At 42.8% G+C, this 144,179-nt stretch overlaps 2 protein-coding genes across 4 annotated transcripts; both read right to left on the reverse strand.

Annotated features, from left to right (window-relative positions):
• Nucleotides 1-27,113: 27,113 nt before the first annotated feature.
• On the reverse strand, nt 27,114-93,804 carry LOC147441409 (peroxisomal membrane protein 11-5-like). 3 transcript variants are annotated; one of them, XM_086483057.1, is made up of 9 exons: nt 93,648-93,794; nt 93,388-93,535; nt 29,655-29,861; nt 29,136-29,210; nt 28,964-29,038; nt 28,756-28,836; nt 28,066-28,119; nt 27,806-27,973; nt 27,114-27,646 (listed from the first exon to the last, which is right to left on the reverse strand). In XM_086483057.1, exons 3-9 carry the CDS (start codon nt 29,844-29,846, stop codon nt 27,614-27,616), a joined length of 678 nt encoding a protein of 225 aa, XP_086339183.1. In that variant the 5' UTR covers nt 29,847-29,861; nt 93,388-93,535; nt 93,648-93,794; the 3' UTR covers nt 27,114-27,613. The 3 variants fall into 3 exon arrangements, with proteins under 3 accessions (XP_086339183.1, XP_086339184.1, XP_086339182.1); XM_086483058.1 differs by having other exon boundaries at nt 93,388-93,554; nt 93,648-93,790; XM_086483056.1 differs by lacking the exon at nt 93,388-93,535 and having other exon boundaries at nt 93,648-93,804.
• On the reverse strand, nt 73,407-75,968 carry LOC147441410 (uncharacterized). Its single transcript, XM_086483715.1, has 2 exons — nt 74,546-75,968; nt 73,407-74,393 (listed from the first exon to the last, which is right to left on the reverse strand). Exons 1-2 carry the CDS (start codon nt 75,395-75,397, stop codon nt 73,758-73,760), a joined length of 1,488 nt encoding a protein of 495 aa, XP_086339841.1. The 5' UTR covers nt 75,398-75,968; the 3' UTR covers nt 73,407-73,757.
• Nucleotides 93,805-144,179: the final 50,375 nt, after the last annotated feature.

Consider the following 144,179-nt stretch of genomic DNA (forward strand, 5'->3'; position numbering starts at 1 on the left):
TACAAGGAGAGAAGCAAAGGAGAGGGGTTCCATAGGTAGCGAAAGACCTTGGGAAAGAGAGACAATCTGCAATGATTACAAAGATTAGGTATACCATCCAAAAACCATACCCAAAGTCATCATAGAACTTATGGATACTACATTCCTTTTTTGAGTTTTACATTTCTATGAAAATAAGGTCGAGTCCTATTTAAAGTATAGGGAGAATAAAGTTCTATTTCTCTAGCTAGGCGCATTTTCTCCGAGATCAGCGCTCTCTTCACAGGATCAGAACAAACCTTCATTCTAGCAGTAAGTTTCCGAATGCCCTGGAGGACAGTAATATTATTTTAAAAGGTGAACTAACAAGGCACAATAGTATTATCTTGTGTATGTAAGTGCTAAACAAGGGTCATATAGATTGGTAACATTAGCAACTTTAAAACAGTCCGGTCAAAAGGACCACTGCGATGGTGCACTAATGCCCCTGCCTTTTACAATATCCTAAAATATAGTAACCGGCACTAAGTGCTAGAACCGGAGTCCGAGAAGAAAAGACAAGTCCTTCCATCTTTTGCGCTTATTGTGTGTGTGTTGCTGTTTTAAATACATATATACGCGAACGAACACAAGTGTTCACGGACAACCAGATCCTAGACAAGTATAAGGGTTATGCACAAAAATTTATTTGCATGTTTGAAAATAAATTATGTACATGGTATCAGTAAACCGAGAATACATCATAGGAAATTACAATCCCAAAGAATGGTAATAGAGCTGCTCCCCATTCGAACGAGCATCAATTTCAAAACATAAAGAATAGCCTGTTTTACTCAAAGAAGGTAGCCCTCACCTACATCCATAGTAAACAAGAAAACGCTTGGTTAGCAATTGTTTACCGTATACAGGTGAAGCATGGGCATCCCAGTTGTTATCCATGTCACAATGATAAAACAAACAATCCTTAAGTATATTTTTTTCTTTTTTTCTTTTTTTCTTTTTTTCTTTTTTTAAAAATTGATTCTATATTTCTGCTTTTTCTTCAAAGCACACTTTCAAAAACCTTTTGTTTAGTTTTTATATGGATCCAAAGGTACCACATAGATAATTATGCAGTAAAATACTCACTTTTTGAGGTGATAGAAGAGAGGTATTTTTTTATAAATACAAGTTTAGTATTTTGATCTTTCATTTATACTCCCTTAAGGCTTTGTTAATTTGAAAACCCAATATCAATCACTATGGTTATAATCCGCCAAAGTAGACGATCTAGATATCATATCAAATAAGCAACCAAATCCCAGAATCATCAAACCTTGAAGTAATATACAGTTTTCGGATCATCATCCCTTTGTTTTGTTCAAAAAAAGTGCCCCTAATCATGAAAGTAAAGCCTTATTTTACAGTTTTTTTTAACATTTATGAACCAAGTTACGTGGTCGGAGATATCATATTGCAAACTATCAATGAATATCCCGATCCTAGCTCTTTTTGGTTTAAAGAGACATATAGCACCTATCCATGAAATTAATACCCCCCCTTTTTTTAGTTAAATACATGGTGAGAAACCCACCAGTAGATGTCATGGAAATAGAACCATATAATACAAGCCTGATTCTCACTCCAAAAAAAAAAAACCACTTCATTAATTCTAGTAGACAAAATATGTACAGCTAGCATACATGCTACGCCATTTAGATAAGTGTTTACTGTAGATTTTCAGAAGCCAAAAAGAACACGGCACATTATGATTTGAAGTGGAGATACTTCCTTTACCCAAGAATTTCAACAGGCATTGAAGAATCATAATACGGTGTGTTTTTCAGAACCACATCATCAAGGTTTGTTGCCAAAACCAGAAAGTACGCCCATAATTATGAGAATCAAGGCGGGTTTTTTTACAATTTTTACCTGTCACAAACCATTCATATGCCAGGAGTTATACCATTTGTACACATATGTACCACAGGGAACCATATGTAGAATTTATTTAGCAGCCAGTTAGACCTGAACGACCAGTATGGAAAGATCTTTCCTGCCCAGAACAACCCATAGTATCGAAAACAAATACATAATATCAAAGGATACAAACTATTTAGTTTACCAATCAAACTAAACATGGTCATAGAAATATGACCAGAGGTAGAGATACCATTCTACCACTAGTCAACCAGTAGCAGCCATATACGACCGGCACTAGAGATATACTCTCTATACCGGATTTACATCAGGCGAAGAAGTACTACATTAGTATCCGGATCATCATTCCCCAGGCCTGTACTCAAACCAAACACCCAGCCATGCACATGAAACGCAGCATCTTTTTACATTTTATTATACTCACGAACCAGTAACAAGCCATGGGATATTCCCCCTACAGTCACAAATTACTATAGGGTACCATTTTTTACCAACTATTTCTCATAGTTTTTGCTGGTTAGCAACCAAATTATAAAGAGATCAAATCCGCATCAGAACAAAACCTGTCACATGTCACGAGATATTCCCACTACAAAAAAGTATCATAGGGTACCATATTTAACTATCATGTCACTCTGTTTTGTAGGTTTTAGCAACAAAATAGATATGAAGAGATTCATTCCACGTCATAACAAAACGTAGTACCAAAGAAAATATATACTTTCATCGTATATAGATATTTAACTATTCCACCTGTGAACTCGGAGCAGTAGGCAGAACAACCCCCACAACGACTTCCTTCCCATTCGTCATGACAGTAGAAGACCGTTTCAACAGAGTGCAGAACCCTCCTCACCACTCAATGTAAAAAAAATTTACAAATTCCATTACCTCATACAGTAACAATATGCCAATTGAGTAATACTACTCACAGGTTTATATAGGCTCGGTGTCCTCCCTGCGCGTACTGTTATGATCAGATTCGTCTAGAACAAAGATCCCCCAGGATATGCAAACCGTCACACCATTGAGAGAGGATGATATAGGTGCATACCACCCAGCCAAAGCAAATGAATGCGCCCAATCGCCGCCGAGGTCTGGCGTGTAGAGCCAAGCAGCCGTGTAAGGAAAGGTTTGTCAGAAACACGTGTTGTGAAGGCAGATGATAACACCTATCATCAGTTAGATCCAAACTTGCCTGAGGAAGTAATAGTCCTATTTCAACTTAAGAAGGATACATTATGCCAGGCCCTCAATCCCACGGGTCAGTGGTTCCGAGAGGTAGACAAGGGGTGCTATAGCCAAGCAAGCAAACATATTGTAAAGGCAGTAATAGGTATTAAGAGCCGATTAGTCAATTACAACCCTAGGCTATGAAGGAGTAATGTACTCTTTTCTAGGTACCCTTTATATATAGGCAAAAAACTTCCATATCGCCCATGTTTTAGGTGTTTTTTCTAGGTTGAAAAAAAGTTTTAAAGTATTTTCACAATTTGTACAAAGCTCGGCCTGGAGTGGTATTAGTACATCCGTACAAGATGAAGGGGGTTTTTTTTATATGCTAGATTATACTATTTCATAAGCAACTATATGCATGGTATTCAGAGAACTAAAACCATTATTCCTTATATTTATCATGGATAGGTCCTATTCTCCATATACCAACTATTTGGTGTTTAGACCTGAGTTGGATCATAGCCACAGTACCATCCCTTTTAGTATAAGAGTAAGGAAGCCTTGGATTGGCAATAGTATACGAAGTTTAGTGTGTGTTATACACTAATCCCTTATGACTTTAAACACCGATCTGATATTAGCTATTGCAGTCCAACACCTGCAGCAGGCTCCTGAGTTAGTTTGTAGATCATTTGTCAAAAAATATGCCAGCCTTCTCTTTCCGAACCAGGGGACAACTGTAGCCCAAACACAGTGGTGGACATATCGTAAACTCACCAGAGTAACATTATGGGGTCGAGAGCATTTGAATAAGAACATTAGTCTGGAAATGGTAAAAGAGGCCATGGGTTTAGGTCCGAAGTACTATTACATTAAGCAGTCTATGAAGCGCGGGTTCTTAGAGCGATTATTCCTACTGGCACAATTTATTCCTCATCACAAGCTCTTCCTAAGTCCTCATTTGGTCCCTACTTACGAGGATACTTTGATTATTCTCCCCGAACCAGAGGTTTAAGCATGGCATTAGCTAATCGTATCCTGTCCCATACAGAACGACCACCCATATGTTTCTATTGCGATAGTTGTTTGTGTGATCATGTAATGGACGGCTTAACCGTGATGTAAGAGGAACCAAGGTGGTTTTTATCCGCTCTTATTTATGATAGACCCTCTTTTTTTTGTAAGCAATACTTTTGAACAAGTATGTGTGTGTGTGTGTGTGTGTGTGTACCCAACGCGTGCACGCACATACACATGCACTCACTCATCTCCTTGCCTTTCAAGGTAGAGCTTGCATAACGTTATAATCTTCGACATAATAGATCTTTTTCTTTTTTCTTTTTTTTTAACTCACAATGGTGAGTTGATTATATTAACGGTACCAAAGCAATTACATTCCTGCCATGCTCGTGACGAGCCATGACCACTTCAACAGATCCTAGATACATAGGTTGATGGGGGAGCCACCCCTTGACCATATATGAGCCCATACATTCACCTTTGCACGTCCATTAATGCAGCCCCCAAGGTCCTATTCCACTCCTCTGAGTTACTTTGTTTTACAATGGCGATGATCGTTACCCTGCTTTCTTGGACTATCGCCGCAAACTTAGCTACCTCCAAGGAGTTCTCGAAGATCCAACCATTCCTTGTCCTCCAAATGTGTTTAAAGTAGCAACACCTCACGATTTGTGTAGCAATGAGCAGTGCATTGCTCCTAAATGTCTTCCCTCCAAGAAAAAGATCGTTCTTAAAAAAACCTATTTTCCAGGTCTTTTGGACCTGTGTGCAGATCTTGCATGCAAGACCACAGATTGTTGGACGCTCTCTGAACAGATGAGAAAGGTCTTCATAAGCCGTTTTACATTGCGAGCATCTATCTGGACCAATTCCCCTAGCAAGGACCTTCACTCTAGTTGGCATGGCTCCCCATAGCACCTTCCATAAGAAGACCTTCATCCTATCTAGCCATTGAGGGCACCAAATGTTCTTGACAATCGTTTTCCACCTTGACTCTGGCCAAATTTTACCCCACTGTTTATTGTGCGGGAAGAGCCAATTTTGTGATTCCATAAGAGCGAAATATACATCCTTTGTTTGGGGTTTTAGGAACTATATATTCACAGGCCAGTGCCAAGCTTTCCATTGGAGCTTGGATTCATAGTTCAGCAGATACCACATAGTGAGCTGTTCAAGGGCTCTACTTACCAACAATCTTTCTATCCCACCGAGGCTAAACTCAAAAGCTAGGTGCTCAGTTCCTTTCCAACAACCTTTGTTGTAGTCCCATAATTGTCCTTTATGCCTAATACCTTTGTTATTAACCTTCCTTGCAACTTCCCTCCAAAAAGGAGTCAAAAGGGTGCCTCCAGCCTTGGATAGTCAAGGGGACTAGGAGATATAGATTTGTGGAAGTACCGAGCCACCTCTCCCCATTCCAAAGACCCCATTGCTCTACTGCATTTTTGAGTGAGCTCACCTGTTGTAGCCCCAAGTTTTAGTATGGCCCATTGCGGGGCCAACATGACATAACAGATCTTAAACACGACTTTTCCTCTAAAACAACCTTCTTTGTTACATCTTGCAGTTAGGTGCCTCAAATCCATGCTAATAGAGGTGGATAATCTCATCATAATGTATATTTCAACATTTTTTATTTCTAGTTGGATGAAAATACTTACCAATTTGTACAATATATACTTAGCAAGTGTGTTTATTATACAACTTGAAAATGTTGAATTCATACATGTTTTTGTTTGAGCAGGTCTTTAACGCATTCATTCATGCACCCCACAGAGAGAGAAAGCCTAACATGAGAGCCTGTATCTTGAGCCCTCCGACCTCAGCCATACAACTCCGCTACCAACCACCAACTCCGCTACCAACCACCTTCACTACCACACCCCACTCCTAGAAGTGAACACTTACAACCATCGTCGCCCACTTTTTAGATATGTATAGTGCCAACCAACGGTCCCATCTCTCCCTCGCATGTAGCCAGCATTTTTGGTGCTTTAGAACTACACACATAGTTTTAATTTTGGACTCTACCCCACCAACCCTAGGAGTCAAAGAGTTTCTCCCTATTTTCTCTTAATCATTTGCAGCACACGTCTTCATCCCACACAACGCTCATGTTACTACCAGGGATTGGTGGTAGGAGTTGCAGCAACCACCCACTATTATTTTATTTATTTTCTCTTACTCTCATTTAGTAGCATGCAATGCCTCTCTCTTCTTTGCGACTCCACGCACTGCAGACCTCCAAACCACATAGACACGCAGGCTGCCATCATTGTTTGCATACAATAGCTAGAGTAGCAAATGCTAGGTAAGAGCCAACAGTGCATGTAAGGATGGCTACCAACGGTCGGAGACATACTTTTTCAGTAGGTACATGCACCTACGGTCATGCATCCACGCGATGATGAACATTCTTTTTGCCAATAATTTGCATGCATAAACTATTGGCATAGTGGCATGCAACTACTAGCATAATAGAGTACTCTACACAACCTCCAACACCTCTACCTCGTCTGCAATTGTAGGTGACTTGTAGTCAATGCAACTTAACTTTCTCTCTCTCTCTCTCTCTCTCTCTCTCTCTCTCTCTCTCTCTCTCTCTCTCTCTCTCTCTCTCTCTCTCTCTCTCTCTCTCTCTCTCTCTCTCTCTCTCTCTCTCTCTCTCTCTCTCTCTCTCTCTCTCGCTCTCTCTCTCTCAGTCAATTAACAGTTTGAGTCCCGTTTATTAAGACATTTAGAGGCAGACATTGACAAAGCTCTTCAGCAACAAAAGCAATAGTTTTTTGGACAACGGCCACTATCAAGAATCCACGGGCATTGACAATGATGATGATGATTTTAGTCTCACGATTTTAGGCTTTTAGTTTTAGTATTTTTTAGTTTTTCACTTTACTTCGTTTTATGTTTGTACCCACACATTGGATTAGATCCACAAGGATTGTACCACTTTGGTCTCATTATTCATAGGTCATTTTGGCTTTTGCAAATGTGTAATATGAAATTTCATTTCGTTTCTCTCTCTCTCTCTCTCTCTCTCTCTCTCTCTCTCTCTCTCTCTCTCTCTCTCTCTCTCTCTCTCTCTCTCTCTCTCTCTCTCTCTCTCTCTCTCTCTCTCTCTATGATCACTATACAGGGAGTGATATATAGGTTTTTTGTTGGGGTCTTGCCTAGTCTCTCACCTCTTACTCTAACTCATCTCTTGCAAAGAAACGGTAATTTTGAGTTCAAATCATGTATCTGGCTCAACTTCACAAACAATCGTATTTTCCTCTTGCATGTAACATGACTAGTGAACAATTTTTTCTTTAGTGAGTGAGCTCAACTTGTAACTTGTGATGTTTTGAGACACGCACGTGGCATTGGCTTCAATTTAGCCACATTATATATATGTGTCTCCCTTCATTCATAATTACAAAGCTCATTCTTGACTCTAAGAAGTTATGATCGTAAACAAACATATGTAGAATGATTCGCTTTGCTAAGCAAACTGGCAAATGACTCTTAACCAGCAATCTCTAAAGCAGAATGTGCCAAAAGTTTTTGCTCATAGGTGCTTTCATGACAAGAGCTTCACGAAGACTTGAAAAAAAAAAAAGACAGCCCTGATAATGAAATCGGTTTTCCAAAAGACAAGGAAAGATTTAATTGAGGTAGGCTCTTTGCCAAGAGATGGACGATCGTGTACTAGGAGATGAAGAGAAACCACATGTAAAAAAAAACTAGACAATTATTGCACAGGAGACATTTCAAGGGTCAATGAAATAGGTGTTTCCTATCTAAGATGCTAGTAGTCCCATCTTTCCCATTGTCATTAGTTTTCGCATAGCATACCAAAAAAAAAAAAGATTGTTGATGGGCATCCTAATCTCCCTAGATCACCCATCAATAACTTGATCATCTATTACCATCACATTTTGACTCCCATATCGAGTGATCTGCATGGTGGTTCTTCCCTCACCCCATTTGTGTAATGATACAAAAAAACTAGAACAAGTAGACCTTATTTATTTGCTTGTGTAGGATATATTTGATATTGTTTCTAATATTAATTGGTATATTGCTACGATTACTTAAAGATATTTACTTCTATGTCAATATTCAATACCAATGCATTTAGGAGACCTACTTTTAGCATGTTCTAATAGATGATCATCACATATCTGTGTATTTCATTATGAGTTCAATTAGTCTTATGGATTAGCTTCATGCTTTGATTCTCACTCTTACAACTCTTTAGTATAATATGTATCTACAAAGTCTGATTTAGCGATATATTTTTTTCCTTGACAATTCTCAAAAGCAAGCCCTTAGATTAGTTATTTAATTAGACTTATTGATTGAGCTTAGAACCTCTCTAACATAAAACCGGTTTCCACTCGTTATCCCAACTTTGCAAACTACTTTGCAAACTACTTTGCAAAGTTATGTAGCATTTTCATTTATTGGCTTGTCTATACTAAAATCTGTCTGTTTTCAAACCAATTTTTGCATCAATTTTACCATAAATAGCTTTTAAAATGTTAACGTATTTACTGTACAATTAAATTATTGTTGATTTTAACAAGAAATTGTTTTTGTGCTTTGTCTTTGAGAAATAATTTTGCAGGTAAAGCTAAGTACAATGCTATCATATCAGAGAATCTTAAGGTATGCAATTTCTTAATGCATTTTGATAATATCCCTCTAGAGAAATCATTTCAATTACCCACGATAAGTAAGCTCTCTCTATGTATCTTAGAACTAAATACAATATTATTTAATTCACCATCCAAGTGCTTATTCCACCTCTTCTCTTCTCTTAGCAACTCCAAATTCTCCCACCCTTCACAACATCTCCTTGTGCGGGAATCCTTCAATTTGATATTGGTTTGATAAATTGATGCTTTTTAAATTTAATTTCTTTTAAGTGAGTCTTCTTGCATATATTCTCACAAATCTATACCCAAGCGTCTTTGCAACAAGCAATAACTTTGTCAGACACTTCTTGACTTTAAGTCACATTGCTATTCAAGTTTTTACGTATTTTAATTGACCGGTATTGATTTACCTTAAGGAGATGACATCTCGTTTTGTTTCATGATCAATTATTGATACAAAATTTACATTTTTTTACTTTGTTAACTATACTTTAGTACAAGTTTGAAATTTGCAACTCTCTCCCACTAGTATCTTTGTTTACGCACCCATTAGTACATACTTCAACATTCCAACCTAGCATAATCTGGTACTAGGTGAATGTTTTGTAATTTTTATGCCTTGTGCACATTGATTCGCCGATTTAGGCAGTGTGTCTATACTCATCTTGGTGCAAACTCGTCGATTTAGGTAGCACACCAACAAACTATCAATTCACTATTTTAAAAAAAACTAAATTTAGATTTGTCGATTTAGGCAGCATTAATGCAGATTCGCCGATTTAGGCAGCACGTCTTATTGGTGTAGATTGGCCGATTTAAGCAACACCTATCACAGAATCATGTTGCAGTTGTTGCTGTGGCCACCACTGTCCTGAGTATGATTTGTTATCCAGGTACAAAATAAAAGAGATTTGGATTTGGATTTATATCTTGGATTTGGAATTGAAACGGATTTGGCATATGATGATTTCCTGTGGCAACAATGTTCATGGAATTGGAATTGGACTCAATTTAAGATTGATCCCTGAATGATGAGTGTGACCAATGATATCCTCGTTTCTGAGGATATGACAGATATTGCTTCTTCTCATGGTATGAGACACTAGAATATGTAGTATGTGGATGGCGACAGGTATAAGAAAATGTTGTTAAACTTTATGAATTTTTCTTTTAATATGTGCTATTTTGACCAAAAAAGTACTAACCATTAATTTTGACAAGTATGCTTTGCAGATTCTTATCTTTGCAACTGAGGACAGTTGCTTTCTAACAGAGAGGTATGCAATGGATATTGATGTTTTTTTATTTAATACATCTTACAGGTGGCAAAAGCATAAGTGGAATATGGAATGTTCAAAAGCATTATGGTTTATTGACTTTGTATCATTTAAGTACTCTTTATGAGCCATGGTGAATTATTGTCCGGCCGGCCAATTTGTAATCACTTTGAGCATTCAACAAATCTATAAATAAATACGTGAAATATGAAAATGCTCACTCTTGCACAGGGGAAGATAGTTGTGTCTTTCTTCTCTCCTCTCTTCCCTTCTTTCTCGCTGTGCCGACGTAGCACTCTGGTCTAGGAGGTGCGTTTGCACGTGCTCTATCGCTCTATCTTGCTCTTTGTCTCTTTCTGTTCGCGTACAGCTTGGATTATGCGTTGTGCGATTCGTCACGTATGCAGATTCATTTGTTTATGGTTAGAGTGTGCTATTTGGGGTATTTGGCAGGGCCAACTTGCCTCCGTTTGTAGTACACATGGCACATTGGATATGTTGCTTTATAGTATACATGCTTTTGAGTCATGTTCGTGAGTCGATTTTTGCTATTCTAGATATAAGAATAGAAGATATATTGTTATAGACTTGCCTATCTGTAGGTCTATTCAGATTTTTTCATGTCAAAATTTTTGTTGGGTTTTCACCCTGCTGCACCGGCCCAGCAAGTCAGCACGCTCGCCACTTGGAAGCTCTCAAGGATGCCACATCCTTGAGAGTCTGATATTTAGTGAGAGCTAAATTCTGCATTATAACAGAGGGTAGATGTGAAGGGGATCGGAGAGCACCACAGACGGAGAGTGAGAGAGAGAAGGAGACACACGACACACAGATATGTGTGGGGAGACTCAAAGAGTGAGCAGCCCCCTATACACTTATGCTATGTATAAGGTATACAAGTCAGTGGGCGCCCAGACTCTGGGCGACCGGGCAAGGCACACGCGCCTATACCCCAACAACCTCCCACTTAAAGGCGATTGTGCCTTTAAGCAAGAGAACCTAGTCTAAAGACTACAAAAGGCGAGAGAAAACCGCTCTCAACCGATGCCCGTTGGCTGGCTGTGATCGTGTGCATCCGGCTGTCCTGCTCCCGTGTAAGTCTATACACCACCAGACATACCGCACACGTACTGCAAGTATGTACGCAATACCTGCATATCTCCCTCGTGCACTATGCCATCATCAGTCAACAAACTACTGACAACCCCAACTACAAATTCTCCCACTGCAGCTGCGATATCCGATCTCAAGATCAGCATCTCATACATGAGACCACCGAATACTGATGCAATGCTAGCGGGCCCTGCTAGCTCTATGGAGCATGCATCAACATATATATCCCTGGAAATAGGCATCTTTGACTGACAAGGTGTGTCAGCCACATGCATCTCCTAACTGTCAGCAAAAGACGCATCAACCTGTCGTGCAACCTCAGAGCAAACCAGCTGCTCTAGGTGTCTGCTGGAAGACATATCCTGCACAACTATGTCCCCATGCTCACTGTCGAGCATAAAAAGGAATGACTGCATAATCGCTGACATCTCAGCCTCCTCTACAATCATCCACTGCAAACATGACCACTCAATCTATTGTGACTCATTAGAGCTCTCATGCTCTAACTCCTTATGCATAGACTCTTGCACAACGTCCTCCTGTCGCGTGACTCACTAGAGAAAGACCGCTCTACATGTCTATCCTGCATAGAAGTATCTCGCACAACTGACTCTCTGCTTTGCTCAGTCACTAGCAAAGCATGCATGTCTGACTCTGTCACCTCTCTGTGTGACTGCTCAAGTCGTGCCCCAACTGTGTGCACAACTAGCTCACTACTCTGCACTCCATGCAAAGCACCCTGCAACCCATGAGCAAAAGAGACTGTCCGGGTCTCTCGCTCTCTGCATGGTTGTAACAAGATTGAGACTCGACCATCTCGCACCAGTACTACATGCAATGGGTACCATGTGCCAACTCTAGCACCTCTTGCAATCACTAGCGAACCCAAATGCAACGCAAAAGATCGCTCAAGCAGCGATACCCAACATCCACTATCCCTGAGCTGACCAACGGAGATCAAACTCATCGTCAAATCTGGCACATGACGCACATCTCTGAGCACATACGATGCACCGCTCGATAATGACAGTCTCACATCTCCTGAACCAGCAATCTCATGCAGTGACCCATCTGCCAATCGCACACTACCATGCAGTCTGCTAGAATAGCTACTGAACCAGTCACGATACGGAGTGACGTGAAAAGTAGCGTCCCTGTCTAGCATGTTAAGTATGGAGCCTGATTTACCCTTGTAATTTTCTATGGTAAAAGCGCACATTTGTAAGGCCCCCATTATGAGGAGAAGCCATTGTGCGTGAAGGAAAATCACTCACCGGAAACCAAAATTATCACGGACAAGAATCAGGGCCAACATTTTTTCGCCGGAATATTATGGCCGAACGGCGACCGAAAAGTGGTCGGAAAACAACCGGTCGGTTGGTCGGTGGCCGGTAGTCAATGGCCGGTGGCCGGTGGTCGGAAGTCAATGGCCGGTGGCCGGTGGTCGGAAGTCAATGGCCTGTGGCCGGTAGCCGGTGGTCGGAAGTCAATGGCCGGTGGCCGGTGGCCGAATTCAAAAGCGGACTTGTCTTCTCAAGGGCGGACACACATGGGCGGATTAGAGGGTCCGATTTGGACTTATTCGCACAAGGGCGGCTACACATGGTTGTCTCTCATAAGAGAGGGCAGCCCTTTTGGCCTATAAAAGGAGGCCATTTCTACACACATTTGATAGTGTGTGAAGTTGATGCAACAAGGTGAGTGTGAGGTGGTGAGAGTGAAGCAAGGCGGGAGCTCCATTAAGGGTATAATCCCTTTGTAAACTACTTCTTGTTTTGAAGTACTAAAGCCATTGAGTGGTTGCTTTCCCGTGGACGTAGCCCACATTGGGTGAACCACGTATATCGTGTGTACTCTCTCTCTCTCTCTCTCTACTCTATAATCTCGTGTTTATAAATCTGTCTCTCTCCACTAAGTAATCTACTCAATTATCTATTTAGCTACGTCTTATTTCCTAACAACTGGTATCAGAGCAAGGTTTGCTCGTAGCTAAATTATCTCAAGGAAAGGATTCCTTGAATTGAGTGGGAGTTATGGCGGAGGAGGGGAAGCTCAAGATTGAGAAGTTCAACGGCAAAAACTACCAACATTGGAAGATGCAGATTGAAGACTATCTCTACCAGAAGGACCTCTATTTGCCACTAGGCGGTCTTGCGAAGAAGCCCGCAACAATGGCAGATGAAGCATGGATTGTCCTTGATCGAAAGGCACTGGGAACAATCCGGTTAAGCTTGGCGTCAACGATGGCCTTCAATGTTTCGGAGATGACGACCACGAAGGACTTGATGAAGTCACTTGATGACTTCTACGAGAAACCATCGGCATCCAATAAGGTATTTCTTATGAAGCGCTTGTTCAATCTAAAGATGGCAGAGAATGGTTCAGTTGCAGAACACCTAAATGACTTTAACACAAACATAAGTCAACTTCGATCAGTGAAAATCAATTTTGATGACGAAGTGCGAGCTCTCCTTATACTATCATCTCCACCGGATAGTTGGGACAGCCTTGTGATGGCTGTAAGTAATTCTATCTCTGGCACAAATACTCTTAAGTTTGATGACGTTGTGGGTGTTCTTCTAAGCGAGGAAATGCGAAGGAGAAGCACAGGAGAATCATCAAGTGCTGCACTATCAGTGGAAACAAGAGGAAGGCCTAAGGAGAGGTTCAAAAACCAAAAGGGTCGTGATCGCTCAAGGCGGAGCAAGTCACGCACAAAGTCAGTTCTTGAATGTTGGAACTGCGGCAAGAAGGGCCACGTTAAGAAGGATTGTTGGTCCAAGAAGAAGAAGGAGACAGAGTCTCAAGACAACAAGCCAACATCGGAGGCCAATGTGGCAGGTAAAGTAGAGCAAGATGCTCTAATTCTCTCATTAGACAATGTGTCTAATTCTTGGATAGTAGATTCCGGGGCTTCATTCCATGCGACACCACACAAGCAACATTTCCAAGACTACACCAAAGGTAATTTTGGGTATGTATACTTGGGAGATGATGAAGCTTGTGAGATTGTCGGTAAAGGTACAGTTTCTGTCAAAACTGCTAACGGAAATGAATGGAAGCTTAAAGATGTTAGGCATGTTCCTTCTCTTCGCAAAAATTTGATCTCTACAGGGCAATTGGACGATGAAGGTCACAACATTGCATTCGGAAACAAACGGTGGAAGATCTCAAAGGGATCTTTGGTGGTTGCCAAGGGTGAAAAAGTCGGTACACTTTACTTGTGTACTGTTAGCACGCAACCTTCAGCTTGTGCAGCAACTACAGAAGTTGACAGTGCGGTGTGGCACTACCGACTTGGGCATATGAGTGCCAAAGGAATGCAAATCCTTCAAACAAAGAAGCTTCTACCAGGTTTGAAAGAAGTGGACTTAGAGTTCTGTGAAGATTGTGTTTATGGTAAACAAAAGAGGGTAAAATTTCCAAAATCAAGAAATGAAAGAAAAAATAAAAAACTTGAGTTGGTTCATTCTGATGTTTGGGGTCCTGCAAGTACACCATCACTTGGTGGCTCATTGTACTATGTAACATTCATAGACGATGCGACTAGAAAAACATGGGTTTATGTCATGAAGAATAAATCCGATGTATTTTCCATATTTCAAAGGTGGAAAGCCTTTGTGGAGAATGAAACAGGTACCAAGGTTAAATGCCTCAGATCCGACAATGGAGGTGAATATTGCAGCCAAGCTTTTGAAAGCTTTTGTGATAGCAATGGAATTCGGAGGCAAAGGACAACCCCAAGGACACCTCAACAAAATGGGATTTCGGAAAGGATGAACAGGACAATCATGGAACGAGCACGAAGCATGCGGCTACATGCAGGCCTACCGCTTGAACTTTGGGCGGAAGCTGTAAGTACGTCTGTGTACTTAATCAATCGGTCACCCTCAACGGCATTGGATGGGGGAGTTCCAGAAGAGGCATGGACAGGTAAACCGGTGAATTATGCATTTCTCAAAGTGTTTGGGTGTGAGGCTTTCATGCACATAGATAGAAGCCTAAGATCAAAGTTAGATGCAAAGTCCAAAAAGTGTTTCTTCATTGGCTATGGAGAAGGAGACTTTGGGTATCGCCTATGGAATCCTGAAGATGGTAAAATCTTAAGGAGTAGGGATGTAATTTTTAACGAACAAAATATGTACAAAGATTACTTGGAAAGAAAACAAACAAAAGAAACAGGTGATGAGTACATGGAGCTTGAGGACGGTGAAGACTCAAGGACTGCAAATGGTGACAATGTGCAACAACGTCAACAAAATGAGGAGCCTCAACCTATCCCCGAAGATCTACAAGAGCAAGTAGACCTCCAGAAAGGTTTGTTCCTTCCTTCAACCATCTCTTGATCTCAGATTCTGGAGAGCCGGAATCATATGAAGAAGCTATGCAACATGAATCCAAAGAAGAATGGACGAAGAGCATGCAAGTGGAGATGGACTCACTACATCGCAACCATACATAGGAGTTGGTTGAGTTGCCTAAAGGTAAGCGGGCACTTCAAAACAAATGGGTGTACAAGCTAAAGGAAGAAGAAGGTGGGAAGAAAAGGTACAAGTCTAGGCTTGTGGTAAAAGGTTTTTCTCAAAAGAAAGGTATTGACTTCAATGAAATATTTTCTCCTGTTGTAAAAATGAACTCAATTAGGCTTGTCTTAAGCCTTGTGGCTGCTCATGATCTAAATCTCGAGCAAATGGATGTAAATACGGCATTCCCTCACGGTGACTTAGAGGAGGAAATCTACATGCTTCAACCAAAGGGGTATGAAGTAAAAGGTAAGGAGAAAATGGTTTGCAGATTAAAGAAGAGCTTGTATGGTTTAAAGCAAGCATCAAGACAATGGTACTTGAAGTTTGATCGATGGATGTTGGATCATGGATTCACAAGATACAACTCGGATCACTGCGTCTACACGAAGAATTTGGGAGGTGGGAAATTCATCATCCTAATGTTGTATGTTGATGACATGTTGATTGCAAGTGCTAACATGAAGGACATCAAAGACCTAAAAGAGGAGCTGTCCAAATCTTTTTCAATGAAAGATTTAGGTGCTGCAAAGAGGATACTTGGTATGAAAATATCAAGGGACAGGACGAAGAAGACAATAAAGCTATCTCAAGAAGATTACATCAAGAAGGTACTAGAAAGGTTTGCAATGCAAAATGCAAAACCTGTTTCTACACCTTTGGCTGGACATTTTAAACTAACGAAGGATATGTGTCCAAAGACACAAGAGGAGATAGCCTATATATCTAAAGTTCCATATGCTGCAGCGGTAGGTTCTCTAATGTATGCTATGGTCTGGACAAGGCCAGACATTGCACATGCAGTCGGAGTTGTGAGTAGGTTCATGGACAACCCAAGTAAAGAGCATTGGCAAGCTGTGAAGTGGATACTTAGGTATCTAAAATTGACAACAACAAATGCTTTGTATTTTGGAGGAACTGATATTTTTCTAGAAGGGTATGCTGATGCAGATATGGCTGGTGACAAAGATACTCGAAGGAGCACTACTGGCTATGTGTTCACGGTTGGAGGCACAGCAGTAAGCTGGGCTTCAAAGCTGCAGAAAGTGGTTTCACTTTCTACCACTGAAGCAGAGTATGTAGCAATGACGGAGGCAAGCAAAGAAATTATGTGGCTTCACAGATTCTTAGAAGAGCTTGGATTCAAACAAGACAATTGTGTCTTGTACAGTGATAGCCAAAGCGCTATCCATCTTGCGAAGAACTCAGCCTTTCATTCAAGGCCAAAGCACATTGAGGTGAGATATCACTTCATACGCACTCTTTTGGAAGAGGGACAGCTAAAGCTAGGAAAGGTGCATACAAGTGAAAATCCTGCAGACATGTTTACAAAGGTGGTCAACAAGGAGAAGTTGAGCTTTTGCTCATCTTCAATCGGCATTCAAGGATAAGAAGCCAGAATGGAAAGCAGTCACAGGTTTGGTTTGGAGATCAGTCTCCAAGTGGGAGATTGTTAAGTATGGAGCCTGATTTACCCTTGTAATTTTCTGTGGTAAAAGCGCACATTTGTAAGGCCCCCATTATGAGGAGAAGCCATCGTGCGTGAAGGAAAATCACTCACCGGAAACCAAAATTATCACGGACAAGAATCAGGGCCAACATTTTTTCGTCGGAATATTATGGCCGGACGGCGGCCGGAAAGTGGTCGAAAAACAACCGGTCGGTTGGTCGGTGGCCGGTAGTCAATGGCCGATGGCCGGTGGTCAGAAGTCAATGGCCGGTGGCCGGTAGTCAATGGCCGATGGCCGGTGGTCGGAAGTCAATGGCCGGTGGCCGGTGGTCGGAAGTCAATGGCCGGTGGCCGGTGGCCGAATTCAATGGCCGGTGGCCGAATTCAAAAGCGGACTTGTCTTCTCAAGGGCGGACACACATGGGCGGATTGGAGGGTCCGATTTGGACTTATTCGCACAAGGGCGGCTACACATGGCTGTCTCTCATAAGAGAGGGCAGCCCTTTTGGCCTATAAAAGGAGGCCATTTCTACACACATTTGATAGTGTGTGAAGTTGATGCAACAAGGTGAGTGTGAGGTGGTGAGAGTGAAGCAAGGCGGGAGCTCCATTAAGGGTATAATCCCTTTGTAAACTACTTCTTGTTTTGAAGTACTAAAGCCATTGAGTGGCTGCTTTCCCGTGGACGTAGCCCACATTGGGTGAACCACGTATATCGTGTGTACTCTCTCTCTCTCTCTCTCTCTCTCTCTCTCTCTCTCTCTCTCTCTCTCTCTCTCTCTCTCTCTCTACTCTATAATCTCGTGTATATAAATCTGTCTCTCTCCATTAAGTAATCTACTCAATTATCTATTTAGCTACGTCTTATTTCCTAACATAGCACCCACTGCAAAAGAAGTGCACTATCCTTAGACGTCAAAAAATCAGGAGTAATACAGGAAGCAAATGTGACCTCATTATCACTAGGGTACTCAGACACTGTATCTGATCCTGCAACAACTGTCAAGGGAACGGAGCCTATAGCATGTACTGCATCCTTGAGACTAGCATGTCTCCTATGCTGTCTCATAAGACGAAAGCATCACCGTCTAATGTGCCCTGTGTGACCACAATGCCAACATCTCAAGTCTCTATGCCGTCGAGACTTGCGTATGGGACCAATCTCTCTCATGGACATAGAAGTGGGACTAGACTCCCATGTAGACATGGATGTCGCGTACATAGCATGTAAACTCTGCCATAAAGCATGAGTTGTAGTCTCCCTCAAGACCTGCCAGTAAACAGACTCAACCAGATGCAAATGAATTGTAGACATGGCTAACTCATCAAGATCCTGTCAATCATCATCACGCATAGAATTGGGCTTCGCCGATAAACCACGCAAGGGTTTATCCTGCCCCAAATCCGTCAATGCAACAAGCATATGCTTCTTCCAAGCAACAAAATCTGCACCATCAAACTGTGTCAGACCATAACACTGGAAGTCAAATGAAAAATCATCCATAATGCTCGCAAAAGAGCAACCAACAATGAGTAGCAAATGTCAACCAAATCAGCCCTAAACTGGCTCGTATCGCATCAACAAAAGTCTGCAAATATGGCTCAAAACCTGATGCAAAATTGCACCAATAACCGTGCAAAATCTTGCACAAAATCACAAGTCAATATGACTTGAATCCGGCTACCTAGCTCGTAGCCACACAGCATACATCACAATATTCACTCCTGTGAGTGTGCCATGATAACTGTATGCCTGTCAAACCGTGAGCTAATCACCAAGCCCACACTGTGCGATATCGATGCATAAACACGCACAAATATCCCACCTGCAGAGAACACCGCACGCAAATGCTGAGTGCAACCCGCAATCTCTACCTAGATCGCATAAATGATGCGCATAAAACTCCTAGGAAAATTTCGCCAGAGTTTCGACGCACAATGTCTATCAACACAAAATAACCATTGTCCTGCAAGCTCAATACAATGAGCAATCAATGCGCATTAAACTACACTCAACATCCATGCATAAGATCTGCAAACCTATGTCCAACAAGTGCTCACAAAGAGTACCACAGGTGACCATACATCTCATCCACAACCAACCTCTGCACTTGCTCACAAGATCTACTGCTCACCACATAAGCATACATAGAGCATTACCCGCTCAAAGACCATGTATGCAAGCCACAACACTGCAAAAGAACCACTCAACTGCAACTGGCAACACTTGTGGGAGTACTAGACTCAACCTGTACCTGGGAGTCAAACCCGATCTTGTAACACCTCATATGTGCCTGCTACCTACAGTATGCACGAGTAAGCTGTCTGCAGCAAAGAAAACAACAGAGCCCAAAACTGTCCTGAAAAACAATTCTTGTGTTTTTAATTTCAGACCCGCTTGCACTCCGAATCAGAAAATGATTCCTTCTACAAAGTCCTAGAGCTTGAAGCCAGGTCCGTTTTGAACCAAAAAGTTTTGGAATTGGAGCTTTTTAGCTCAAGTTATGAGCAAAACGGTAGACTACTGTCAAACTGCCAAAAATTGAACGACTTTCTTCTGTGCTTCTGTGAGCTCATAGAAAGGCTCAAACTCACTTTCCACCTTGATGCGTGAGCTGAATGCATCAATCTCACAATGCTTCCATGGAAGCTCCAAGCTCCAAACTGTCGCCGATGTAGCCGTTGCAAAGCTTGCCGAGAAGAGGGAAAATGTTGTACACAATGGGCTGATCTGTAGAGGAACTGTGGACTGATCTGTGAACACTAGGAAGCTCCTGAGAGCTCTCCTGCAAGCCTCTGTATGGTTGTCCACAAGCCTCCTCTATTTCTTTGCTCAGATCTGTGACCTCTCCGCCATAGTCGACGAATTCATCGCGAAGCCGTCCATCTACGCTCTCACACATGTCGCTCTGATACCAATTGAAGGGGATCGGAGAGCACCATAGATGGAGAGTGAGAGAGAGAATGAGAAACACGACACACAGATATGCGTGGGGAGACTCAAAGAGTGAGCAGCCCCCTATACACTTATGCTATGTATAAGGTATACAAGTCAGTGGGCGCCCAGACTCTGGGCGGCCGGGCAAGGCACAGGCGCCTATACCCCAACAAGATGAACAACAGGAAAGGGCTGGCCCCGAACTTGAATCCCCCCCCTCCCGACACCATTAGAAGAAGACGAAGAGAGAGAAGAAGAAGAAGTAGAAGAAGAGGAAGCAAACAGGAAGAAGAAATGTTGGGAAGAGAGAGAGAGAGAGAGAGAGAGAGAGAGAGAGATCCACCTTACAGTAGATTCGAGAAGGAATTGTGGGGAAAGGAAATTAGGAGGTAATCAGGCCTCTCACTTGTCTTTTTAATATTGGAGGGTGGCTCTCAAGATTCAAAGCCGAACTCTGATTCTAGCAGAGGGTGGCAAGAGAGGAGGGCAGTCCGCCACTGAAGTCGTTATCCACATACCAAGAATAGCTGTGAGGGTGGTTTTGAGCTTTTCCCGCCACTCAAGACTTTGCCCGTGAAGCAAGGCATGTGCTGGGTGTGCTCGAGAGGCGGGACATGCCAGCTTGGCCTAGTGATGGGTGCACTAGACACCATGAGAACTAAGATGTTGGGAGAGGGAGAAGCTAGGAATTTGTCATGGCTACAAGATTTTTTAGCCATGTGTATGCACCTCTAAGCTTTTTAATAAGTATATAGATAGATGGGGATATAGATATAGGTATAGACAATATGCCAAGCTATCACTTTAACACTAGGTTGGTAACCTAAGAGGACATAAAAGTGTCCTTTCATGGTTTTGAAAAAAAACTCCAAAACCATAGTAGATCCACTCATTTTGTAAATTCCTTTCATGAGGTTATAGTTCAAGGCCTACTACACATGGAAAATATAAGAAACTTGTAAAATTTATCATCGTTTGGTCACACCAAGCCTCCAAAGTTGATGAACTGGTACATTTTCATCAAAACAATCATTTCTTATGTGTTGTTGCACAAAATTAAGATTAGGGATTTTTGTAGGACTTGAGATAAATTCCCTAGTTAACTTCAATGGGTTGGTGATCTAAACATATGATTGCTTCTCACTCACTATTTTTTGTTTTGCCAAAAGAAATAGGTACAACAAAGTTGAATTTTTACCATTCTACGAACCTATCATCAAAGTTTCTATAGCCACGCTCAATACAAATAATATAGGCATGTTTTCTTAGTTCCCTATTGGCCTTTAGGTTCATAAGGAGCCATGGAACATGTCAAAAGCATGAAACATCTTTTACCAAGGGGAATCTTGGGGACAAAGATGAAGTGCTAAATACAGCAAACATGAAAAAACTGGGTTCAACATTATGAGCTATAGAATCCCATAAAAACTATTCAATATTTACCCAAATTTGATCCTTATGACTAGATATGGTTACTACCTAAAAAATCCATATAGTTGTCATAAGAAAATAGCAATATTGAGAAAGCTATACTTGATATACTATAGAATGTTTTGTTTTCTTGTATAATTGAAAAAATCAACCATCATTGTGTACTATGAAAAATAGGGTATTAGGTGCCCCAAAACTCAAGGAATATTAGCTTTATGTTACAATATTCCACATAGAAAATCAAAACTGCATTTGGATATCATGAAAGCCACCAAAAAAATCATAAAAGAGCTAAAATTGGCTAAAAAACAGGATTTGACAATTTTTGTAATTTGGTCATAACTCACAACATTAACATATATGTCTCCCTAGAAGCATTAGGACATGTTGAGGACTACTAAAGATAGTTCTCTAGTATTATAGACCTCACAAAACATGAGTTCTAGAGTGGTATAGTTACAAAAACTTGAAAAAAGCCAAAAACAGGACCCGTTTTTTCACACAGTTTAGGTTGCAAAATGTTGTGCAAGGACAAGGTTAAAGATGAAATTGATATTCCAAAAAAATGTCGAGTTTTTTTCAGCTTATGAGCCAACTTTCTAGAAAGATAGCACCTCAAAATCCATTTTGAAACTCTTGGCATAATTCAAGCAAAATGGTCGCTTAACAGGACATAAAAGTGTCCCATTACCAACCTAGTGTTAAATCCTCCTCTAAACTTGACAACCTTCTAAGACTATCAGTATAATAAATATATGTTAGTACCTGGGTGTATCATTGCATTAAAGCTTAATTTTGAACCTTAAATTTAAGCATATAATCCATGCTTGTTGGCTATATATGTAGCGTAGGCTCCTCTTCATCTCCCTAAGGTTTCTTTTTCTTTTGGTCTTCCAGTCTTAACCTTTTTTTTTTTTGAGAAGGTTAGAATTTGACTAAACAGAAAAAGAAAGAATTACATGGAGCCCACAAGGAGGGGGTGGGTTAGCCCCAATACATAGATTAAAGAGTCAGAACCTCTTTCATTCTAAGTCTTTTGGCTTGAAAAAACAAGGGCACTACTCTGTACCATTGTTTCCACTTGAGGCTTCTTTGATTAGAGGAAACAGTTTCATACTCAAAAGGGGCGTATATAGCCTTTTACCACAGTTGATTTGCTTCCTCCAGCAGATAACAACTTTATAACCCTTTTGTGGTGCTTAGTCTTAAGTCTGGGTCACTATAGCTATGACTCTAGGCCATGGATAAAGCACACAAGCCTTCATATGTAGAATGGTGATGGGGGGCAGTGGGGAGACGAAGAACCTCTCACTAGGCAGGTCAGATAAAAGCCCAAAAGCAGTTGTTGCCCAACACAACGGGGGCAATTGGAGCAGCATTTCAGGGCTGAACAAGGAGGAACTGAGAGGATGCAAGGCTCAGATAGAGAAATAATTGGACAAGATTCTAAGCACGTTGTCCCTAAATAAAATATTGCTAGAAGAATCTGAGGCTCCCTTCAGGTCTCAGGATGTTGCCAAGGGAGATAGAGCCTATAGAGCTTTTTTTAAAAAACACTCCCCCAAAGTGTGGAAGTGGAGGATGCTCTCACCATTGCAGTCCCTCTTGACCTAATCAAGAATCAAGGTGCCAAAGCTATGGAAACATCTGAAAGGCATCCATGTTGAAGGGGAATGGTTCTTGGTAGGATACTTTAATATGGTGGAGAAGAGAAAGAACAGAAAACAAGAAGGGTTCTCAGAAGCTGAGCATAATAGATGGCTTGAAGCTAAAGGGGACTTGACCAATCACCAACTTGAGGAGGTGAGGAAGGCCAGAATCTTATCCAGAGAAACCTACCTCTAGTCAGATGAGGCCAATCATGCACACTTCTTTAGGTCCCTCAAAGTCAAGAGAAATTGGGGCCTTGTCCACTCGCTCACAGATGGGGAAGGAAATGATGTTAAGGACCTATATGAAAATGCCCAATTGATGCTCGACTACTTGAAATAGGTTTTTGGCCAGCTCAAGATCCGCTTCCCTAATATGGATGAAGCTAGATCTATTCTTCTTGAAAGCATAAAAAAACAATTTCCCACTTTGAAACTAACCTTCTTGAGAAGGCGTTCACCGAGGAGGCCCCAAGCAAGTTTGTTGCTCCCAGCTAAAACATTGGTGCCCCATAACTATGATGTCAATAGCTTATAAAATTGTTGCCAAACTATAGCCCACAGTCTCTCTCCCCTCCTGGAAAAAGTCCTTACTCCCCACCAGCATGGATTTATCAAGGTAAGGTCAATCTATGATAATATTCTAGCAACAATGATTGGCATAGAATATGTTGCTTTCACTAATCAAGAATGCATCATGTTGCCGTTAGATCTAGATAAAGTCTATGATAGGATCACATGGTCGTTCATTGAAGATGTCATGAAATCGATGGGCTTTGGGCCGTAGATGTGTCGGTTGGTAAGCACACTTGGTGCTCGTAGCCAATCTGAGCTCATGTTCAATGAGATAATTGTGGGTGCATACAAAGTTGAAAGATCAATCAAACAGGGCTACCCACTAGCCCCTGTAATGTTCGCTATTGGATCCCACCCTCTGGTAACATTACTCAAAGGTAGTACTATGAGAAAACAACCAACTTCTAGCGAAGATGTTTACGAATAACTCCCTACTTTTCCAAAATATGCCCTTAGGTAATTAGAAAGGCTTTGGAGATTGTACAAATGTATGCCATAGCATCCAGATCAAAGTGTAGTATTGAAACATCCAAATTGACCTCTCTCTCCAAGAACGACTTGTTTGATCCATCATTGTGGACCGGGAAGGTAGTGTCAAAAGGGAAGATCTTCCGTCACCTTTGACCCCTCTAGGGGTGGACTCACAAGAAAATATTTCTAGCCATGATGGACAATGCCAAAGTATGCTCGCAAGGTGTCTAATGGAAAGGGCTCAAGGTGCATGACAAGTTGCTTGCCCCTCGGTGGGCTAGCCTGAAACTTGGGGGTATGACAGGTGAGCTCGCTCAAAAATGCAAGAAAGCGACAGAGTCATTGGAATGGGGAGAGCTAACAAGGTTTTTTCACAATTTGGTAACTCACTGATCCCCTTGGCTCTCTAAGGTGGGAAGCATCCGTTCGGACCCATTTTGGAGGGAAGATGCCAGAAAGATCAATAACAAAGGTATCTGACGACGATGATTGGGCCAATTTTGGGATTGCAGCAGTAGTAGCTAGAGAGAAACATACCAATTGGCTCTGCAAATTCAATGGGGCTGAAAGATTGATGATCAGCCGATCCCTAGAACGGATTGACAATTTGTGTCTACCTAATTGCGAGTCCAAGTTTGGGTGGAAAGCATGGCAATGGCCCAAGGACACACATTTCTTGAGACCACAAACCAAGGAAGTGTACCAGACCCTTACGGTTTTGACGGATTGGTTCTCCCCACTAAACAAGCATGGGGCAAGCATTGGCCCAAGTCAAGGTGGGAGGCAGTCATGAAGAACATTTGGTGCCCTCAGTGGGTGCACGGGATGAAGGTTTTTTTATGGAAGGTACTATGGAGAGCCTTAACAATTGGGATGAAGGCTTGTACTAGTGGTATTGGTCCGGATAGATGCTCACAATGCAGAACGGCTAGTGAGGAGCTCTCGCATCTTTTCAAGAACTGCCCGACAATTTGCGACCTAGCGGGAAAGATTTTCAAATGGGTACAAAAGACCTAGAAGATAGGATTCTTTAAGAACGATCTCTTCCTAGGGGGGAAGATATTTAAGAGCCAAGCGCTCCTTATCGTAACACAAATTTAGATTTTGTTACTTCAAACTGGTTTGGAAGGCCAAAAATTGCCGAGTCTTCAAAAATGCCAAGAAAACAGCTAGGTCACGGAGATAATACAACGACCCTAAGAGCGCTCCCGGACGCTCATTGTATCATACGAGTGGGAATGCTCGTGCTGCTACAAAAAGAGATTTCTTATAGCACAAAGTGAGGTTATTCATTGTAAATGGCTTATAATAGAGTATCAAAATGAAAAGAAATTTCCCTTAGGTTTTTTATGGATGAAACTCCAATTTGTCGCTTCATCAAGAAGATATATGGACAACCGTATCTAGATCAGCAAGCTATGTCTCTTCCAATTGATTGTTTATGAGATGTAATATCATCATAGTTGGCCATTGTAAGAGCATACATTGGCCTATGCCTCTCCTTGTTTCAATCCTCTTGCACATGCTTGTAGAGAACATCAATAAAGACGATTGAGAGAAATAAATTTGCCTTTCTTAAACTTATTGTTGTATTTACACATGCTCTCAAATAAGGGTAGCATAGACATGTCGGCTACATTATGAATTTATGCAAGTGATTTCTCCTCACATTTCAAAATGACTTTCCTTGTGCAGTGTTCAAGCTAAGCACACCAAATTTTTTAGGAAACGTGCTCTCTAATTATAACACATTTCTACAAGGTATGAGAAAGAAATTAACTATCATTCCGAACCCGACACTTTTGGAGGGCCGATTCAAAATTAAGTTCGAATATATTTTCTAAGCTATTAATTTTCCCCAATCTCGGAAAAATGAAAAGCCTTTCAAAATCATCTAGTGGGTCACTACAATTTTATAAATTTCAAAATTTCATGAAAACAATGCTTCCTACATACTCCTGTACATACACACATACATGCAAAATACTATTTTGATTACATTTTTTATATATAAAAATGTTCATAAAAGACAACTCTTTGTCAAATGGTTATAGGCGGGTGGCTTCACAAACGTCGGCAGACATGCTGTCCATGGATATTTGTTGTCCAATTACAAAAGGGACCTTTTAAAGGGTTGGCCATTGGGCCTTTGCAAACAATGTCCGCGGACAAAATTGACGTGATCATTGCTTATTTTTCATGATTAGGGTTAAACCTTGCAATGAAATGTAGAAAACCTAAAGTAAGATCGGCAGAGCACTAATCTTATGCCAAATCACTTCTTTCTCAACTTATCCATGCATCCTAAACCTTTGTTTTCTATTTGTTTTTTGCCATACAATTATGAGTGGAGATAAATCAACTCAGAAAAAATTTTACAATGAGCCTAAAGCACAGAGCCAAAAGATACTAAAGGTTCCAAGCCTTAGCCGTGGCATAGCCACTTATGCAGATACAATTCAACATGTGATATGACCTTAACAACCACTTTCCTACTAGCTAGTGTCTACAAGTGATTATTTTTACTCATCGAAATTCTTTTTCTTTTCGACAATAGTAAATCCAATCCCAACTCATTTCTTCAAATTTGGATGTCACAAGGTTTCTTTTGAAAACGTCCCTTTGACAAAGTAGAAGCAAACAATTGGTGTACATACCATAACGGCTTGGTTCCTAAAGGTCTTTCCTCCCAAGGGCAAATTATACTTGAAAATAGGTATCCTTCAAGTCTTAAGAAAGAAGTCTATGTTTATTGTCTATGGAAAATGAAGCATTTGAATATAGGTCCCATATAAAAGGCCCTTGAAGACTCCATTGGGTTCCTAACATTGGTGATTGTCTTTGGGGGATATGGTCCCAATGTATAGTGACTTGACTCAAACTTGATTAATTTTTGCCAAGCTTTGCTAGATAATTAAATCTGCTCCAAAAAGTTTGCTCCCCAAGTACAAACACGTGAAATTTGGCAATCCTTTCTCAAGTATATTTTGTAATTGTGAGTAGGCAGGCACACAAGGAGCCTTTGTCTAAAATATGTGTGTCAAATAAGTGGCTAGGGAGGTTCGAATATGTGAAGACCGCATTGGCAATCAATAGTTTAGGGTTTCAATGGTACAATAATGTTGTACTCTTGCTTGCCATGCTGAACAAGTTATAGGATTCGTTCTCTTGCAACGGCGGCGGAGAACAATAAGGGGAAAATGATTAAAGACTGGTGTTATGATGTAGCATCATTACAATCTTCGTCTCCCTTCAACTAGCAAGGAAATCACCACATAAGGCCCCAATTCAGATGATTTTGCACCTTCATAATGTGCACGAGAATGTGGATCATAATGTAAAAGAAGTCCTCAAATGGCAACCTCTTAGACCATTTTATTTTGCTAAAAAAAAATCAAGATGTTCAATATGGAGCTTTCCATGGGCTACAGTTAAGATCTAAAATCTGTGTCAAAAACTTTTCGCCTTTGGGGTAGGAAGCAGCTGCAAAAGACAGAAAGTAGGCATGTTATTATTGCATTGCACAAGGTAGCCGTCTGGACATATATTTATAAAAGACATCTCTGGCGCTAATTTTAGAAACTCAACCTGGCAAATACCATGTCTTAAAAAGAGTGTGTTATAGCAGAGAAACCCTCTTACTTGATAGCATGAAATCAAGGATGTCACAAACCCAAAACCTCCTGTTACTCTCGGTGTAACTCTTTTGGGTGCCAACTGGAGAAGCCCCACTGCCACAACCACATCCAGTGACGACTTAATCCAGAGTAGTAGCCGTTGTTGTAGCTGTCTTTGCAGCACTTGGCCCTCCTAGGATTATCATACATATTGGATTGGTGAAACCTTTGCCTTATGCCAACCAATGAAGAAAATGATTTAATATGCTCGAAGCACAAACTCACCGAACGATCATTTACTGATTGCTGTCTTCGAGCCAGTCGCAAAAGCTCGACAAACTGTATGAGCATGCATCAACAAAATTCAAGCTGAAGCTTATGAATGCATTACATACAAAAGTTGGAGGTAAGGCTGCTACTTGAACACCCTATTTCATTAACAAGCATGTGCTGCATCCTACAAGTGGCATCCTCTTTTTGGCCTTAGTAAAGCATTGACCTCTTGGGAGAAATTGTGGACCGTTGATCCTGTGGATTAGTGCCACATGGCAAGTTAATGATGACAAACTTTTCGTATTTCTATATTTTTTAAGAGAGGCATTAACAAAGCATTGCCTTTTATGTAGGCCAGTGTGAGAGAGTTGGCATTTGGTTTCCTATTTATATAAAGAGGGGCATTGAGCAGTGGGTCACACACGGTCTTCCTCAATCCCTTTACGTCACCCATTGCGACTTTTCACCCTGTTTTATTGTGGGTTTTTTTTTTAAATGCCACAACAGGCTAGGCTAGTTGTTTACTCCCCCACTAGAGGCATACTCTTAGCAATACACTCTTTGACAAATTTGTCCAATCAAGGCCCATGACGACGCCGCCTCCCAACCTTCGCAACCATCCCGCTTTTGACATTACCTCTTCTTTCACATAGCTCACAATCAGTTTCAAGCTTTTTGATATTTCTCAAGATAGTCAAGTACCTCAAGTAGTGAGCTGGTTGAACAACCCCCCAGGAAGCAATATAGAGAGATCTTTGAAATCAGTTCTGTACGCTCCTTATTCTGAGAAGCAACAACACAGCTGATTAAGAAAGGATTACCCATTTGTAAGTATAACCTATTCTGTTCAATGCCAAGGACATCTATTTTCAATGCATGAAAGCACCCAATAAGAGGAACAGGAGCAAACCTTGTAAATTCCTGTCCGGCCTGCCCAAACAATCTGGTCCAGAGCCAGGAATGTTGCCATGAGTGAGCTTTTGGTCTGCCATGATTGTGAAGAGAAAACTGTTACCTTGCTCTGATTGTTCCTAAACAGACAGACTGGTTGCACTGAATTAAGAGTAGAATGGACTGCTTGCCTTTGCAAGAACGACAATTGGTAGAGGCGTAGATTTAGCCGCAGGAGTTAGCAGGGCTTCCAGCTCATTGACAGACTGTTCAGGAGATAAGACTGTTAGGTACGCATAGCAAAAAATCACAACCTATCATTATGTGAGCGTGAGCACAAGTGTGCGCCATGTGAGCCTGCATTTGCTTGAATTGAGTGCATGTCCACATATATGCCTATGGCTAGCGCTGTAAGTGTACATGAGCTAAAAGAAAACGTGTGTGTGTGTGTGTGTGTGTGTGTGTGTGTGTGTGTGTGTGCGTGCGCGCACGCGCACAACCACACACGTGCGCGTGCACACTTCTGTATATGCTTACACACATACTAACTGGCTGTGGATATGCATGTATGTGACAGATTTCTGATCGCACTGCGAACTGTGAGTATCTGTATACCGTGAGAAACAGTAAGATGTATGCAAAATTTTAGTGAAGCTGAAACAAACACTCATTTTTGCAAGCCTTCAGAGCTTGAGCTTTCAGTGTCACACCTTCATTAGGCGAAATACTTTACGTGCTAGACTAGTGGATTTGTCGACTTCGCGAGCAACACCAGCCTCACCAGCACTTATAAACTTGGATCCATATTGAATGGCTCGGCAAATTTTATCCCGTGCTTCTGCTTGACTTAGAAAGGCCTTGACAAGAGCAAGCTCAACTCTTGTAGCATTCAATGACTCCATGTCTTGTGAAGATCACTGTTCAAAGAACAAATTCAGGTTGGCACATTACTCGTCATTAAAAAGGGTGCCATCATCCATGCAAAACCAATCTAGTGCAAGATGGAAACAAACTCCTGTGTGGATGGTCATAAATTCTCTGAATCAATTATGCTGGCTCTCCACCACCAATACCAGTAGTCCTCACCATCATCTAAATGTCGGTAGTATGGGTCCAACATAGTCCTCATAAGAGCCTCAACCAGACACAAGTACACCTCCCATAACATACAAGATAACGGTATTTCCTTTAGTTTTTTTAGCTTCATACTTTCATGCTTGCCCAAGGAAATGAATCCCTACATGATTAGCAGACTTTTTTGAAACATAACTCCTCTGTGTGATATGAGGGCAATCGCTCCTCTCCTTGCACACACACGAATGTGAGCTTTTGCTTGTAAGCATGCACACATGTGTGAGCTCTCTTTTTTCCTCATAATGTGCAATTATATTGATTACCAAAAAGAAATGTACGTGATCAAATGACCAATCAAACAAATATGTACAAAGGCTTAAAGACCTATATTAGTCATGAACAAGACAAGCCCACAGCAAAGGAGTCGTGCTCGAGAATCGGGCAATGAATATTGCCGCCAAGGTGCAATCCTTTGACACAGAAATTGTAATATCTTTAGATGAATAAGAAATAGTTTTGTGCAAACAAAACTAATTTATGAATTTATTGGTACCAATTAATAATTTTAAGGACGGGTAAAATTTTTCAATGCAATGCGCCATCTATTACCAGTTCCGAATAGTATGATAAGTAGAATAGTAGCTGGATTCAATGCAAATCGTGTCTGAACAAACACATGAATAAGATGGTGTCCCCAATTTTTATCTGAAAGTCGCGAATTGAAGCCGAAGCACACAATGTTTTTGAAGAAGTGTGTGTCGAAGCAAAGGAATTTTTTATGAAGAATGATCATACTTGTTTGTCAAACAATGAAGCTTAATTTGAAGTCATTGGCTCAAAGATGGAATCTACTCAATGGAGTGGAGATTTTTTCATTACTTTATGGTTATACAAGTTTTTGTTGTATGCCCTTGCTTGGATGTATCTTTACTTGTGTTGGAATTAGGGTTGCAAGAAAACACACACACCTTGGAGAAGACGAAGGAAGCTCAAGGCACACAACAGAGAGTGTATTACTTAGTGTGCAATGGAAAGATAGATAGCCGTAGAATGATGGCCATATATACAATGCACGGGGGGAAAAACCTCCTAGTGAGGGAAAAAATGCCCCGACGGTCCTAAGTGTGTTCACACACATCGCTACCACATGTATATGGTAACAAATCCCCCCTCGAGTGATGCGGTGAACGAGAGCTGCCATATAGAGTAAAGGGAAGTGCCATGCCCTCAGGACATGATAAGTCCACAAAGGGCAGGAAGCCCAAAGCTTTGCGGAAAGCTTCAAACTTCTCAAAAGACAATGCCTTTGTGAAAAGATATGCAAGGTTGTCCTGTGTTGGCACATAAACCAAGGCTCAAGCTAATCTCTCCTACTGAGAGCCTCTCCCTGACATAGTGGCAATGCACCTCAATGTGCTGATTTGAATGCTACTTTCAGGCTACCTTCTCATACCAAGCACGAGGAGATTGCTTCAATCCATACAAAGCTTTCTTACATCTACACACGTTATCCTCTTGTCCTTTCTTGACAAAACCGCGAGGTTGCGTTACATAAACTTCCTGAAATATGCCACCATTCAAGAAAACAGTAACAATGTCTGACTGACATACATCCCAACCAAAATGAGCAGCCAATTCATATAGAAAACGCACAATAGTCATACAACAAGTGGGAGCAAAAGTCTCGACTCGTTGCAAAGGGTTATGCCATTTTCCTGCGCATAACCCTTTGCAACGAGTCGATCCTTATAGCGATCAATCTCACCATCTAGCTTGCGTTTCAACTTGTAAGCCCACTTCGTACCAATGGCCTTTGTGCCACGAGGCAAATCACATAGTCCATGTGTCATTTTCTATAAGTGCATCATATTCTGATTACATGGCAGCCATCCAATTTTCAAAATTCTGTGCTTCATCAAAAGACAGAGGTTCCTCAACATCATGTAAGCTAGACAGAGCCAAAGCATAACAATGTGATGCATAAGATGCATGGCGAGAACCTGAACGAGTGCGACTAGACAAAGGTGCATCAACCATTTTGGCATACCTTTAGCCTGCTCATTCTCAGCCCTTTCTTCATCAAGTACAAGAACACCCTTCGACACAAGAACATGTTGCATCATATAAGCGCACATAGGGTAACTGTCCCCATCCAACCTATCCTCAGCAGCAAACATCTTGAACACATATGTGTTGTTGTCAGCCATGGCAAATGCTGCACCTGATGTGAAAACTGCCCGAAAAGAGGAGAAACAGAGTGGGAACAACACGTTCTATATAGCAAAAACCATAGTAGACTATACGGGACCTGTTATGCAAAAAACAGCACTGACAGAAATTGTCACATGACACATCAAACCCTATGTGTCCATGGACAAGCTACAGCATTATCAAGGTTCAGTCAATCCAGTCAGTCTAGATTTAGAAGTGATCTTGTACTTTTGTGAGTCTATTCGTAGACCGTGCATGCCCAGTCACTTAGTATAGATGCATATCCTCTGATTGCACACAGCATAATCATAAGCATTCTCATCAGAATCCATCAGAATCAGTCAGGGGAATTTTCCAGTGCATTAAGCCTATTTTTGGTATTTTTCACATATTAATTTAAGTGACTTTCCAACAAAAGTAGGTAGGGCAATTTTGCTAAGTTTGTATATAAGCAAACTAGAGTTAGCACTAAATGGTAGAAGAGGCAAAAGGAGCCAAGCTCAACAGGCCACTTCTCAGCAAGACCAAGCCTTCGTGGTTCCCTCCAAGCAGCAGATCCCCCCATTGCCTAGCGTTTTCAACAAGAACCATCGCCAACCATCCTCAGCCACTAGCGCTTGCATCAGCATCATCATCCATCGCCAGAAAGCAGACAAGCTAGCGTTTTTGGTCCAACTTCAGCCTCTAGCGTTTTTGGTCCCAGATTCAGCCCTTGCAGATTCACCAAGGCAGCGTTTTCATCATCGAAGAGTAGCAGATTCAGCCCATAAAGAAGTAGCAGATTCAGCCCGGTAAGAACCTCTGTTTTCAACCCTAAACCTCCAGATTTTCGGTGACAAAGACCTTCAAAAACAGCCCCCAAAATCAGCGTTTTCGGACTAGCCGCAGAATTCAGCCCATAGCGTTTTTGGACAACAGATTCTCACTTGCAGATTTCAGCCCTTAGATTGGTGTCGTTATCCCCGTCGTCATCGTCGACATAGCCTAGACTTGCATCAGTCTTATGCATACCATTTGTACCAGTTTGTGCAATCATAAGTAGACCACTCTCGCCGACAAGAGTGGGGCCTTCGGAGGAGGGTTTTACAACGTCTCTGGTGTCGTATCTCTCTTCTCTCTCTATCTCTCAGTCTCATACACTTGCACGCACAGTGTCCATTCACTTTGTTTGTGATTATAGCACTCTCTCATTAAGAACGGAAGGCTCACCCTTCCATAAGAACAAAAGGAACCTTGAGCACAGTTCGGAGCACTCATCTTGAGCAAAGCGCAAACAATCATTCCGCTACACCTAACATTGGTATGAGAGCTTTGGCAGTGTTCTGTATCACTCAAGGAAAGAATCACAAGAACCACTTTTTTTTTTTTCGCTTGTTGAGGTCGCATGAACCCAAGTTCGCTTGGGCGTGTCGATTCCTAATCGTGTTTTTGAAGAGTGACAGGAATCCCAAGAAAGAAGGGCTTGTCCAGCCTCCCCTTGTGTCTCTTTTCACTCATTGAGAGCGGACCGTGCACTTAGCGGCCGGCCAATCGACGTGAGGTGGGAAAAAGCAACCTTGGTGTGAGCGCAAGGCCGCCAAGGGGTGCGCCCGCGGAAAAGAGTAGAACTCGGGTGAAGAGAAGATCCTTCTCAAACACAGATTGCAAGCACAAGAAGAACCTCAAGAACCCTCAAGAACCCAAGATCCCCAAGAACCCAAGTTCCTCCTGAACTTAAGAACCCAAGAACACAAGAACCCACGACTTCAGAATGGTCATCACTCGAAGCGGAATGGATACTTCGCTCGGCGGTGATGAGCATGAGAGAGGCGAAGAAGAATTTTCCCCACCACGAGGTTTTTCTGACCCTTCCCCATCTACATCAAGGATTGCACTAACTCCAATGGAGAAGTTGGAGCTGCTGTTTCTGGAACAGAATTTAGAACGCGAACCAAGAAATGCAGAAAGAATAGCAGAAAGAAAGGCAAGACAAGAACAGAGAGACCGACACATGCAGGAGTTCTTGCGACTCTTTTTTCACGTACCGGCACAAATGCAAGAGATTCAGGAGACGGAGACTCTCTCAGTCTCTTCTTCTCCAAAGCATGACACAGGATAAGCATGATGATGATTTGAATGCCAATGATTTGCATGATGATTTGGATGTTAATGATAAGCATGATGATTTGCATGATCAAGATTTGATTTCTCACAAGCATGATGATTTGCATGAAGATGATGTGATTGTTCACAAGGATGATGTATTAGTTGATGCTTTTTCTAGCGAAGCTAACCTCGTTGTAGATTCGATCAATCACGAAGAACCGATCTTGGCTTTCGAGTCGAGGTCCAAAGAACCCCCACAGGATGATTCGATCATTCAGGAAGAACCGATCTTGGCTCTCGAGCCTAGGTCCAAAGAACCCTCACAGAAAGTATTATGTGTTCGCATGATTGATACGCACGCATTGTTCGAGTGTTTCATTCGTGATTGTTTCCTGTATTTTAGTCAGCGTCTTTATGTGATCCCTTTTCCTAGGCATGACATATTGTATGTTGAGCACGTTTCACTCATGGATGAGCACGAATGTATGCGGATTATTCATGAAAAGTTGAAAGGTATGTATGTAAGAAAGTCACATTCTATGTCTCTTCCTTGGCACACATTCGTAGACAGAGCACATGAAAGCATGAGCACCAAGCATGGCCATTTCCGTTGTGAATTGCCACAGTTGATTGCTTTAGATCAGAAGGGAACGATTCGATCTCATTGTTTGCGTGTGTCTGGTGAACGGTTTGACACTCCATCTATTTGTTCATCTACATTGCATACACAATCTTTGAGGAAGACGAAGATTTTTTCCATTCACTTTACATGGAATGGGTATGTTCATGATTTTGTGTTGGAAATGGTTTCAGGAATTTTCAGCCATGGAGATTCTTGAAGAAGGAAGAAGCATGACTCTAGATGAAGTTGAAGCATCGAAGGAGCCACAAAAGACTTTGAGTCGCTTTCGGCGCGGCCCAAAGAAGCAAGCTTTTCAGACCTTTATGAAGTTCAAGTACCGCACGATCCTCACATCAGAGTGGGCCGGCAAAGAGTCCCTTCCAGGATTCCGGATGCTATTGGCGATCTCCCTTGACGCCATACAGTTCGCTACCAGTACCTCACTTTGAAAACGAGGGGATGTCACGTGACACATCCAACCCTATGTGTCCGTGGACAAGCTACAGCATGATCAGGGTTCAGTCAGTCCAGTCAGTCTAGATTTAGGAGTGATCTGGCACTTTTGTGAGTCTATTCGTAGACCGTGCATACCCAGTCACTTAGTATAGATGCATATCCTCTGGTTGCACACAGCGTGATCATAAGCATTCCCATCAGAATCAATCAGAGGAATTCTCCTGTGCATTTAGCCTATTTTACCTATTTTTGGTATTTTTCACTTATTAATTTAAGTGACTTTCCAACAAAAGTAGGTAGGGCAATTTTGCTAAGTTCGTATATAAGCAAACTAGAGTTAGCACTAAATGGCAGAAGAGGCAAAAGGAGCCAAGCTCAGCAGGCCACTTCTCAACAAGACCAAGCCTTGGTGGTTCCCTCCAAGCAGCAGATCCCCCCATTACCTAGCATTTTCAACAAGAACCATCGCCAGCCATCCTCAGCCACTAGCGCTTGCATCAGCATCATCATCCATCGCCGGAAAGCAGACAAGCTAGCGTTTTTGGTCCAACTTCAGCCTCTAGCGTTTTTGGTCCCAGATTCAGCAAGGCAGCCTTTTCATCATCGAACGGTAGCAAATTCAGCCCATACAGAAGTAGCAGATTCAGCCCGGTAAGAACCTCTGTTTTCAGCCCTAAACCTGAAGATTTTCAGCGACAAAGACCTTCAGAAACAGCCCCCAGAATCAGCGTTTTTGGACTAGCCGCAGAATTCAGCCCATAGCGTTTTTGAACAGCAGATACTCACTTGCAGATTTCAGCCCTTAGACCGGTGTCGTCATCCCCGTCGTCATCGTCGACATAGCCTAGACTTGCATCAGTCTCATGCATACCGTTTGTACCAGTTTGTGCAATCATAAGTAGACCACTCTTGCTGACGAGAGTGGGGCCTTCGGAAGAGGGTTTTACAACATCTCTGGTGTCGTATCTCTCTTCTCTCTCTATCTCTTAGTCTCATACACTTGCACGCACAGTGTCCATTCACTTTGTTTGTGATCATAGCACTCTCTCATTAAGAACGGAAGGCTCTCCCTTCCATAAGAACAAAAGGAACCTTGAGCACAGTTCAGAGCACTCATCTTGAGCAAAGCGCAAACAATCATTCCGCTGCACCTAACAGAAATTCTGCACAAAATGACAAAATAGCCTGTACAGTACTGCCTATAGTGGAAACGGAGACCAAAATGAGCCCGAATCAGAAATCTGAGCAGACTAAGCTCTTAAAGCTTACCCGAAATTTTTGTCGACCTACGAACGCTCGCTAAAGCTCAGTAAAATCGGAGAAAGTGAGCAGGCATGTGTTGGAACTGCTGGCAACTAAGTCCGAGACGATGCAACCTGCTCTGATACCAATTGTTGAAATTAGGGTTGCAGGGAAACACACAGCTTGGAGAAGATGAAGGAAGCTCAAAGCACACAACAGAGAGTGTATTACTTAGTGTGCAATGGAAAGATAGATAGCCCTAGAATGATTGGCGTATGTACAATGCAAGGGGGAAAAACCTCCTAGTGAGGGAAAAAATGCCCCGATGGTTCTAAGTGTGTTCACACACATCACTACTGTGGAAGACAAAGATAGTCTCAGCAAGCGAGAACTGTCTCCTAGAACGTCGAACAGTAGAGCAGTCACACGACAGTAATTACCAAGGCAGTTACTACAATAACTTCTAGAAGGCTATAAATAGGACCCATTACATTGTAATCGGGCTTCTTGCCTCTTACTCCTTACTTCCTAGTTCTATTAGCTTAAGCTTTGAAGTATTCTCAACTACAATCTCTTCATCTATAACTTCATCTTGTAATCGTTACTGTAGCTGTAATCATTTGAGCTTCAATCAGTTATATTTTGTATTGATTGTCTCTATACTATGAATCTGAAACACTTTGCAGTTGTCCAGTCTGTCTCATTCCAGTCTACTATCTCAGTTCAAATAACTATTTCAACGCAGTCTCTAGTCTCTATTCCAGTTTAACTGACTGAACTAACGACTTACCAGTAGCTCTAAATTCCAACACTGAAATCGGCTATCTTCAAAGATCAACTCCAATTCCATTTTGGCAATCATGGTGGATAGAGTTGATTGCTCGTTGACCAGTAAACTCTTCTCTCCCAATTGAAATTTTCTACTGTAGAAATGGCACCCAAAACCAGTCGTGGTCGTAAACAGTCACACAGTGTTGATCCTATTCCTGAGGAGTCAGACAGAGATTCTGATCCTAAGAAGAACCCGGTGATTGAGACTGAGACTGAGGAGGAGTACAGTCATGATCATGAGGCTAAGGACTCTCAACACTCCAGCTAGTCCAGGAGGAAAAGGACTGAGCGTGAAGAACGCAAGTCCAGAAATTCTCGCACCACACATATGAAGGGGGCTAAGGCAGCAAGGGTAATCGCCACAGTTCCAATAGGAAAGCCAGAGAAGAGACAGCAATTGAGACTGATGAGGAAATTGATTGGGATGCTGATACAGACCATTACAAGAAGTCTTTAAGATGGAGTCAAGTTCCTAAGGTCAGGAAAGACAGAAATGATGATGATCGACATGATTACACTTCTTCACTGAAAATTTCTTTCCCAATGTTCAAAGGTGAGAAGAAAGATGATCAAGATGTTCATATCCAGGATTTTGAACAGTATGCTGAGTTGAAAAATATTGATGAAGATGACTGGGGGGATACTTTCCTCAGACACTAAAAGATGCAGCAAGGAAATGGTACTACCATTACCAGCCTGCCAACTCAGATCATATAATAAATTGTTGAAGGCTTTCAGACTGGAATATTCAGACAACAGAGGTGATGAGGACATTCTTTGTGAACTGGATAAAAATGAAGCAAGGGAAATTATCAGTCAAGAGTTATGTTGAGAAAATCAAGGAGCTAACAAGACAGCTACAGGAGCCACCATCAGAAAAGAGGCTGCGAGTATGGTTTTTAAATGGTTTCCGCAGTAAAAAGCTTAGGGAACAGGAGGTGCCTGCACCAACAAAGAAATTTAATGATTTGGTGCAGCGAGCCCTGAAGCTTGAACAGCACGCGAAGAAGGAGAGGAGTCACAAGAAGAGGAGGTCTGGTGGTAGCAGTGATTCCACTGAGAATTCTGATTCCAGTAAAACCTCCAGTAACTCTGAAAGCAGCTCAAATGAAAAGAGCAAAGACAAGGCCAAGAAAGGGTCTTGGTCCAGAAAGATTGATGAGATGGCCAGGCAGATTGCTGAAAATTAGCCAGACCAGACAACCGGTTAGAAGAATGGAAACCTGGTGTTCAAGGTGCAAATCTAAAGATCATGTTTCCAGTGAATGTCCACAGTGTACTTAATGCAAAGCGTATGGTCATTTATGGAACAATTGTGGAATTCGCATTCATCACTTCAAGAAAGGGAAAGATTTGTCCGTAGTGGCATTTACCATTGTTGGACCAGCCAGACTGGAGACAACCAGTGTACCCCAAGAGGAGAAAGCAAGCACCAATGGTACTGGTACTGGGCGCCGCAGATACCAGGGAGGTACTGGCCGGGGCCGGGTCGTAGTAATTTTTAGAACAGAAGTCTGAACTCTTATACTTGTGTTAAGTATGGGCATTTTGCGACTCAGTGTCCAGAACACCTACTACTGCGGCTACTGAGGCGAAGGCCCCAGAGCCAGTTCCTGTTAGACCAGTTACACGCAGTAAAGGGGTGGTCATTGAGGAGATTCCAGATGAGCCAGTCAAACCAGTTAGTCCTGAGAGTAGCAAATGGGCTCAGCAGAGAGAAGTGTGGAAGGCAAAGGGGAAAGAAAATGTAGTTGATGAATGGCAGGAGCAGAGAGAACTAGTGGCTAAGATCACAGAGGTTTTAGCCAAAAAGCTGTCTGAGCAGCCTGAGAGTTCTGACGCGCGAGTCATTCAGAAGATACCAGCCCAGTCTTCTGAGAGAGCACAACCAGATCAATCAAGATCTGGAATTCCTGAGACCATGTTGGCTACAATACAAGGACTGATCGAAGATCTAGCAAATGACAAATCAGATACAACTGCAACCGGAAGCACTGGACAAGGCAAGAGTGGTATCAAAACAGAAGAATGGAATTATGCAGATAGTCTTGATTCTACAAGTTCTGAGAATGACTCTGATAAAGAGAGAGAAGACATTCATGTCAAGATTTGTGACAGAATTCAGAAACTCGCAGTCGAGTTAGATGAAATTAGAAAAACTTTGCTTGAAGCAGCGAAATTCATCAGGCAGCGAAGGAAGGCTGAGGCGGAAGCCAGAGCAGTTGGCTTGGCTGCTGTCAGAGATGATGAAGTGCCAATGATCCAGGTAGACTATAAGGTTAGAAAACAGTGGGAACCACTATCTGGTGTGATATTGGATGGGGAAGAAGATGTAAATATCCTGAGGGCGCACCTTCAGCAAAGAATGGGTATTACAAACCTGAAACCAGCACCTTTCAAAGTTCAAATGGCGGATCATTGGGTTATGCAGGCAACAGGGATGATAGAGAGTATGCAGATAAAAGTGGACAAGGAAAAGTTCAAGACCAGTTTTCTAGTATTAGATGTGCAAGGCGCATATGGGATGCTACTAGGCAAGCCATGGTTGCGAAAAGCACAAGCTGTTCACGACTATGCCAATCAGACTCTGACGATACAAGGTGCAAGTAGCAGAATTCATATTTAGACGAACAACACTAGTAGCTAGAAAAAGGAGTTGCGACCAGAAGAGCTTTGCCAGAAGTATAAGGTGAAGAAAATTGAGAGAATGCTAGCGGCAATCAATATCTTTTCACTAGTTGAAATAGATTTAAATGCAGTATTATAATTTATTGGATAAAGATCAGGCGGAAAGACAAAAAAGGCAATTTCCAGAACAGTTTACTGAATTAAATTCTGGGGAACGACCAGTTCAGTTATCAGGAAGGTCAGATGAATCAGTAGATTCCAGTACACCAGAGGCTTCTGAACGAACACAATCTGGAGAAGTTACTGAAGATCAGAACAGCAGTTCAAAGCTCAAGGGTCCGTCTTGGGACTATACTGAAGGATCGACCAAAAGAAAGGGTGGTGGGCCTAACTGGTTGTTGCCAGATGATCAAGAAATAGAAGAATGGAATCTGGGTTCTGAGGAAAATCCCAGAATGATTAAAGTCAACAAGCATCTGAATCCAGTGATGAAAGAGAAGGCCCGACACATGTTCCAACGGTACAAAGATGTGTTTGCATGGAAACATACTGACCTCAAGGGAGTGGATCCAAAGGTATGTCAACACCGAATACCATTAAAACCTAATGCAAGACCAGTGCGGTTACAACGCTACAGGATAAATCCAAATTATGCTAAGAAGGTCAAGAAAGAAATTGACAACCTTCTGAAGGCTGGGTTCATTACTGAAGTAGCTAGTAGTGACTGGTTATTTCCGATTGTGAAAGTACCCAAGAAAAATGGAAAGCTGAATCTGTGTGGATTATCGGAAGCTGAATGCTCAGACCATCAAGGATCCCTTTCCATTACCATTTACAGACATGCTGCTTGATGAAATTGCAGGATATGAGATGTATAGTTTCATGGATGGAACCACAGTGAATATAATCAATTACAGATTACTCCTGAGGACCGAAGTAAAACCACTTTTATCACTGAGTGGGGGGCGTTCATGTATCTAGTTATGCCGTTTGGTCTGTGCAATGCTCCGGTAACTTTTCAACGATGCATGATGAAAATATTTAGTGAATTTCTCCACCGATTCCTGGCGATATTTATGGATGATTTCACTGTATATTCTGCGGAGGATAAGCATTTACTTTTTCTGGAAATGGTTTTCCAGCGTTGTCATGAGAAGAGGATGTGTCTAAATCCATTCAAATCTGTTTTCTTGGTTTGGAAAGGACAATTGTTGGGACATGTAGTGTCCAAAAATGGTATAGAAATGGCCAATGACAAGATTCATATTACCATATACATGTGGTAGTGATGTGTGTGAACACAGTAGGACCGCCGAGGCATTTTTTCCCTCTTTAGGAGGGTTTTTCCCCCGTGCATTGTATATACGCCCATCACTCTAGGGCTATCCATCTTTCCATTGCACACTAAGTAATACACTCTCTATTGTGTGCCTTGAGCTTCCTTCGTCTTCTCCAAGCTGTGTGTTTCTCGCAACCCCAATTCCAACAATTGGTATCAGAGCAGGTTGCGTCCTCCCGGGCTTAGTCGCCAGCTCCTCTAGTACACGCCTGCTCACTTTCTCTGATTTCAGTGAGCTTTGGCAAGCATTCGCAGGTCGACAAATACTTCGGGAGAGCTCGTAGACCTTGGTCTGCTCAGATTTTCGATTTGGCTCATTTCGGCCTCCGTTTCTACTACAGGCAGTACTGCACAGGCTATTTCGTCATTTTGTGCAGAATTTTTGTCAGTGCCGTTTTCTGCATAACAGGTGCCTTACAGTCTTCTACAGTTTGTGCTATATAGCACGTGTTGTTCCCGCTCCGTTTCTCCTACTTTCGGGCAGTTTTCACATCAGGTGCGGCATTTACCATGGCTGACAACAACAACACAGATGTGTCCAAGATGTTTGCTGCTGAGGACAGGTTGGATGGGGACAATTATCCTATGTGGGCTTATATGATGCAACACGTTCTTGTGTCAAAGGGCGTCTGGAATATTGTACAGGGCATTGATGTACGTCCTGGTTCTGAGGATGTAGGCGATGTTGAGGATGTTGCAGGTCTTGCTGCAAGGATTGCAGCTGTTAGAGTTGTTTTGCCTACGGCAGAACAAGCTCGTTGGGATGTTAAGGATGCGTAGGCTCATGCATTGATTGTGTTGTCTGTAAAGCGCACCATTGTTCCTCATATCCGTTCAACAAAATCTGCAAAACGGGCTTGGGATATTCTAGCAGGTCTTTATGCAAGCCGAAATGAGGCTAAAATTGCTTTGCTGCGTAAAGAGCTGGAGTCGAAGATTATGCATGAGGAAGATGATATGGACACTCTCCTTGCTAGTGTCAAGGATATCAATGAGCAACTTATTTCTGCAGGAGAAGTCATTTCAGACAGTTCCCTTGTGCAAACTGTCCTTGACGTCTTACCAGATTCCTACCAGACTTTTGCTAGTACTTGGAGACTGATGACCCAAGGAAATCCTGAAGTTGTCAAGTTTGATGCATTATGCACATTGCTGTTGCAAGAGTCACTTTCTAGAAAAAACAGGACTAGGCAGTGTGCAGTTGAACAGGCTTTTATTGCTTCTCAAAGAAAGGGTGGTAACAGTAATGCATCCACTTCTTATGGTTCTGCTGCGAGTGACAAAAATTCTGTTCCTAATGCTTCTGTTGGCAACACTTCGTCTGGCAATTCTGGTGATAAGGGCAAAAAGAAGATGCGTTGCCATTATTGTAAAGCTAATGATCACTTGATCAAGTCGTGTCCTAAGTTGAAGGCCAAAGAGGCTAAGAAGAAAGAGGGTGGTTCCACTGCAAATGCTTGTTCCACTACAAATGCAACCATTGTTGAGTCTTCTATGAAAGGAGACTGTGATGCTATGGTTGATGCAAAATAGGCTTTTAGCACAGAGTGCACTTACAATCCTGTTGTCCATGATGCATGCTTGTCAGTTGTTGCTGCAGATTCACATGTGTGGTATTTTGACAGTGGTGCTACAAAGCACATTACTTCACATCGTGAATTGTTTACCTCTCTCGAATTTGTCCCTCATCGGAATTCTGTCACTTGTGCCAACAATGCCTCTTATCCAGTTCAGGGAGTTAGAAAGATTGTGCTTACTGCTGCAAATGGCAGTTCCTTCACACTTGTTGATACACTTTCTGTACCTGGGATCAAGAAGAATCTCTTGTCTGTATCCGCACTTGCTAGACTTGGACTTGTAGTCAAATTTGTGGATGATAGATGTACAGTTCATGATCTCAATTTTGGTGATGAAGTTGTTGCATCTGGCCTTTTGTGTTGTGGGCTATATAAGCTCACTTTGTATGACAAGTGTGGACAAAATTTTGCAAATGTTGTTGCAGATTCAAGGCCTATTTCAGATGCAAAACTTTGGCATGCACATTTTGGTCATCTGAATTTTGTTAGTTTGCTGCGTTTGCAGAAATCTGATATGGTTGCTTCTTTGCCGCCTCTTGAAGCACCTATCAAACATGTTTGTGAAGGCTGTATTTTGGGTAAGATGCAGTGTTTTAAGTTTCCAAATGATGGTTCAGTTCGGGCCACATGCAAGTTGCAACTTGTGCATAGTGATGTTTGTGGGCCCATGCAAACTCCGTCCTAGGGCAATTACCTGTACTTCGTGACTTTCATTGATGATTACTCCAAGCATGCATGGATATTTCCGCTTAAAGCGAAGTCCGAAGTTTTTATGTGTTTCAAACAATTTCTGGCTATGGCTGAAAATGTCTCGAAATGTACTATGGGCACCCACCGTTCCGATCGAGGGGGGGAGTATATGTCTCATGAATTTAATGCATTTCTAGCTAGTCGTGGGATAAAACACCAATGTACAGTGCCTTATACACCTCAGCAAAATGGTGTTGCTGAGAGGAAAAACAGGTCACTGACGGAAATGGCACGATGTATGGTCAAAAGTCAAGCTTTGCCGCATTCTTTTTGCCTTGAGGCCATCATGTGTGCCACTTATGTACTTAACAGGTGCTCTACGAAAGCTTTGCAGTCTATTACTCCGATATGAAGCATGGCATGATAGAAACCCTTCTATTGAGCACGTGCGTGTTTTTGGCTGTTTGGCATATGCTTTGGTGCCACAAGTGCACCGAAGAAAATTGGATGATAAGGTTGTCAAATGTATTTTTGTTGGTTATAGTACTGAAAGCAAAGGTTACAGGTTGTATCATCCGCAAAGAAAACGTATTTTGGTTTCACGGGATGTAGTGTTTGTGGAAGATTCTGTTCAACCCTTGTTGTCATGTACTAGAGACAGTAATGTAAGCTCACAGGACATTTATGACACTTTATTGTCTCTTTTCAGTGGTGGAAATATGAATGTAAGTTCCAATGAGGCAAATGTACAACCTATGGGGTTTCTGAAAATGTTACAGATCAGCCTATTATTGATGCAGATATACATGATGTACTTGATGAGGAAAGGGCTGAAAATGAGCAGGCTAGAGGTATGCCAAAATGACTGGTGCACACTTTGCGTGATAGTAAATTGGATGCACCTTTGTCTAGTCGTACTCGTTCAGGCTCTCGCCATGCATCTTATGCATCAGATTGTTATGCTTTGGCTGTGTCTAGTTTACATGATGTTGAGGAGCCTCTGTCTTTTGATGAAGCACAGAATTCAGAAAATTGGATGGCTTCCATGCAATCAGAATATGATGCACTTATAGAAAATGACACATGGACTTTATGTGATTTGCCTCTTGGCAAAAAGGCCATTGGTACGAAGTGGGTTTACAAGTTGAAACGCAAGCCGGATGGTGAGATTGATCGCCATAAGGCTTGACTTGTTGCAAAGGGTTATGCACAGCAAAAAGGCATTGATTATGAAGAGACTTTTGCTCCCACTTGTCGTAGGACTATTGTGCGTTTTCTATGTGCATTGGCAGCTCATTTTGGTTGGGATGTACATCAATCAGACATTGTTACTGCTTTCTTGAATGGTGACATATTTGAGGAAGTTTATGTAACGCAGCCTCGCGGTTTTGTCATAAAAGGACAAGAGGACAAAGTGTGCAAATGTAACAAGGCTTTGTATGGGTTGAAGCAATCTCCTCGTGCTTGGTATGAGAAAGTTGACTTGGTCAAACAAGGCTTTCGTAATAGTCCAACAGAAAGCACATTGTATGTAAAGCGTGAGGGTGATGTACCAAATGAGAGACATATTGCTGAATTTAAGGTTGATTTGAATGCTACTTTCAAGATGAAAGATTTGGGGTTGTTGCATCATTACTTGGGTATACAGTTAATGCAGTGTGATGGTGGTATTGCATTGTGTCAGAAAAGTTACATAGAGACATTGCTATGTAAGTTTGGACTTGAGGATTGCAAACCTATTGCCACTCCCATGGAAACAGGTTTGAAGTTGAGTCTACATGATGCTGGCGATCCTGCTGATGTCACTCTTTATCAAACTGCTGTTGGTTGCCTCATTTATGTATGCAACACGAGGCCAGATATTCAGTTTGCAGTCTCACAGGTCAGCAGATTTATGCATAGCCCAGGGTCTAAGCATTGGCAGGCTGTCAAGAGGATTTTCCGCTACCTTAGTGGCACTTTACATCTTGGCTTGTTTTATCCCAAGGGGGGATCATTGCTGCCAGACTTACATGCTTTTTCGGACTCAGATTGGGCTGGTTGTTTTGACACGCGAGTGTCCACAAGTGGTTTTTGTTTCATGCTTGGCAGTTCATGTATATCATGGTTGAGAAAGAAGCAACCTACTGTGGCCACTTCGAGTTGTGAGGCTGAGTACAAGGCAGTCTTCACAGCTACGGTTGAGTGTGTATAGCTCAGACGCCTTATGGCTGATTTGGGTGTTGGACAGGACACTGCCAACACTATCTACACTGACAGTCAGAGCGCATTGGCAGTTGCGAGGAACCCATTTTTTCATGCTCACACAAAGCACATTGAGGTGCATTACCACTACGTCAGGGAGAGGCTCTCAACAGGAGAGATCAGCTTGGCTTATGTGCCAACACAGGACAACCTTGCAGATCTTTTCACAAAAGCATTGTCTCGTGAGAAGCTTGAAGCTTTCCGCAAAGCTTTGGGATGTGCCAACACAGGACAACCTTGCAGATCTTTTCACAAAGGCATTGTCTCGTGAGAAGCTTGAAGCTTTCCGCAAAGCTTTGGGCTTACTCCCCTTTGTGGACTGATCATGTCCTTAGGGCATGGCACTTCCCTTTACTCATGTGCCAGCTCTCGTTCACCGCATCACTCCAGGGGGGATTTGTTACCATGTACATGTGGTAGTGATGTGTGTGAACACAATAGGACCGCTGGGGCATTTTTTCCCTCTTTAGGAGGTTTTTTCCCCCGTGCATTGTATATATGTCCATCACTCTAGGGCTATCCATCTTTCCATTGCACACTAAGTAATACACTCTCTATTGTGTGCCTTGAGCTTCCTTTGTCTTCTCCAAGCTGTGTGTGTTTATCTGCAACCCTAATTCCAACACTTCAGTGTGTCTATAGGCCAAGGCACCCACCGCAATGCATCAGAACTGGGTTCTTTCTTGGGATACATCAATTTCTATAGAAGATTTGTGCATCAGTTTGCTTCCTAGGCATTACCTTTGTATGAGCTCACAAAGAAAAACAGTGAGTTCAATTGGACTACTGAATGTGAAGAGAGCTTTCAGAAATTGAAGAATGCCATTATTAATAAGCGGGTACTCAGACAACCGAATTGGGAGGTCATTTTTCATGTACATGTAGATGCATCAGGGCTAACAATGGGAGCCATGTTAGCTCAGCCAGTAGGGGGACTGACTATCCAGTATATTTTGCCAGCCGGAGATTCAGTCACGCTGAACAAGGATATACAACCACTGAAGGGGAAGCTCTGGGAATGGTTTCCAGTGCTACTAAATTTCGACACTATTTGCTAGGCAAGCTATTTCATTTCTATGTGGATCATCAGGCATTATTATTTTTTATCAACAAAGTTATTATCCAAGGCAGATTGTAAGATGGATGATGTTCCTGATGAAATTTGAATTTCACATTTTTCATAAGCTTGGCAAAAACCATTGTGGTGTTGATTTCCTATCCAGGAGTATGGATGGTTATTCTGAAGCATCCCTAAGAGATGAGCTAGTGGATGCAGAACTTTTTTAGATGACTACTGAGGAAACAACGAATCCAGAGTTGTTTGACATATATCAGTTTCTTTCTAAGGGAGGATTTCCCGAAAGCTGGACTCAAGAGTCAGAAGAAGGCCCTGATTATTAAAAGTCTAAAGTTCACAATCATTGGCGAATCACTTTACAGACTTGGGGTTGATGGGGTTCTTCGAAGATGCGTGCCCATGGAAGGGAGAATGCAAGTTATTTCAGAGGTACATGATGGAGACTCTGGAGGACATTTTGCCACTGATGAGAAAATTTTACAGGCTGGATTGTGGTGGCAAACTTTAATATCAGATGTCAGAAGCTTTTGTTAAACATGTGATATATGCCAGCAGATGGGCAGACCCACGGCAACAGATATGACTCCTCTAACTCCAGCGTAGCCACTGGGAGTATTTATGAAATGGGGTCTGGATTTCATGGGTCCATTCAAGAAAATTATTCCAAGGAAGAATAGATATATATTAATGGGCAACTGTTATGTCACCAAATGGGTGGAAACAAAGGCTCTTCTTGACAACACCGCGAAGTCCACTGCTGTGTTTTTGTTTGAAAATATTGTCTGCCAATACGGATGTCCTGTGGAGATTGTGCATGATCAAGGGACACACTTTATAAATGATACTATGGACATCTTAATGGAAATTGGAACCGGCCCGTAGGGCGGTAGGCGTTGGCTTTCACCCGAAATTCTTTACTTTATACACACACACAGAGCACTTTGCAAAGAGAACCTGCGACGGGAGTTAACACTTGAATACACACACGGCTCGGAAGCTAGAATGCTCCGAGCAGACGCCGACAACCTGTAGGCCCCAAAATTGGCGCCCCTTTCGATATTTCTTTATTCTTTAGGAGGGTAAATTACAAGGTAAGGTCCTGGGAATCCTTCACGTGTATCCACCTAGATACCATTTGATTTGGCCAAATTTCGGCAGCATAACAACCCCAAAACTTGCGCGAAACCAATTCCCCTGCTGGAACTCGCTTGCACTATCGTATACCCTCTGATTCCTGTCCAAAAACAGTAAATTCAGCACGCTGTATTTACTGGTTTTTGCCCTGTTTTCAGCCCCAAACAGTCCCCTAACTGTCCTTTGCCAGTGGGGCACGATTCCCAATGATCATGGCGTCCGTACGGCTGAAAAACAGTGAATTTACAGCGCATACACAGCGCTGATTTTGCACCTGTACGGTGAGGTTATGACCCTCACCAGTGCCTGCTTTGGAGTAGCAGTTAGCTACCCCTGTTCCTGCTCAAGGAGGCTCTTGCCTCAGCACAAAAGCATGAACCCACACAACTGTACATCAGTCAAATGAGTAGCCCTCTTGTGGGGCATCACATAACTGCACGTAGGGGAGAGAGAGAGAGAGGTGTGTAGTGTGCAGGGCATCACTCCTAGCACCACACTGTACATGAGAGGGAAAGGAAACACTCCATAGCTCTTAACCTGTGACAAAAGCTGAAATGAGGCCTCTCCCAGCTTAAAAATCAGCGCCCATTTTTCTGCAAGAGGAAAGTTCACGAAAATGTGACACTTGGCGCATTTTCAAGCATTTTCCCGTTTTGGGTTCGCCGCTTAAAAATATCCCAACCGACGCGTCAGTTGACTTCGCGGCAGAGTTATAAAATGTTCCCCTAGTCATACCGGAGGTAATGACGCGAACACATTTCACGGCCCAAAATAGCAGTTCCCTAAATTTTAGGAGATGCTTCCGTTGGGCTGCCACTGGTCTTTTGACCATCTATCCTCATTGGGACCGCATCCAAAAGTGCAATGTGGCCCAAATGTCGGATACTTTTTGTTGGTAGTCCCACCTTGACTTTACGCCTTAATTGAGTTCACTTCCTAGTATCCACCAACTTGCTAAGTGCGACGGGGGGACCTATATGATCTTGCTCTGAGCCTAGACATCCTTACCATACGAATTCCAGTGCCGACCACTTCCCGGCTACGGGTGAATCTACCGTTCACATTGGCCATACAATGTCCGACCGTTTGCTACTTCAAAAAGAGGGTCTCAAAACAAATAAAATAAACCCCATTGGAAAGAAACCAACAACCAAGGTTAGCAGTTGCCACATCTCTGTGACATGGTTAATGACTGCCACGTCCTCGTGACATACCCCCCTCTTGAAATCGCAAACGTCCTCGATTGCATACCATAAATACACGCCATTGATGATCTTGTGCTATTAACACTCTTTTATCATCGCATGTATCCGCAAGAAAGGTCGTAACATACATAGATACAAATGACTTAATGAGGCCTTCATACTTTTGCCATTTCCATCTATGGCACTGAACTCATATGTACATTTGATGTACTAGCTCTATCATTACCCCTCCTTTGCACACGTTGGGTTGGGGCATAAGTAGGTTGTAACCCAAAGGCTTCAAGGTAAAGCTGCAATACATTTGGTGACTCTGACAGTTCATGCTCTTCCATCCACTTTGCATCCATAGGCGGATAGTTCTTGAACTTCACCAAATAGCGTCTTACAACTTGTCCTTTAACTTTTCTGTCCTTATGTGCCAAAACTTGCTCAGGTACCAGGATCTCATCAAGTTCCTCAACTTCTGGCTGATCCTCAACTGGCATATCTTCTGGCACATCACCCACGAAGGGTCTTAGAAGACTCACGTGAAACGCATTATGAATCTTCCACGCATCAAGCAATTTCAGCCTGTAAGCCACATCGCTGATCTTGTTAAGCACTTGAAAAGGCCCATAGTAACGCATGCTGAGCTTAGGAAACAGCCGTTCCTTGCCCTTCATCTTCTTTAACCTTGCCTTTTCGAACCTTAAGAGAACCCAATCACCAGGTGATAGTAACAATTCACGACGGTGACGATCAGCAGCCTTTTTCTGTTTTTCCTAAGTCTTCTCCAAGGCAACTTTAATCTTCTTATACATCTCATCCATGTTCTCAACATATCGATCTGCCTCAAAGATCTTGTCCTTTGTGTGCAAAATGGGAGGAACCTTTTTGCCGCCTTCAACAATTTCAAAAGGTGCTTTGCCAGTAGACGAATGCACCGTATTATTGTACGCATACTCAAGCATAGGCAAATACTGTTCCCACTTACCCTTATTATCTAACACATAGTATTTCAGCAGATCTAAGACAGTAGAATTGGCCTCTTCTGACTGTCCATCGCTTTGTGGATGAAACGAAGACGAAAACTTGAGCGTAGTGCCCATGTTCTCAAACAATCCTCTCCAGAACAAATTGGTCATGCGAGGATCACGATCACTGATAATCGATTGTGGCATACCATGGTACTTAAACACATTGTACATGAACAAGCGTGCCATCTGATCAGATTTTATCTTCTTCCTGACAGGGATAAAATGGGCCTGCTTGCTGAACCTACAGATAATGGTCCATATACCATCATTCCCTGTTGGCGTTCTTGGAAGATCAAAGATAAAGTCCATAGCAATGCTTTCCCATGGCTTATCCGGAATCGGCAGTGGTTGTAACAACCCTGGTGCCTTTTGCCTGTCAAACTTGACCTTTTGGCAAACTATGCATGCTCGCACAAAGGCATCCACATCTCTCCTCAAGGTAGGCCAATAGAAGAACGTCTCTATCGCTTTAATTGTCGCATCAATGCCACGATGCCCTGCATACGGTGGGACATGACTCTCTTCCATGACCTTATGTCGCAGTGGCCTAGTGACACAAAGTCTGCCATGCATCATCATAAAACCATCTCTGAGGAGGTAGTGCTCGTGATGTTGCCCCTCTTGTAACTGTTCAAAGATGCTTGCAAAATCTTCATCAGCAGTATATTGTTCCTTCATGTCATCTAACTCATGATGATAAGGAATTGACACAGCTAAAATTTGTGGCTTTCTTGATAACGCATCAGCCACAACATTCTTCTTGCCTTCCACATGCATAATCTGGAAGTGGAACATGGAAAGAATGTTTGCCCATCGCATATGCTTTTCGGATAACTTTGACTGTGTCAAGAAGTATCGCAAGGTCTGATGATCTGTTTGGACAACAAAATCAACACCTAAGAGGTAGTGCTTCCAGCTAGAAAGCGCATGAATCACGGCCAAGAGCTCTTTCTCATAGACTTGCATAGTCCTCTCTGGCCCTTGCAAAATTCGGCTTTCATAAGCTACTACCCATCCATCTTGCATTAGCACTGCTCCGATGCTATTACCACACGCGTCACACTGGACCACAAATGACTTCCTGAGATCTGGCAAAACTATTACGGGATCTGAAGTCAACTTTTCCTTTAAGAGACTAAAAGCTGAAATCTCTTTCTGGGCCCATCTGAAAGTGACCTCTTTCTTTTGCAAAGCATGAAGAGGCGATGCTATCTCTGTAAAATTCCTGATAAACCTTCTATAGTAGGAACACAATCCCAAGAAGCTTCTGACATCGTGCACAGTCTTCAAGTCTGGCCATGTCTTGATAGCTTCGACCTTTGCGGGATCCATTCTAACACCATCCTTTGAGACTATGTGGCCCAGAAAGTGGATCTCTTCGAGGAAGAATTCACTTTTCTTAGGATTGACAAGTAACCTGTGACTGCGCAGCTCTTCGAACACAATGGTCAAGTGACGCCTATGCTCCTCTTCATTCTTCGAATACACAATCATGTCATCGAAAAATGTTCCAACAAACTGTTGATGCGAGCGGAAAATCCGGTCCATCATTCTGTTGAACGTGGCAGGAGCATTTGTTAGCCCAAACGGCATCACTAGAAACTCATAAAGACCAAATGTCGTTCTAAACGCAGTCTTGTGCACATCCTCTGGGCTTATACGAATCTGATGGTACCCACTCTTAAGGTCTATCCTGCTGAAAATTGCAGCACCCTCTAAACGATCGAGAATATCATCAATGCGAGGAATAGGAAACCTATTCTTGATGGTATTCTTATTCAACGCACGGTAATCAATACACATGCGCCATGAGCCATCCTTCTTCTGCACTAGGAGCACTGGGGAGCAAAAGGGTGAAGAACTAGGCTGAATCAGCCCCTTCTCTAATAACTCCTCAAACTGGCCCATAATCTCTTTCTGCTGCGCCGCACTAACCCTGTAGGGAGGTCTATTCGGTGGGCTACAGCCTGGCACCAAATCTATCCGATGGTCCTCAGGTCTCTCTGGCGGCAATTGCGACGGTAATGAATCAGAAAAACAGTCACTAAACTTTTGCAAAAATGCTGACCTTTCTTTATCTAACACAGATAAATTTGACTGATCACTATCTGAGACATCACGTGCAAAAATCAAGTACACAGAAAGATGATTCTTTATTACAGAAGTGATAGCAGAAGCGGATACAATAGGGACTGACTCTCCTTTAAGCTTTACATCCAAGATGTGAGTTTTGCCCCTATGCTGTACAATGATCTTTTTGTTGTAGGCATCCAAGACTCCATGCACTCAGAACATCCACGGGATCCCCAACAAGGCGTCACAACCTTCCAGCGGCATGATGTAAAACTCTTCAGTGTCCACATACGACTGAATATGCAGACGCAGTTTTCCAATGATGGGAGTAACACACTCTGAGTGGCCAAGACATGCCAACCCTGCCTCTGAGTGTACCTCTCTTCAGCTTTGATGCCGAGCTTCATAGCTAACTCTGGTGAGATAAAGTTGGCTTTGGCCCCTGGATCAAAGAAGATGAGTGCCGTCTGATCCCTAACTTTACCCCATGCCCTGCATAACTCACTGGCATCTGTGCTGGGCATGTCACCCACCATGTCTGGCACTAAACCTGTCGTGGGTTTAGGCTTCTTGCCTTTCTGGTCTTCTTTATCCTCTGAGTCAGCTGGCCTTTTCCTTTGTGGACAATTGATAGAAATATGACCAGGCTGCTCGCATATAAAGCATTTGTTCTCAGCCATTAGGACCTTCTTTTCCTCGAGCGACTTGCGCACAAAAGGCTTCATTTTCTGTTTCTTTGCCTGCGCTCCAGAAGTCCCAGCTGAATCCTTATCTTTGGTGGCCTGTTCTGACCCCTGTGACGCATCAGGAGCCGTTTTCACAAAGGGCTTCTTCGCTGAATTTTTCTTTTGCTGCCCTCCTTTATCACTGCTCGGAAATCCACTGTCCTCTCCTTTCAACAAGGCAAGACCAGTGTTCGCAACTTCCATAAGCTGAGTAAGGGTAGCCACTCTATTCTTTGTACAGTAATCGCGAAGCCCTTTAGGCAGCCCACAACAATACTTCTCTATCTGCTCTGTCAATGGCACAAATCTGTAGGAGGTCACTGAGAGTAATGCTTTACAAAACCTCCTATTGTACTCCAGCAAGCTCTTGCACGAAGCTGCCGTAAGCTAGTGCCAATCTGTCAGGACATCGGCTTCAAATTCATTTGATAGCCAGGCAGGTTCAAACATTTGCTTGAGGTAAACCCAAGTGGCGGGTGCCTGTCCTTGCATTAACAATGTCGTCCACCATGTAAGCGCATTGTCCTTTAAGAAAGTGGCAGCTTTCCTGACCTTCGAGGCCTCTGTAAAATTCCCTCCCGCATAAGCTGTATCAAACTGCTAGAGGAAAGTGAGTGCCTTTGTCTTGTCCTCGAAACCACTGAAGGTACTGAACTTTACTGCTGCACCACCTTCTTTGTAAGCCTTCGGCTTCTCTAGTGCCCCCAAGTTGTCATACGGAATGGTCTGCAACATGGGCATTGTACTAGGCATGATCGGCACGCCTTGGCCATTCACATTTTGCATCAGAGGTGCGATATCTGGCTGCTGTCCAGAAAAACCAGCCATGCCAAAATGACCCTGTGGCACCCCAAACTGGCCCTGGTTGCCGTGGAAACCTTGCTGCATGCCGATAGTATCATACATGGGGTTTGGCATGATGCCTTGCATACCCCCAAACACTGTTCCTGGCATGTACGGCTGACTTCCAGACGCATAACCAGCCATACTTTGGAACACTGATCCACCCCCGAAATACCCAAGATGTACCGTGGGTGGTGGAAAAACTGAGTGCATAGCCTAGTATCCAGCTCCCTGTCCATTCAAGACAGCATGCTGGCTCTGAAAGGTGGCGGGCTGAACTGGCATAACCTGTGGAATAGGCGTTCTAGCCACCTGTTCAAGCACGGGAGGAACCTGCTTTGGAGCCCCCGACTCCGCAACATGCGAGTGTTCCCTTTCCTCCTGCGCCTCATGAAGTACCTGGGCTTGAGCTTCAACAAGCTCCGTACGCGGCGTAGGTTGCCTATTTTGCTGTTGCACTGGTGGCGCTTGCAAGAATTCCATAAACCTCGGATTCTGCACCAGCTGCGAAAAGACATTCACCGCGGCAACTAACTGAGTCTTAAACGCATCATCCTCAAGTTGCCCTGTCATAAAGCCCTGTACTACTGGAGGGACATTCACGTTGACAGGAGGTACAAACTGACGTGGCCGTGAGCTCTCGCCAATCTCAAAAACCATAGGAATCTCCTGTCTGTCCTTTGGAGAGGAACCCTCTTCCATAATTCCCTTCCCCTTGTCGGCCATAGTGTAATCCCCGCGTTCTTGCACTGTGTGTCTTTACCCTGAACAATCCAGGCTCACTCTTTGAGGAAAAAGTGATTGATATCCCGGCAATGGAACCATGGAACCGGCCCGTAGGGCGGTAGGCATTGGCTTTCACCCGAAATTCTTTACTTTATATACACACACAGAGCACTTTGCAAAGAGAACCTGCGACGGGAGTTAACACTTGAATACACACACGGCTCGGAAGCTAGAATGCTCCGAGCAAACGCCGACAACCTGTAGGCCCCAAAATTGGCGCCCCTTTCGGTATTTCTTTATTCTTTAGGAGGGTAAACTACAAGGTAAGGTCCTAGGAATCCTTCACGTGTATCCACCTAGATACCATTTGATTTGGCCAAATTTCGGCAACATAACAACCCCAAAACTTGCGCGAAACCAATTCCACTGCTGGAACTCGCTTGCACTGTCGTATACCCTCTGATTCCTGTCCAAAAACAGTAAATTCAGCACGCTGTATTTACTGGTTTTTGCCCTGTTTTCAGCCCCAAACAGTCCCCTAACTGTCCTTTGCCAGTGGGGCACGATTCCCAATGATCCTGGCATCCGTACGGCTGAAAAACAGTGAATTTACAGCGCATACACAGCGCTGATTTTGCACCTGTACGGTGAGGTTATGACCCTCACCAGTGCCTGCTTTGGAGTAGCAGTTAGCTACCCCTGTTCCTGCTCAAGGAGGCTCTTGCCTCAGCACAAAAGCATGAACCCACACAACTGTACATCAGTCAAATGAGTAGCCCTCTTGTGGGGCATCACATAACTGCACGTAGGGGAGAGAGAGAGAGGTGTGTAGTGTGCAGGGCATCACTCCTAGCACCACACTGTACATGAGAGGGAAAGGAAACACTCCATAGCTCTTAACCTGTGACAAAAGCTGAAATGAGGCCTCTCCCAGCTTAAAAATCAGCGCCCATTTTTCTGCAAGAGGAAAGTTCACGAAAATGTGACACTTGGCGCATTTTCAAGCATTTTCCCGTTTTGGGTTCGCCGCTTAAAAATATCCCAACCGACGCGTCAGTTGACTTCGCGGCAGAGTTATAAAATGTTCCCCTAGTCATACCGGAGGTAATGACGCGAACACATTTCACGGCCCAAAATAGCAGTTCCCTAAATTTTAGGAGATGCTTCCGTTGGGCTGCCACTGGTCTTCTGACCATCTATCCTCATTGGGACCGCATCCAAAAGTGCAATGTGGCCCAAATGTCGGATACTTTTTGTTGGTAGTCCCACCTTGACTTTACGCCTTAATTGAGTTCACTTCCTAGTATCCACCAACTTGCTAAGTGCGACGGGGGGACCTATATGATCTTGCTCTGAGCCTAGACATCCTTACCATACGAATTCCAGTGCCGACCACTTCCCGTCTGCGGGTGAATCTACCGTTCACATTGGCCATACAATGTCCGACCGTTTGCTACTTCAAAAAGAGGGTCTCAAAACAAATAAAATAAACCCCATTGGAAAGAAACCAACAACCAAGGTTAGAAGTTGCCACATCTCTGTGACATGGTTAATAACTCCCACGTCCTCGTGACAGAAATGCTATCAGTAAAGCATCCGAAATCCACACCATATTATCCTAGATGCAATGGGCAAGCGGAGAGGAGTAACAGACTGTCAAGACCATTCTCACTAAAATTGTGCGAGATTTGAAGCTCGAGAGTGCTCTCTGGGCATATAGAACAGCTTTTAAGGTCACTACTGGACTGACACCATTTAGAATGGTTTATGGCACTGAAGTTGTTGTACCAATGGAATTTGTCATTCCCAGTCTCAGGATGGCAGCAGAGTATAGATTGGATTTCAATCATAATCTTAAACAGAGACCGGAGGAGTTGACACAGTTGGATGAGTTAAGACAGAGGGCTATGTTGGAACAAGAAATTGTTCAGCAAAGAAGGAAACACTAGCATGATCGACGCATAAAAGTCAAGTAGTTTCAAAAAGTGGTTCTGCTCTATCAGTCGAAACTAGGTCCTAAGAAACCAAACTTGAAAATAGCTTGGTCCGGTCCATATGAAGTTGATTGGGTGTTCTCCAATGGCACAGTAAGGCTGAAAGATTTATCTCGATTACTGTTGCCAGGTGTTTATAACGGGGCCAAAGTCAAGCTATATTATTCGAATGTCAAAGAAACTTCTAGGGATAATGATACTGGTATTCTGAGAACTGAAGGCCGAGAGAATTCAGAATCAGTTATTTTAAGTCTTTTTCATGTGCAACCAGTACCAAAGCCAGTCAAAGAGACAGAAGAGGCTCAGCACGACAAAACCACGTCAGCAACAAAATCAGGAAAGTGTTAGAGCCAGTATCAGTTTTTATGGGAAAAAGGGTCAGTTGGACTGTCTGTACTAATCATTTCAAGGAACATGGAGAATATTAACCAATGCATGGCGGTGCACAGACCTCTAGGAACGGTAAGTAGTGGAGCTTTTATGGCGCAGACACGTATAACAGCAAGGCGAGTAGGCATTTTTCCTCATAAGTCTCCTACGCGACGCTTACCTGCTGTTACACATTCGCCATCGCCAAGCTCTGAAGCTTTCTCACTACAACCACAAACTTCTTCATCTGACGCATCGGTCGATTGTTGTCTGTCTTTACCGAACACACCTAGATACGGATTCGAATACTCAAGTAAGTCCTCTTCTGCTACAAACTCATCGTCTTCACAGTGCATGGGTAGAAAGAAACTGTCGGAAAAGATGCAGGAAAGCCTAGAAGAAACCTCGGCACTTGTGGCTACTGCCAAACCTTCTTTACCACTTATTCCCTACAATAAAATACAGAGGTATGTGTTTACTGAGCAAGCAGAGGCGTTGCTATGACTGTGGTATTTACATGTGGTTGTGCAAGCCACAAGAATTAAGTTCGACACAGCTATCATTAGACAGGTTCTTGATTCCTTCAATGTGGATGACGGCAGTGCTGTAGTATATGGCAGGAAGGTGTCAGCAACCCCAGAAAACATTGCTTTTGCCTTCAGAATGCCGAATGAGCCAAAGCCGACTGTTGCAACTCCTGAACAAATAAGTGCAGCCCTGAAGGAAAATGAGGCAGCCAAGAAAAAACGCAAGGCCAGTGCACAAGGGTTCCAGTAGCAGGTCTGGATATCCCCGTGGCTTACAGGTTTGTGGCGGAAGCTGTAAGTCTGAAGAATAACCCACTTATGTTTCAAGAGAAGCTGTTCGCTATGTTACTGGCAAAGAAATTAGATGCCACAGCTTCAATCAACCTATGTCAGATTCTATCGCATAATGTGCTTCAGCAGACGGCGAAGTTGAAGTCTCAGACGGTTTTCAAAGTCTGGTATGTCTGGCAGTTTCTTTACTGGGCAACTTCTCCTGGTGCTCATGACCAGGTACGGATGGCTTGGAGTCAAAAGCCTATTCCAGCCACAAACAATGTTGATTTATCCTCTGATGAAGAAACCCCAGGAACTCAGTTGGCTCTCACAAGTCAGAAGAGAAAAGCCACACAGGTGGAAGCTGGGAGTTCTAAGCGACCAAAAACTACACTGGCCAAGAGCAGTGCTTTCTTGAAGCAGCTGGAAAGTCGGGCCAAAACTGTAACTACTGACAAATTTCCAGTAGGCCGTTGGCCAGTCGAACCAGCCTCCAGTAAAGATTCCTGTTGGGACCAGCCAGCAAGTGGGACAGAGTTCAACAAACACCAATGCAGGAGCAGACCGGCCAGAGAAGACCAGTGCTGAGCAGTCAGCAATTCATACTGATAAAGGGAAAGGTCCGGCACCTGCCAGTCCAGTTAGTCAAGCCATAGTTACATGGGACGACAGGTCAAGGTCGGGAACGGGGACGGGGACGGGACGGCAAAAGTCAGGAAACGAGGATGGGGATCGGAACGGCAAAAGAAAAAGAGTTTTTTTGGCATTTTTTGACCTACACACATGCCACACACATAGAGCATCACTTTGACCACAAATTTACACTAAACAGACCAAAGAACACGAGTCATATAGGCGGAAATGTGCTAATAAAACATCGATGGATACAAAATGAAAAGTGCATGCCACAAGGGCTCAAGAGTCAAAAAGCCTAAAGGACTTAGGACAAGCCTCAAGGATAACAAAAAGTACAAAGGGTTATGTAGTAGGTAGAGTCGTAGACTCAAGAGTCTAGACTCGAGAGTGATCAATGATCATCAAACTCAAGAAGTGCTCAACTGCTAAATCTCCATATCGTCATCGTAGTCGAGGTCGTCGGCGACGTATGAGGCCTCGGGAGGCTCGCATTGAGGCTCAAAGTCCTCCTCTAGCTCCTCCAAAAGTGTATCAGCCATAGATGGATTCTCTTGTGCCATCTCCCACTCAGTAAAGGGATCTGCCTTGTGTGTGACGCTCTTGGCAAGCATGCGCAAGTTAGCGCTCACAAACACCAAATCATCGGCCCTCTCGACCCCAAGGCGATTCCTCTTTTTAGAGGCAATGTGGTTGTACACACTCCGTAGTTGCTCCAAGAAACTAGTGGAACATGCTTGGCTAAGGACACGAACAGCCAAGCGCTGCAAATGTGGGCCATCTCCTCCATAGTCCTCCCACCACAAAACCGAGCCAATCTTGTTGCGATCCAAGTTGTGCATCTACACATCCATAGGAGCCCTTCTTTTGCCTGTAGTTGAGTAGCTCGTCTCTAATCTTGCGCCTAGTGTCACTGCTAGGCTCAAGGCGCTCCAATGCAAGCCGCCATCCTTTGCTCACCTCCTTGTCGGTCTGTTGACGCCTTCCCTGAAACTCAGGGTCAAGCACATAAGCTGCCGCATGAAGTGGAGAGTAGTATCCATTCCACCTCGACTCACACAAGCCATGAATCTCCGCATACTGAACAAGGTCAGGCACAAGCTTCTCAAGTGCCTCTATCATCCGATCCATGGCTTCGTAGACTTTGCCAATGCATGGCTGCAAGCCATCCACAACTCGAAGTAGGTGTAGAATAGGCTTGACCATGGCATCAAGAGTCTTCACCTCCTCCCACCAAGCGGCGTCGTCGGCCTATTCTTGGCATTTCAATCCTGTTGCTGATGTAGACTCCGGCATGGCCTGGAACTCATCACTGAGAAAGAGGCCCCTTAAGGCTCCGCCACATGTAGACAAGCGGCCTAGCATAAGCCAATTGAATGCAAATCTTGTCTTTGAATATTTGAGCAAGGACAAGTGGCTCCTCTTTGAGAATTCATGGCGCACTTTTTGATGGTTGAGCACAAAGGAGACAATTCGAGAGGCATCACCAATGGTGGGTGAAATCCATGACAAGTTCCCTATGTCCTTGAGGAGGTTATTGAGGCAATGCGCCATGCAAAATGTGACATGGATGCTGGGATACATGCCCTCAATGATAGCCCCGGCTTCCCTATTTGACGCCTCTCCATCTGCAACCATACAAAGGACATTCTCCGGGCCGGTGATCTCTATGGTGCTTGTCCACTCCGCAGCAAGCATCTCCGCAGCCTTGCCACTATCGGATGCATCATGTGACTCCACAAAGTACATCTCCCCCCAAGAGTAGGCCACCACTCCGTGGATGGACCGCTTGCGGGTGTCGCTCCATCCATCTATAAGGAGAGAGACGCCATTGGTCTCCCACAAATCCTTTGTTGCTTGGGCCGCTTGCTCCACGGCAAGCTTCTCTTTGTCAAGGAGGGTGGTGCAAAGCCTCTCCGATGAAGGTGGCACATAAGAGGATCCATATTCCCCTATTTTCGTAACCATGGTTCGAAAGTATGGAGACCTATCCACACAAAATAGAGCATGTTGTGTTAGTATGGAGAGTCCAGAGTCGAGAAGTTAGAACCCATAATAATTACAAAATGGAAGATTGCAATGTGCATATGCCAAGGGAAACTCACCGCGAAGCATGGAAGGCAATGTGGTCGTGGAAGAAGAATCGGGCAACCGACCTATCCACCTCTTCCTTCAATTTAGGATTCCAATTTTCGTTGAGGGTGCTTTGGCGATGCGCAACGGAAGAGGACGGTGTAGATGCATTTGTCTTGAAGACTTGAGAGATGTCGTCAAGGTTGGCTTCCCTTTGCTCTCGCGGTGTCACCGTAGCGGAGGGATCAACGGCAACAAAACGGCCCCTCTAGGCCGCTTCCACGACCTCATACACCGTGAGCTTCTCAAGAAGATCCAACCTCTTCTTGGGAGTTACTCGAGGGCAAAACTTCACCTCGTGACCGGATTCATGAAGAAGATGGCCTCGCACTTTGTTTGAACCACCCGTTCTCTTGTACGGGCATAGCTTGTATGTCCATGGTCTTGCACCGCCACCTTTGCGACGCGTGCTAAAGTCGACTTCATCCCACCATGACCATATTTGCACAGCGGGCCTCCTTCGAGAAGAGCCGGCTTGAGAAGTGAAGTTGGCTTGAGATGACATGATGGTGGAGAGAGAGTAGAGCTTAGAAGTTAGAGGAGTTAGAGGAGTTAGAGGAGCTAATAGCTTAGAAGTTAGAGGAGAGCTTGTGTGGAGAGAGTAGAGGAGAGCTTCAAAGTTGAGAGGGTAGAAGAGGGAGAGAGTGGAGACTCAAGGGTAGAGTGTAGCGTATAGAAGGCTTAGAAGCCTCTAGAAGGTAGACCGTACGACGCGTAGTCGTAGAGCTTGAGTAGAGGGGAGAGCTTGAGGGAATAAGAGGCCCAAGGGGGCTTTTATAGCCTCCCAAGGGCCAAAACCCCCCCCCCCCCCCCCCACCCCCCAAAAAACAAATATGGTGGCCGTTTTAAACGGTCAGTTTTTTCAAATTTGGAATTTTTTTGCCCGCCTGAAATTTTCCCTTCGCGGCCGTTCCGACCGTCCCCGGTCCCCGGATGCCTGCGACCCCTCCGTCCGGCCGAAAAACCGTCCGTCCCAGTCCGTCCCCGGCCCAGTTTCGGGCGTCTCCCGGCCCTAGGGCCCGTCCCCCCGTCCCCTATAACTATGAGTCAAGCTCCTATCCCTTTCAGTGAATTGGCTTTAGCTTTAACCAAGAAGGACAGATTACAATGGTTGCAGACTCATCCTCTCACAGGACGATTAGTCCTGCATAAACCTAACTTTACCACACTACCATATATAGTGAATCTTTAGCCTTAACCAAGAGGGACAAATTACAACAATTGCAGGCTCATCCTCTCACAGGACGATTAGTCCTGCATAAACCTAACTTTACCACACTACCATATATGGCTCCTGTAACAATTTATGAGCCAGTTGCTTCTGACCCAACAACGGTCATGGATGGTTGCTCAGTGCTAATCCAATCATTCTGGAATACGATTGTCCATGCCTTGGGACAAATGATGGATGCCTCACCGTCCACTGATGAAGTGGCCAAGCTCAAAGCTGAATTGAAGAACAGTGAGCAGCACGTTGAGAAGCTGAAACTTGGATATAGGGGATCAATCCTTGAGGCATAGTGTTCTTGAAAATCAGTCAACCAGGACAATTCAGACATTGGAAAACAAGCTGTCAAAGCTTGAGTCTGAAATGCAGCGGATAAATGAAGAAAGGGCGGAGGCTGAGAGAGCTGCTGACAGGTTTGAAAGTATGCTGAGAATGAAGAGAGTTGAGTTCAACTCATTACTGACCAGCCACACTGCATTGAAAGCCTCTTCAACAGAGAGATATATATACAATAACTTGGCTGATATTTTGAATCTAGAGGGTAATGCCATTTTCAATATGGACAATCTGAGAGCACTCATGGAAACAATGTAGAGTGATTTGCAGGATAAGCTCTCTGAGTATAGCAGTGCTTTGGCAAATCAAGCCATTCTAAACTACATTGAGAAGCAGAATGACCCTCCTGAGGATTTGGAAGAAGCAGAGGAGAAGGATGAAGAGAGGGAGGATGAACCAGCAGATTAACATGATGATGATGATGATAAGTCTCCTCCGTCGTCACCGTCAAGATCTGGTGCTGGTGGATTAGCAGCCACAGGAGGCAATCAGCCTAACACAGACCAGCCAGACCAGTATAAGGATCAACAGTTGGGAAACCAAGGAGCTGAGGATCGGCACCCAGGCAACACTGAAGATTCCCCAGTACACCAGTCACAGCACAATTCAGATGTGAAAGGGAAAGCTAAGGCTGTGACTAAGACTTTGGAAAGTGATGAGCGACATTCATCACAGCTCATCACACTCAACAAGAGGTTGAGACATCAGCAAGCTCCTATAACCAGGATATATCAGGAGGATGATGTTCTCCTTTCTAATTTAGAACGCTTTCAGAGATTATATGTCAGCGTTAGAGAAATGATCCAGCATTAAAAATCAGTTGCTTTTCATGATCAGGAATTGTGCCAACTACCTGAGCATCCTAGCAGAATTCAGCTGCTAGAGAGAGTACCTGAATGGGCACTAACCTCTGATGATAAACTAGCCAATCCACACTAGCAGCGGCAGTCCATTCCTGACTGTCTGTCACATGCACATCTAACCCTATCTGTACGTGGACAAGCTACTTCATGACATGAGTTCAATCAATCTAGAATAGGAAGTGATCTGACACTTTTGTGAGTCTGTTTGCAGACCGTGCATGTCCAGACACTTAGATTAGATGCATATCCTCTGGTTGCACACAGCATGATCATCGGATTTCCATCAGAACAAATCAGGAGCTTTTTTACAGTGCATAGACCTATTTTCCCTATTTTTGACATTTTTCACTTATTATTTTTAAGTGACTTTTGTTGGAAAGTAGATAGGGCAATTTCGCTAAGTTTGTATAAATAGAAACCTAGCGCTAGCACTTTCTGGCAGAAGAGGCAGCAAGAGCACCTTGCTCAACAGGCAACTTCTTAGCAAGACCAACACCCGCAGTAGCCCTGGCGTTTTGTGCACAGCAGATCAACCCCGGTGTCATCACGACATAGCAGATCAGCCTAGCGTTTTGCATTTGTAGAACAACCGGCGACAACAGGACCAATTCAGCCCTAGAGTTTTTGGGACAGCAGAGCACCTAGCGTTTTGTAGTTCCTCCGCGACGGAATACGCAGAAGCATCAACATTTTCAGTTTTCAGCCCTTAGACCGCAGATCAAGCCCCGAACCTCGCAGATCTCACCTTCCTGCAACAGTTCCTCGCCACACAGTGGGATCCATCGAAGTTTGCAGTTTCAGCCCGAAAAACGCAGATTTCAGCATCAACGTTTTCAGCGCGTCGTCGTTGCACCGTCGTCACTGACATAGAGTCAGAATTCCGCAGATAAAGATTTGCAGATTTCAGCCCTTAGCATTTGCAGATTTCAGCCCGTCTCGTCGTCGTCCTCGACATCATCGGCAAGTCCAAAGCATTGTAGAGATTTGTGCAACCATAAATAGACCGCTCTCGCCATAGAGAGTGGGGCCTTCGGAGGAGGGTTTTACAGCATTCTGGTGTCGTATTCTCTTCTCTCTCTATCTCTCAATCTTAGCACCTTCATTCACAGTGTTCACCACTTTGTTTGTGTCCATTACACTCTCTCACTAAAGGAACGGAAGGCTCTCCCTTCCGTAAGTAAAAGGAACCCTTGAGCACAGTTCGGAGCACTCATCTTGAGCAAATTTCAAACATTCATTCCGCTGCACCTAACATTGGTATCAGAGCTTTGGCAGTGTTCTGTATCACTCAAGGAAAGAACCACAATAACCACATAATTTTTTTTGCTTGTTGAGGTCGCACGAACCCAAGTTCACTTGGGCGTGTCGATTTCTAATCGTGTTTTTGAAGAGTGATAGGAAACCCAAGAAAGAAGGGCTTGTCCAGCCTCCCCTTGTGCCTCTTTTCACTCATTGAGAGCGGACCGTGCACTTAGCGGCCGGCCCAATCGACGTGAGGTGGGAAAAAGCAACCTTGGTGTGAGCGCAAGGCTGCCAAGGGGTGCGCCCGCGGAAAAAAGCAGAACTCGGGTGAAGAGAAGATCCTTCTCTAACACAGATTGCAAGCTAAAGAAGAACCTCAAAACCCGCAAGAACCTCAAGAACTCAAGAACCCCAAGAACCAAGACCCCCAAGAACCCAAGTTCCTTGTGAACTTAAGAACCCTAGACCACAAGAACCCAAGACTTTAGTGGATGGTCATCACTCGAAGCGGAATGGATACTTCGCTTGGAAATGATGAGCATGAGAGAGGCGAAGAAGAATTTTCCCCACCAAGAGGTTTTTCCAACCCTCTCCCTTCCCCATCTAGGCAAAGGATAGCACTAACTCCTATGGAGGCTTTCGACATGATGATAATGGACAGGAAGTTAGAACGCGAAGCAAGAAGAGTAGAAAGAATGGCAGAATTTGATCCTGAATACGCAGAAAGAAAAGCAAAAATGGATCGCGAGAACAAAGCAAGAAAAGCCATGAATGATCGACACATGAAAGAGATGTTGCGACTCTTTTCTCAAGTGTAGGCACAGATGCAAGAGATTCAGAAAAAGCAGACTCTCTCGGTCTCTTCGTCTCCAAAGCATGACACACAAGATTTGCATGATGATAAGCATGATGATTTAAATGATAATGAGAAGCAAGATGATTTGAATGACAATGACAAGCATGATGGTTTGCATGATGATCAAGATGCGATTTCTCACAAGCATGATGATTTGCATAAAGATCATGTGATTGTTCACAAGGATGATGGTTTAGTTGATGCGTTTTCTAGCGAAGCTAACCTCATTGCAGATTCGATCAATCACGAAGAACCGGTCTTGGCTCATAAGTCGAGGTCCACAGAACCCCCACAGGAAGCTTCGATCAAACACGGCGAAACCGATCTTGGCTCTCGAGCCTAGGTCCAAAGAACCCTTACAGGAAGTACTATGTGTTCGCATGATTAGTCAGTACGCATTGTGTGTTTCATTCGTGATCGTTTCCTATATTTTAATCAGCGTCTTTATGTGATCCCTTTTCCTAGGCATGACATATTGTACGTTGAGCACGTTTCACTCATGAATGAGCACAGATGTATGCAGATTTCTCATGAAAAGCTGAAAAGTATGCATTCAAGGAAGTCACATTCCATGTCTCTTCCTTGGCATGATACAGTCGTAGAAAGAGCACATGAAAGTATGAGCACCAAGCATGGGCATTTCCATTGTGAATTGCCACAGTTGATTGCTCTAGATCATAAGAGAAAGATTTTATCTCATTGTTTGCGTGTGTTAGATGAACCGTTTGGCACTCCATCTATTTGTTCATCTACATTGCATGCACAGTCTTTGAGGAACACGAGATTTTTTCCAGTCAATTTACATAGAATAGGTATGTTCATGTTTTTCTGTTGGAAGTGGTTTCAGGAATTTTCAGCCATGGAGATTCTTGAAGACAGAAGAAGCATGACTCTAAACGAAGTTGAAGCATGGAGGGAGCCACAGAAGACTTTGTGCCGCTTTCGGCGCGGCCCAAAGAAGCAAGCGTTACAGACCTTTATGAAGTTCAAGTATCGCACGACCCACGCATCAGAGTGGCCGGCGAAGAGTCCTTTCCAGGATTCCAAACCCTGTTGGCGATCTCCCTCTACGCCATACAGTTCAGTACCAGTACCTCACTTTGAAAAGGAGGGGATGTCACGTACACATCTAACCCCATGTGTACGTGGACAAGCTACTTCATGACATGAGTTGGGTTCAGTTCAGTCGAGTCAGTCTAGAATAGGAAGTGATCTGGCACTTTTGTGAGTATGTTCGCAGATCGTGCATGTCCAGATACTTAAAATAGATGCATATCCTCTGGTTGCACACACATGATCGTCAGATTTCCATCAAGAGCATTTTTACAGTGCATAGACCTATTTTCCCTATTTTTGACATTTTTCACTTATTAGTTTTAAGTGACTTTTGTTGGAAAGTAGGTAGGGCAATTTTGCTAAGTTTGTATGAATAGAAACCTAGCTCTAGCACTTTGTGGCAGAAGAGGCAGCAGGAGCACCTTGCTCAACAGGCAACTTCTCAGCAAGACCAACACCCGCAGTAGCCCTGGCGTTTTGTGCACAGCAGATCAGCCCCGGTGTCATCACGACATAGCCGATCAACCTAGCGTTTTGCATTTGCAGAACAACCGACGACGACAGCAGGACCAATTTCAGCCCTAGAGTTTTTGGGACAGCAGAGCACCTAGCGTTTTGCAGTTCCTCCGCGACGGAATCAGCAGAAGCATCAGCATTTTCAGTTTTCAGCCCTTAGACACCGCAGATCAAGTCCCGAACCTCGCAGATCTCACCTTCCCGCAACAATTCCTCGCCACACGGTGGGATCCATCGAAGTTTGCAGTTTCAGCCCGGAAAACGCAGATTTCTACATCTGTGTTTTCAGTGCGTCGTCGTCATCGACATCATCACCGACATAGAGTCAGAATTCAGCAGATAAAGATTTGCAGACTTCAGTCCTTAGCATTTTCAGATTTCAACCCGTCTCGTCGTCGTCCTCAACATCGTCGGCAAGTCCAAAACCTTGTAGAGATTTGTGCAATCATAAATAGACCGTTCTCGCCACAGAGAGTGGGGCCTTCGAAGGAGGGTTTGACAACATTCTGGTGTCGTATTCTCTTCTCTCTCTATCTCTCAATCTCAGCACCTTCATTCACAGTGTTCACCACTTTGTTTGTGTCCATTGCACTCTCTCACTAAAGGAACGGAAAGCTCTCCCTTCCGTAACTAAAAGGAACCCTTGAGCACAGTTCGGAGCACTCATCTTGAGCAAAGTTCAAACATTCATTCCGCTGCACCTTACACGATCATTCCCTAGCCATTGAATTAGAGCTTCTGCTTGGGAATAGGCCTATGTTTAAATGTATGGAAGAGGTCAGACAGCAACTAAAAGAAGTCCTACTACAAATGCAAATTGGCAGAGGATTTCTGGACCAAAGGGTTCAAGCTATTCTTGCAAATCAGACTTCCAGTAGTGAGGGACCACAAACTCAAATGACAGTGGAGGAACAGCTAACTGCTCTCCGAAGATTGTTTCAGCTCGTCCGGGTCACCAGGAAAATGATGCAGCAGGAGAACCAGGCTGTTCTCAACTTTTTAGAGTTCGTCCTTGATTCCCCAGTTCTCTTTTACGCACTGCTTGCTAAAGAGGCTGAGTTGTCTAGGTTTTTCCCAGCATTGTATCCTCAACATCTAGAACCAGTGGATCGGCTAACATACTATAACATAACTAATGATCTTCACGATTGGTATGAGCAAGCTACTGTGGAATGGAAAACCTGGCATACACTGATCAATGATGCTCTTCAATTAAACGATGTTCAGGAAATGCAAGAAGAAATGAGGAGAGTCAAGCTTTGTATGGGACAAAGGAAAATCTAGCTCAAAGGTCTCAGCAAGATCACCAACCAATTGCTTCAGCTTGCTGTGGAGTCCTCTAAGATTCCTGAAAAGGATATCACGGCTAAACCAGGTCTGGAGCCACAGTACAGAGAGATGGTTGAGATACTCTTTGAAGCTAGGATTAAAGCAAATCAGCCTCTCCCAGAAGGATGGATCCACACAGCTTCGCATTGCCATAAATTGGCCAGATGCCGACTGACGAAGGGTAGACGCACACTGTATGATCCCGGCAACAAAACATATAATCCTCTCACGCCTTATGAATTAGAGATGTCCATAGCAAGGCGGGATCAGCTTGAGCAGGAGGCCATCTATCGACTTATCCAAAAGTACAATGCTGGCACTGGGACTTCTGAGGCAATAGCACAGAAGAAAGGCAAGAGGAAGCGGATTCAGTGGAAGGATACTGGGAAGTTCCATCTCAGAATCAGACGGTGGATTTTTCAATAAGGCGCTAGAATTTCTTTAGCTAGGCACCCTTGGAATTACAATTATAGGGGTGTCAAGCACTCAACAAGCATGAAATATGGCATAAAGCTAGCAATACCAAAAAGGCTAGCATTTCCAAAGGAGTACTATTATAAGGAACATTGGCCAACCCATGAGGAACATTGGCCAACTCAGCAAACAAATCAATGGGTTTAGGGTTTAGGGTTTGATCCACAACCAGCAATCCTGATGGATTCCTCAACACCAATTCAAATTCAGCCAATGGATTTTTTCCAAAAATTTTGGAAATATACCAAAATTCAAGAAAGGAGGGAAAGATGTGGAAGACGAAGACAGTCTCAACAGGCGGGAACTGTCTCCTGGAACGTCGGACAGTAGAGCATTCACACGACAGTAATTACCACGACAGTTACTACAATAACTTCTAGAAGGCTATAAATAAGACCCATTACATTGTAATCGGGCTTCTTGCCTCTTACTCCTTACTTCCTAGTTCTCTTAGCTTAAGCTTTGGCGTATTCTCAGCTACAATCTCTTCGCATGTAACTTCATCTTGTAATCGTTACTGCAGTTGCAATCATTTGAGCTTCAATCAGTTATACCTTGTATTGATTGTCTCTATACTATGAATCTGAAACACTTTTCAGTTGTCCAGTCTGTCTCTCGTTCCAGTCTACTATCTCAGTTCAAGTAACTATTTCAATCGAGTCTCTAGTCTCTATTCTAGTTTAACTGATTGAATTGACGACTTACCAGTAGCTCTAAATTCCAACACTGGAATCAGCTATCTTAAGAGATTAGCTCCAATTCCAACTACCACATATATATGGTAGCAATTTGATGGGTTCCCAACCCTGGCATATTGCCAATAAATGGTGCACTTGTATTCACTTTTTGGTGGGAAGGCACCCTATACCTGGTTTGGGGATTGTAATGCAATTTATAGCTTTAGGGAATGTATTTGTGCATCTTGGATTAAGTTCTAGGCATTGCACTTTGCATTTTCTGAATGCTTGGGGGGAAAAAGGGCGGTGTTTCAGGGTCTATCATGTTGTATATGTGTACCTTGGAGTAGACTCTAGGCACTTTGCATCATGGTATTCTATGAGCACCGAGTTTTTGAAACAAAGGATTTGTGGGTAGCGAGTCAAAAATTTTTACGGGAAAAAACTTTTTACCATCGGATTGTGCCAGGTGTTAAACCGTAATATATACAGTGCACTATTTCCTAGGCTTTACACTAAGGTCAATGGGAGCAATGAAGAGTCACCTTGGAAGAGGTGCCAAGAGGCATGGGAAAGTTATAAAAGGTCTTTCTTGTTGTAATGAATGAATCAATGAATGGGTAAAACTCTCTCTCTCTCTCTCTCTCTCTCTCTCTCTCTCTCTCTCTCTCTCTCTCTCTCTCTCTCTCTCTCTCTCTCGTGCCCGCTCACTAACCGCCACCTTTCTCTCTATCTTCCCCCCTCTACAAAGGTTCTAGAAGATGGCTTGCATCATCACTTATGTCATTGCGTACATCATCCCTTATGTCGTTGCCTGCATCATCACCTGTCTTCGTCTGTATCATCACTAGAAGACTCAAGAAGAATCTAAAAGGATCTAAAAGAATCTAGAAGGTTCTAAAAGTATCAAAAAGATTGTAGACGTAACTAGAAGAATCTAGAAAGTTCTAGAAGCTTGAAGAAGAATCTAGAAGTTTGTGGAAAGCTTTAGAAAGTTGAAGAAGGATCTAGAAGGATCGAGAGGATTCTAGAAGATTCTAACCTCCTCAAAAACAACTTAGAAAGTTCTAACCTCCTCAAACACTAGTATAAATAGGGGTCTTCGGCTACAAGCCCTTCAATCTTGCCAACACCAGTTGTGAGGCTCCTATGAGGTAAGCCCTCTTCTAGTTCTTGTCTTATGTTCAAGTCTTGTCCTTGCAATCAAGCCTTGTTTTGTACTCGAGTCATGTAATCCAAGTCTTGTATCAAGTTCTCTTAATAAAGTATTAAGTCTTGTAATCAAGATTAAGCTTATAATCAAGTCCCGAGTTCTTGTACATTGTGAGCGTCTCCTCTTGCTTTCTTCTAGCTCTAGACACGCTCATAACACCATCCATTACAAACAAATTCCAAACATGATCACCAAACAAGTTCTTAAACAGAACTCAAACTTAAAAAACAATCTCGACATCAGTCGAGCTCAAAAAATCAACTAACTTTCCATCTTGAAACCTGCACCAAAAATTAGGGTTAAGTTCCTTCCATAAGGTTGTAGCCGACCGCAGCATGGTCCATAAGCGTTTGAATAGTCAAAACAAGCCTCAACAGAATGTTCTTGTGGCGGTGATGGTAGCCACAAGATATACCAATCACACTTTGTACTCGCAAAAAGAGCTGAACAGAGCTCTTAAAAAGAAGATGACCAGATAATGAAAGGCTTGAAGCACTCTCGAAGGAAGAGGAAATCGGTGGATTTCCCCGGTTATTTGGACTGGAAGTCAACTTTCGAGGTGGAAAGCAGATCCAAGAAGCGTGTTTGTTCAAGGATAACCCAAATTTTTCTTTGTCTTCAGAGAGTTCCAACAGTTTTTCATCCTCTACTTTCAGAGAGGATGAGAAAAGGTGAAAGAAGCGGAGAAAAAGCAAAAAAGCAAGAAAAAACAGATTTCTGAAAAAGTCTAGAAGGCATGGGAGACTATCTAGCAGTTCAAAAGCGGAGAGCTTTTCCTCTTCTGATAATGAGCAGATGAGCAAGAAGATCAAGGAGTTCAAGGAAGGGGGTCAAGCCGTCAAGTTTGAGACGTTTTCAGGCTACCAGGACACCCATCGAGCCCTTGAGTTTATACAGCAGTTTGACGTCGCCTTCTCTGGAGGTTGGTTCACGGAACACTCCAAGGTGTGAAGAGCGGCATCTTACTTGAAAGGAATTGCACAGACATGGTGGTCTACTCTATTGTTACATAGAGAAGCACCTGTGGCGTGGGTAAAATTAAAGAGAATTTTCACGTCAACTTGGACATCAGATGAATATGAAAGAGATGTCATCATAGATTGGCATCACTTGAGAATGATTAAGAAAGATACATTGGATGACTACTACCAGAGATTTTGGGATACTTATTTGCCAATGTCTTCGTTTCCGAAGATTACATTGAGAAACTAGCTTGAGCGGCTTTGGCTAAGGCTCATTGACTTATCCTATGGACAAGACAGTATCTACTGTTAAACTTACACCACTCTGCTGCTTCACAGGTCTAGGGCATGCATGTACGGCTAGTGTGCCTCCAGGTTCCACCTTTTGCATATGCATTTAGACTACATTGTCCGACTGTCCACCTTGTCCGGGCGCCCTCATATTTCATTTATTTCTTGTTGGGTCGTGGGGGATTTTTTCCAGGCATTGCCCTACCTCCCCTTGGGCACCTATTTATGGGGCCAGGGGGGGACCAACTTCCATCATTTGGTCATTGTGTATTGGGTCTTCTGCTCATGGTACTCATGGGGGGCGGGGCTGATCGTCCCCTCGTCACCATATCTTGTGTTCATAGTAGTCTCGTACGGTCCCGTACGTTTTGTACGCGTACAATGATGTGCGGTACTAAACGAACTAAAAAAAATTATGATGTACGATGACGTTATGTACGTTCAAATTTAAAAAAACAAATAATTCTCAAGTCTAAGGGCCCAAGGCTTAGGCCTTAATACTTACTTATAGAAACTTGACATTGGTATAGATTACAAGTTAGTAGTTACAATACTACAATGTAAAGAGTCAAGACTCAAAGACTAAAGAGAATGAGCATTACATAAACCAAAATGATCATTGAAATTTGATAAGTAGAGACCAAGTGGCAAGGGCTACAAAGTACTCAAAAAGTGGCAAGGGATACAAAAAAGTGGGGGGACCAAGTGGCAAGGGCTACAAAGTAATCAAAAAGTGGCACACCATAATAGAGAGACTAAATAGTAAAGTCACTAGTCACTAGTGCTCTCATCATCTTCCTCTTCTGAGCCTTGCTCATCAACATCATCCTCTTCCTCACAAGAGTCGAAGGATGACGGCTCATAATCTCCATCGCTAATGAGGTTGCCTTCATCATCATACTCTGGCTCTCGAGGCTCTCTATCCTCCATAGTGATGGCCGCCGCACAAGAGCCGCTTCCGGAGCCTCGCCGCACATAGGTCCTAGGAGCCTCCGTGGGTGTTGTTGATGCTTTGCCTCTACCTCTTGTAGCCTTGGCACCTCTGCCTCTTGTAGCCGATGTAACTCCATGGATGACGACCTTCTTGCGTGATCGTGTGCGAGAACCCCGGCGATCAATCTCCTCAAGCTCCAAGTAGAGCTCACGAAAAATCATTTGCTCCTCAGGGTCTTGCTCTTTTTATTGACACTCTTTAGAGTGTCAATCGTAAGTGTGAGCTCATCCAAGTTGACCTATTTGACATTTACAACATTGGACAATGAAAACATAATTAGTATATTCAAACTAATTAAAGACTAGACTCTAGAGTATAGAAAATGGAGTGAGTCGTGATTATAATTTATAATTTATACATGTCGAGCCATAGGCATCTCATGCATAGAGCGCAACATGCGTAAATTGGAGCGACAATAGATAAGTCGCTCTAATTGCTTCGTTGAGAGCTTGTTTTGGATTTTGGTGTGGATGAGGGAGTATGCGGACCAATTACGCTCACATGCTCCCGATGAGCAATCCTAAAACACATCAAGAGAGGCATAAGCTATAAGAGACTATAGTTGAAGAGATTAAGCACAAAATGTAAAAGTTTGAGGCTTGTCGCTTACTTGGCCAAGAACCCTCAAAGCAAGTCGTTTGAGAGTAGGCAATTAATAGCCAAAGCTCTCCCACCAAAATAAAGGCTTCACCAAGGATTGCCGCTTCCAACATAAGTTGGAAGTAAATGCGGTGCCTCGTTGGTCGCTATAGTTGATTACCTCTTGGAGAAATGCTCCAATGTCCTCTTCTTTTAGCACCTTGAAGAGGTAATTGTTGCGCTCCTCAATAAGCTCTTGATTTGCAAAGAGTTCGGGCTTCTTGTAAGCCGGATGCAAGAGAGCCGCAAAGTAATGGATAGGTCTCTTCATCCAATCCCACCGCTTTGTGATTAGGAGGAGAATGTCGTCTCTCTTGGGAGAGTCCTTGAGGTAATCACTACAAGAAGAGAGAGGAAATGTACTAAGTAGAGAAACAAGCATGTAGAATTTAGATATATAGAGAATGTATTATGTAATAATAAATATGTAGTTATACCGTGTTCCATCGGGAGCCCCATCTAGGATTGTAGACTTCTCAATCTCCTTGTAAGCTTCCTCCATGAAGTGCCATAGAAGCCCAATAGTTGCCCCTTCCATGTCGGTCATGCGGAGAGCCTTGTACAAGGGCAAGATCGCAACGACAAGACCCTTAATTTCTTGCCAAAACTCCTCCCGCAAGCAAAGCCGTTGGATGGCTTTTGCATCTTGTTGGGAAGCGGCGGACTCTCCATTCATCCACTCCTTAAACTCATCGGAGACCATGGTCTTTTGTATTTTGTTTTGCACATCATAGAGCCGCTCTAGAAGTAGCCACATGGCGGCAAAGCGAGTGGCCGATGGCTTCTTCAACTCAAGGTCGGAGTAGGTGCGGTAAATGGCAAGCACCCTCACTTTGCCATTGATGAAATTGATGATGGAGAGTGCTTGGTTGAGGATATCTTTCACCCAACCTAGCTCCCCTATGTCTTCAAAGAGAAGATCAAGGCAATGAGAGGCACATGGAGTCCATACTATGGATGGAAATTCCTTCTCTAGCCTCTTACTCATTGCCTTGCAATTTGAAGCATTGTCGGTAATCACTTGCACGACATGCTCCGCACCAACCTACACAAGAGGCATTTGTGACAAGAAGAGTTAAAACTTAAAAATTAAAACATAGGACTCATTGGCAATTGCTCAAGACATAAAGGCTCGATTTACGGTTTTACCTCAAGAATGGCTTGGCGGATGTGCTTCCAAATGAATGCCCCGGTCACTTTCTTCCCTCTCGAACCCGCATCCACCGCCCGTAAGAAGTACGTACCAAGAGGACAAGAAACAAGAATGTTGATGATGCCCCTCTTCTTGCAGTCGCTCCATCCGTCGGAGAGGATAGAGCATCCATACTTTGCCCAACCCGCACGTACGGGCTCAAGTGACTTGTCAATCCTTGCCCTCTCTTCATCAAGCTTCTTTGTTCTCATGTCATGGTATGACACACCCATCCACCCTTCGCATGGGCCAACCGCCGCAATTGCTATGATCATCCTCTTCCATCGCTCCAACCGAAGAATGTTGAAGGAGAGATTGCATTCAATCACCGTGCGGGCAATCTCTATTTCCGCGATTCTTTCTCTCTCCTTGAGGAAAGACAAGGGGCCGGAGCATCCACCCACCGATTTCGCAAGAGAAGTTTGCTTTGCCATCTTCGGAGGCCGGCCACCATCACTTGAAGACCCCTTGGACTTCTTGGACTTCTTGGAGGAGGCACTACCATCACATGAGGCCGCGGTGGCACCGGTAGCCATGGACATAGTTGGAGAGGCCTCTTCCTCCGAATCGGAGCTATCAACATCCGGCGACACGAACTCATCCGAGGTGACTCTACCCTTGCGTGTCTTCAATGGAAGATACTTTCTCTTGCATTCCGCAAGGATATCTTCGGGGATATTAGGACATGGCCCCGCTTGTCCTCCCATCTTTGTCAAGTGGATGATGAGACGGGTGACAGAAGAGGTCATAGCTTTTGGGCAATATTTGCACCACCACTTGCAAGAGTTTTGCTTGCCCCCCACCCGCTCAAAATATCGGCAATGCTTCTCAAAGGCTTCATGAAGAGGAGGCGGCATTATGTAGTATGTAGCTAGTAGCTACTAGTATAATGTATGATGTATCAATAGATTAGAGAGAGAGAGAGAGACCCAAGGAAGCTTGAAGGAGAGACCCGTCACCCAAGGGAGCTTGAAGGAGAGAGATGGTAGACCCAATGGAGACTCGAGAGCTTGAGAGCTTCAATGGAAGCACATGGAGATGAGAGGGTAGAGCATTGAGAGGCTTAGGGCTAAAGCTTGTAGCTTGTAGTTGTAGGTTGTGTTGGATAACAAAGGGGAAGGGTTGCTTAAATAGGAGAGGAAGAGCATGTGAGGCTTGACTCTTGAGCAATGGGCATTGGCCCTTGGGCAATAAGCATGGCAATGGCCCATGGGCCATGGGCTTGCATTTGGCTTCAAAACTGCCCGCAAACGGCTCCAAAAGGCCTACAAACTGGACGTTGCAAAACGGTCAAAAAGCTGCCAACGGTCATAAACTGCCGAAAATAGTCACCGGACGGAACGAACGGAACGCACGGGATGGGACGGGTCCGGCCGGACGGAACGAGAGGTTCCGTTCGACGTACGAAAACTACCCTGCTTGCGTTTGTGGTCTACTCTCTCTCTCTCTCTCTCTCTCTCTCTCTCTCTCTCTCTCTCTCTCTCTCTCTCTCTCGACACGCGCACTCACATGGTATCAATCGCCAGTTGAGTCCCAAGGCGCATCATCCGTAATAGGTATTTCTCCCAAGAAGAAGATCAGCCAACGATCCAGCTTCTACGGCCTAGCGCTAGCACTTCTGCAACATTCCATCGCAAAAAGTGCAGATTTTCAGCCTAGCATTTTTCACCAGGCAACATTTTTACAGATCATGCCAATATCCTGTCACAAATTGATGACGTAGCAGTTCTGCCGGACACACACACGCGTGCTGACTATACAGATTCCCGGATTCTGCATTGACATGCTGACGTGGCAGGCGATACGTGTAACAAACTTGGACACCCCAAGTCCTATAGAGATTTATGAGACCGAAAAGCTGCACTCATTTCATCTTTCAGTTCTTGCACTCAAACAAGTCAAGTACAAATCAATCAGTTTCATTTTCGGGAATTCCACTTCATAAAGTCAATCAGTAGAATATTGTCAGCCCATCGGTATCTCTGAAACCCAAAGGGACATCAGTGATTCTATTTCAAAATGGGGGTAATCCGTTGATAAAGGAGAGGAGTGACTCCCATCTTGTGCAAGCCCGTTGCACTAGATTAGCCGCTCCTTTCCCTTTTTCTTTCTTAGGCGTGCCTTCTCAAAACGTAAGAGCACCCAATCGTCTTCCTTTCATTTCAAATCGCGACCGTGTCGATATGCTGCCTTCTTGTGTCTTTCCTCAGATTTCGCTAAAGCCTCCAAGACCTTGGCAAAAGCAGTGTCCAAGTCCCTTGTGTACTAGTCGGCTTCAAAAATCTTATCTTTCGTGCTTAGGAAGGGTGGAACCTTCGTAGCACCTTCAATAATCTCAAATGCCACCTTCCTCGTTGATTAGGCAAACTCTACCAAGGGCCAAAAAAATTCCCGATGAGTATTCTGATCATAAATGTAAGACTTCAATAAATGCAGTACGACTGAATTTGCAATCTCAGATTGTCCATCTTTCTGCGGGTGGAAAGATGACGAGAGCTGCAACCGTGTGCCAATGTTCTTCCAAATAGCCTTCCAAAACAAACTCGTGAATCCGGGATCTCTGTCAGAGACTATTGTCTCAGGCATGCCATGTAATCTGAAAATCTATGAAATGAATAGTCTCGCTAAATGATCCAACTTGACTGTTTTCTTCACTGGAACGAAGTGAGCTTGCTTGCTAGATCTGTCAATGACAGTCTAAATGCCATCATGCCCACTCTGTGTCTTTAGGAGATTAAAAATGAAATCCATAGTAATACTTTCCCAGGGGCGGCTGGAAATGGGTAAAGGCTTTAACAATCCCTGTGCTTTATGGCTGTCAAACTTGACCTACTGGCATACCAAGCAACTGCGTCTCGGCCAAAAGAAGTAACGCTCCACACCTTTCAAGGTGGTGTCAATGCCGCGGTGACCCGTAAAAGGTGGACAGTGGCTGTCACAAACTAATGACGTGGCTGCCCAGTGCGACCCTTTGGCATGCGCCCTGATGATGTGGCTGCCATGTGGGAACCCCGGAGAGCAAAATGCTGACATGTCTGACTGTCCTGGAAAATGCTGAGGACTTGCCACGTGGCAGTAGTACGGGCCGTCCGTGATTCCCGGCGCTTTTTGCGGGCTGATGCAGAGACAGATTTTGGCATGCTTTTTGGCTACACATGTTGGGAGAAAGGGAGAGCTTTTCTGCTTTACTTTTAAAAGCTAAATATGGACAGCTTTTTGGCACTTGCTTTATTTTTTATAAGCAAGAGAGAGAAAGAGTCTTTGCTTTATTTGAAAGATTTTGATTTTCAGCTTTTGGGCTCTGCTTTTAGCACCCCTTGTAATCTATAAATAAGTGGGTAGGCCACTCACAACTCAGAGCATCTGGACGCAGAGTCTTGAGTGTGAGCGCCTGCCCGCACTCTTGTATTTGAACTCAGATTAATACAAAAAGAAATACCGAAAGGGGCGCCAGTCTTTGGGGCCAATACCTCTAGGCACGGAACTCCAACTGTGAACTATGAACTGTTTTTGAAGTGGTTATTTGTGCTGTCGCAATAGATTCTTGACTTGGAGTGTCCAAGTCTGTTACACTGGTATCAGAGCAGGGCCGATTTCTCTTCTACGGGAAATCCGATCCCTAAATTTGTTTTTCTGCAGCACCTATGGCTTCAGGCAAGGATCAGTCAACTCCCTCTACATCCGGCGATGCGGGAGGAGATCACAACGAAGATTTAGGAAAGGAGTATGGCCCGCCTCGGCCTACTTCGGTGGAGCGTCGAGAAATAGAGCGTCAACGATTGATTGGCGATGCAACAAAGATGATGCTCAATTTTGCGAAGGACCCAAAATTTGCAAAATATATGACCGAGACCTCCTTTGATGAGGTGCATACGCAGTGGCAGAAGACCACAAAACCACCCCCGTTCTACTAAGAAGTTGCATGTTGAGCGGGTGCTCCTGCTGGCTCTTCTGCCAGAAAGTGCTAGCGCAAGGTTTCTATTTATACAAACTTAGTAAATTTGCCCTACCTACTTTCCAACAAAAGTCACTTAAAAATAATAAGTGAAAAATGTCAAAAATTGGGAGAGTAGGTTTTGTGCACTGGAAAATGATCCTGATGGAATCTGATGGGAATGCTGATGATCATGTTGTGTGCAACCAGAGGATATGCATCTAATCTAAGTGTCTGGACATGCACGGCCTGCGAACAGACTCACAAAGGTGCCAGATCACTTCCTATTCTAGACTGACTTGACTGAACTGAACCCTGATCATGTTGTAGCTTGTCCACGGACATAGGGTTGGATGTGTCACGTGACATGGATCTTCTCTATGACTGGGTTGTTGGAGTTTGAATCTCGGCTTGCACCACTTGATGAACTACCAACATCTTTGGCTAGCTCGGACTTCGAGGCGAGAACATGTCGTACAAACTCTTGCACGCGTTGTTCACTCTATGCCGCACGCTCAGCCTGTCGTTCTTCAACCGCCAAGCGCGCTTGCTCACGCTCACGCTCAAAGGTGTCTTGTCTAAGTTGGTGTTCACGCTCCAAGGCTTCTTGTTTTTCTGCTTTTCTTTCTAGTTGTGCCATCATCGATTTGACCATCGCCTCCATAGGATTTGGTACAACTCGTGGCGTAGATGGGGAAGGGAGAGAGTCGGAAAAACCTCCTGGTGGGAAAAACTCTTCTTCGCCACTCCCATGCTCACCACCTCCATGCGAAGTTTCGATTCCGCTTCGGGTAATGACCATACACTGTGATCTTTGGTTCTTAAGTTCACGAGGAACTTGGGTTCTTGAGGATCTTGGGTTCTTGGGGGTCTTGAGGTTCTTGCGTTCTTGAGGTTCTTCTTTCGCTTGCAATCTGTGTTAGAGAAGAATCTTCTCTTCACCCGAGTTTTGTTCTTTTCCGCGGGCGCACCCCTTGGCGGCCTTGCGCTCACACCAAGGTTGCTTTTTACCACCTCACGTCGATTGGCCGGCCGCTAAGTGCACGGTCCGCTCTCAATGAGTGAAAAGAGGCACAAGGGGAGGCTGGACAAACCCTTCTTTCTTCGGATTCCTGTCACTCTTCAAAAACACGATTAGGAATCGACACGCCCAAGTGAACTTAGGTTCGTGCGACCACAAGAAGCAAAAAAAAATTATGTGGTTCTTGTGGTTCTTTCCTTGGGTGACACAGAACACTGCCAAAGCTCTGATACCAATGTAAGGTGCAACGGAATGAATGTTGAACTTTGCTCAAGCTGAGTGCTCCGAACTGTGCTCAAGGTTCCTTTTTCTTAGGAAAGGAAGAGCCTTCCCTGCTTTATTGAGAGAGTGCAAGTGATCACAACAAAGTGAATAGACACTGTGCGAGAAGGTGCATGAGATTGAGAAGAGAGAAGAGAATACGACACCGGGACATTGTAAAACCCTCCTCCGAAGGCCCCACTCTCGATGGCGAGAGTGGTCTACTATTGATTGCACAATCTGGTACAAGTGTAAGTGGAAGCTAATTGATGCAAGTCTAATGGCTATGTCGAGTGTGGACGATGAGGACGAGACTATGGCTGAAAACTGAGTGCTTCGCATCGCTGATTTACTGATCTTCTATCTGCTGAATTTGCTGATGCAAAACGCTGGTTCGGCTGAATGCTGTTGCTTCAAAAAACGCTATCTGCTGACCTCTTGTATGCTGCTGAAAATCGCCGTTTGCACTGCTGTCCAAAAATGCTATGAGTGGCTGAAATCTGCTGCTTCAAAACGCTAGCTGTTGGGGCTGAAGTGCTGGTGCAGAATCGCCTATGCAAGGGCTGAAATCGCCAATGAAGGGGGCTGAAAAACGCTGATGGCAGGGCTGAAAAACGCTGGCCTTTTGGGCTCAAAAACGCCAGGTTGGTTTGTTGGGGGGGGGGGGGGGGGGGGGGGGGGGGGGGGGGTCGTCTTGCTGAGAAGGGTCTCCAGAGGCCTGATGCACTTGAGTGCCTAATGCTCTCCTTCTTCTTCTGCCAAATAGTGCTATTATCGTAGCAAAATTGTCCTACCTAGTTCCCAACAAAAGTCACTTAATAAATAAGTGAAAAATGTCAAAAATAGGGAAAATAGGTTTAATGCACTGGAAAATTCCCCTGATGGATTCTGATGGATTCTAATGGGATGCTTATGATCATGTTGTGTGCAACCAGAGGATATGCACCTAATCTAAGTGATTGGTCATGCACGGTCTGCGAACAGACTCACAAAAGTGCCAAATCACTTCCTATTCTAGCTGGACTGACTAAATTTACCCTTGTCATGCTGTAGCTTGTCCACGGACACATAGGGTTGGATGTGTCACGTGACAAATACTTTCCCAAGGGCGGTTGGGTATGGATAAAGGCTGTAACAATCCCTGTGCTTTATGCCTATCAAACATGACCTTCTGGCATACCAAGCAACTGCATACAAAATCATCCACGTCCTTCTTGACTCTCGGTCGAAAGAAGTCTCTCTCCACACCTTTCAAGGTGGTAGCAATGCCGCAGTGACCCATGAATGGTGGACAGTGGCATTCAGTTAAAACCTTTTCCCTCAACGGCTGTGTAACGCACAACATCGTTTTCTTCATCAATTAGCCATCCCGAATGGAATATCCCGCTACTACCTCTCCATTCCGTATCCAAGTAAAAATATCAGCAAAATCTGTATCTGTGGCATATTGATCGACCATATCCTCGAAGCTCCTATGATGTATTGCGGAAATAGCCAGAACCAGTGGCTTCCGAACAAAGCATCCACCACCAAGTTCTTCTATCCCTGCACATGGAGAATTTGGAATTCAAACTGTGACAAGATGTTCGCCCACCGCATCTGCTTTTTCGATAGCTGATTCTGTGACAAGAAGTAGCGTAAACTCTGGTGATCTGTGAAGACCGTCAAATCGGCTCCGAGTAGGTAATGTCGTTATTGAGTAAGAGCATAGATAACCGCCAAAAGCTTTCTCATATATCTTTGTTGTCAATTCCAACCTTGAGAACAATCGGCTCTCGTAGGCAATGACATGGCCTTCTTGCATTAAGACCGCACCCAGACTACGACCACAAGCATCACAATATACTTTGAATAACTTCTGCAAATCCAGCAAAGTCAAAACTGGTCATGTAGTCAATTTCTCGTCTAAAAGGCAGTCACCTCTGTGGGTCCCCACGAGAAACGGACTCCTTTCTGTGTCAAAATATGCAAAGGGGAAGCAACCTCTGCAAACTTTTTGATGAACCGCCGGTAGTACGAACATAGGCCCAAGAAGCTTCTAACTTCATGGACATTTTCCAAATCGGGCCAATCATGGATAGTCTCTATCTTGGTCAGGTCCATCTGCACTCCTGCTGCTGAGAGAATGTGTCCCAAAAAGTATATCTCGGGTAGAAAAATTTCACTTTTCTTTGCATTAATCACCAACTTGTGATCTCGTAATGCCTGAAAGACCTGTAGCAGATGTTCTCTATGTCCTGCCTCATCCTTGGGGAAGACAATAATGTCATCAAAGACAGTGCCCACGAAAGATTTGTACTCTCTAAAAATATTGTCCATCATTCGGTTAAAAGTCGCTGGAGCATTGGTAAGCCCAAAAGGCATCACCAAAAACTCGAATAAACCGAAGGTCGTCCGAAAAGCTGTCTAGTAGACATCTCCCGACGCGATTCGGATCTGATGATATTCGCTCGTTAAATCGATCCTGCTAAAACAAGAGGATCCCTGTAGTCAGTCTAGAATATCATCGATCCTAAGAATCGGAAATTTGTTCTTGATGGTGATTTTATTGAGAGCTCTATAATCAATGCACATTCTCCAAGATCCTTCTTTCTTCAAAACCAACAATACCGGAGAGCAATAAGGTGAAGTACTCGGCTGGATAAGACCCTTTTCCAAGAGGTCTTTCACTTGGTTCATAATCTCTTCATTCTGGGCTAGGCTCACACGATAAGGTGGCCGGTTCGGTGGTGTGCTTCCAGGTATCAGATCAATGGTATGATCCTCAGGAGGAACTGGTGGCAACTCGCCTGGCAGGCCCTCATAAAAACAATCGGCATGAGTGTGGAGAAAATCGTGGCGTTCTTTTTTCTAGATCACACATATTTGTCCTATGATCGTCATTCAACTCTTTCAAAAAGATCGATTAAACAAACAGACTAGATTTCATTAATTTTCGGCCGAAGCCGATACAATAGGGACAGACTCGCCCTTAAGTTTCACATCAAGTACAATGGTTCTGCCTTTTTCTGTAGTCAAAGTCGCTTTCTTTGCCCGATAATCGACCACGGCATTGTTCTTATGGTACCAAGGGACTCCCAGGAGAACATCACAACCTTCCAAGGGCATTATGTAGAAGTCCTCGTGCCCCAAATACTCTTGACAATGCAACCGAAGTTTGCCAATGACAAGTGTAATGGCCACGTCCCTGTTGGGTGGCCCTAGAACTGCCTCTGCTTGTGGTCCCATCGGATCGGGTGTAATCTCAAGCCGCGCCGCCAATTCAGGTGAAATGAAGTTGGCCTTGGCTCCTCCATCAAAGAAAATCAGGGCTTCTTGATCTTTCGCTTTGCCCCAAGCTCGACAAAGTTCTGTACTCTCATCAATCGTGCTTGGGTCAGTACCCATGCAATCTGAAACCAGTCCTACTTGCATCTTGCCTTTCCGTCCACGTTCCTCAGCTGCTTTTGAACTCTCTGGCCTTTCTTCATGTTGTTCTTTCTATGCCTTTTTAGGGCACTTTACGGAGATGTGTCCTTGTTCCCCGCATCCAAAACACTTCCCCTCTTTGATGTAGTTGGCTCTCTCCCGAGGAGTGAGCCGGGGTCATGCTTCGTTATCTTTCTGATCTTGGGGGCTCTTCTTCTTTCTACTTTCATTTTTAGAAGTTTGTTGTGTTTTCTGCGTCATGATCTCATCTATGGGGTAAGTCAAACTGCCTGAGTGTATGGCAAAGCCCCATTTCGCATGACTCATCAATTCTTGAATAGAATCTGACTTTTGCTCTAAGCAATGATCTCGGATCTCCATAGGAAGTCCCAAGGTAAACCGCTCAATCTGTTCTTTAAACGAGGTCTTCTTAAATAAAGAAGCGGGAGAAAAGAGCTCCAAAATCTCTCGCAATATGCGTCCAAGATATCTTTCTTGGTCATTCGAAGATGGTTCAAAGCAGTTCGTATGTCACATTCGTACTCCCAAGTCAACCAAGAAGAAATAAAAAGCCTTTTAAATTTCAGCCATTTAACTGACACTTCTTGTTCAATAGAAGAGTGGACCACCATCAAGAAGAAATAAAAAGCCTTTTAAATTTCAGCCATTTAATTGGTGCTTTCTTGTTCAATAGAAGAGTGGACCACCATCTAGGGTTCAGATCAGCAGGGTTCAAGTCAGCTTCGGAAGTGTTCTGGCACCTTTGTGAGCCTGTGAGCACGCCGTGCATGTCCAGGCACTTAGAGTAGTTACATATCCTCTGATTATACACCTAGTACCACCCAACATATGCATTGTCCAAGCAGAAGGTCCGATTCTTGGCCAGTTTTGAGACAGTACTTTTTCCAGGCATTTTTATTAATTAAATTACCAATTTCTTGAGGTCGTGGGATGTAGGAGAACTGCTCGACCCAGTTTTCCAAAGCTATACAAGCAGACATGGGGCGCCCAGTTTTAGTAGAAGAAGCAAAAGAAGTTCTAGCAACTTGCAATGCACCTTCTCAACAAGACCGGCAGAGAGCCCTAGCGTTTCCAGCCAACAGCAGCTGATAGAGTTTTTGGGAGCAGTTCCTCTAGAGTTTCTGCTATAGATCAGCCTGGCGTTTACAGTTTCAACCCACTGTTTTCAGTTTTCAGCATTTGCGTTCTCAGTGCGTCGTCGTCGAGTCGTCATCGCCATCCTCGCGAACACAGTGTCAGAGTTCAACAGAAAGTCGACAGTTTGCAGTTTTCAACATTTCAGCCCTAGTGTTGTCAGTTTTCAGCCCGTCCTACTCGTCGTCGTCATTGTCATCGACAACGTCGGCAAGTCCATTGCATTTAGACCATTGTACCAGATTTGTGCAATCTATAACATAGACCTCTCTAGCCATAGAGAGGGGGACCCTTAGAGGAGAATTTGAGAACCGTCTGGTGTCATATTCTTCTCTCTCTCTCTCTCTCTCTCTCTCTCTCTCTCTCTCTCTCTCTCTCTCTCTCTCTCTCTCTCTCTCTCTGTGCACCTTCATTCACGGTAGCATTCACTTTGTTTGTGATCATTGCATTCTCTCTCTAAAGGATAGAACGCTCTCCCTTCCGTAAGTAAAAGGAACTCTAGAGCACAGTTAGGAGCACTCATCTTGAGCAATATCAATATTCACTTCCGCTGCACCTTACATCGCTACTTGGGCTGCCAGCTTGGCTTGGACTTGTCACCTGAGCAGCAAACTGCTCCCCTCCTCCTAGCCATCGAGAGGAAGCTGTTGCATTGGAACTTAGCACAGCTATCTCTAGATAGCAGGGTTGTGGCCAACCAGGCATTCTTGGCCACCATGTGGTACATCACATCTTGCTGAATTTTCTCAAGTTCTTGCATCAGCCAGCTTGAGAGGCTGATCAGGAGAGACACGCAATCGGCTCGAGCCGAAGTCTCCTGGCAAGTCATCACCCTGCCTTGCTCTCAGGGAGGGCTGGGTATCATCAATCCAACACACCAGAGTAGAGCCCTCCTTGGGAAGTTCGTTGTCAGAGGTCGTCTTCCAAGGGAGCAGGCCTTGAAGGAGCATTTGCTACACCGGATTAGAGGCTGAAATCCAGACGGGTAGCCCTTGGGGCCCCTCCACTCATTGGATTTTCACAAAGAAGCGTAGAGTGGGCCTGAACAGGAGATGGGAGGACCGTTCCGTGTTGAGCTTGCTTCAATCTTGGGTGCAGTTGAAAGGGGGGGCGGGGGGGGGAGGGGGACATGAGCAGCACCAACCCACATGCACTGAGGAGCGCTTGAGGCAGCCTCTTACATGGAACCCGTTGGTCAGTACACAGCCAGGTCACATGGTTGGTAGTAGAGACATGGGGTCCCATGGCAAAGGGTCCAACCCGCACCCTAGAAGGCTGGTTGCAATTTTTAACACTTTCTGAGAAGCATCTAGCTGCGCGGCATGAGGGGGGTACAAAGCATGTGTGGGGACACCGTCAAGGCTCTACCAGCAAAGTGGTACACGCCTCTCGAGCCAACGGCTCTCCGCTAGATAGGGTTCTTCACTCGCCTTGAGGTCGTCATCGCAATTAGGGACTGCTCAGACTCGGGCCTTTACATCATTATTACATGTTCTTTTGGGTTCACCGAGAGGGTTGCCTCCACAAAGTTACTAGTAAAGCACCAAAGGTAGCAGAGTATTGTTTCCAGCGGATTCGAGTTATGGGCATCACAAGGAGGATCTGTGTGCTTGATAATGAACCGTTAGATCTTGAGACTGGACATTGGAGGCTTTGGGCTTGAGAGAGTCGCCCTTTGTCGCGAGTGCAATGAGACCCTGAGAGCGGTTTTGGCAGGACCCTTTTTCTCCAACTAATCACCAAGGGATCCCTTTCTTCCAGTACACAGCACGACTAGGCCGTCACATACTGGCTGCTCGAAGAGAGGCCCGTCATACTGCAGAGCAGCTCACTGGCAAGAGGAGAGTCTCACAATTGAGTTCCTGACCGACTTTTGGGAGTGCTTGTGGGACAGCAGACAGTTGAGGAGTCACCATGTTCCAGTGGCTAGTCGCCCATCGAGCTACCGCAGTTGGGAGCTGGTTGGTCTACAGTGGCCACCCGGTGGGCTCTGCCACTTGACTCACACAGGTATTGTCTATGGGACTGCCCCATGGCACAGCAAGTTTGGCTTCAGATTCTACGGCTGATGCCAGCCTTGTCATGTAAGGTGCAGCGGAATGAATGTTTGAACTTTGCTCAAGATGAGTGCTCCGAACTATGCTCAAGGTTCCTTTTGTTCTTATGGAAGGGAGAGCCTTCCGTTCTTAATGAGAGAGTGCAATGATCACAACCAAGTGAATGGACACTGAGCGTGCAAGTGTATGAGACTGAGAGATAGAGAGAGAAGAGAATACAACACTAGAGACTATTGTAAAACCCTCCTTCGAAGGCCCCACTCTCGTTGGCGAGAGTGGTCTACTATTGATTGCACAAACTGGTACAAAGTGGATACATGTGATTGTTGCAGATCTAGGCTAGACCGATGTCGACGACGGGGATGGCGAGACCGATCTAAGGGCTGAAAACTGATGATTTTGTACTGCTGTCCAAAAACGCTACTGGCTGAAATCTGTCGCAGGTTTGCTGCTGTCCCAAAAACGCTAATGGCTGAAAATCTCTGGAACCAAAAACGCTGATGTGGGCTCCTCTTTGTGGGCTAAAATCTGCCGCTTCTGAGGCTTGTCAAGGCTGAAATCTACTTGTTCTTTATCTGCTGAAAAACGCCATGCAAAAGGCGATTTGGGCTTCTGGAAAAACGCAAGGCTGAAGTGGTCTTCTGGCGATGATGCTATGATGAAAAACGCTAGGCTGAGGTTGTCTTGGCGAGGAAGCTTGCTGATGAAAACGCTAGATGAAGGGAAGTCTTTGCTTGGAGGAGAAAACGCCACCAAGGGGGTTCTTGCTGAGAAGTTGCCTGTCGAGCTTGTGCTCCTGCAGCCTCTTCTGCCAATTAGTGCTAGCCTAGGTTTGCTTATATACAAACTTACTCAATTTGCCCTACCTACCTTCCAACAAAAGTCACTTAAAAATAATAAGTGAAACATGTCAAAAATAGGGAAAATAGGCTAAATGCACTGGAAAATTCCCCTGAAGGATTGGGAATGCTTATGATCATGCTGTGTGCAACCAGAGGATATGCATCTACACTAAGTGCTTGGACATGCACGGTCTGCGAACACTCACAAAAGTGCCAGATCACTTCCTATTCTAGACTGACTTGAGTGAACTGAACCCTGATCATGCTGTAGCTTGTCCACGAACACATAGGGTTGGATGTGTCACGTGACATCCCCTCCTTTTCAAAGTGAGGTAATGATACTGAACTGTATGGCGTCGAGGGAGATCGCCAACAGCATCCGGAATCCTGGAAAGGACTCTTCGTTGGCCCACTCTAATGCGTGGGTCGTGCGATACTTGAACTTCATAAAGGTCTGCAACGCTTGCTTCTTTGGGCCGCATCGAAAGCGACACAGAGTCTTTTGAGGCTCCTTCGATGCTTCAACTTCATCTAGAGTCATGCTTCTTTCTTCTTTAAGAATCTCCATGGCTAAAAATTCATGAAACCACTTCCAACACAAAAACATGAACATACCTATTCCATGTAAAGTGACTAGAAAAAATCTTGTCTTCCTCAAGGACTGTGCATGCAATGTAGATGAACAAAGAGACGGAGTGCCAAACCGTTCACCACACACACGCAAACAATGAGATCGAATCTTTCTCTTTTGATCTAAAGCAATTAACTGTGGCAATTCACAACGGAAATGCCCATGCTTGGTGCTCATACTTACATGTGCTCTTTCTACAACTGTGTCGTGCCAAGGAAGAGACATGGAATGTGACTTCCTTGAATGCATACTTTTCAGCTTTTCATGAATAATCCGCATACATTCGTGCTCATTCATGAGTGAAACATGCTCAACGTACAATATGTCATGCCTAGGAAAAGGGATCACATAAAGACGCTGACTAAAATACAAGAAACAATCATGAATGAAACACTCGAACAATGGGTGCTGACTAATCATTCGAACACATAGTACTTCCAATGAGGGTTCTTTGGACCTAGGCTCGAGAGCCAAGATCGGTTCTTCTTGAAGGGGTGCTTTGGACCTAGGCTCGAGAGCCAAGATCAATCCTTCGTGATTGATCGAATCTGCAACGAGGTTAGCTTCGCTAGAAAAAGCATCCACTAACACATCATCCTTGTGAACAATCACATCATCTTCATGCAAATTATCATGCTTGTGAGAAATCACATCTTGATCATGCAAATCATCATGCTTGTCATTGTCATCCAAATCATCATGCAAATCATTTGCATTCAAATCATCATGCTCATCATTATCATTCAATCATCATGCTTCTCGTAATCATGCAAATCATGTGTCATGCTTGGGAGAAGAAGGGAGTGAGAGAGGCTCATTTTCTTGATTCTGTGCAAAGTACGCCTGCACTTGAGAAAAAAGTCGCCACAACTCTTTCATGTGTTGGTCGCCCTTCTCTTGTCTTGCTTTGTTCTCGCGATCATATTCTGCTTGTCTTTCGTTGTTCTCACGATCAAATTTGGCTTGACTTTCTTTCGCTTCCAAGCGTGCTTGCTCGTGCTCACGCTCTATGGCTGACATTCCTTCTTTGTATTCACAATCAATGGCTGCCCTTCGTTCTTCGTAAGCCTTTCTTTCTACTTCTCTTTTTGCTTTTCTTTCTTCGCGTTCTAACTGTCTTTCCACAAACAATTGCTCCAACTCCTCCACAGAAGTTAGTGCAATCCTTGGCGTAGATGGGGAAGTGGGAGGGTCGGAAAAATCTCCTGGTGGGGAAAATTCTTCTTCGCCTCTCTCATGCTCATCACCTGTAAGCGAAGTATCCATTCCACTTCGAGTGATGACCATCCACTGAAGTCGTGGGTTCTTGTGGATTCTTGTGGTCTTGGGTTCTTAAGTTCACGAGGAACTTGGGTTCTTGTGGGTCTTGGGCTCTTGGGTTCTTGAGGGTCTGAGGTTCTTTTTTTGCTTGCAATCTATGTTAGAGAAGGATCTTCTCTTCACCCGAGTTCTACTCCTTTCCGCGGGCACACCCCTTTGTGGCCTTGCACTCACACCAAGGTTGCTTTTTCCCGCCTCACGTCGATTGGCCGACCGCTAAGTGCACTGTTCGCTCTCAATGAGTGAAAAGAGGCACAAGGGGAGGTTGGACAAGCCCTTCTTTCTTGGGTTTCTTGTCACTCTTCAAAACCACGATTAGGAATCGATATGCCCAAGCGAACTTGGGTTCGTGCGACCTCAACAAGCAAAAAAAATTATGTGGTTCTTTCCTTGAGTGATTAAGAACACTGCCAAAGCTCTGATACCGATGTAAGGTGCAGCGGAATGAATGTTTGAACTTTGCTCAAGATGAGTGCTCCGAACTGTGCTCAAGGTTCCTTTGGTCTTTATGGAAGAGAGAGCCTTCCGTTCTTAATGAGAGAGTGCAATGATCACAACAAAGTGAATGGACACTGTGCGTGCAAGTGTATGAGACTGAGAGATAGAGAGAGAAGAGAATACAACACCAGAGACTGTTGTAAAACCCTCCTCCGAAGGCCCCACTCTCGTTGGCGAGAGTGGTCTACTATTGATTGCACAAACTAGTACAAAGTGAATGCATGTGACTGATGCAGATCTAGGCTAGACCGATGTCGACGACGGGGATGGCGAGACCGATCTAAGGGCTGAAAACTGATGCTTTTGTACTGCTGTCCAAAAACGCTACTGGCTGAAATCTGTCGCAGATTTGCTGCTGTCCCAAAAACGCTAATGGCTGAAAATCTCTGGAACCAAAAACGTTGATGTGGGCTCCTCTTTGCGGGCTGAAATCTGCCAGTTCTGAGGCTTGTCAAGGCTGAAATTTCTTTATTTTCTGAAAAACACCATGCAAAAGGGCAATCTGGGCTTCTGGTAAAATGCCAGGATGAAGTGGTCTTCTGGCGATGATGCTATGATGAAAAACGCTAGGCTGAGGTTGTCTTGGCAAGGAAGCTTGTTGATGAAAACGCTAGATAAAGGGAAGTCTTTTCTTGGAGGAGAAAACGCCACCAAGGGGGTTCTTGCTGAGAAGTTGCTTGTTGAGCTTGTGCTCCTGCATCCTCTTCTGCCAATTAGTGCTAGCCTAGGTTTGCTTATATACAAACTTACTCAATTTGCCCTACCTACTTTCCAACAAAAGTCACTTAAAAATAATAAGTGAAAAATGTCAAAAATAGGGAAAATAGGCTAAACGCACTGGAAAATTCCCCTGAAGGATTGTGATGGATTCTGATGGGAATGCTTATGATCATGTTGTGTGCAACCAGAGGATATGCATCTACACTAAGAGCCTGGACATGCACGGTCTGCGAACACTCACAAAAAAGCCAGATCACTTTCTATTCTAGATTGACTTGACTGAATTGAACCCTGATCATGTTGTAGCTTGCCCACGGACACATAGGGTTGGATGTGTCACGTGACATGTCACTAGCTAGGGGCAATACACTTGGGGTGTTGCTGCCTGGTACACCTTCACAGACCCAACACTCCATTTTGAGTTGTCTTCAGCTAGCAGGATGATTGTGATACACGAGGGCCAGCCTACACTCTAGCATGCACACAGCTTATGCCTTAGGAATGGAGCAGTGATAGAGAGCTGTGTTGGCCCTTGGGAGCTTATCTGCTACCTGACTCTCTAATTCATTTGGAGAGCCCATTGCTTTCGCATCTTCGAGGCCAGCTCCATCCCATCAGTGGAGACTGTACAAGATATATGGCTGGAGCTGATCCATACACTTTGAGGACAGTTCGAGAGCCTTCAAGGCAACTCCGATTGTATGCGAGAGCGCCACGAGGCATTCCTGCAGCTTTTGCGTCCAGGGCCTTTCTATATCATGGTCCATGAGGCTCCTAGATGGCATTACCGGCCACCTATGTGATTGTTTCGTCCTCCCATTTCTTGATTTAACCATCATTGTACACATCTGACCCCTCATGTTGATGTAGCCCCCTCTTGTCGGGGCAGGTTGTAGCACCGCTGGGCAGTTTTATTAACTAATAGAAGGATCTTTTTCTTGGAAAAAAAAAACCATGAAGCCCTACAATTGAGGACAACTGTTTACAAGCATGAGGGATGTAATATTTTTAGCTAACGCTATAACTGAATAAGAATATTTTAAGGTGCACAGTTGAGACAAGTTCACGTCAAATCCTACCTAGCCGAAGAATCTGTTGATTCTTTGATACAGCTGTAGCCGACAAGCCACTGGCAAGGTGGAGAATCAACAGCAAACACACGTCAAAATTTGAAACCTGTTCCTGTGTGACACATGATTTGATGCAAAAAGTGTTAACAGAGTGTCACAATCCTCCTTTTGTTGGGTGTAGGGGCACAGAGACAACGCTCAAGAGTGTTGAGCGTTACTTCTAATGGCCTCAAGGCTCAGGTCAAGGACGTGGATGAGTTTGTAGGCACTTACATAGTGTGACAGAAAGTGAAGTATGTCAAGCACAAAGCAACAGGATTCCTGCGGTGTTATACCTCTTCCAAACAAACCATGGGAGAGTATAGCTATAGATTTCATCTTCAGTCTTCCTGGATTTCAAGATGGAAGGTGGGCACTCAGGGTAGATAGAATGGCATTTGAGATTCAACTAACAAGCCCACTTTGTACCAGTAAAGAAGACAATGAAGGCCTGTCATTTGGCAAAGCTGTTTGTCTCACGTAGCGAGTTGACTTAAGGGTCAGTGCATCTGGGTAGAAACTACGCTCTAGCCTCTATCATGTCTAGACTTCACTTGTTTTGAAGGGTAGAGATACGCTCTATCGTGTCTCGACTTCACTTGTTTTGGATATCAAGTGTTATCAATTTTCAAGTTCAGACGTGCCTTTTCTGTTGATTCACTGCCTCGCCAATGGCTTGCCGGTTACATCCATTCTCTAAAAATAAAAAATACTCACAAGGCAAAGAACAATGAATTAAGTGGAAGCACAACCGCGCAAGGAAGGGTAATTGTATTACTATTATATTTGATTTCTATGTCATATTTATCATGTGTTCACCTAACACCAACCATCGCTGGCAGCAATCAAACCCGGCTTTGGAAAACAAAAGGCCCCCATTCTTGCAAACAGAATAGCATTAAAAAAAAGGACAGAGGGGAGGTGGTGCATCAATCTTACAGAAAAAAGAGCATACGGAAGGACAATAGTGGCAATGCTATAGAGACAAAACCAAAAACCCCAAAACGCCCACCCGAAGCAGTTCCACAAACAGGCGAAAAAGACAGCAAACAAAAAAAAGAAACACTAAACACCAGACAAAAAAATAGACACACAAAACACAACACACACATACACTCGCACACTCACACCATACACACACCCATCACAGGCAGCCAGCATGCTCACACATCCATGCAGGCAAACACACACCACACATGCACACACAAAAAGGCATACAGAAGATTGCAGGCAAACAGGCAACAAACAAGACAAATAAAGAAGGGAAATGATAAAAGACAAAACCCTATGTGAAAAAGAAAACTTAAAGCAAAAGGCGAAGTGACTACATTCCCAAGTCCATGAGAATCTTAAAGGCCACACCAATGGCTACCCAATGGAGCAGTACAAGGCCAGAGTAAAAATCTTGATACATACAAGATAAGACAAGGTATGCTGCAAAAAATCCAAGAACCCTGTTATGAAGTTGAAGAACAAAATTGCCCATCCCCACAACCTAAGAAACTAGCACATCTTTGCTACATGGACCTGGAAGAGACAGCCAAGGCGCCCCATGACCCGTAGTGGACGAAGCAATCGCACAGAGCGCAAAATCTCGTGATCAACGAGAACTAGGGATCTCATAACTGAAAATAATCCTCCTAAGAAATTAGTAAATGCACATTAAGAGTACAAAATGTCTGAGAGCGCAAAAGCTCGTGATCAACGAGAACTAGGGATCTCATAACTGAAAATAATCCTCCTAAGAAATTAGTAGCTGCACATTAAGAGTACAAAAATGCCTCAGAAGTCTGAGTCTGCATCTTCCCGTTGAAATGAAGATGCGGACTTTGCATTCTATACAGACAACTCACGAGGCTCCAAGTGAGATGGGGCCCATTAAGAAATATACCTTTATCCAAACCAAGTGTGGCTGGCATCAAGTCGACAGACAATGCTTACTGACAGCTTGGATTGTATGATATGCGCATGTAGCTCATGTGCCAACAGCCAACTCACCATTACCAACCACCCACATGCGTGTAGGCTGTGCTCAGTCGCTGGTCAAGCACAATTTGTCTGTCAAACTGAGTTCAGCAATCGGAGGACAAGTGTTCCATTTCCAAGTTCAAGCCTCCATCTCTCACAGACAAAGAGTTGGTGAATGTATACCTGTATGAAGTGATGGTGTCTGTGTGTCCTGTTTCTGGTGTTTGCGAACGGAGCTATCAGCACGAGGAGGACAAACCGAGGTAGGAGAGCTACATTCTCTCCTACAATTTGGTGTGTTGGGGAGCTACAGTTTGAAAAATTTGTCGACCGACTCTTACGGTACCCCGGGAAGCAAATGAACCCCAAGAGGTGGCTTGGCACGATCCGTCCGATGGGTCCAAGTTTACCTTTTGTGTCCAAGTTTAGAACCGGGTTGCACCATGGGTAGTGGGGGCAAGAGGGATGAAGGATTGCATAGGGTCGCATCCATAGTAGTAGATGAAAAGGGTTGGAATTTCTATTTTCAAGGAGATATTTGATTTGAAATGGTAGGCATACGTTTAAGGAGAGCTTTTCACTAACTAAAAGATAGCTTAATCCCCTCTGCTAGTGGGATTTGTGAATGTCTTCTACATTTGTGGAGGAAAACATGGATATGCATTTATTTAGTAATACTAACCCTACTAACCCATGGTGTGACCCAGCTCTTAGAGTGGTTTACTTTATAACCAAGCAAACTGGCCAAGGAATTAATGAAATGCATATGCCAACATGGTTAGCGCGTTGAGCCCCTAGAGAGAAGGTCATGTGATCGAGATCTAAGAGGGAAGGATTGATCCATATTGATGGCTTTTTGTCGATTATAGAATTGCCTCGAGAATCTCGCCCACCTCTTGGAGTTCATTAAACCCATGGTATATAGTGTTCTGGATCGTATGCACCTGCACCCATTCAATCTAATCATTTGTTCAAAAGTGACAAGGGCTCCTCACAAAGTGGCACTAGCATAGTAGAGGGGTTCAAGGGCGAGCATCATTTTGGGCACCGCAAGTAAAATCGGAGTCATTAAAAAAATGTCGCTCCGATTTTTTGAATTTACAATTTATGACATCAAGTCAATTCCCATATATTTCAAAATGGACGCACGGGAAAGTTGTTAGGGCACTGAGCTCCCAAGAGTGATGTCCAATTTTTTGAGTTTGCATTGGTTTGCATTTATGGCATCAAGTCAATTCACATATATTTCAAAACGGAGGCACGAGCAAGTTGTTAGGGCATTGAGCTCCCAAGGGTGATGTCCCACAGTCAAGTCGCAGAGAGTCGAGTCATGATTGCACTCTTACCATTCCATTCTAGATTGTATACAAAAGTAAGGGCCAATTTGATGTCCATAGGAGATGTCATGATTATTAATTTCTAACCTTTTAAAAGTATTTTCCAACTTAAATTGGCGACTTAAGTCCAGGGAAAACAAAAAGAGAAATAAGTGAAACTAATTAAGTTCTAATGGACCAACCGATCAAGGCTTGGACCAAAAGGGGAAAGTCCATAAAAGAGAAAAGGTAATTGCTAATTAATTATCTCAATCCTAGGTACAAGTCATGGAAGGATAAATGTATCTCAGTAGCTTTGATCAAAGATACGGGACAAAGGAGATGATTGAGAGCAATTATAGGAGTCCAAAAATAGAAAGTGATTATGCTAAGCTAAAGTCGTTAGAATAGCTCTTTAGACTCTAAGTTTCAAGTCTGGGAAGCCTTAGGGTTAAATTTTAACTTGCCATAGAATGTCTACATTTAGCAAGTCTAAATTTAGCACGTTTTGGGAGCAGCTTGGCAGCACCTCCTCCAGGACTGTGCTGAGGCTTTGCACAGGGGGTGAAATTTTTAAAGCCCAAAGGGTGAGTTTTATTTTTGCCAAAGATTACCCTAATTTAGTAGGTCTTAAATTAGCAGTTTGGTTGTAGCCCCAGGTCAGCTTCATAAGCTTCCAAGGTTTGTGCAAAGGTCTTGCACTTGAGCTAATTAATTAAAAGGTAATCTTATGGTTTTTATTAAATGAAAGGGAAAAGCTAAAGACTAAGGTTAGATCAGCCCTTCCTCATTTAGTAAGTTGACTCTAGTCTTTGTTTATTAAGCTTAGCTAAGCCACATATCCAAGGTAGCACATGCTTCCTGTGTGTGAACTTAAACAAACTAGAGACGCCAGCAGGCTCCGCCCGCCTCTCTCGATTTTCGCACAGCCTCTCTCTCTCTCTCTCTCTCTCTCTCTCTCTCTCTCTCTCTCTCTCTCTCTCTCTCTCTCTCTCTCTCTCTCTCTAATTGTTGTGCTCCCGGACTTGCAGGCCACACCCGTCGGATGAAGGTGTTGCTGACGCGTGACACGGAGGGGGGGGCGGAATCCCTCCCCCCATTATAGATAGTATAGATGTGTGAGTGTGTGCGGTGTTTCCACTTGCCAAGATGAGTCCCAAGAAGAGGGGGACAAGTGTTGGGGATGCTTGAGTTTCATTAGGAGGTGTTCTCACCTCATTGGTCAAGTGTGAAGCATTCTAAACTAGTTGCACACTAGCATAGCTATAGAAGAGAGGGTTCGTTGCATTTTTGAAGCTCTTGCTCCTTTCACACACTCTCTCAAGTGCCCAAGTTGTCAAAGCAACCTCTCTCTCCCTCTCCCTCTCCCTCTCTCATGGGAGCTCTAGAGACGGACTCTATGCTCAAGCTCTTGGCTGTGTATGCAAAGCCAAGGAAAGTTTCTTCTTCTTCATCTAGGCCTCGAAGGGGTTCTCCATAAAGAAGGAAATTTCTCAACAGGCCTTTGCAATCCTAATATGTGCTCTCAGTGACCAATTTTCTGTTGTTCATATCGACACTACCACGTCATCAAGCCCATTCCCATGCCATGCTAGTCACGGCGCCGTGACTTTCATGGAGGGGCATTAGAAAGGGGGTTTTTTAATGGGGTTTTCGGTGTTGAGAGTGAGGGGAGATATAGAAAGGGAAAGTGGCATGCAAAAAAATAAGGGAAAGTGAACAGGAAGGGAGCTCACGGGGGCTCACACTCTTGACCTTGAGGCCGGTGAAAGGAAGGAGATTCTATCACTCTTGTCAACCTCAATAGAGGCAGAGGTGGTGAAGATGGGGGAGAAGGAAGGTTGTGGGTGTGTTGGCAAAAGAGGAGGGAAAAGAAGAACTTGGTATCGAGGGTCCTCACTCTCTCTCGACAAATCAGGGCAAGCAAGGAGGCTTATTAGGAGGTGGACGAGAGGAAAGCGAAGTTGAATAAGTGGGGGCAAGTAAGTGGGAGCTCTTTGGAAGGTGGAGCATAGCCAAAAGCTTGACATGGCTCCCTCATAATCAACATCAGAAGCTCTAAATGGAGGGCATAAACGGAAAGATCTCTCTCTGTTGACGGCATTGAATACCAAGTAGAGGGAAGCAATTTTTTCTACAAGGAATCAAGATAGAAAGAGGGATTGAGACATAGTAAGAAGGTGCAAAGGGGCATGTGTTCTGCAAGATAGATAGCATGAAAAACTCAACTCGATAGAGGGCAAAAAAGAAACTCTAGGGAACTGAAGAGCAGGGGAGAAATACACAGGGTGGGATTTGTGCCTGGCGATTATTTCTTCCATTGGGTTGGGGATTTTTGGTTAGGGGTTTGCAAATCAAAAGGCATCGATGATGGCGTATACAATCGATTTGTAGCAGGGTTCTTAGATATCAAAAATTGGAAGTATCTATTGGTTGCCAGCATCAATTAAGTGTCGATGTCTTGTCTCGAGTTTTTTTTAGCCATTATTTGTGTTCCGAGTCGTGATTTTACTCCTCGATTTCTTTGTGTGCATCACTATATCTTCTTATTAACCCTAAATTTGACCTTATCTGTACTCATTTCAAGTGGTTTACATCTTTGCTACTTATCCATCTACAACCAAAAGCCCAACGCTTTTCCAGTCAACCCGGGAGAACAGCTACTCTGACATCGCTAATGAGTGAGGTGAATGGATAAGTGTGCCATCACTCTAACAGGAGACTATCTCGATGTATTACAATTTTAGTATCACTAGAAAAGATATGTGTATCCAACAAGGCATGCCACTGATGATGATTGTCAGTGATAGTCATCCAAGAGTCATATATGTTGAGCTTTGACATCTCAACACTCCTTGCCATCTCCTTTATGCCAATCATTGCTCAAAATCATCGCAGCTTATCAGCTCTAAGGGCCTTCGTGAAGATATTTGCAACTTGCTTATCTGTCACCACATGCTCAAGATCGATGTCGCCTGCTAAGACCCTTTCCCTGATGAAGTGGTCATGCACCTCAATGTGCTTTGTTCTGGCATGAAACACTGGGTTTCATGCCAATTGTATGTTGCTAAGGTTGTCACAATAGATGACAACCGGCCTGTGTACCTGCACTCCAAATTCTTAAAGTAGCAACCCCAACCATGCTACCTCAGATGTCTCCACTACAACACCCATGTACTCTATCTCTGTACTCAAAAGAGCAATTGTGAGTTGCTTCTTGCTGCTCCAAGTGGTAGCAACACTTCCAAGTGAAAACATGAATCCATTGGTAAACATGCTATCGTATGTGCTACTAGACCAATCCGCATTTGTGTAACCATAGAGTTGCAACTCCACATCAACCCTATAGAATAGTGCATAATCCAAAGTAGCACTCACATAGAGCAATGTGTGCCTCACTGCATCCAAGTGTGGTTTCCTGGGAGAGTGTTTAAAGTGACTCACCAATCCGATTGTGCAACTCAAGTTTGGACGTGAGATAGTCAAGTAGATCAAGCTACCCATAATCTTTATACATGGTAGCATTCTCAAGTACTTGACCTACACATTCCCCAGCTTCAAATTTTATAAAAGGACATCGCAATCAGCTTACAATTAGCCATACCATGCTTTTTCAACATGTCCAACGCATATTGTCCTTGTGATAGTCATACACCCTCTTTTGTGCAAACGATTTCAATGCCTAAGAAATACCGCAAGTCCTCCAAGTCTTTCATCTTAAACTCTTGCATAAGTAGAGCATGCACACCCTCTACTTCAAACACATTATCACCTCCAACAATCAAGTCATCCACATAGATGCATATCACCATAATTCTTGCCTCATTCTTTCGCACATACAATAAGTGATCTCCATTAGATATCTTAAATCCCAATGAAATGAGGAATGCCGCAATCCTCTCATATCAAGCTCTAGGTGCTTGCTTCAGCCCATACAATGCTTACTTTAACCTGCATACAAGGTCACATAGACTCAAATTTTCATAACCTTGTGGTTGTTCCATATACACAACTTCCTCCAAGTCTCCATTCAAAAAAGCATTCTTTACATCCATTTGTTTCAATGCCCATCCTAAACATGCAGCTATTGCAATAAACACACGAATGGTAGTCATCTTGGCTATGGGGTTGAATGTCTCTTCATAATCAATCCCATAAGTCTATGGATAACCTTTGGCCATAAGCCTGGTCTTGTACCTGCTCACACTTCCATCAACATTATGCTTTATTTTGTAAACCCATCTTGGCTATGGGGTTGAATGTTTCTTCATAATCAATCCCATAAGTCTATGCATAACCTTTGGCCACAAGCCTAGCCTTGTACGTGCGCACACTTTCATCAGCATTGCTTTATTTTGTAAACCCACTTGCAACCAATTGTCTTCTTTTTGTTTGGTAATGGCACCAACTCCTATGCTTCATCTGCATCAAGGGCAGTCATCTCTTCATTCAGAGCTTGCCATCATTTTTCATCTTTAACAGCATCCTCAAAACATGTGGATTCTACCTCTTTTGTAATCTTTACTATATATGCACAATGACGATCCACATAATTGTCATAAGTCAATCTTTGCATAAGATTTCTTACTCTTTCTTTGCACATGATTTCCTACTCTTTCAGACCTGCATGGTCAAGGATCACTCCTAGGTGCCTTGTTCCTTGCTTGCATCCTTCTTGCACCCGTAGTCTTCATAGAGGGTATGCCAAACTCTTTATCTAAACTCAACTCAAAACCACTGCTATTGCCATCATCATGACCAGCACTCAAATTTGGCAGCTTAGGGGCATCATAAACATTTCCCTTCCCTTTTCTTGGTACATTTGAAGACTTAGCAGAATTCACTATTTCACACAACCTGCCACTCCATGGATTCTCGTTGTGACCTACACCAGGTGACCCTTGCGGCCCACTCAAATCCTACAATTGTGCACCTATAGTTTCTACAACCACATTCTCTCTTACATTAGGCCCTAAACCATCTTTCACATTAGCATACCAACTTGCAATTTCATTAAAAACAACATCCTTGCTCACCATCACTTTCCATGTGATAGGATTGTAACACTTGTACCATTTTTGCTCAAGAGAATAGTCAATGAACACACATTTCTACTTCTGGGTCAAGCTTACTTCTTAGTTTATCCGTCACATGCACATAAGCAATGCATCCGAACACTTTAAAATTTTATACATCCTATTTTTCACCACAGAACTTATCTTCAGGTGTCATAGCAGTAGGGGTCATGTTCATAATGTAGGCACCTGTAGCAACTCTCTCAACCCAATAACAATGAGGCATGTTCTTCTCATTCTTCAACGCTCTAGCAAATGTGCAATGTGCCTATTCTTTCACTCAACAACACCATTTTGATGCGGAGTATACCTTCATGAAAATTGCCTTTGAATTCTATGCTTTTTCAAAAAATTGTTGAAATGGAGAAATATTATTCCCTCTATTTGACCTCAGGCACTCTACATGTTTCCTAGTCCGTTTTCATCCATAACCTTGAAGTTCTAAAAGTTTATAAACACCTCACTGAAATGTTTTGTGAAATAGATCCATACCTTCCGTGTATGGTCATCGATGAAACTCACATAATATCTACGTACATGCATAGATGCAGTCTTTGTCAAACCCCACACATTTGTATGCACTAAATTGACTTACATGCTTATCATGGGGAAAGGATTCTTTTGTCTGCTTTTCAAATTGACAACCTTCACAAACTTTCTACATTTCAGTAACTTTAAATCTTGGCAAACTTGTAACCATCTCTTTAGTTTGCATCGCCTTCAGCCTCCTCTGCAAATTTACATGACCTATATGTTCGTGCCAAATCTCAATATCTACAACAACTCTTGCACCTTGTGCAAACATGAAAGCATTCATCTTGGGCACATTTACATACAAAGTAAACATCCTACCCACTTTCTTTCCTTGCAAAAAAACCTTCCATTCTTCTTATACTCTTTGACAAAGAGACCATCATAGTTAAACCTAACCTGCAAGCCTTGCTCAAAAACCATGTGCCCAACATAAACTAAATTCTTTATGATATTGGGTACATATAATACATAAGACAACTACATTAATTTACCATAAGTCATAGACAATGGTACATTTCCTGTATGTATAATGGGAAGTGCAGTATCATCCCAAGTCTCTACATAACCAGACTTTGCAAAGTCTGCATTTTCTTGAACCACTCACCATGACTGGTCATGTGATCTGATGCACCAAAGTCCACATACTAGACATTATCACAAGATTTTTCCACATTTATAGACATATGTGCTACACCTCAAATACCCTCTCAGACTCATCTACATTCTTGCTAGTGATTGGTTTCCTCTTAACCTCCTCCATGACATGTATCACATAATCTTCCTATTCCTTTTTTGTTGAAAAGGACCTGTCCAAAATTGTTTCTACCTTGCGTAGAGGAGTCTTCCTCGAGTTTCTGCTCTTCACAATCACTAAGGACACCAAATTTGTAAATGATGGAATGTTATCTTGAAGGTGGATACCAGTCCTAAAATGTTTGTATTCTAGACCCAAATCTCGTAAACATACTATCACTTTATCATCATCATCGAATGTAACACTAATCGATGCAACTAACTCACATATATTCTTTATCTTCAATGAATAGTCATTGATAGACAAGTTTTCCTTTCGCTATTGTATTCAGCTCAATCTTCAACTGTAGCTTCCTTGTCTTTCTGTTGGTCATATCCGATGACAATAAGGTGCCCAAAGCCTCCTTAGGGTCTTGTATGTGCCCAATCATAGTGTCCTACACACTCACAAAAAACAAGTACATGACCTTTCGAGCTCCCTAGTTCCAATCTTTAAACATCTTTACCTGTAGAGCACTTGCACCTTCCTCTAGTAAGAGTGGTGCTATCTCATGCTCTCCATCATGTACTCCCATTAACATTTATCCACAAGGAAATTGGTCATTCTGAACTTCCAAGCATGGAAGTTGTTCTTGTCTGATAATTTGGTTTAAGTCCATCATTGGCGGACGACATGTTTCCAAGCCTTCACCAAGTCTCTGAGCAACATGCTACCACCTATAACCACAATATGCATACATACACCTGTTTCACAATACCACTATAGCCAAATTGAAGCTTTCTGCACCTCCAAAATGTAGATCTGTAGAATCTCAAACCTTGGCGTTTCTACATGCGAACAAACTCTAACTCCAAAACAGAGAGTCGAAACGTGCTCGAAACAAAAGTTGGGCTGCACATTTACAATCCAAAGGACTATATAGAACGTTGAGATGCAAAATCTCCAAAAAGAAGCACCTCAATTAGAGATTTTTTGACAATGGCTCTCGAAATTTTCAAAACCGCTTTCTCTATTGCTCCTGCTTGTTGCTCCAAGCTCTGATACTACCATGGAGAGGGAGAGAGAGAGAGAGAGAGAGAGAGAGAGAGAGAGAGAGAGAGAGAGAGAGAGAGAGAGAGAGAGAGAATGATCTCTTGCAAGCACACACACATAGAGATGGAGGCAAAACCTGTTCTTCTTCTTCTTCACTAACTCAAGATAAGAGGTCTACAAGACATAAGGGAAAAATAACAACATAAAGGGAAACTAGTACAATGGTCTAGTGTGAATCGCTAGTGAGTGAGGTGAATGGATAATTGTGCCATCACTTTGATAGGTAGATCAACTCAATGTAGTAAAGTTGTAATATCATTGGCGAAGGTATCCGTATCCACCAAGGTGTGGCAGTGATGATGATTGTCGATGATAGTCATCCACGAGTCGTACATGTTGAGCTTGATATCTCAACAACTTGCATATTACATCATCAAACAAAAACCTGCATATCACACTTGTATCTTTGATACGCAAAGCTCTCGCTTTTGCCTAGTTTTTCAAATCTTCTCTGGAAAGCATAATGTATCTCATTTGCCATAAACTTGTATGCATGGAATGCATAGAGAATGGATACATTGGGATGTAATCCATCAAGTGCTTTAGATTTGAATACATCTGGCATAGAGTACAAGTTTTAACAAATTGCACCACATTTTTGTACATACCTTTCCACCAATAATAATCGTTGATTTTGGCAAAGGTGGCCCAAACACCCCTATGACCTACCCTATCCCAAAGCACTCGCTGAGGAGTTTCTCTTCTCTTGTTTGGATGCTTCCACACAAAACATCTTGTACAAACTACCCATAAGCCTTACTTTTGATTCACTTGAACTCTTGTTCGCTCCAGTTGTTTTGTTTATTTAGCGAACTCAAATATTCCCAATTAACAATCCTTCACCTTCATACTTATTGTCGGAAAAGGATTGAAGTGCGTTGGTCATACTTCCACAACTTGCATGCAATTAAGAGAAGTATAGAACCTCAAGCCCACATATTCACTTTCAAAAACCAAACTTTCTTTATCTCTTCAAGCTTGGTCCTAAATAGCATATCAACTACTAGATTATCCTTACCTACAATATGATGGAAAACTTTTAACGACTTTATATATGAAATCCATCATACCTTAACTATGTCTAATGTAGAACAGCTTGTGATCATTTCAAGAAAAGGCAAACAATCCATCTCTACAATTACAATAACACCAATGAAGTACTCCTTGTCGCACCTTAGGATGGTTGCAACACCCCAAAGTTCTCTTTTCACCTATGAGTATGCTCTTTGCCGAGCACTTAATACCTTAGCACCAATTCTATAGCATACCTTGTTTGCTACTTATCATCCTGTCCAATAGCCCATTTAATGTTACTATATACATGTGGTAGTGATGTGTGAACACACTTAGGACCGCCGGGGCATTTTTTCCCTCTTCAGGAGGTTTTTCCCCCCCGTGCATTGTATATACGCCCATCACTCTAGGGTATCTAATTTTCCATGGCACACTAAGTAATATACTCTCTCTTGTGTGCCTTGAGCTTCCTTCGTCTTCTCCAAGCTATGTGTGTTTTCCTGCAACCCTAATTCCAAAAATTGGTATCAAAGCATGTTGCATCCTCCCGAGCTTAGTTGCCAGTAGCTCCAGCATGCGCCTGTTCACTTTCTCCAATTTTAGTGAGCTTTGGCAAGCATTCGCAGGGTGATAAAAGTTTTGGGTATGCTCATAGAGATCAGTCTGCTTAGATTTCCGATTCGGGCTCCTTTCGGCCTCCATTTCCACTACAGGCAGTTCTGCATAGACTATTTCATCATTTTGTGCAGAATTTTTGTCAATGCCAACAATTACTGCATAACATGTCCCAGACAGTCTATTGCGGGTTGTGCTATATAGCACGTGCTGGTCTCACTCAGTTTCTCCTCACTTAGGGCAGTTTTCACATTAGGTGCAGACATTTTCCATGGCTGACAACAACACACATGTGCTCAAGATGTTTGCTGCTAAGGACAGATTCGATGGGGACAATTATCCTATGTGGGCTTACATGATGCAACATGTTCTTGTGTCAAAGGGTGTCTGGAATATTGTGCAGGGCATTGATGTACGTCTTGGTCCTGAGGATGTAGGCGATGTTGAGGATGTGCAGGTCTTGCTGCAAGGATTACTACTGTTAGAGTTGTTTTGCCGACGACAGAACAAGCTTGTTGGGATGTAAAGGATGCACAAGTTCTTGCATTGATTGTGTTGTTTGTGAAGCGCACCATTATTCCTCACATTCGTTCATCAAAATCTGCAAAACAGGCTTTGGATATTTTGGGTGGTCTTTATGCAAGCCGCAATGAGGCAAAAATTGCATTGCTGAGTAAAGAGTTGGAGTCGAAGATTATGCATGAGGAAGATGATATGGGCACTTTCCTTACTGGTGTCAAGGATATCAATGAGCAACTTATTTCTACTGGTGAAGTCATTTCAGATAGTTCCCTTGTGCAGATTGTCCTTGATGCCTTGCTAGACTCTTACCAAACGTTTGCTAGTACTTGGAGACTTATGACCCAAGGAAATCCTGAAGTTGTCAAGTTTGATGCATTGTGCACAATTTTTTTTTTGCAAGAGTCGCTTTCAAAAAAAAAGGACTAAACAACGTGTAGTTGAACAGGCTTTTATTGCTTCTCAAAGAAAAGGTGGTAACAACAATGCAACCACTTCTTATGGTTCTTCTGCGACAAGTGGAAAATTGCATGTTCCTGATGCTTCTGCTAGCATTATTTCGTCTGGAAATTTTGGTATAAGGGAAAAAAGAAGATATGTTGCCATTATTGTAAAGCTAATGATCCCATTACATACAAAGGCTCGCTTTCCACTTGAAGCCGCTGACGCGATTTGCCGAGAACTGCGCTGCCGAGACTTGCCGAGACCTGTCGACTTGAGCCTGCGTACTCTGCTCCCAAAGAGCGCACGTTTACGTGCGCTCACTGCTCTGCTTCTCTTTGGTTTTTTGAAAAGAACCTAAGTACCACAGTGTTTACCAAAAACTATTGTAGGAACCAATGGAAAAAAGGAGAGCTTTGAAAATCTACCAGTTTTTAGAGAAATTTAGCCGGTTTTTTGTAATCTGCTCCCAAAGACCGCTCACTGCTCACTAAAAGCTTTGGTTTTTGAGAACTGCTCCGATCGGGACCTGCACCACTTTGCGTCCAAAGACCTGCTCCCAAAGATTGCACGTTAACGTGCGCTTTGCTTAGAGAGTTGCTGTGACACCTGCTCGCAAAGTGCGTGCGCTCTGCTGCAGATTTGAGAGCTGCTTCCAGAACTGCATGTTAATGTGCGCTCTCCCAGGAAAGCCAGAGATCTTGAATGGGGTAAGACATTTGTTAGAATAAACTAGAAGAGTGGATTAGTGATTTTGAGTTGGTGGAGTAGTTATTTGTCTTGAACGACGTTTGTTGGTGCATTCATGATTTTAATTTTTAATAATTTTCAATCATTAAATGTTCACACTGTTGATTTTTTAAAAGTTTATATTAAATCTAATTGTATATATATTTTTAAAAATATTTTGAAAAGAAAATCATCACTAATGTGTCTTGAATTGTGGACAGGATATGGAATAATCATTTGCAACGTGCGATTCTGCATTTATGGCAGCAGGATATGGAATAATTATTTGCATGAGAATCATGAAACGAGAATCATGAAATGCTTTTGTTGCAAAAAAAATTTAAGTTTATATTAAATCATTTTTATTTATTTTTGTAAACATTAAAAAACATATTTAGATTTGTTAAAAAGGGAATCGTCATATTTGAAAGCTGTTGTGTCATTCTAGTGGATTGCAGCTACAATGGGTCGTCAGATTACTATCTACGGTCCAGTTCGTGGTCAGAAACTTTTGTTACTTCTTGAAAACAGATTCCATGAATCACCTTTGCAGTCAGTGAGAGAAGGTTTTGGCTTGTTTACCAGTTCGTTTACTCTGCACCCATTAACATTGAATGGGGAACATGTAAAAATGGAATCCTCGGGGTCAGGTTCTGGTGAAGAGGTCTTTTTACTGGATCATGAAGTGTGCCAGTTTTTTAAAGTTCGAATAACAAACACTCATGAACATCAAGGGTTCCCGGGAAGTGAAGCTTCTCCAATAGTTCTGGATATTGGTTCAAGTGATGTCACAAAGAATCAGACCAGTGTCATGGATATAATTCGATCAATGCCCAATAAAAACAATCTTCATTCTGCTTTGAAGAAGACTAACGAAATTGTTCAATGTAAGGAGATTCTTGCTCAATACGATGGATGTGTTGCATTTGAATTGCCACCAACAAGCAACGACAATACAATGGTTGGCATGGAGCAGCGTCATGATTGTCATTTGTGGACAAAATATGTCACTTGTAGCAGTGATTGCTTTCCTGGTGCCATTCGCTTCAATAGGTGTTTAGGTCATCTCCGTTGTGTCAATGATGCATGTCCTTTCTATTTGCGAGCAAGAGTTCATAATGAATCACAATGGCGTGGTCGTCTCTCTAAAGTTATTTCCATTGGAATATTGACACCTGAGATGGGGACAGTGATTTGTGTCCATTGCAATCAAATGCCTTTTTGTGTTGCAACATGTCCTGCTGTTATTTATTACTGTTTGCCAAAAGATAAGCAAAGAGTTACTTGATGTGCTATTCATATGGGAGAGCATAAGCACCCTTCTGTTCAGGGAAATAATAGGTCTGCTGAGCAAATGATAGATTCGCTTCTGCAAACTAAAGCAAACCAAGATCCTTTCACAACTGCCAAGCAATTAGAATGTGTTGCTACCCAAGACGTGATAATAGATAAGCTAGTGATGGAAACTGCTAAATTTCTTGATACCATTACTCCTCTATCTAACAAGCGAAGAATAGAGAGGATCTTAGAGATTGCGAAGAGGTCAAAGCATTTCAGTGCAAAAGGTTTGGAAGTTGTCCTATACCTCAACAGCAGGTGTAGGTATCATTTCATTCATAGTGTACTTTTTCCTGGACAGCTTGGAGGTTCAGAGCAGCCACAAAATGTCGATCATAGGTCCAGAGAGTGGAGTTGACTTGGCGAATAAGATGCGTCCAGGAGGAACTTTAGAGAAAATGTGGGTTCACTTTGATCATGTGCACCGTGTTCAAGGGTGGCCAACAATGTCTGCTCATGTCTACGACCCATTTGTGCGTGAATTAATGACAATTGCCACCTGTGAATTCACTGTTGAAAATAAATTTGCTCAAATAGAGTTTTGGAAAATGTTAAATAAAGTGGTGCAAGATCAAGGGTATAAAAAGCCAGAATTCAGAGGGTTTATGGCAGATGAAGCAAATGCAAATTGGGTTGCTGTTCGGATTGTTTACTTTGGTGGAGCAAAAACAAAAATACCTTCCAAAGAACGATCATGTGGCTTTCATTGGGAGCAGTCCATGATTCGACATGCAGTGAAATGTATCCGTCCATCTTCACAAGAGGATCACAAAATCTTGTGCCGAAAATGGCGGAGTGCACCATCTGAGAATCAAGTAGACATTTGTAAAGAAGATCTATGCCAATTTTGGAAGGCAGGGCATGTTGTCGATGGAGAGATGGCTTGTTTAGAGACTTGGATGGCTTGGTGGGATGTAAGAGTACAACATTGGGGAGGGAGATTTGTAACACAGGATGAGTCTGGAATTTTTGTGCCCACAACAAACTTGTCTGAGGTTAAGCATGCAAGCATGCGTGCATCTATTGGTTACAAAGAGAAAATTAGCTTGTATGAGGCAGTTGGTGTAGACATGGCAATGGCAGTGCTACAAAGCATCAAATACAATGCTTATCTAAAAGGTTTTAGGTCTGCTAGGTCTGCTACTAGTCCTGGGATCGATGATCTCGCAAAGCGATTTTTGGGCCGATCATCAACAACGTCAGCTTCCAAATCCCTCATTGACTTGACACACTGTTCAATGTATGAGATGGGTTTTCAAACCCCTGAAATGAATAGAGCTCCCTTACGAGAGAAGAGTGTTAAGAAGAAGCGACCAACATTTGTTGATGCAGATGAGCTGCTTGATGAAGACAGTCATAGACCAGAATTTGTGACAGTTATAGAGCCGGTTGTAGGGCCAGATGTGCATCCAGAGACTAGCTATGGAGTTGGCAAATATTGGCACGAGGTTAATGTTCCAAAGACACTTTGGTCTATAAGAAGAACTGAGCCTGGTCAAAAGATGACTTGCTTTGGGATGGTTGATAATCAGAGTGTTAGATGTGCACGATACATCAATGAAGGGAATGACGATGTCACACGCGGAACTACTGCTCCATGCTTTTGGGGACACAGAAAGTATCCTGCCTCTGGTTCAAATCCAGGTGGTTTAGTGGAAGGTTTTGTGTGGTTTTGCAACACCAATAGCATGCATACATGGTGGATACATGAAATGACTATAGGGGCTCCAGGGCCAGCACTAGGTGTTTGGCCTGTAGCGCAGGGAACACAATTGTTGCCAGTTGAGGTGGATCACTTGCAAGCAAATGGATTTGTCCTTCAATCGACAACAAAAGCTACCAATTTAGGTAGTGGTTTGAGATCAAGAAATAGTGTTCCCAGTGCCTTCCGTCCTAGGTATAGGGATGGGAAGATTGTTAAGTGGAGATCAAAGCTGACAAAAGATTTTCATACAAGGATTAGTTTGGGGAGCACACTTGAAGCAAAATTGGTGAAAGAAGTGATTATTGTGTGCAATGAAACACATGTTTTCTATGTCAGTACAGAGGGGTCCAAGGCAAAGGGGATAACATACTCAGTGACAATCTCTGATTTTCCACGATGCACATACGAGGACTTCCAAAAGAGAGAATAAAAAAACAGACCTACGTGCCGTGCAAACACATGTACTATGTGTTTCTTCATATTCTTGGGTTAGACTCACATGCCCATGAGTTCATGCACCAGGCTGCTTTATCCAAGGTCGAAATTTTTCATGCTCTAGGGGGCACTAGGGTAGCTGTGCATCCTTAGGATACTTACACAACATGATGTTCAAATTATATATTGCACACCGTTGCAGTAGTTTTTTGTGGGCATTTACGTTAACTATCAATCACCATCCTAGGAGTTTTTAGGTTGCAATTTTGAAATTTTTGGGAAATGTCGAACGTAAGGCTTCGAACACATAAACTTTCCATGTATTTAACATATTGTTATCATTTTTTGTTGGCATTTGGATTTACCACCAGCTTCTATCCTGGGAGTTGATAATTTTTGCATCTTTTGGCTTTGCCTTGTAAGGAATTGCGTGAGTTCAGTTCCTTAGTATGCTCTCGACTATATTTTGTTAAAAATTATAGGTCGTCAATCGCAATGTGTTTAAATGTCTACACTGTTTTTGCATTCAATACCAACAATCGTGGTAAGGGAGTTCATGGTTTTGAATATATTGGCTTTACCTTGTACGACAACACAGTTCTAAATCATATGGGTTTACCTCGTAAGAGGCACGGTAAACTATTAATATATTTCCTTGGAAACTATTGGTCATCAACAAATATGTGTCTAAATGTTTTCAATGTCTTTGCTCAATTTAGTGCTCACTCAGATTTGCTCGTTGCAGTAGTTTTTTGTGCGCATTTACAATTACTATCAATCACCATCTTAGGAGTTTTTAGGTTGCAATTTTGAATTTTTGGGATACGTCGAACATATAAGGCTTCGAACACATAAACTTTCCATGTATTTAGTATATTGTGGTCGTTTTTGTTGGCATTTGGATTTACTATCAGCTTCTATCCTAGGAGTTGACAAATTTTGCATCTTTTGGCTTTACCTTGTAAGGAATTATGTGTAAGGAATTGCGTGAGTTCAGTTACTTAGTATGCTCTCGACTATATTTTCTTAAAAATTATAGGTCATCAATAGCTCTGTGTTTGAATGTCTACACTGTCTTTGCATTCACTACCAACAACCGTGGTAAGAGAGTTTATGGTTTTGAATATTGGCTTTACCTTATACGACAACATAGTTCTAAATCATATGGGTTTACCTCGTCAGAGGCACGGTAAACTACCAATTTATTTCCTTGGAAACTATTAGTCATCAACAAATATGTGTCTAAATATTTTCAATGTCTTTGCTTGATTTAGTGCTCACTCGGATTTGCTCGCTATATGAATCCTTTGGGTTTTCCTTGGAAACTATTGGTCATCAAAAAATATGTGTCTAAATGTTTTCAATGTCTTTGTATTTGTTTGCTCGGTTTAGTGCTCGCTCGGAGATTGGGATTCTTCACCAAAAACATACTGAATAATTTCTCAAGAACATGTGTAGGGTTAATTTTCAAATTGATGGCCTTTGTAGCAAACTTATATCTTGCTCTATTTTCCACGACCAAAATTGGAATTCCTTCACCACTTGTTTTCCTTTTCTTCTTGGTCTGATTAGTTTTGTATGGAAAGTTTTTAATGGTATGTGCATTGCAAGGTTGTGTTTTTTTATCAAAGGAAAATCTAAATATATGAAAAATTGTTGTAGCCATCATATGAAGATTTCTACCATTGACCACGTCTATCCTTGTGCCAGAATCAAAGGTGTCTATGACCTGCTCTTTGATGTTGGCATTGATTGTCAACTTGTATCTTACAATATCACTATCATATCCAAATTTTGTAAGAGTTTTATTTCTCTATCTTGAAACACATATTTTCCTATCACTAGATGAAGATGTCAAGAGAAACCACAAATCCACGAATGTGTCGATGTGTGTAGCAGTTGGAAGTGAAGAAAGCATAGAAAGAATGTTTGTAGAACTTTGTAAATGTAGGAAGTGAAGGAATGCTTGCGGTGGCATGCACGCTCCTCATAGTTATTCTACTTTGAGCCATGAATAATCCACTCTTTTCACACCTCAAGAGTATAACAACCATTATTGATGTGGCATTCATGTGTTGGTCAAACCTTATAATCATTATTGTTGAGATGCCTGAAAAGATACAGTCTTTATGGCATTGCCAGTGATTGTTATGGACTTTATTTTCCTTTTGATCCAAGTTTAAAATTTGATGATCCTCAAATCATTTTTTTAATTCCTTTCCTCATCCACTCTAAACCGCTACGTCTTTAGAGTCTCGGGGAAGTACTGACCCCACTCATCTTTATCAATATCCTTTAGGTTTGCTTATTTCTCAAAGACATGTATGTGTACATTTGGGTCATTCTTCCTACCACCGTTGAATGTCTAAAAGGCAATCTTCAAGTCACTAGATCTCTCCCCATGATTGAACTTGTGATGTTTTGATTCTCGCTCTCTTCGTCTGGGTTTTCCTAGCAATTAGACTTCTTCTCCCTATGCTTGTGTTTGTTGGAATGATCAGCATCAAAATGATCAGCATCAACAACCTATTTGTCATTAAAGTGATTGTCTAGTCCCGTCACAATATTAGGTTCATTCCTTTGATTTTGTTTTGCATGTGATGTTTCCATTTTGTTGTGCCTCCTAACATCATTAGAATCAATTTAGACTTTTGATTTGCCCTTCATATATGACTTCTGAGATCCATGCAAATGAGAGCATCGTCAGATCTCTTTAAATGCCTTTGCCTTGATTGGATTGAATGGTGAGATTCCATGATTGACCTTAGCTTCTTCATTGTGGGATTGAGGTCCTTCATTAGAGATTTCCTCCAATTCTTCAGCCACTATGTTGATATTGTTCTAGTTCCTAATAGAGATTGTACCGGTCCTTTGTCCTCTTAATGCATGTCTTGGTGGCATTGCAAATATTCATTTGTGAATCTTAATTTCTAGTTGGGAGAGTGGCTCATGTTAAGAGCTTAAACTCACCAATGTGATTGCTAGACTTCAAATGAACTTAGAAAAATTAGATAAAGAATTGAAGTGAAAGAGTAGAGTCAAATATTGGACAACAAGCATTGGAACTGATGCACTCAGATAATAAGCCTGAAGTACAATTGAATGAGCATTGAGTGTTTGATTACAATAGATCTTGGCTACAACTAGAACATCAGCTTGATGACTACAATGAGCTAGACAAAATGACCAACTAGTGACAAATTGCAGAGTCCCCAAATGAAAGTAGCGGCCTATTTATAGATGCTTGTACTAGGTTCTGATTGATTGTGCCCTATTATTGTTACCTGCTATAATTATTACTAATCACTAGTAATCTAACTATGTATCGACACCTCTATAGGGGAAGTTTCCACTACCTATAGCACAACCTCGTGGTTTACAAAACCCAAGCTACCAAACATAGAGGCACAACTACATATACTAAGATGACCATATCACTCATTTAAAAAGTATACATTAACTAAGATGCCTATACCAATTGTATATGAGTTACATGAATACTCAAAATCTTAAAAAGTCGTTTCAGAGAAACACCACTATAGAGAACATAGATTTCTAAACCAATACCAAAATCATGTAGCCACTTCTATTTAGTCTTGGAATGGTATAAGGTTCATCAAAATAATGCAAGCTCAATGATACGAAAGAAAATCATTACATCAAATTTAAGGGAGGTTGATGGTTACAAAACCTAAGTTGCCAGTCATAGAAAGTACTAAGATAAAATACATCACTGACGCAAAAAAAAAAATCATATTACCATATCATGCCAAATACAAGAGATCTAGTCTATCAAAATTATTGAAACTCAGGTGCATAGCAAATATGGCTCTATCCAAACACAATTCTAGGTAGTAACTGCTATTCATCCATTTAATTTATTCCAAGATATTGTCATGGTTTCATTGGAAACCAATAAGCTCAAAGAATCCAATATATCCCAGTTAAAAAACCAAATCTACCAAAACAAGAAGTAGGATTAGATTCAAGTGAGTAAATGATCTCTTGCAAATCAATTTTTGGGGGATAACCCTATACAAAACTAGGTATTGATAGCCTAAGTTGAGGTCTAAAAGCCTCAAGACTAATGAACCCTCAACTAGGAGTTGAAGGATCGAGACCAGTGTTGGGTCGCCATTGCTAACACCAAGAGGCTGTGAGGTATGTGTATCCAAACGAATACTCGAAAAAGAATGCATTAGTGCCGATACAATTGTATTACAAAGAGGAAAGATATAGGTACCTCCATGTACATGACCCTAATCCACCAATGTTTTTGGAGTCATATGACCATGAGAATGTCACTTAATCCTCTACTCTAGTAATCCTCTGCCAACAATAGAAAGCCTATCTCCAAGAAAAGGGCTTACATTGAGCTAGGTTCATATCCAACCAGGGAAAAGCCAAGCAAAACGTGTATCAACAGAAACAATATGCACAAGAATCAAGACAACAACAAACCCTAGGACCTATTTTCAAATGTAAAGGAGACCATTTGGCTAGGAAGTCTAATTGACCAAGTTGATGATGCAAACAAAATTCCTAATGTGACTGCTAATGCTTTGCAAGAAGGAGGCAATGCTTTATGTGGATATTGTGATGAGTGTGGAACTAAACACTTGTACCACGATTGTCCTCAAAATCCAAATTATGAAGGAAAAGTAACGGTGAACATTGTAGATGGCATGCACTCTTCAAGTGGTTCTGATTCATATGCAAGGTGCCATTGAGGGTGGTAACAAGAGCACAAGCAAAGCATAAAGTGAAAAGTGAAAAAAGTAGTGATGACTCTAACAAGTCTGTGAGTGTGAAGTCAGCAAAGAAAGCTACAAGAGACAAAGTTAGAGCCTACTCTTCATCTACTGTGATACTAGAAGAAATACCGGAAGCAGTACCAAAGCCAAGTGGAGTAGATCCAAAGGATGTTAGATCAAGAGGTTCCGTCCTAGTTGATAAGAAGTTTGAGCCATTGGAAGCAATTCTGAAGGCTTATTAAGTGAGAGTAGACAACCAACAGACAATAGAGCACCAATGGATGACATCTCCTTATGCGGAGATAGAAAAGCTAAGGTCGGAGATGTTCAAAAAATTGATTAAGTCTACTCAAGAGCTTATGGAACCTCCACCAAATATGCCAACTCATGCTTGGATAATACCACAAAACACCTATTGATTGTTATGAAACAAACGAGAGAATGAAAGAGAGCATAAATGACGTGGCTGAAAAGAACCGATGAAGGAAGCTGAGGCTTCAGCTAACGATGAGGTTCATAAAAAGATCTCAAATCAGAGAGATGAGAAAGAGAACAAAGCAAAGATCCAACATCCTCAAGGGATTGGGGAAGCGATTACTTGTAGAAAGAGAAGTTGAACAAGTAGTAAGCAACCACAATAGATGAATCTATTATCATATACCTCCTATTGGCTAGAAGTCAAAGTTGACTGGTCTGAAGAACTTTGGGACATAGTTAGGAGGCTAAAGATGGAAGTCATCAGTTGGAATTGTCACCTTTTACAAAAGTTGACATTGACAAAAACATGATGGACTTTGAGAGATCAAAAGATAGTAGAGAGGAAACCCTTAAGGAGTTGCCTTCCTACTTAGGACCACATGAGGAAAGATCTGGTGTTATGGTCTTGCCATCTCAGAGAAGAAATCATAAGCAAGTCATAGATGCTCAAGGATTGCAAGAATTTATTTTAACGCTGATGACATGCACAATGACTATAGTTAAGCCATTGAAAGTCAAACCTTAGATGTGGAGAGATGTCGATAGATATCTTGAGAGAATTAAAAATTCTATTGAGGCAATGGGTCAAGAAATGGTGGATTGGAGCCAATCCAAAAAGGATGCGAAGACAATTTCTATAAAAAAAAATTGGTGATTATTTGTGAAGGTGAGGAGGGGAACACCACATTGCCCATAGAGCATCAAGGATAAAAACCATTGCTATTTTGGATAGTGGTGCAGGAGTTTCCATTGCCATTGAATTAATTTAAGAGAAATGGAGAAAACCTACCCTTAGAAAAACACATATGAAATTGCAGTTAGCTGATGGCTACATTGCAAAGACTTTTGGTATACTGGAGCAGGCGATGATGACTTCTTGTGGAATTGAGTATGAACATACATTGTGCATTAAAATAGATTTTGATACTAAGAATAACTATGATGTTATTCTAGAAAGACCATTCATCAATCAGTTAAAGATGGTTCAAGAATGGGGCTGTGATTATATCTACTTGCACCACATGGAAATCATCTCTCACATCAATTTAAGAGACCACAACTCCAGAGATGTACGAAGAACACACATAGAAGATTTTGATTTAGTGATTACTACAAAATCTGAAGTACCTGTGTGGTTGAACTCCAAAGCTCACCTATGGATGTGTGGAGCTTTTGAATGCGACAACCTTGCAAAAGAGGAGTGTAAAGGGCATAGGTCATTTGAAGATTGTGACTGTATACTTGAACCTTTCCTAGAGGAAAGAATGGAACCCCTAGACTGGACTCAAATTTTGGCCACTTTAGATGTGTGCCTCAATGAGATCGCCCCTATGAAGGTTTATGATGAGGAATGCTTTGACATAACTCCCTGCTTTTTGAGAAAGGTGTTGAAGGAAACTAATGAAATTTTAAAGTGTGAAAGCAAAACAGGCAAGACAAATAGGTCTATTATGGATCACCATGCAAAGAAACAAACAAAGGGAGAAAAACCTCCACAAGAATTTGTCGTCTCATCAACATACTTGAAGAATTAAAAAAATTGGTTTCAAGGAAATTGACTCCAAAAAAAGCACAATTGAAAGCATACAAAGGAGAAAAGTTTCCAAGTTCCACATCATATGCTCAACAAAACTCAAGATCAACGAAAGGACAAGGATATGGCAAAAGACAAATTGTCTCCTACAATGATCATATTCAGCATATGTGGAGAAACAAGACTCAAAATCACATGTTTAGCTATGATAGATCCTTATGCAATAGCTGTGAGGCCAAGCATCTCCAACACACTTCTTGTTGCTTGCTAAAATCTTTCTCTAGTCTGCTCTAGGACTACTCTACAATCCATAGCCATGTCTTGCTTTTGGTCTATCTGGTCTTTAATGTCCACAACACTGTTATCTATCTTTGACCCCAAGGTGAAATGATAGCTTTTCTCAACAATTGAAAGCATGACCTTTGCAAAAGAAACTAAATGATGCATAACCTTTGTAGAGAAGGTTAACTCACTTGATCATTGGTGGCTACTCTTCCATGACTACCTCAGCCTCCTTTAAGATTCCTGTCATAAAAAATGTGCATGTGTTCAATGGAGATATTTGAGCACATGTTTTTGATTGGACATGAAAGAGCTATAGAAAATCTAAAATAATACACTACATGGACTAAGTGTGTATAATCTAATTTACTACTACAACTATCAATGTAAGCAATAATCAAAACTAAGTACTCATGAGATTCAACATGACTAGCCCAGGCTCAAGTACAACTCCAGAAATCGAGCATTCATCCATCACAAAGTTTGAAACTAGACAAATAGGTACAATTAGAAATGTTTCAAAGACACCATGTAACTAGATATGGTCCAAAAGGAAACAACTCGATAACACATCATAAAAAATCCTATTAACAAGCTATCACCCCTATAATGAGACAAATAAGTTGCTCACAAGCTGAATACTTGTGATTTTGGGCGACATCAAACATCATACTCTGCATTTCTTTTAAGGCAATCTCATTAGTAGTCCAAAATAGTATGTGTCTTACCAAAGACCCATGTAACCAATGATAATTAATAATGCATACATGATTTTTGAGATCTCTGACTTTGCCGCTTTCCTTGTTTGAGTGAGTGGCACCAAGATCTATGGAATTCACCCTCTTTGCAAATTTTGAAGGTACTCATAGTCTCTAATAAGACTTCTCATCAGAATTGATATACAAACATAAGGGTTTTGGCCTAGCCACCTGCAAGAAGGTAGGCAAAGGAAACTAGTTGCAAAAAGTTTCAAGATGTAACAAATTTTCAAAATATTGTACCCAAGGAGTCTTGCACAAGTGCCCCAAAGCCAAGCATCAGAAAGTGCATGCATGCTTGACCAGATGCCACCATTTCTTGCACTTACTACCTTGTTTTATGTTGCTTTCTTGTCTTAATGCTTTGACGCTTGGTCTTCTTATCTTCAAGTGCCACTTCATGTGCTAAAAGTCATCCATCCTCATTTAAATCTCTACTATTTCCATCTTGTGCACCTTGGTGAGTGATTGAGAGGCTTCTTCTACTATGGATATCTCAAACTTTGTTCGCTTAGAAGGCCCTCCCTATTGCCCTACCCTATTGAGTCCCTCATGCCTTTTTGTGCATACTTGCCCATGCGTTCTCCATAGTACCCTGCATCACTGCTGCCAACTTCAAGGTCCAAAAGTAGTGCGATGTCACCACCAAGCAAGCAAGAGAGATGTTGCTTGATGCCAAGCTGTGATGGTGTTCTCCCTTCTCATTTTAGACTACCACTTACATACAGAGGGTTGCAAGTCACCGCCCATTTGAAGGCACTAATCAACAGAAATGTTATTATGTGCTAGAATTTGAGGTGAGTGGAAGGGCCAAACTTCAAGGAGCGTGGGAGACAAAAGGACTAATCATCACTACCCAACTTTGAAGAGAAAGAAAGACACAAAGAGAGAGAGAGAGAGAGAGAGAGAGAGAGAGAGAGAGAGAGAGAGAGAGAGAGATACACTACATCACTCATTTTGAGAGAAAAGTACTACTAAGCTTAGAAGCCAAGATCATCAGTAGCAAGAGCAAGTCCAAATTTGCATGTCGAAGAGCAAGGCCAGGCCAAGAATCCAAGAATGTGGTCATCAATAGCAAATCAGGGTGAAGCCCATGATAATCAACAACATGAACTGTGGAAAACATTAGTGTTCTTACAAATACATCACCACTTCTGTTTTTGAGGACAAAGACGCTTTTCCAAGGGGGGAGTAATGTCAAGCCAAGGGCAATGTCAAACCAAGGGCCACAACTCACATGCAGTCAAGGGGTGCTATATTTTTAGTAGGCTATGAGTCTATGTATAGCGAGGTTGGTTGGAGAGTTGCATGTGTTGTTCCCCATGGTCTCAAAATTAAGTTGATGCATGAATGGTTGTCCCAAAATGACATCAAAGTTGTTTCTAAAGTCCACTATGGTAAAGGTATGCTTGTATTCAATTCCACATGAGGATACTATAATCTGCTCTAGCATACCCACAGGTCTTTCTACAAAACCATTTGCAAGTTGCAACTTCATTCTTGTTTTTTGAAGAGCTGGTATTCCCCACTATTCCCAAATTTCTTTTGTAGCTATGGCCACTCCATCCATGCCATCAAGTATGGCTATGATTTTCACTCTCTGGTTCTCTAGTGGTACGATGTTATTTCCCTCTTCTCCCTCGCAATAATCACCCACCTTGTTTACCGGAACAGGTTTCTCTTTCGTTACCACATTGATAGGAATCATTGACTTGGTTTCATATCCACTCAAACAAGGCAAAACTCTAATGATATTCATTGTTTCTTTTCCTTTGTTTTCAGGATTCTTGGGGTAGTTTGGAAGTACATGATCTATCGCACAATCCTCACAAAATCCAAAAATCTTTGTTCGACAAACTCATGCCCAATGAGTACCTTTACATTCATTGCAAGGACCTTCCAGTTTCTTGTGCCCTCGTTGGTTGTCCTGTCCTAGGAGGATATCATCTAGGTTTGTAGTTTTGACTTGCTATGAATATGAGCATATTTTCATCCATCGTGTAATGGTTCTTCATTGGCTGAGCAATGTTGTATGAAGGTTCTATAGCCTCATCTGAGCTTGTCCACACAGGATAACCCTCGTTAGCATATACAGTTCCTTCTAGCTCTCTCCTGTAGGTTTCCAATGGCTCTTCATAGTATGAAGTTGGTGGCAACATTTCTTGACTCGTGAGTGCTTCTACAGGTTGTGTATATTGAATAATCCCCTTGTTGTCTTGAGGTAAAGGAGGCTGCTATCCCAACACAAGCTGTGGTTTACTTCCCCCTTGTGCTACGTTATTTGGGCCTATCTAGTACCTCGGTAGTGGTGACAAAGGTTGTACCCCTAGAGGTCCATATGACCTTTCCCTCATGTAATTTCTATTATAAAAACGCTCGTTTGTCTCATGGTTGGTGTATTTTTTCTCGATTCCACACCACTTCAAGAGTCGTGGTACATTGGCTACTTGTGGTGGTTGTTGATGTAGGTTCAAATTTTGTAAATAGCTCTGGTTCATTCTCCTAGTCAATTCCTCAAACATTTTGGCCTTGTCATTGAGATAATTGGTCTATATGTGTGCTAGGAGTGACATAATGCTGATGGAGTGTTCCTCCAAAGTATGTATATCTCTCTAGATCCTTATGGTCTACAGTAGAGTGCCTTCATCCATACTTATTGTTACCATATACATGTGGTAGAGTGATGTGTGTGAACACAGTTAGGACCGCTGGGGCATTTTTTCCCTGACTAGGAGGTTTTTTCCCCTGTGCATTGTATGCACGCCAATCATTCTAGGGCTATCTATCTTTTCCACTGCACATTAAGTAATACACTCTCTCTTGTGTGCCTTCAGCTTCCTTTGTCTTCTCCAAGCTGTGCGTTTCCTTGCAACCCTAATTCCAACAATTGGTATCAAAGCAGGTTGCATCCTCCCGGGCTTAGTCGCTAGTAGCTCTAGCACACGCCTGCTCACTTTCTCCGATTTTAGTGAGCTTTGGTGAGCGTTCGCAGGTCGACAAAAATTTTGGGAAAGCTCTAAGAGCTTATTCTGCTCAGTTTTGTAATTCGGCCTCATTTCAGTCTCCGTTTCCACTCTAGGCAGTACTGCACATGCTTTTTTGTCATTTTGTGCAAAATTTTAGTGAGTGTTGTTTTTTGCATAATAACAGGTCCCTTACAGTCTTCTACAGTTTGTGCTATATAGCACGTGTTGTTCCTACTTCATTTCTCCTTTTTTCAGGCAATTTTCACATCAGGTGCAACTTACCATGGCTGATAACAACACAGATGTGTTCAAGATGTTTGCTGTTGAGGACAGATTGGATGGGGACAATTATCCTATGTGGGCTTATATGATGCAACATGTTCTTGTGTCGAAGGGCGTCTGGAATATTGTGCAGGGCATTGATGTATAGCCTGGTTCTGAGGATGTAGGTGATGTTGAGGATGTTTCCGGTCTTGCTGCAAGAATTGCTGCTGTTAGAGTTGTTTTGCCTACAATTGAGCAAGCTTTTTGGGATATAAAAGATGTGCAAGATCATGCATTGATTGTGTTGTCTATGAAGCGCACTATAACTCCCCACATTTGTTCAACAAAATCTGCCAAATAGGCTTGGGTTATTCTTGTTGGTTTTATGCAAGTCACAATGATGCTTAAATTGCATTGCTGCGTAAAGAGCTGGAATCAAAGATTATGCCTGAGGATGATGATATAAACACTTTCCTTGCTGCTATCAGGGATATCAATGAGCAACGTATTTCTATAGGTGAAGTCATTTCAGATAGTTCCCTTGTGCAGACCATTCTTGATGCCTTGCTAGATCTTTTGCTAGTACTTGGAGACTTACGACCCAGTGAAATCCTGAAGTTGTCAAGTTTGATGCATTATGCACATTGCTGTTGCAAGAGTAACTTTCCAAAAAAAACAGGACTAGACAGTGTGCAGTTGAACATGATTTTATTATTGCTCAAAGAAAGAGTGGTAACAACAATGCAACCACTTCTTATGGTTCTTATGCGAGTGGAAATTCACATGTTCGTAATGCTTCTACTGGCAACAATTCGTCTGGAAATTTTGGTGATAAGGGCAAAAAGAAGATGTGTTGCCATTATTGTAAAGCTAATGATCACTTGATTAAGCATTGTCCTAAGTTGAAGGCCAAAGAGGCTAAGAAGAAAGATGTTGGTTCCATTGCAAATGCTGGATCCACTACAAATGCAGCTATTGTTGAGTCTTCTGTGAAAGGAGACTGTGATGTTGATGTTGATGCAGAATGGGCTTTTAGTGCAGAGTGTACATATTGATAACCGTTTTTTTGCTCTTTGTAATTGCCACAGTGAGTTACCTCACCCTACCAAAATCACCCAAACACTGTGGCTATCCCTACCATTTCACTGTACATAGGCGTGCGTGAGTCACGGGACTTTTCCCATATCTTCTTAAAAAACCCTCAATTAGCTAGTCATTGGGCTAGTTGAGCCAAAAAAAATAAAAAATATAAGTATATTATGGCCCATGCGTATGTAAATATTTCTTTGTATATAGGTCCTAAATAAAAGATTTTTTCATAATTATTTTGGTATTTATTTAAATATTTCTACCTAGGTGTGTGTTATTTATGCTCTGTACATTGCCTCACCATTACCACAATTTTTCTTACCATTTTTCATATTCTTTATTCCATATAGAAATATTTTCATGTAAGCTTCTCTTATATTTGGTGTAACTCCACCCCAACAAAAATCCAAAAAAACTAGTTTTATTTATGTGTATATTTTTTCACTATTGTGATTTTTCCCTTCCTACATCTATTTTGTTTTTTTTTAGAACACCAAAAATATTTATCTTTTTATGGTAGCCTCATAATGAGAGAGATTTCTTTTGACCCCTTTATATTTTTTTCACTTATATTATTTATATTTGACATGTACATATTTTTAGACCCCTCAATATTTGATTTTCTTAGTTGTACTATTCACTTATATCATAATCTCAACAATATCTTCAATTATAGACCTACCAAATAAGGTCAAGGGTAGGTGGCATGCATACATGCACTATGGAGGGCTCACTCTTGGAGGTATTCAAAAGAATCATCCAAAGAAGGACCCCACAAGGACCTTGTGCAGTGGAAAAAAACGGTCAGTTTTGCTGAATTTTTAAAGTTCACTTGCTCTCCGAATTTGAAAAGGTGATACAAACAAAAGTTGTAGCTCGTGGGCTGAACTTTTGCCTCAAATTTTTTCATATTTTTTTGAGCTACGAGCTGTGAGCTATGATTTTATTAGTGGACCCCAGTTTTCCCATGCTATGCAGCCACACTCTCTCTTCCACTTTATCATTTTCCTCTTTCACACACACTTCTCCACTCATCATCCCCACCTCTCTCACCACTCCTCTCTGCACCCTACTCACCTTCTCCTCAACCTTGAAGAATAAGAGAAACCATGGTGAACTCATATCTCCCACACACAATTCCATTCCAAAATTGACCACCTAGTCTCATTTTTCCTCCTCCAATTTACCCATATCTATCAAAAAAACCACAAAATTCAGCCTCTTCTCTTAAAAGACAGCATCATGGTGGTTGATTACTCAGCTTCAATTACCTTGTCTCTCAAGGAAGGTCAAGAGTGGAGAAAAAATGTACCGTCAAAGCTAGTGGACCGTCAACATGCCTCAAAATTGGCCCTACTCAAGACACTTGGAGCATCAACCTTGTCAGAAATCCACCTTTTCTTACCTCTTAAGAGTTTTTCTTCCTTATTTGTATCCTACATGGATACTCCCATTGTAAATATCCAATTCCATTTGTAAATTAATACTAACTCTACTAACACTAACCCACTATGAAAAGTCCTATCACCTCCATTTCTCTCTCCTCTCTTTCCCCACCAACTTCTTGATAATTCCAAGCAAAAGAAATTAGATAAATTGCTGAAAATCTAACCCAACCATGGTTAGAGGAGTAACCCTAGCCTTCAAAATTGCTATAAAAGGAGGGTGTAGCTAGCACAAAAGGGGAGCCATAAGCAAGAGCACTATGCTATAGCTTGAGAAGCCAAGCTCAACCTCTCTAGAAGGAGCTCTTGAGTGGAAGCTCATTGTCTTATGCATGTGCATGTGTTGTAATAGGGGATTAGCAAGGGAACTCTATGCCATTGTAAGAGAGAGAGTGATCATTCAATTGAGAGTAGGAAATCTATCATTTCTCCTACTAGTGTAAGCCCAACATTTGCTGAATCAAGGAGAGTGGATTTGGACTAAGCTTGGATATTTTGTCTCCCTTCCAACGTGAAGTCATGGACAACAATGATGCGTAAGTGTCTTGGTGTTTTTTGTTAAGTTCTTGATAGCTTGTCTCTGGTGTTGTCATCAATCTAGCCATAAATCCCACGCTTTAAGACAGTGATTGGGGTGGCTTTTCTTGTGATGTGTTGTGGTGAAATTTACGCAAGCTATGTTGAACAAATACTAATTTCACTTTGATTTGTCATGACAGATTTGTAAGAAGGTATTAATGCAACAAGCACCCCCTCCCCCTTTCTCTCTCTTTCTTAAATATATAGTTGTGTTTACTTGATCATTGCCGATACGTTTTAAAGCAGCCCGAGCACTCTCTCTCTCTCTCTCTCTCTCTCTCTCTCTCTCTCTCTCTCTCTCTCTCTCTCTCTCGTGTTTTAGTGTGTGAGAGTGTTCCATTGGTGTTAGGGTTAGTGTAAATTCCTTGCTTGTTTGTGGGTTGCTCTAACGATTCTCCTCTTTTGCATCCTAGTTCGCTCTTAAACTAGGTGGTGCCCCTTGTGTAGTTGGGATTTGGCTGTGGGTTTGTTGTTTTGGTTTGTGTTGTGTTGTGCCCCAGCCCCATTGAGCAGCACGGGAGCCTTGAAGGGTGTCTAGAGGTTGCTCTTCTTGTTGCCCACCCCGGACCGCCTCAATATAATCCTGATGTCCATGATGCATGCATGTCAGTTGCTACAGATTCACATGTGTGGTATTTTGACAATGGTGCTACAAAGCACATTACCTCACACATCGCAATTTGTTCACCTCTCTCGAATTTGTTCCTTATGGGAATTCAGTCACTTGTGCCAACAATGCCTCTTATCCGGTTTTGGGAGTTGGAAAAATTGTGCTTACTGCTACAAATGGCAATTCTATCACACTTGTTGATGCACTTTATGTACCTGGGATCAAGAAGAATCTTTTCTCTGTATCCGCACTTGCTAAAATTGGACTTGTAGTCAAGTTTGTGATTGACAGATGTACAGTACATGATCTCAATTTTGGTGATAAAATTGTTGCACTGGAATCAGAACTTTCAGTAGTAGCAGAGCTACTGCTACTGGTCCATCATTTCTTGTGGCTCTTTTCCTTCTTGGCCTGCTGTTCCAGCTTCAATGCCCTTTGGACCAGATCATTGAATTTCTTAGTAGGGGCTGGTACCTCTTATTCCCTAAGCTTTTTGCTTCTGAACCCATTCAGGAACCATGCCCTCAACCTCTTCTAAGATGGCGGTTCCTGTAACTGCCTGGTTAGCTCCTTGATTTTTTCCACATAACTGCGGACTGATAAATTTCTCTGTTTGATCTTATCTAATTCACATAGAATATTTTCGTCCCCTCTATTGTCGGAATATTCCAACCTGAAGGCTTTGAGCAATTTGTTATATGATCTGAGCTAGCAGGCCGGGTAATGGTAATACCATTTCCTCGCTGCTTCCTTCAAGGTTTGTGGAAAATATTCCCCCCAATCATCTTCATCAATATTTTTCAATTCAGCATACTGCTCGAAAGCCTGTATGTGAACGTCTGGATCGTCCTTCTTCCCTCCCTTGAATATTGGAAAAGAAATCTTCAGGGAAGCTGTGTAATCATTCCGATTACTACTGATCCTGCCACTTCTGTTCTTGGATTCATAATGACGCTTGAGAGTCTTCTCGCAATTGTCAGTGTCAGCATCCCAATCAATCTCTGTCTCTGTCTCAGTGTCAGTGTCTTCTTTGGTTTGTCTGCTACTAGAAGTACAGTGACTTCCTTTACCTCCCTTGGTATCCTCATCTCTCTGTCGGGACCGAGAACTCTTGGAACTCTTGGCCTTCCGTCAAGAATGACTGGAGTGCTGTGAGTCCTGTGCCTCATCAGCCTGACTATGCTCCTCCTGAGCCTCAGTGTCACTCATCTTCTCTGACTTGGGGTCAGACTCTCTTCCTGACTCCTCAAGAATGGGGTCAACACGAATAGTGGATTTTCGGCCACGACTAGATTTTGGTGCCATTGCTGAAAACTTCGAACTGGGAGAAGAGTCTTTCAGTCAATGAGCTTCAGCTCGAGCCACCGTGATCGCCAAAATGGAATTGGAGCTGATCTCTTAAGACAGCTAATTCCAGTGTTAGAAGATTTCAGCTACTAGTGTAGGAAGATTTCAGACAGTTAACTGCACAGGAATCAGAAACTAGACTGGAATTTGGATACTGAAATAGGAATCAAACTTACGTACTGGAAATAAGGTTCAGATTCAGATTCAGAAGATTGGATGAGAAGTAAGTATAACTGGAATATATGCCATGATTGGAATTACAGATCAAGATTACAGCGAATATGATTTATAGAGAGAAAGTCTAACCGATAATACTGCCAATGATTCTCAAGTACAAGTATAGCCAAGGCGCTAACCCAAATGATAACAATTGCCAACCCGATTACAATGTAATGGGCCCTATTTATACACTTTGGGTTTACTATAGTAATTACCATAGTAATTACTAAGTAATTCACTGCCCATCTCCTAAGAAGACGTTCCCACATAGTGAACTATCTAGCCGTCTACACATGCTAGCGTATCTACCAAATCCCATTCACAGACAAGCACCGGAAAGACCATGTGAAACATTTGTGAAAATTAATGAGGGTACCTCTCACCCAAGGCAAGAGTGGATGACTCTAGCGTACTAGCCATATTTGTACACGCAAATAGATGATGGTTACAATGCAAATATTACAAGGGTTGTGTTCTTGTGTATAACGTGTTTTTATGATTTTGTGTTATGGCTCTTGCTCTTTTACTTTTTTATCTTGTTTTTATGAGTAAAAGGCATTATATATACATTTCCTAAGATTGGAGATTGAGAGGTCAGGGAGGAAGGTTGAGAGGGAAGCAAGTGAATGATGGATGTCAACAAACACTGTTGGAATTAGGGTTGCAGAGTGACACACACAGCTTGGAGAAGACGAAGGAAGCTCAAGGCACACATTAGAGAGTGTGTTACTTAGTGTGCAATGGAAAGATAGATAGCCCTAGAGTGATGGGCGTATACACAATGCTCGGGGAAAAAAACCTCCTAAAGAGGAAAAAAATGCCCGGTGGTATCGAGAAATTTGCGGTCTTGCCAGGAAAGCACCGGGCTTATGGCTGTGAGAGTTTGTGAGAGAACTCAACAAAAACTATAAGAAGGAGTTAAACCATAGATGCCATGAAGACTAGGGTTTGGAAAGAAGTGCAATCAAATAAGACCCACTCTTTCTCTCTTACACTCACACACACAAAGAAAGAACACAAAAGAGAATGTCAAAACAACACGAAGATGAAAAAATCAAGGCTATGGTCATATCGTATCATGGGTAGTATGAAAGGGTTAATAGATGAGTTAATGGCATTCAATCTTGGCTCACCAAATATATATGTTTTGTCTAGTGATGGGGATTAATTGTGTATACAAATCCTCTTAGTTCATAGCAAGATAACTACGCTTACATCAAAAGAAAAGTTATAGTCTATAAGAGGTAGTATGATGGGATCCGGTGAAAGAAGTATTTCATTGAGCCTTTCTGGGCCAAAGAGAAACACTATACGTTGTTGAAAGTGTATTTTATGGCTAATCCATACGTTAATTCTAATAGATCGTACAGAGTGAAAGCGATAGAAATTATCATCATGTGGATTATTCATCTAGGATAACTCTAGTATTTGTAAAATGTAGATATGAGAGAAGAGAAGGGAAGAGAAGAGAAGAGAGTTTCCCTCCCAAGCCCTATCTTGCCCATAGGCAATAAGGATATTGCGGGGAGAGATGAACTTGTAGAGCAAGGAGAACCTAAAATTTGTAGAGAGGATGAATTACTAAGTGTGAGAGAGATAGGTTTGGTTAAGGAGATGAGATTATATATATATATATATATATATATATATATATATATATATATATATATATATATATATATATATATATATATATATATATGTATGTAGGATTATAGATGAAAAAGAAAACAACAAGAAATCAAGAAAACATCAATGTAGAACACATCTTACTTGACAAACCCTTCGGTACCATTATTGATGGAGAGAGAAGAAGAGTGGATAATTCCACTTTGATTGATACACCAAGTGCAAGAACTTATTTGATTAGAGTTGATCTTCCAAGGTTAGCTTGTTGCAAAAATGGCTAGTCTTTTTCTAGGAGAAAGTGTAGGCTTAGGCTTATGTTAATGACTAAGTACAATTTGGCATTACTACTCCCTCTCTTCATGAATTCCTCTCATCAATGGCTTGAACGCTTGAGTTCTTTTCAAAGAAGAAGAGGTCCCCTTTTATAGGTGAAGGGAAACCCCAAGGGTTTATACAAAAAGAGAAGAGCCAGTGTGAACAGAAACTGGAAAAGTTGGAAATGAGCTGTCCCTGCATGATGTGGGCAGATTGGGGTCCAGTATTTTGATCATATCTCCTCAGCCATGGCTCCAAATTAAAAAGTAAAAATATGGGCAAAAACTTCAGCTCATTACCTACGACTTTCTTTTTATATGCATTTTCCAATTCGTATTGGAACCTTGTGTAAAAAATTCATCAAAATAGGGTCTATATCTAGTAGCAAAAGCCTTCCTGTGGTCCCCTTAGCCTAGACTTTCATTTGATTCCAAAGGACACCTCATGCCATATGAAATCATGACATTGCTCCTTGACAAAGTTTTGTAATCATGGTTGCAATAATGCATTAAAATAAGTGTATCTTTGAAATCATGCCACCTAGTGTCCCACTAGGATTTGATTCCCTCCTAGTAGCTATTTAGAAAGAAATATAAGAAAAATATAAAAAATACATAGAATATATATATATATTGGACTTTACCCTAGATATAGGATCTAGCTAAGGTGTGAGATGATAATGAGATAGTAGAAATAAAGAATCAATGCTTTTTGCCCCAAGTTAAAGAGGCGGAGCTATTGACGCTTGTTCCATAGTATTTTCTGATGGTAAAGTAAGAATAGGTTACCCTTGAGATAAATAATAGGATGAGATAGAAAGCATATTATTATACTTAAATATGCATATGTACATTATAGAAAATATAACTATGTATCTAAAAAGTTACAAGATAACTCTTGTAGCATGCGTTTCCACTATGTACGTGTCACAGCACGACAGCGGTCCTAGTGTGTTCACACGCATCAGTACCACATGTATATGGTAACAAATCCCCCATGGAGTGATGCGGTGAACGAGAGTTGGCACATGAGTAAAGGGAAGTGCCATGCCCTGAGGACATGATTAGTCCACAAAGGGGAGTAAGCCCAAATCTTTGCGATGTAATGCAGCTCTGCTCCCATGCTAAGAAAGATGCTAGAAAAATGCACATCAAGTTGTTTGAAGCTTACATGATTAATGAACAGTAGTTAAGGCATGGTAATAGGACAAGTTCAATGCTGAATGTATGTCAAATGTGGTTAAAAAGGCCAACAGATGCCTTAATGATGCCAAAAATGAGTATGCTTGAAGTGAGCATATATGGATGATTATGATCTAGAACTGCAGTGCTTGAAGTGCTATATCGGCTTGTCTTTACGGCTCGTCGATTGGAGCTACGGTGAAGAAGTTATGGCCGTTCGAAGTTTGAGTCGATTGCAAATCCGTACCGGATTGGGAAACTGCAGCTGAGGTGATAGAAATGAAAAGAATGCATGAGCTTGAAGTGCTCACTTTGTGGAGCACGTCGGTCTTTTTAGTTTAGTGATCGGAGTCCCGGTGCCAAGATATTGGCCGATTAAGATACACCAGGGGCCGGCTCCGTACTAGTCCAATGGGCTCGGTCGGTGTCTCAGATGGGAGTTTTGTCTATTGTCCAGAGTTTGGGATGCTAGAGCAATAGTAGCTTGATGAGTCTCATGCCCGGGATGTCATTTCATGCAATGCTTGGCCGGCAGTGGTCGTAATTGGCAATACCCGGCTGACAAGAAAGAAACTCTGATACTTTTTATCGGATGTGATGGGAAGGCCTTACTTCAATGCAATCACCTATACTTGCATCTTAAAGGTATGTAGGATTCTACGAGACGTTGATACGGGCATCGAAGTTCAAGATGATAAGGTTAGTCAAGGACTGCTCACAAAGAATACCATGTTTGGCAGTGCTTTGGTAGATATGTATGCCAAATGTGGTGCTGTAGATTTTTGCAGAGCTTCGTGTCTGGAATGTCGGCTCGCAATGCTTTAAAAGATATGTATGCCAAGTGTGGTGCCAAGCCATTAAATAATGGCCAAGGGCCACAATTATGTATGCCTTGATGGCCGCCCAAGCATTGGCCTCCAAAGTTTGCCCATGGTCGGCCGCCCAAGGGCCGCCCAATGTGGCACTAAGGGCCGCCCACTTTAAGGGTTATAATGTGAACAAAAGAAAAGAGGTAGGTCGATGGCGTGGGCTGGCAGCGAGGAGGGCACAGGGGAAGAGAAGTTGCTCACGATGCTTGCTAGGAGGCTCGGACAATGACGAACATGAAGAAACAAATGCTTAACATCCAGAGGCGGCCCTTTTCAGTAGCAGCCCCGTAAAATTCCGCGTTGGTCACTGTCCGGGCCTGCCACGTCATCAAGCCTGCTCCCACGCCACGTCAGTCTCACGGTGCCGTGACTGAGTGGTGGGGGCAAAAAACTTAAAGGGCTATTATCGGAGAACTATCAACGAAGAGGGAGGAAGGGAGTTTTAGGGCTACAACGAGGAAGAGCAGGAGAACGAGGGCAGCGAGGATTGCAAGGAGGAGAAGCTTGGGGGAAAGAAGGGCTCGGAGCAAGAAAAGATCCCTCTCTCTCGCTTTTGTCCTCGAGGCAAGCAAGGCTCTCTCTCTTGATCCCCAATCAAGCTAAGCAAGGGAGTAAGGAGGTAAGCAAGGGCGAGATCTCTCTCTCTCTCTCGACCTCCAATCCACAAGGCTCGCTCTCGGCCTTTGCTAAGTAAGGAACGAAGGGGATACTTCCTCTTTCGGTTTAAGTAAGGCTTTGCAACCAAGGCAACCTAGGAGACTCTTTCTTATCGGCTTAGGCAAGGAGAGATCAACAAGGGCTTGTAAGCAGTCAGGAAAAGAAATAATCTTCGGCATAGACAATGATTGAAGACAAATCAAAAAGATGGAATCAGCACAACAGGATTTTCCTCGTTAGCAGGCAAATTAGTTTAATTATCTCTTTTGGATGAATTTCGGAGTCGTTAACGGCCCGAGTGATTTGTAATGGGAGTTTAAGCTCCTAAACTATCATTAACATTATCTAATGGTGTTGTTAATGACACTTTTTCTTGATTGCGTATCAATTTCGTCGGTGTTACCAATTTTCAAGCAAGTTTTGTACGTCGATAGCATTACCAAGTAATTAACTGTTGCTGTATTTTGCGGTGCGACAATTTTTCGCTCTCAAATTTTCCACAGCCAACAGCCCGGCGCTGACCTGGCTCAAGTTTCGAACACTTATCCCCCGACACCTGGTGAACCTGACGCGAAACCCGAGCCGGGGTGGGAAAATTGTTGAAGCCTATGTCTACACCACAAGAGGCAGCCATGTAGCAGATGATGCAGCAGTTTGCAACATACATGCAACAGCAAACAGGCTTCCCAGCAGCAACATAATTTTCAAGAGGGGATTCGCAAAGCTCTGCAAAGTGTTACGAAAAAGCTGCAACAGTTTGAAGGCCGAGATATTTCAAAATTTTGCAATTTGTATGAGCAGTCTATGCAAGATAATGGTATTGAAGACCAGGATTCAGTGGAAGGATTTCATCTGATTGCAGTGCCGGAACTTAGGGCCCGGATTAAAGAAATTCAAGCCGTGCAAGGACCAAACTGGCAGGATTTTAAGAAGGTGCTGCAAGAGGAATATTTTCTGGAGGATTCTCAACGGGTGACCAGACAGAGTTGTACAAAGTGGGTGCAAAAGAAGGGTAAAAATTTATCTGCACGAGAACTGTTGCGAGAGTTTGAAAAGAAGTTTGATCAGTTATCTTAAGCAGAACAACGTTCCTTGAGGGATCAAAAGGTGGAATTGTTTATTCAAGCTGCTAATCAGCGACTACAAAAGAATTTGATGAAATTATTGGAGGATTCGACAGGAGAATTGGGATTGACATCAGATTGGCAAAGAGTATCTGAAGCGGTGAACATGATCGTAAAACAACAGAAGCGAGTTGATAAGCAAATCGTGATCGAGGTACTGGATGATGATGAAGAAGAGATTAAAGAGAAGCCGCCCTCTACATTACCCAAAGTGGAGGGGCTTGTTCTTCACGATCTCGTTAAAGGTATTCAAGAACTAAATTTGAATTTAAATACTGTTAAATTTGAAGGGTTAGCTGCAAAGGCGTCTACTTCTGAACCTAAGCAGCAACAGCAACCACCACGTAAAAATTGGGATCGATGCATGTGGTACGATAGTGAAGACCACAGGTATGTGAGAGAGTGTAATGAGTTTGATGAAGCTTATAAGAAAAATGTGGTTTTCTGGAAAGACAAGAAGATTCATCTCAGGGCGACAGGGGAAATGTTCCGCTTGAACTTTGGCAGAGGTGGAATGAAGAAGATAGTGGAGGAAATACAGCATAATCTTGCCCTTGTGGAAGCATCTACATATGGGCTGCAAGTTTGTGGTAAGGAAGATGATGATGGTACAGGTGCAAAGGGCCAGTTGTGGTCATATGCTCTACAAACAGCAGAAGCAGGTAAGGTAACATACGAAAATTTACGACAGGTGGGGAATTCAATTCGAGAAACTACTGGATGGACCGATCCGGTGGATTCTCTTTCCGTATATGCTTATATTGCTAGAGCTCAAGCCAATGAAGCTATGGTGGAAGAGAAGCGGAAAAGAGATGAAGAGGTGGCTGGGGCATCAAAAAGGCCAATGAGATCTAGCAACAACAAGAAAGAAGAAGGGCCTGCTCCTAAACCTGCTCCTGAGGTGGTTATGGAAGAGGCTCTGAAGGACAAGAAGCAAGGTAAGCCTAAAGGACCCTCATATAAACTCAAGTCTGATATTGAATTGGCTAAAGATTTGAAGAAAGTTTTTGAAGAATGTATCCTAAATAGTAAAGTGGAGCTCACATTGGGCAATATTCTGGGAATTGCTAAGCGGGAGTTCCACGAAGAGATCATCGACATTATAAAAAGAAAGTGGCAGGTACCGAGTGATCAAGAGTCAGATCCAGTTAAAATCCAAGTGGTTCGTCACATTGAAGCAATTTTGGAAGATTATGAAGAGTACTTAGCAGATCTTGAAGAAGAAGAGCCAAAGCCTGTAGTGGTTTCAAGCCCGATTGTACCTGACGTAAGAAATATGCATTTTAATGACGGTGAAGATGAAGAAGTTATTCCCAAGAGTCACTTTTCGAGGACTCATTGGGCAAGAGCAATGACAGAAATAGTGGTAAAGCTTGGCGACATTGAGGAGCCGGTCTTAGCCCTCATATGGTTTAGAAATCAATCTCATGGCAAAGAATTTGCACCAAAAGGGGAAGTGGCCTATTGATGTGGATCACGGGTGGCGAATTCGAGCTGCCAACATGCTTCCTGGAGATCTTTACGGTGCATGCACGAATGTTAAGGTAACTATTGGGGATGCCTATGATGAGCAAAACTTTTTTATACAGGAGGAGCATTCCTCCTACCCATTGATTCTAGGACAACCCTACATTACGGATGTGAGGATGGAAACTAAGGTGCTGGATGATGGCTCGGCCTATGCCAGGGTTCGAAGCCGAGATGGCAAGAAAGCGGTTCAATTTCTAACTGTATGTGTTGATCATGTTAGAAACAAAGACAGTTTACGTGAACGCCCAATGCCAAATATACGTAAGGAGTTTAAAGAACAAAGATTTGCTCAGGATTTTCTTGGGGTGCCACTATAAAGCGGGACTATGGTGGTGCAAGTGAGGAGAAGTTCTCGCAAAGGGAAACCTTTTCTTCAAGATTTTTGGGGTTGACCTCTGAGGGTTTAGTATCTTACAGGAAATTTAATGATTTAACTAAGTGGGAGAAACAATATGTTTCAAGCATTCAAAGTGACTGCAGGGATGTGATGTGCTAGAACCGGATGATGTGATTTCAGGAATCTTTGAAGAGATCTCTTATGTTGATACTATGTCAAAGCTTGAGGATATCAAGCAGAATAGGTTAGAAAGTGGAACTGAAGTTGTTAAAGTGCACTCAATGGACATGTACGAGAGTTGGACATATACGAGGCACTTGTGCATATTGAGGATGACTTGGATAAAGAAGTTGAAGCACAGGTAGAGACGAAGTACAAAATAGTTGCAAAGATAGTGAGACCTGTGGCTACACCTCTACCAGAGGGAAGTGATGAATTAATTAAAGAAGCTTCTCGACAGCCTATGCTCAGAAATCCTAAGAACATTGGGCACAAATTCACGAAAGAGACATTGCAGCAGCTGAAGGTGGGAGAAGATGGTTTCCTCAACGAAGAGGAAATCAAGTGTTTTCAAGGTATGCTCGAAAAACATGGTAAAGCTTTTGTCTTTGAGCCAAGTGAGATTGGGTGTGTGGATCCAAGTGTTGTAGCACCTATGGTTATATTCACTGTTCCTCACATGCCATGGAGCTTATGTCCTATTCCAGTTCCTAAAGCTCACTTGCCAAAGCTTATCAATTTGCTTAATGAGAAGATACAAATGGGAATCTTGGAACCATCATGTGCGCCATACTTTAACTGATGGTTCACTGTTCCGAAGAAAAATGGTACTTTAAGGTTTATACAGGATATGCAGCCTGTTAACAAGGTAACAATCTGCAATGTGGGTACCGGCCCAATTGTGGATGAATTTGATGAGGCTTTTGTAGATAGGTCAATTTACTCTATGGGTGATCTTTATTCAGGATATGATCAATTTCAGTTAGCTTTGGAGAGTAGGGATCTTACTACGATGCGTACACCTCTCGGATTGGTAAGGATGTGCACTCTACCACAGGGTGCTACTAATTATGTAGCTCATATGATGAACGGCATAAATAAGGTATTAAGAGACTTTATCCTACATGTTACTATGCCTGTCATTGATGATCTACCAATTAAGGGTTGTGAGGAAGGCTCAAAAGATGAAGTAAAAGATCAAAGGGGGTGCCGACAGTTTTTTGCTCAACATATTGCTGACTGTGATGCTATTTTTCCAGGCTTGAAGAATTTAACTTAACACTTTCAGGGCAAAAATCAACTTTTGGTGCCAAAGAGGTTCTAATTGTTGGGCACATGTGCAGTCCAGAAGGTAGAAGGCCAAGTCCGGCTAAAGTTGAAGATATTCAAAAGATGAAGGAAACGTGCTCTTCGGTTACTGAAGTTCGTCGGTTTCTGGGTGCATGTGTATTCTATCTTATTTGGCTGCCATATTTTGCTCATGTTGCAGAAGTGCTTTATCAACTGTTAGGAAAGGTAAAAGATTTGTTTGGGAAGAAGTTCACACATGAGCTATGAGGAAATTAAAGAAGATGCTCTTTGAGGCTCCGACCTTGAGGAAAGTCGATAGTAATCTTAACAATTGACACTAGCCCGACAGGTATTGGATGGGCTATAGGTCAAGATGATGAAGAAGGGAACAGGTATGCGGCTCGGTTTGGAGCAAAAGTGCTCAATGCTTGCCAAAGAGGCTACCCACAGGTTAAGAGATAACTTTGGGGCGTTGCTACTCCTCTAAGGTCTGATAAAGAATACTTTATTGGAGCTTCAATCGTGGTAGAGACAGATTGCTTGCCACTGATAGGGATGATTGCAAATTGCTCTACTCCAGATATTGCTATGCTATGATGGATAGCCTATATCAAATCTCTTAATCCTGAATTTTGTCATATTGCAGGTAGAGATAATCCTGTTGCAGATATGTTATCAAGAGCTAGATTTGAAGATGAAGAAGAAATGCTGACCACAAGTGATGATGTTGGCTCGAAGTTCTATTCGTCTTCTTATCTGCATGCAAATTGTGGCAATATTGCTCATACTTTTGAGGTATTTTTTGAAGAGTTCTATGAAGGAGAATGGATTTTGATTGGTCGCTACCTTAGCACTCTTACTAAGCATGAAGGGTGGATGGATCAAGAGTACAAAAAGATTTGGAAGAAAGCTTACGGCTATTTTCTGAAGGATGGGCATTTATGGAAGCAGCCAAAATGCTCTAAAGGAGTACCGCAACGGGTTGTTTGTGATAAAGCGACTCAACAGCAGGTTATCAAAGAGTTTCATGAAAGTTTATGGGCTGGACACAGAGGGGTCTGGGCAACTTTTGTCAAGATTAAGGATCGTTACTGGTGGAAAGGTATGTATAAAGATGTGGCTCAATTTGTGGAGACATGCCTAACATGCCAGCAATATTCTAATGTATGACATCGAGATGGATTGCATCCCACCTATCCACTGGCTATGCACTACAAGTGGGTGGTGGACCTGATTACCATGCTAGTCGGTGTCTGACAGATGCGGTATATTGTTCTTGCCAGAGAGGATCTTACTAATCAGGTAGAAGGCAGAGCTTTGCGAACCAAAGCTACCAGTTCCGTATGCAAGTTCTTGCTTGAGGATGTTATTTCCAGGTATGGATGTGTTGGTAGAATTACTGCTGATAGAGGAGAGCTGGATGCAGATGAAGCTCGGGATTTCTTTGCTCGCTTGGGCATTAAATTGGCTCTCACTACAGCATACAATCCAGAGGGTAATGGTAAAAGTGAAAGAGGGCATCCGCCTATTGTTAAAGCTTTAACAAAGTCATGCTAGTGACATATTGGTGATTGGCCTAAACTCCTACCATTTCCTTTATGGGCTGATCGAACTACACATAGTTCTGTTATACAGGTTTTATGCCATTTGAGTTAATGTACGGGAAAAAACCCATTATGCCTACAGAGGAAGCGGTTATCTCTTGGATCGTAATGCCATGGGAAGAAGGTATGTCTACAGAAGATTTGCTTGCATTGCGCATTCGCCAACTTGAGAGGCGTCAGGAAGATATTGAACAGGCTAAAGTAATGCTTAAGGAAGCAAGGTTGAAGAACAAAGCAGCGTTTGATGTTAAGCACAGACTACGATCTCGTGTTATTAAAGATGGGGATTGGGTCCTTGTATATGACAGTAGCCTGGAGAACCAGTACACTGCTATGCGGAAAATGGTTAAACGATGGTTTGGACCATATGTAGTACTTCATGCTTATGATAATGCGACCTACAAGTTATGCGAGCTCGATGGCACTGAGGTCAAGGTGCCTATTGTAGGGAAAAGAGTTAAGTTGTTTAAGCAACGAGATGGTGAGATTAATATTGGAGACTTCAACACAGATCAACCTCCTGAAGACAATGTTATGTATGCATCAGACGATGAGTCTGATGATGCTAGTGATGATGCTCGTGATGATGCTCTATAAGTACGGTTGGCACAGACCGGAGGTTGTGCAGGTTTAGAGGGGGTGGATGTCATGTAGCTCCGCTCCCATGATAAGAAAGATGCTAGAAAAATTCACATCAAGTTGTTTGAAGCTTACATGATTAATGAACAGTAGTTAAGGCCTGGTAACAGGACAAGTTCAATGCTGAATGTATGTCAAATGCGGTTAAAAAGGCCAAAAGATTCCTTAATGATTCCACAAATGAGTATGCTTGAAGTGAGCATAGATGGAAGATTATGATCTAGAGCTGCAGTGCTTGAAGTGCTCTACCGGCCTGTCTTTACGGCTTGTCGATTGGAGCTACGGTGAAGAAGTTACGGCAGTTCGAAGCGGCTCGGTCGGTGTCTCAGATGGGAGTTTTGTCTATTGTCCAGAGTTTGGGATGCTGGAGCAATAGTAGCTTGATGAGTCTGATGCCCGGGATGTCATTTCATGCAATGCTTGGCCGGCAGTGGTCGTAATTGGCAATACCCGGCTGACAAGAAAGAAACTCTGATACTTTTTATCGGATGTGATGGGAAGGCCTTACTTCAATGCAATCACCTATACTTGCATCTTAAAGGTATGTAGGATTCTACGAGAGGTTGATACGGGCATCGAAGTTCAAGATGATAAGGTTAGTCAAGGACTGCTCACAAAGAATACCGTGTTTGGCAGTGCTTTGGTAGATATGTATGCCAAATGTGGTGCCGTAGATTTTTGCAGAGCTTCGTGTCTGGAATGTCTGCTCGCAATGCTTTAAAAGATATGTATGCCAAGTGTGGTGCCAAGCCATTAAATAATGGCCAAGGGCCACAATTATGTATGCCTTGATGGCCGCCCAAGCATTGGCCTCCAAAGTTTGCCCATGGTCGGCCGCCCAAGGGCCGCCCAATGTGGCACTAAGGGCCGCCCACTTTAAGGGTTATAATGTGAACAAAAGAAAAGAGGGAGGTCGATGGCGTGGGCTGGCAACGAGCAGGGAAGAGAAGTTGCTCACGATGCTTGCTAGGAGGCTCGGACGATGACGAACATGAAGAAACAAATGCTGAACATCCAGAGGCGGCCCTTTTCGGTAGCAACCACATAAAATTCCGTGTTGGTCACTGTCCGGGCTTGCCACGTCATCAAGCCTGCTCCCACACCACGATAGTCTCACAGCACCGTGACTGAGTGGTGGGGGCAAAAAACTTGAAGGGCTATTATAGGAGAACCTTCAACGAAGAGGGAGGAAGGGAGTTTTAGGGTTGCAACGAGGAAGAGCAGGAGAACGAGGGCAGCGAGGATTGCAAGGAGGAGAAGCTTGGGGGAAAAAAGGGCTTGGAGCAAGAAAATATCCTTCTCTCTTGCTTTTGTCCTCGAGGCAAGCAAGGCTCTCTCTCTTGATCCCCAATCAAGCTAAGCAAGGGAGTAAGGAGGTAAGCAAGGGCGAGCTCTCTCTCGATCGTCCTCCAATCCACAAGGCTCGCTCTCGGTCTTTGCTAAGGAAGGAACCAAGGGGATACTTCCTCTTTCGGCTTAAGTAAGGGCTTTGCAACCAAGGCAACCTAGGAGACTCTTTCTCATCGGCTTAGGCAAGGAGAGATCAACAAGGGCTTGTAAGCAGTCAGGAGAAGAAATAATCTTCGGCATAGACAATGATTAAAGACAAATCAAACAGATGGAATCGGCACAATAGGATTTTTGTTAGCAGGCAAATTAGTTTAATTATCTCTTTTTGATGAATTGCGGAGCCGTTAACGGCCTGAGTGATTTGTAATGGGAGTTTAAGGTCATATATTGTCATTAGCATAATTTAATGGTGTTGTTAACGACACTTCTTCTTGATTGCGTATCAGTTTCGTTGGTGTTACCAATTTTCAAGCAACTTTTGTGCGTCGATAGCATTACCAAGTAATTGACTGCTACTGTATTGTACGGTGCGACAATTTTTCGCTCTCAATTTTTCCACAACCAGCAGCGCGACGCTGACCTGGCTCAAGTTTCGAACACTTCTCCCGCGACAGCGAAAAGCTTCAGGCTTCTCACGAGACAATGCCTTTGTGAAAAGATCTGCAAGGTTGTCCTATGTTGGCACATAAGCCAAGCTGATCTCTCGTGCTGAGAGCCTCTCCTTGACATAGTGGTAATGCACCTCAATGTGCTTTGTGCGAGCATGAAAAACTGGGTTCCTTGCAACTGCCAATGCGCTCTGACAGTCAGTGTAGATAGTGTTGGTAGTGTCCTTTCCATAAGGTGTCTGATCCATACGCACTCAACCGTAGCTGTGAAGACTGCCCTGTACTCAGCCTCACAACGCGAAGTGGCCACAGTAGGTTGCTTCTTGCTCAACCATTATATACATGAACTGCCAAGCATGAAACAAAAACCACTTGTGGACACTTGCGTGTCGAAACAACCAGCCCAATCTGAGTCTGAAAAATCATGTAAGTCTCGCGGCAATGATCCCCCCTTGGGATAAAACAAGCCAAGATGTAAAGTGACACTAAAGTAGCGAAAAGTCCTCTTGACAGCCTACCGGTGCTTAGACCTTGGGCTATGCATAAATCCGCTGACCTGTGAGACTGCAAACTGAATATCTGGCCTCGTGTTGCATACATAAATGAGGCAGCCAACAACAATTTGATAAAGAGTGACATCAGTAGGATCACCAGCATCATGTAGACTTAACTTCAAACCTGTTTCCATGGGAGTGGCAATAGGTTTGCAATCCTCAAGTCCAACCTTATATAGGAATGTCTCTATGTAACTTTTCTGACACAAGGTAATACCACCATCACACTGCTTAAACTCTATACCCAAGTAATGATGCAACAGCCCCAAATCTTTCATCTTGAAAGTAGCATTCAAATCAGCCTTAAATTCAGCAATATGTCTCTCATTTGGTCCAGTGATCAGCAAATCATCGACATAAAGAACCAGAATGAGAAGTACATCACCCTCACACTTTACATACAATGCGCTTTCTGTTGGACTGTTACGAAAGCCTCGATTGACCAAATGTGTGTCAACTTTCTAATACCAAGCACAAGGAGATTGCTTCAACCCATACAAAGCCTTCTTACATCTGCACACTTTGTCCTCTTGTCCTTTTATAACAAATCCGCGAGGCTACGCTACATAAACTTTCTCAAATATGTCACCATTTAAGAAAGCAGTAATAATGTCTGATTGATGTACATCCCAACCAAAATGAGTTGCCAATGCACATAGAAAACGCACAATAGTCATACGACAAGTGGGAGTAAAAGTCTCTTCATAATCGATGCCTCTTTACTGTGCATAGCCCTTTGCAACAAGTGGAGCCTTATGGCGATCGATCTCACCATCCGGCTTGCGTTTCAACTTGTAAACCCACTTTGTACCAATGTCCCTTTTGCGAGGAGGCAAATCACATAAAGTCCATGTGTCATTTTCTATAAGTGCATCATATTCTGATTGCATGGCTGCCATCCAATTTTTTGAATTCTGTGCTTCTTTAAAAGACAGAGGCTCCTCAACATCATGTAAGCTAAACACAGCCAAAACATAACAATCTGATGCATAAGATGCATGGTGAGAGCCTGAACGAGTACGACTAGACAAAGGTGCATCCAATTTACTATCACGCAAAGTGTGCACCAGCCATTTTGGCATACCTCTAGCCTGCTCATTTTCAGCCCTTTCTACATCATGTACATTTGCATCAATAATAGGCTGATCTGTAACATTTTCAAAAACCCCCAGAGGCTGTACATTTGCCTCATTGGAAATTACATTCGTATTTCCACCACTGAAAAGAGGCAACAAAGTGTCATAAATGTCCTGTGAGCTTACATTAATGTCTCTAGTACATGACAGCAAGGGCTGAACATAATCTTCCACAAACACTACATCCCGTGAAACCAGAATACGCTTTGTTTGCGGATGATATAACCTGTAACCTTTCCTTTCAGCACTATAACCAACAAAAATACATTTGACAGCCTTACCATCCAATTTTTTGCGCTGTGTTTGTGGCAACAAAGCATATGCCAAACAGCCAAAAACACGCATGTGCTCAATAGAAGGCTTTATATCATGCCATGATTCATATGGAGTAATAGACTGCAAAGCTTTCGTAGGACACCTGTTTAGTACATAAGTGGCACACATGATGGCCTCAAGCCAAAAAGAATGCGGCAAAGCTTGACTTTTGACCATACATCGTGCCATTTCCGTAAGTGACCTGTTTTTCCTCTCAGCAACACCATTTTGTTGAGGTGTATAAGGCACTATACATTGGTGTTTTATCACACGACTAGCCAAAAATGCATTAAATTCATGAGACATATACTACCCCCCTCGATCGGAACGGAGGTGCCCATAGTACATTTCGAGACATTTTCAGCCATAGCCAAAACTTGTTTGAAGCACATAAAAACTTCGGTCTTTGCTTTAAGCGGAAATACCCATGCATGCCTGGAGTAATCATCAATAAAAGTCACGAAGTAAAGGTAATTGCCAAACGACAGAGTTTGCATGGGCCCACAAACATCGCTATGCACAAGCTGCAACCTGCATGTGACCCGAACTGAACCATCATTTGGAAACTTAGAACGTTGCATCTTACCCAAAATACAGCCTTCACAAACATGTTTGACAGGTGCTTCAAGAGGCAGCAAAGAAGCAACCATATCAGATTTTTGCAAACGCAGCAAACTGGCAAAATTCAGATGACCAAAACGTGCATGCCAAAGTTTTGCATATGAAATAGCCCTTGAATCTGCAACAACATTTGCAAAGTTTTGTCCACACTTGTCATACAAAGTGAGCTTATACATCCCATGGCACAAAAGGCTAGATGCAACAATTTCATCACCAAAACTGAGATCATGAATTGTACATCTGTCATCCACAAATTTGACTACAAGTCCATGTCTAGCAAGTGCGGATACTAACAAGAGATTCTTCTTGATCCCAGGTACATAAAGTGCATCAACAAGTGTGAAGGAACTACCATTTGCAGCAATAAGTACAATCTTTCCAACTCACTGAACCGGATAAGAGGCATTGTTGACACAAGTGACTGAATTCCCATGAGGGACAAACTCGAGAGAGGTGAACAACTCACGATGTGAGGTAATGTGCTTTGTAGCACCACTATCAAAATACCACACATGTGAATCTGTAGCAACTGACAAGCATGCTTCATGGACAACAGGATTGTAAGTGCACTCTGCGCTAAAAGCCTATTCTGCATCAACATCAGCATTACAGTCTCCTTTTACAAAAGACTCAACAATGGCTGCAGTTGTAGTGGAACCAGCATTTGTAGTGGAACCACCGTCTTTCTTCTTAGCCTCTTTGGCCTTCAACTTAGGACACGACTTGATCAAGTGATCATTCGCTTTACAATAATGGCAATGCATCTTATTTTTACCCTTATCACCAGAATTGCAAGACAAAGTGCTGCCAGCAGAAGCATTGGAAACAAAAGTTTTGCCACTCGCAGCAGAACCATAAGAAGTGGCTGCATTGCTGTTACCACCCTTTCTTTGAGAAGCAATAAAAGCCTGTTCAACTCCACGCTGTCTAGTCCTATTTTTTCTGGAAAGTGACTCTTGCAACAACAATGTGCATAATGCATCAAACTTGACAACTTCAGGATTTCCTTGGGTCATCAGTCTTCAAGTACTAGCAAAAGTCTGGTAGGAATTTGGTAAGGCATAAAGAACAGTCGGCACAAGGGAACCGTGTGAAATGACTTCACCTGCAGAAATAAGTTGCTCATTGATATCCTTGACACTAGCAAGGAAATTGTCCATATCATCTTCCTCATGCATAATCTTCGACTCCAGCTCTTTACGCAACAAAGCAATTTTATCCTCATTGCGACTTGCATAAAGACCAGCCAATATATCCCAAGCCTGTTTTGCAGATTTTGCTGAACGGATGTGAGGAACAATGGTGCGCTTCACAGACAACGCAATCAATGCATGAGCCTGTGCATCCTTTACATCCCAACGAGCTTGTTCTGCCGTAGGCAAAAGAACTCTAATAGCAGCAATCCTTGCAGCAAGACCTGCAACATCCTCAACATGCCTATATCCTCAGAACCAGGACGTACATCAATGCCTTGCACAATATTCCAGACACCCTTTGACACAAGAACATGTTGCATCATGTAATCCCACATAGGGTAATTGTCCCCATCCAACCTTTCCTGAGCAGGAAACATCGTGAACACATCTGTGTTGTTGTCAGCCATGGTAATGCTGCACCTGATGTGAAAACTGCCCGAAAATAGGAGAAATGGAGCGGAAACAACACGTGCTATATATCACAAATCGTAGAAGACTGTAAGGCACCTATTATGCAGAAAACGACAGTAAGAGAAACTCTGCACAAAATGACGAAATAGCTTGTGCAGTACTGCCTGTAGTGGAAACGAAGGCCGAAATGAGTCCGAATCAAAAATCTGAGCAGACTAAGCTCTACGAGCTTTACTGAAATATTTGTCGACCTGAAAACGCTCGCCAAAGCTCACTAAAAGGAGAAAGTGAGCAGGCGTGTAGTGGAGCAGCTGGCGACTAAGCCCGGGAGGGCGTAACCTGCTCTGATACCAATTGTTGGAATTAGGGTTGCAGAGAAACGCACACAGCTTGTAGATGACGAAGGAAGCTCAAGGCACACAATAGAGAGTGTGTTACTTAGTGTGCAATGGAAAGATAGATAGCACTTAAGTGATGGGCGTATATACAATGCTCGGGGGAAAAAACCTCCCAAAGAGGGAAAAAATGCCCCGGCGGTCCTAGTGTGTTCACACACATCACTACCACATGTATATGGTAACAAACACTTCCCCCTTCCTTGGGTAGATCATACTTTTTGGAAAGATTTCATCACCTTTTGAAACCAATTGTTCCAAGTTGTTATGGGTGAAGGCTTTAACCAATAGTTTTCGACCGCCCTATGCATTGCATCTAGTTGCAAGGGTGGTAAGGTACTCTCCCATTATTTTATTTGCAACATTGTTGTAGGTGGTGAACTTACAATAGGAGGTGCAAACTCTTTCTTGCTTGTATGGATATGTGCAATGGTAGGTGGTTGTGTTGAAGCTTCTATTTCCGTATAGGAACTAAACAAAGAGCAAGAAGCTTCATTTGATTTCCCTATTCCTGAGCTAGGTGGAACAAATCGTTCTTTCTTCGGTACCCAAACTAGCTCTGGAGTAGGTGTGTAGCATTCCGTGATTTTTTCCATTCCGCGATCTTCAATTTGTTTTGGAGCCACGAGATTGAGCTCACATGGGCCCGGTGACAAGTAAGAGTACAATTTTACGTTTTGGCACCCAGATTTGACCATTTCCTTTATAGTAGCCTTGGGCTTCCAATAGTTTTTTAGGAATCCAACGCAACGTTTCTTTACATTTCTTGGGGAGAATGGGACGTCTCTTACCATGGTCCTGTCTTTTAGCACTGGCTATGGTCGCTAAAGAAGCTTTAGGAACCCACTTGTATGTTTTCTTTGTTATATTGGGATGGGTCTTGTGTGTCTCAAGCTTCATTTCAACTACATCAGTTGAAGCTCTAGAGAGTTGGGCTATGGGGGCATATGGTTCAACCTCTTGGACATACAATGTTTTGGGTTTTATTTCCTTAAGAGGCAATATCTCAGGGACTATGGCTTGAGTGGCTGGGCTAAGAGTTGGTTTCTGTGTTGTGACACCC

The sequence above is a fragment of the Adiantum capillus-veneris genome, chromosome 15 (assembly GCF_014529385.1).
Source record: "Adiantum capillus-veneris isolate H3 chromosome 15, ASM1452938v2, whole genome shotgun sequence".
NCBI classification, from domain to species: domain Eukaryota; kingdom Viridiplantae; phylum Streptophyta; class Polypodiopsida; order Polypodiales; family Pteridaceae; genus Adiantum; species Adiantum capillus-veneris.

Coding starts and splice junctions, on each gene's coding strand:
- LOC147441409 (XM_086483056.1), bottom strand. CDS start 29,846: ATGGAGTCATTGAATGCTACAAGAGTTGAGCTTGCTCTTGTCAAGGCC. Junction 29,211..29,654: donor AAGTATTTCGCCTAATGAAG/GTGTGACACTGA, acceptor TCTCCTGAACAG/TCTGTCAATGAGCTGGAAGC. Junction 29,039..29,135: donor CAATTGTCGTTCTTGCAAAG/GCAAGCAGTCCA, acceptor CAATCATGGCAG/ACCAAAAGCTCACTCATGGC.
- LOC147441410 (XM_086483715.1), bottom strand. CDS start 75,397: ATGCCGCCTCCTCTTCATGAAGCCTTTGAGAAGCATTGCCGATATTTT. Junction 74,394..74,545: donor CGGGTTCGAGAGGGAAGAAA/GTGACCGGGGCA, acceptor CCTCTTGTGTAG/GTTGGTGCGGAGCATGTCGT.